This window comes from Corythoichthys intestinalis, chromosome 3, assembly GCF_030265065.1.
Source record: "Corythoichthys intestinalis isolate RoL2023-P3 chromosome 3, ASM3026506v1, whole genome shotgun sequence".
NCBI classification, from domain to species: Eukaryota; Metazoa; Chordata; class Actinopteri; order Syngnathiformes; family Syngnathidae; genus Corythoichthys; species Corythoichthys intestinalis.
In genome coordinates this window covers 62,147,743-62,291,921 of record NC_080397.1, presented here as the reverse complement: position 1 = coordinate 62,291,921, position 144,179 = coordinate 62,147,743, and the positions used below count along the sequence as shown (strand labels likewise).

At 39.9% G+C, this 144,179-nt stretch overlaps 1 protein-coding gene across 8 annotated transcripts; it reads left to right on the top strand.

The window, feature by feature from the left end:
- The first annotated feature begins 48,090 nt into the window (after positions 1–48,090).
- Positions 48,091–141,145, top strand: LOC130913123 (transducin-like enhancer protein 4). Of its 8 annotated transcripts, none has more exons than XM_057831459.1 (20): positions 48,091–48,576; positions 50,142–50,239; positions 64,190–64,253; positions 64,345–64,389; positions 87,204–87,266; positions 89,429–89,506; positions 100,758–100,956; positions 101,198–101,214; positions 116,660–116,782; positions 116,877–116,930; positions 119,905–120,057; positions 120,190–120,322; positions 124,554–124,729; positions 128,132–128,208; positions 130,782–131,031; positions 131,118–131,365; positions 135,192–135,339; positions 135,427–135,577; positions 135,680–135,756; positions 139,968–141,145. In XM_057831459.1, exons 1-20 carry the CDS (start codon positions 48,532–48,534, stop codon positions 140,073–140,075), a joined length of 2,307 nt encoding a protein of 768 aa, XP_057687442.1. In that variant the 5' UTR covers positions 48,091–48,531; the 3' UTR covers positions 140,076–141,145. The 8 variants fall into 8 exon arrangements, with proteins under 8 accessions (XP_057687442.1, XP_057687439.1, XP_057687446.1 ...); XM_057831456.1 differs by having other exon boundaries at positions 48,092–48,576; positions 100,755–100,956; XM_057831463.1 differs by having other exon boundaries at positions 48,093–48,576; positions 50,154–50,239; positions 100,755–100,956.
- Positions 141,146–144,179: the final 3,034 nt, after the last annotated feature.

Sequence of the window (144,179 nt, the reverse complement as noted above, 5' to 3'; positions counted from 1 at the left end):
CTTCCACAAACCACAAGGCTTGGTCTTTTCTTGCTTTTATGGGAAGAAACCCGTCTTAATATTGTGAAAGTACAACAGAAAAATACACATATTCAATACTCAATACACAACAAACTGCACAATACACTTACATACACAACTATTATATGTATAGCATAGCACACTAGCTTGAGCTACGAAAGCATTGGCTGGCTTCTATAACACAACTTATAAAGTTCTGTACATATGACCCTTCACCACAGAAGTAAGCATATATTGCACATCCATATCTTATAGTAAACATAAAGTAACTACATATATTTCCGAGGCGGAAGCGTAACAGAGAACTCTAATGTGTAAGTGATTGAACCAAACTACTGTAACAAAAAATGGATGCTGTGAATTATTCTGACCAGCAGGTGGGAGCAATGCCCCACAAATGGTCAACTGATTTCCCATACTAGTGTGTAAAATGTAAAGCCAGAACAGTACATATTATCGGTCCTATTATAAATGTTATTGGAATTATCGGGATGATGTCATAATTCTTATTATCGGACCGACAATTATCGGACCAATAATTATCGTGCACCAGTAGCCGCAAGTGGTATATATAAAACAAATATACATACAGGTAGTCCCCGGTTTACGAACAAGTTCTGTTCCTACGCTGGCGACGTAACCCGAATTTCCGCTTAAGTTGGAATGAACCCTTTAAGTCCCCCTACAAAATAACTACCCAAAAAGTCCAAAAGTATTGTATTTTATTTTAACCCCTTATTGCCAAATGTATCACATGTGATACACCTAAAATTTCATGATTTTGAGACTAATTCAGAATGTTGCCATTTCTTAAAAAAAAAAAAAAAAATGATGGATACAAGTCAACACATGCATCTGCAGGTTCCATGAGGGGAAAAAAACAGGATTTAGCAAGGGTTATAGCAGGGCCGGCCCAGGCCATTTGGGGGCCCTAAGCAAAATAATGCCAAGGGGCCCATATTTTGGGCCCACTATTTCGTCACAGTGTATTGTGAAACCCATACATGCAATCCAACCTATATGTCCATATTTTGTATATTAATCAGATTTTGTTGCACTGCATTCTTCAAACTTCTCACCCCAAATGATTGTCAGTGCTTACAGTAGCTAACGCCAAACCTTTTTCGAAAAGAGGAAAGAATTTTTTAAGCTTGTAATCAAGTATCAAAACTCACAAAAGTCAAATAAAGCAAACTGTAGTAAACAAAATAGAATATAAATTAAACAATTGCCAGATTGCCCCCTATCTGGGCCCCCTAGTGGTCAGGGGCCCTAACTAGCTGCATAGTCTGCGTACAGGCTGGGCCGGCCCTGGGTTATAGATATTAGAGTGCTTATTACACATATTCATTTTGAAGTTTCTTTTTACAAATTTGAAAAAAAAGGTTTCATTAGGACCTTATTTTTCAAATTTTGGGATTATCTGATAATTTCTTCATGTTGCAGGTATTTAAGGGTTAATGGTGGAAGATACACTGCCCTCTAGTGGCAGTGTTGGGTCTGGCTGGACTGTCGCCTTGTATGATTGAGAAGCAGACTCAGACGTCTGACATGGATCAAGGATTGCTCCACTCTAGTTTGGCCCACATATATCTGTAAGTTGTTTCAGCTAATATACGTTTGTGTATGCATTTGTAATTAAGTTTAGAGCTACAGTTTGTGGAGTTACGTCTGGGCGATTTGCTATGAGAATTGGAAATACTTTAGCATTCGTAGCATTTAAGATAGCGGACTTTTGTGAACCAAATTAGGCTAATCTACTAAATTTTACTGCTGCTACTATTAATCGATGAATCGAGCAAAATTGGAATTAAATTTCGCTGCGTTGAGTATTCCTTTAATTTAGGGGCGTTGAAATGGTTAGTTTTGAAAGTGTTTGCGTTTTGTTTTATTGATTTGGGTGGATACACTGTCCTCAAGTGGCAACAGTGAATGTGACATAAATCATTTCACATAGCTGAATCAAAGACTTCATAATGGTATTGACGGGACACGGGACCGATTAATAGGGGGCCTGCATTGTTGGCTTGCCCATCAAAGCTGACTGAGTGGAATCGCAGACAAAGAGCTTTTTTCGTTGAAAATTCTTATGAATAAATGCTTAAATACTTAAATTCTTTACAGATATGGATGTAACACAGTCTCGATCCTTGGTTAAAAGCAAAAAAACAAAACAAAAAAAACAACGTGCATTTAGCATTTATTTTACGTAAATATGTCGAAGGACGATGCTAGTCTGTCAGTCAATGTGGCGGCCGCCATATGTAAACAGAGCTTTTCCGTTGGAAATTCTTGTGAATAAATGCTTAAATCCCTGAAGTACTGTTATTTGTTTATTATAACAATAAATCAAGAAGATGGCATTAACATTAACATTCTGTTAAAGCGATCCATGGATAAAAAGACTTGTAGTTATTAAAAGATAAATTTTAGTACAAGTTACAGAAATTTTATATTGAAACCTCTCTTAATGTTTTCGTTTTAATAAAATTTGTAAAATTTTCAATCAAAAAATAAACTAGTAGCTCGCCATTGTTGATGTCAATAATTACTAGTGCTGCAAAGATTAATCGATTAACTCGAGTATTCGATTGGAAAAAAAGATTCGAATTAAATTTTGATGCCTCGAGTATTCGTTTAATTAAAATGGCGTTGTAATGGTTTGTTTTGAAAGTGTTTGCATTTAGTTTTATAGATTAGGTGGATACACTGCCCTCTGGTCTGCCTCTTTTCACATGGCTGAATCCAACTGCTCCCTGTTAAGGTCAACATAAGTTAAGTTTTTGTTTGATCTAATGTTTTTTAATGCATTCATAATTTTGTGTATAGGTATATATCGCCGTTTTTTTGTGGGAATATGTGTCTGAACCATTTGTTTAGAGAATTGAAAAGAAAAAAAAACTTTAGCATTTTGTAGCATTTAAGCTAGCAGACTTTTTCTATGTAATTTAGCCAATTGTTCTTTTGTTTTAAATAGATCCTCATTTTTCAAAATAAAATTTATACTGTTTGAGGCTCGGCTCAGGTATTTTAATATTTCATGTTCCTTATCCGATTACTCGATTATTCGAAATAACTAGTCCATCGATTAATCGACTACTAAAATATTCGATAGCTGCAGCCCTAATAATTACACAATGCTCACGGTGCATAAAATCAGTCGCACCCAAGCGCCAGCAGAGGGAGACAAAAAACACAAGTAACAAGTGGACATGACACTCTGCTGTCATTTTAATCTGAGCGGGGCATGAGCGTCAATTGCGTCAAATATTTTAACGTGAGTAATGAAAAAAATTAATTAACGCCTGTTAACGCGATAATTTTGACAGCCCTAGTTTATTTACATTTCAAAAACCAGAAGCCATTCATTCACGAATGTGATTGCACTTTAGTTTACATATTTAAATGTTCGGATGTTAAGATTTGAATGAGGCAAAATAACATGCTTTTTCTCTAGATATATTGTTATCATTTGTTTAAGATGTACTTTAATTATTTTCTGTATAAAAATTAATTTGGTGTTCAAAAAGTCTTTTTTTCAAACTTGAGTCTTGAAAAATAGGGGGTCGTCTTATAATCAGGGCCGTCTTATATTCGGGCCAATACGGTAATCCCCCAAAGCTTTTTGGTGTATATTATTTAATATAAATCAAGGGGTTCAAGCAAACAATTTTCTATGCTATTTCTCTATTAAAATGTGAATAAAAATTACAATCTTGGAATAAATGAAATTCCAGAGTCAAGACACTTCAGCATTAAAAAGTCATTTTGCCATCGTCCCCTTTAAGTGCATACTTTTCATTCAATATCAATCAAAACTGAGCGTTATCTATCTAGCGGCCTCATTTTTGATGCCATTTTGATATCATCAATTGTCGTGCAGGTGCACCAAATATTATGTCCGGCGATGACATATTACGGCCCGCCATTCTTCTCATCTCCACTTTAATCCGGTCATTACAGTTTGCCACGAGATAAACAGATGAGTCGCGCGGAGGCAATTTTCTTCAAAGCGCCGACGTACGGTATCGTCGGTCTCTGTAATAAACCCATCGCTCCACGCGGCTAATCTTGTTAGCGCCCTGTTCCGCCACGGCTCCTTTTAATTGCTCGTGTGTTATTAATGAGCGGGGAGTAGGGAAATGGCTCCTAATTAGCTCGTCTCGAGTGAAGCGCTCACGCAAACACGCTCGGGATAATTAGAGCACTTCACTTGTCCAAGTATTTATCCAAATCACACGGCAACAATTAGCGCGGCGTCAATTAGCCGCAGAGAGCCGCTGATGTGGAGCGTTGTGATGTCATTGCGCTGCGGCCGACACTTGGGGAAAAATGTTTTTTAAAATTTTTTTTTCCCCAAGTGGTGATTTCATGAAGTCAATTGGTAGCACCGACCACAGTTTTAAAGGGAACCTCAGACGTGTAAGCTTTAATAAGCCACGTTATTAGAAACACATATATTATTGCCATTGATTTAAAAAAAAAAAAAAAAACAATATTTAGGCCATGTTTTGACCTACGGACATCGCCAGCTTTTACGCGCGCAATGCACGCTGGGGGTGATGACATGGTTGGACTGGACAAGGAGGTTAGCTGTGCTAGCTAGCAAGCGAAGCTAGTATGACGACTGGCATGATTGTCACATTCTGCTGCTGGTCAGATTATTTTGTTACAGAGCCGTGGGATGAGTTCCCGATGTCGTACCTGCATCTGATTCCAGCTCATTAGCAGCGTCTTTAAACCGATCCTAGGCAGGTTGCCAAGATATTGACTTGCTGCCATTTGAGAGTTTCTATATTCTTTCGTTGCTAGTTGCATCATTACCTTGTTTTTTTCATGCTCGGGATCAAATTGGAAGGGCAGAACTGACGCCATGTTTATTTAGCTAACGGGTGGCACTGTGGGAGTATGGCAGCGGCATCACCGCCCAGAGTGCATTGCATCGTCAACAACTAGTCCTGCAACAATTAATCGATTAACTCGAGTAATTCGATTACAGAAAAGATTCGAATTACATTTTGCTGCTTTGAGTATTTGTTTAATTAAAGTGGTGTTGTAATGGTTTGTTTTGAAAGTGTTTGCATTTAGTTTTATTGATTTGAGTGGGTGGATATACTGCCCTCTAGTGGCAACAGTGAATATGACCCTGTTAAAACCAACATAAGGTAAGTTTTTATTTGACCTAATGTTTTTTTAATGCATTCGTAATTTAGTTTATAGGTATATTTCGCTGTTTTCTGTGGGAATATGTGTTCGAACCATTTGTGAAGAGCATTGTAAAACAAAAAAAGTTAGCATTTTTTATAGCCTTTAAGCTAGCGGCCTCTTGCTATGTAAGTTAGCCAATTGTTCTTTTGTCGTACGTACTTCGATCCTTTTTTTTTTTTTTAACGTCTCGGGTCAGGTATTTTAATTGTTTATGTTCCTTATCCGATTACTCGATTATTCAAACTAACTACTTCATCGATAAATTAACTACTGAAATAATCAATAGCTGCAGCCCTATCAACAACAATGGCGACCTACTAGTTAATCTAATTTTTCAAATTTTATAAAAACGAAAACATTAAGAGGAGTTTAAGAACTACAAGTCTTTCTGTCCGGAGTTCCATTTAACTTACAATAAATTTGTATTGACTTATAATGACTTTCATACACTACTGTTCAAAAGTTTAAATTAACTCAATGAAAAGTTAAATTAACTCAATGGCTGCCATTGACGTCATTTTTGGCTGGAAGCAATCATCAGAGTAGTATATTGTAGTATCAGAGCCCAAATTTGAGAGAGTTGTACCCTGAAAGCTTTTGTAGGGGGTCATTTGCATCAATCCTACAGCGCCAACTAATGGCATCGGTAAGTCACTCATTTTACTTATTCAGCTCCTTTCAGCTTGGTCAGTGTACTTAGAAGACATTTTGTCATACTACACTTTAGGCCCATGTCCATATGCCTCTGTATGTCGCCATGACGACTGTTTGTTTCCCATTAAAAGAAAGGAGATTTCTTCAGAGACGAAATTTGGCCCACTTGATTGAATTGGCCCAATTAGAAGATTCCTTTTGGTTTTGAATAAGGACGTGGCTGCGCAGCTCAGCAGCACCTCCTTTATTGTAGGACCCTCTTCAATTGGGGTTTTATTCACCTAGGTGTGTGAATATATTTCTAATCTCAGGTTATACAAAGACATCTCTTTTAGCTATGCCTATAACATTAAAGTTCCACAGAAAAAAGAGGCGAAGTTTCGAGCACGTTAATTTCTCATGAGATGATGAGAGGGGGATAATCTGGCACGACCCTGAGCTGCGTGCCGTCCGAGTTGCGGAAAACTGCGAGGGCCTGTTCAGTCCTGCTAGTTTCCCGTTGATTTTCGGTCACTTTCTTTTCCTTTTGGGGCATGACATTGTAAATTTTGGGTCATTTCCTGTTGATTTAGGGCATTTCCAGGTCACTTCCTGTAACAGTTACAGTACAGTATCAGTGTTGTTTTTGTCAACGATGACTATAACGAAAATATTTCATCGACAAACAACTTTTTTATGACGAGACGATAGCGAGCTAATAACATGTCTTGGAAGACTAAAACAACGACACGAATGCTAGTTTTCGTCTGACGAGATGAGAACGAGACAAAAATGCGTCATAGTTTTAGTTTTGTTTTGTCACATGATCACAATGTGTGTCTGGTTGTGTCACTCATTTGACATTCTGCGCCTCCCCTCCCTTCGATTCACCCGCTAGTGTCCTCTCCAGTCATCCCATCGCCTGTTTTGAGATACACACGCTAAGATTTAGTATTTTCTTGGCGACAAAATATGCAATGTTGCTTTAGCCTTAAAAGGTCTGTGCTGAGTGATCATCACACACTAAATGTAACTCGTAGCGTTAGCAAAGCATTCACGTTCATGTTAGCATCATATTATTGCTAACAGCAAGCGTCCTCTTAAACTCTCTGTGCTGTGTGATAATCAAACACCAAATGTAACTCGTGGCATTAGCATATCTTTCACGTTCACGTTAGCATCAGGCTATTGCAAACAGCGAGCGTCCTCTCAAACTCTGTGCTGTATGATCATCACACACCAAATGTAGCTTGTAGCGTTAGCATAGTACTCACGTTCATGTTAGCATCACGCTATTGCTAACAGTGAGCATCCTCTTAAACCAGGGGTCCCCAAACTACAGCCCGCGGGCCGGATACAGCCTGCCCCCACATTTGGTCCGGCCCCCTGAACAATTTTTTTTTTTTTTTTTTTCTATTTTTTACTTGTGTTATTTATTTCCTGGATTTTTCTGTGAAGAACCCAGAGATGGTTATTTGGTCATTATCTATTTAATTAATAGTGTTATTATCATGTTATATTATTATTATTATTTCGGCACATTATTACATTTAGGCACTCCCCTCACACTTTTTTCGTTACAAACTGACGGCTGGCCCCTCATCAGAGAAGTTATGTGGCCCTCACAGGTTTGGGGACCCCTGTCTTAAGCTCTGTGCTCAGTGATAATCACACACCAAATGTAACTCGTAGCGTTAGCATAGCATTCACGTTGTCATCATGCTATTGCTATCAGCGAGCGTCCTCTTAAACTCTCTGTGCTGAGTGAGCATCACAAACCAAATGTACCTCATCGCGTTAGCATAGCATTAACGTTCACGTTAGCATCATGGTATTGCTAACAGCGAGGGTCCTCTTAAACTCTGTGCTGAGTGATCATCACACACCAAATGTAACTCGTAGCGTTAGAATAGCATTCATGTTCGCTTTAGCATCAGGTTATTGCTAACAGCGAGCGTCTCTTAAACTCTCTGTGCTGAGTGATCATCACACACCAAATGTAATTCATAGTGTTAGCATAGCATTCATAGCATTTTTATCTGTACTTGAGTACATTTTTGGGATAACTACTTTTACTCGAGTGATATTATTTTGAAGTAACACTACCCTTACTTGAGTCAAATTCTTGGCTGCTCTCCCCACCTACCGTGATCATTCACTGCCAAAAGAATTGGATATCAATGACCGTCAACAATAGCATGCAGCGAGTCTTATCCAGTCATTAGCCTGTGTGCAACTTGTTCATTCCTCTCCTGTTGGCATGGAAAAAAGCAAAGCAGCTCATTAACTTCGCCGTCTTTGCTGACATTCTGTTATCACACACCGACAGACACACACGCAGATAAACACGCACATTAAATATTCACTCGAGTATTGACGTTGGCAAACCGACAGCGAGCGCACGAGCAGACACGCCAATCGCCTGGCGGCAATTAGTCTCTGCCTGTAAAGAGTCCCTTCACTCATTCATCACTTACCTGTAGGTGCAAATTCAATTTGTCATAGCGCTGTCACTCATCTCTATTCATAAAATAATATTTCGGGCTTACGCAAAATATTTTAGCCTACGGCAAAATGGCTTTTGGCACATGGCAGTTTTTTGGGCATACAAAAAATGGCTATCAGTATATGGCAGTTTTTTTGAATATTTTAAAACTGGCTTTTGGCAGTTTTATTTTGGCATATGGAAAAATGGCTTTTGGCACGTGGCAGTTTTTTTTTCATATGGCAAAATGGCTTTTGGCATATGGCAGTTTTTTTTGGCATATGACTTGGCTACTCTCCCCACCTACAGTGGCTTTTGACATCTGGCAGTTTTTTTAAAACAGTTTTTTGGCATATGGAAAGATGGCTTCTGGCACATGCCTGCTTTTTTTTCATATGGAAAAATGGCTTTTGGCATATGGCCGTTTTTTTGGGCATATGACTTGGCTACTCTCCCCACCTCCAGTGGCTTTTGGCATCTGGTAGTTTTTTTGGCACATGGCAGTTTTTTGGCATATGGAAAAATGGCTTCTGGCATGTGGCAGTTTTTTTGGAATACGGCAAAATGGCTTTTGGCATGTGGCAGTTTTTTGGGTATACAAAAAATGGCTATCAGTATATGGCAGTTTTTTTGAATATTTTAAAACTGGCTTTTGGCAGTTTTATTTTGGCATATGGAAAAATGGCTTTTGGCACGTGGCAGTTTTTTTTTCATATGGCAAAATGGCTTTTGGCATATGGCAGTTTTTTTTGGCATATGACTTGGCTACTCTCCCCACCTACAGTGGCTTTTGACATCTGGCAGTTTTTTTAAAACAGTTTTTTGGCATATGGAAAGATGGCTTCTGGCACGTGGCAGTTTTTTTTCATATGGAAAAATGGCTTTTGGCATATGGCCGTTATTTTGGGCATATGACTTGGCTACTCTCCCCACCTCCAGTGGCTTTTGGCATCTGGTAGTTTTTTTGGCACATGGCAGTTTTTTGGCATATGGAAAAATGGCTTCTGGCATGTGGCAGTTTTTTTGGAATATGGCAAAATGGCTTTTGGCACGTGGCAGTTTTTTTGGCATATGGCATTTGGCACATGAGTTTTTTTTGGCATATGGCAAAATGGCTTTTGGCATATGGCAGTTTTTTGGCATATGACTTGGCTACTCTCCCCACCTACAGTGGCTTTTGGCATCTGGCAGTTTTTTTGGCACATGGCAAAATGGCTTTTGGCACGTGGCAGTTTTTGGGGCATATGGCAAAATGGCATTTGGCACATGACAGTTTTTTTGGCATATGGCAAAATGGCATTTGGCACATGACAGTTTTGTTTTGCATATGGCAAAATGGCTTTTGGCATATGGCAGTTTTTTGGCATGTGACAAAAATTGGCTTTTGACATCTGGCAGTTTTTTTGGCACATGGCAGTTTTTTGGCATATGGAAAAATGGCTTCTGGCATGTGGCAGTTTTTTTGGAATATGGCAAAATGGCTTTTGGCACGTGGCAGTTTTTTTGGCATATGGCATTTGGCACATGAGTTTTTTTTTTGGCATATGGCAAAATGGCTTTTGGCATATGGCAGTTTTTTGGCATATGACTTGGCTACTCTCCCCACCTACAGTGGCTTTTGGCATCTGGCAGTTTTTTTGGCAAATGGCAAAATGGCTTTTGGCATGTGGCAGTTTTTTTGGCATAAAGCAAAATGGCATTTGGCACATGACAGTTTTTTTGGCATATGGCAAAATGGCTTTTGACACATGGCAGTTTTTTGGCATATGGCAAAATGGCTTTCGGCATATGGCAGTTTTTTTGGCAGATGGCATTTGAGCATTTGTGTTCACCCTCCCAATTCTAATGGATTGGACATCTACTAGTCATAAACCTATTCCAGTTGAAAGCAGAAGGATTTTGACAAAACACAGTTGCGCTTTGGGTATCTAGGAGCATTTTTATAGGGGTTTGAGCTACGTAGGCCTCCATTTAGTATGAAAAATTAGTGCCAAACTCCAAAATTTAGCATAGAAAATACCATTTTTCACTTTTCCACTTGAACAACACCGGGATTTATTGCTGTATAAAACCATCCAGCATACATAGGAAAAAAAAAAAAATCATGTTTTTACATTTTTTTTGATGTGTCGATTAAACAAACCTTGGCCTCAACAAACCAGCATAAGTAGTACTAGACGAGGGTACGACAGGGCAGGACGAGTGCAACATTTAACTCATCGGCTCCTATTGACGAAATTCTCCTCCGTACGAATCAACACGTTGTTCCATTTTTTTTCTCTCTCTCGCAATATGTTCTACCAGGTGTCAGAATTCAAACGACGTATCCCGAGACGTTTTATTTTTCTAATATTTTATCTGCCCGAACAGCCACTCTCCGCGCCGACACTTTTATTCACCTGGAATAATTTGGAAATGACAACGACGGCGGTGACGGCGAAGCAATAAGAAAAGTCGGGAGTACAAAAAAGAAAAAAAACTTGTCAGGAAACAATAAATCAATAAGCCTCGCCAACACGCGGCGGCCGACTCCTTGCCACCTGAAGCTCATTAAACGCAGCCTAACGTCAACTTAGAAGAAAAAGAGTACACACAAGCTCGCCGTTTCACAATAAGAGCTGCGGAGCGAGCTTGATATATTGTATATACTGGAAATAAATATGATTGTCCTTTAATCTGATTTTATTATACTGGGGACTCCCGCTGGCGGGCCTTCTGAGGGCTGATGGCGTGTAATGTTATTGCAAGGGGGGGTGCGGTGTGTTTCATATCCCCTTCTTGACGCGGTTTTATCGTGTCAGGGCCATTATTGTTTCTCTTGCTTTCTGCATTTAGATGCAACAGTGGATATAACTTCATAAATCAAGTTATTGCGCTGTCTCTGTTTGCATATACGTTCGCCGCTCTCCGGTGGGTTCGCCGCTTCGGCGACGCTTGCTAATTTTTGTTCCTCCGTGTAGCAGAACTCTCGTGGGTTGAGGTGTGAGCCAATTGGTATGAGCCATTAGGGCAGCCCATCAGGGGAAAGGCAAAAAGTGCATTCATTGGATGTCAGCTTTAATTGGAGTGCAATTAGGAAGTAAAATATTTAAATGTTTCAATTAGAGGTGTGACAATACAGGTAGTCCCCGGGTTACGATGTACTCAACTAGAGCTGAAACGAGTACTCGAGCAACTCGAGTAACTCGAGTTTAAAAACTGATCCGAGTAATTTTATTCACCTCGAGTAATCGTTTATTTTGACAGTTCTAAGCATCACGTTTTGCTCGGACTAATTTCAATGCGGGACAAAGCGCTGTCACGTGCGGAGAGAAAGAAGGAAAAAAAAAAAACTTACTGCAGCCGACAGCCGCCACAAACGACGCCGACATTGCTAAATACTAGCCCGCACGATGCTACATTGGTAACAGGTACCATCTGATGCGTCTCATAGAGATCACATGTATGTTGGACTAGATGCCAAATGACAGACTCGGCCAGCCGCCATCTTAAAGCAGTAGAGCACTAAGCGCTAATAAAGAGCGCTAAGCGCTAATAAAGAGCGCTAAGCGTTAATAAAAAGCGCTAAAAAACGCTAATAAATAAGATTAACGTTAGCCCTGCGGAGGTTTCAATTAATTATGATCACTGTCGATGCGTGGCTAACGTGTCTTACATACAGGTTTTAACATAACATAGCATTGTGGAGTGATGAGGGTGTAAAATAAAAACTTAATCATGCTAACTATCAATTTTAGCTCAGTAGTCATTGCTGGATAAAACACCAAGTAGCACTGGTCCCTAATGTTCTCCAATACAGCATGTATCATACATTTATTTTGAACACTGCAAAACTTAAAATCCTATCAGGACTTAACAGTTTAGACTAACTTAAAACTTAACTAGAACTTAAAAATGGCTTGACACAAAGAGAAATTCAATTGAAACACGTGGGAAAAAATCCTAACATTTAAGTGATGTGTGTTATCAAGCGTAACGGCATTTTTAGGTAATATATATATATATATATATATATATATATATATATATATATATTTTTTTTTTTTTTTTAATAAAATCTAAAGGTTTTTTGAGTGAAAGCAGTGAATTAGTCTTTTTTTTAAAATTCTAGTTACATCTGAGATGCAATTGTTGGCTGTTTTCAACAATATACATAAAAAATAAAGACATTGATTGACTGAAAATCGTTCAAGATTAGATGAAATGTCTTGTTTTTTCATGTATATTTATAATTGCTCTTCACCTTAAAATATATTTGTTTTATCCGATTACTCGATTAATCGATAGAATTTTCAGTCGATTACTCGATTACTAAAATATTCGATAGCTGCAGCCCTATACTCAACTAACGCGATTTCAACTTTAAGACACAGGAGTCTCCTCCGCCATTTTGTCCTTGGTTGTTTTTCTTTTTCTTTTTTTTTCTTTTTTTTTATGTGGAATAAACAGTACATTTTTTTGTACAACTTTGTGTAAATGACTACAAGATGAGAGACGGCGAGAACGAAAAGTGGTATTTGACATATGGCAAAATGGCTTTTGGCATATGGCATTTTTCAGCATATGTATGTCAATGGCGTCGACCTACATGTGTGTCAGTTGAATGTCATTGCGCTGTAATGGTAAGTGTATGGTAAAAAAAAAAAAAAAAACAACCACAGGTTTTTCTGCCATTGAAAATGAATGGGAAATTTGGAGGTCAATGGCATGGACGTGTATGGCCTGCAAAAAATGCCATATGACAAAAAAACTGTCATATGCCAAAAGCTATTTTGCCATATGCCCAAAAACTGCCATATGGCAAAAAACATTTTGTCATAAGCCAAAAAAACTGCCATGTGCCAAAAGCCATTTTGTCATATGCCAAAAAAACTGCCATATGCCAAAAGCCATTTTGCCATATGCCAATAAAATTGCCATACGCCAAAAGCCATTTTGCCATATGCCAAAAAATTGCCAGATGCCCAAAAAACTGCCATATGCCAAAAGTAATTTTGCCATATGCTTCATAAGCTGCCATATGACAAAACCCATTTTGCCATATGCCAAAAAGCTGCCATGTGCCAAACGCCATTTTGTCATATGCCTCATAAGCTGCCATGTGCCAAAAGCTATTTTGTCATATGCCAAATATCCATTTTGCCATATGCCAAAAAATGCCATATGCCAAAAGTCATTTTGCCATATGCCCAAAAAATGCCATATGCCAAAAGTCATTTTCCCATGTGCCCAAAAAATGTCATATGCCAAAAGTCATTTTGCCATATGCCCAAAAAAATGCTATATGCCAAATACCACTTTGGGTTCTCGGCTCTGCTGAGATTCTGGTTGCAAATGGTGTAGTATATCCACCTTTTCGATATCCAGGTAGTCCCCGCGTTCTGACGTACTCGACTGACGTGATTTCGACTTTATGACGCTGGAGTCTCGTCCGCCATTTTGTCTCCAGTCATTTTTTTTTCTAATCACGTAAACAGTACCTTATTGTACCTCACAGTATCTTATTTTTTTACCTTACTTTATTAATATGACATGTTGTGTCTTCACTAAACGAGAAGTTGCTTAGCTTTACAGACAGCAAAAATGTATAATATGTATATATAATGTATATATAATATGTATATTTAGTAGATTACCCTAATTTGCCTAACAAAAGTCCACTAGCTTAAATGCTGCGAATGCTAGTGTATTTACAATTCTCATAGCAAATCGCTCACACGTAACTCCACAAACTGTAGCTGTAAACTTCATGACAAATGCATTCACAAACATATATTAGCTGAAACAACTTACAGCCTTATGTGGGCCAAACCAGAGCGCAGTGCCACCAGAGGGCAGTGTATCCTCCATCATTAAACAAAATACAATACAGGTTGTCCCCAGTTTATGACGGACCTGACTTACGCGATTTTGACTGTACGACACTGGTGTTTCGGCCACTATTTTGTCTCAAGTAGTTCCCCACGCCTTTTTTTACTCAAGTAACAGTGCCGCGTCCGCCATTTTATCGCCAGTTGCGCACTTTTCACTTATTTATTTTGTTTTACTTTATTTTATTAATATGTCGTAAAATACATATTTTTGGATAGTTTTTTTTTAATTAAGAAGGTTTTTTGAGTTACTTAAAGCGGAAGATCAGAATTTTTTACATGAGGCTTAATCTTTGAGTTAGCAGGAGTTTAATTAGTGGGTGGAGTTGATTTCAACAAACTTCGTTATTTGTTAGTTTCAGGGCTAAGCTAACGCAAGTCAATGGCACCTTCATAGCATGCCAATAAAAAAGCGATACAGATCTACGAACAGATCTAACATAGTCAAATAAAAACACAGCTTATTGTTCCAAAACACCCATGTGGCCAAAACAATGTCACACCAAACTGCCCTAATTCATTTCATACAGCAGGACTACTTTTTTTTTTTCTATGCGTAATACGACCACAATAAAGAGGAGTGCTTCAGCCATTCGTGCTCACGCTGCATTCGAGGAAAGTGGGAAGTCGAACTTATCCCACTAGGAGGGTACCACTTGCGTTCGTAGCGAATGTAAACAACAAAAATGGCTGATCGTGACAAGTTGTTTTTTAATTTTGGCCATCAAAAGACATTTTGACCTCTGGCTAACCTGCTTTCTTGTAAGTTATCAAATAGTGCAGTGGAGGTGTTTTTCCAAAGCGGAGCTTGGAAACTCTGACTTCCCACCTTCCTCAAATGCAGCATTAGTCTGCGGAGTAAGATGGCTGGCAACATGGCGAAATGCGCATTTATAGGCTGTGGAAACAGACAGAAGAAATGGGAAAAAGGAAAGTTTCCACAAATTCCCTATGAAGAACGAGAAACAATAGAAACTGGTTACTTGCTGCTGCCTACGACATTAAAAAAAATCGGCGGTAAAAAAAAAAAACGATGTGATATCACTCCGCCCTGCTTGCCTAGACAGCCTGTTCCCTGCAGAGCTGCTGGATTAAGAATGTTGCTGTTCATACTACAATTACTGACATGCAATGGTGAGTTTTAATAACTTTATCCTGAAAACATAGCCAACACTATTGATTGCACGGGTCATTGATAATTTTCATGTGTGCATATGTTGTTTTTTTTATTGGCACGCTAAGATGATCCAATTGACTCGTGCTAGCTCAGCCGCTCCGGAGCCCTGAAACTAACAAATAACTGACAAACTACACAGAACTTGTTGAAATCAACTCCACCAACTAATTAAACCCTCGTGATGGGTAAGATATTATGTGACCCGAAGTGAATTAGCACATTATGCCTTTGTGATGTATGATTGCGTCTGTGACCTAGATTTTAACAACTTCTATTGTTTTTCACCTTGGGTCCCATAGTTAGGAGGGAATCTCATGAGATAACTTGTTTTGCACCATAGTGCGCGCTTGAGTTCCATAGTTAGGAGGGAATCTCACAAGATAACTTAAATAAACATTCTACTTTAACCGCTGGGAGCCTCAACCGGGGGGGAATCTCATACCCTTGCGGGGGGAGGGGGGGGGATTCTCACGACTTCGGGTGGTGCTTTTTCGTGGGGGCAGGGAGTGGCCACCCGTGTCCCCGCGTCAGACGTGCCTATAAGAGTCGGGAGATTCCCCCAACTCCCCGGAAGTCTGCCAGAGGATTACGTACGGGTCGCTTGACTTTGTTCCTTCGCCGCTTTGCCGGAGCGTTTGGCTCCCCGCTCATTTGTCAACGGTAAGCGCTTTTCATTGTTAAGGAACAATTTTGTTGTGCTGTACCGGTAACGCGGGGATTCTGGGATTGACAAACTAGATCTAACGTCATCGTTGCCACTTGTTATGCCTGTTTGGATACCTGTTGCTTGCTCTTTTGGGATTGTAATCAATAAATCTCATTTATTCTGCATTTTCTAATCAATAAACATCGTCTATTGAGCAAAAATGTGCTGGTTGCTGACTCACCGCGAACCCGGAAATTTCGGAAAACACCTCGCTAACTCAAAGGTTAAGCCTGATGTCAAAAATCCTGAACTTCCCCTTTAAAGGCTAATTCCGATTAACACAGAAATCCAGGTTACATCACCAGCGCAGGAACGGAACTCGCTCGTAAACTGGAGACTGCCTGTACTTTTGGACTTTTTGGACAGTTATTTTGTAAGTCTACTTAAAGGTTTAATTCCGACATTCGCCGAACATTCGGGTTATGTCGCCGGCGTGGGAACGGAACTCATTCGTTACCCGGGGACTACTTAAGGTGCATTAAAGACGCCATTTGATTATTGTTGCGACGTCTCATTGGTGAAACTGGTAAAACCCTGTTGGCATTTCTGGCAAAAAAAGTAAAGTCTAATATGTAGAATAAAGAGGAAAAATGTAACAACCAGTGTAGCCCAAAGTAGCGGAGTAAAAGTAGCCTTTCTTCTTCACAAATCTCAAGTCAATGTAACGGAGTAAACGTAATGCGTTACTACCCGCCTCTAGTCAATGGCAGCTAATGAGTGAATGAAGCAGCCATTTTACCCCACCCTTGCTGGGCCGCTTGTGCACTCATACTGAACTAAACGCTCTCCACACCATTGAGCAGCATTACCCAGCTCTCACTGGGCGCGGCAGGTGTATGTGCTTGTGTGTTTACAGGACTAGGCTAAGTAGAATGTCAAATAAATCGAGCTGTCTGTCCCCTACTGCATGACTCTCCCATCACTGTCCCCGCTCATATTTTTTTTGTCACTCTCTCTGCTTTATGTCCTGCAATTCTCTCTCTAAAGCCCACGGGGGGCGTCGGACGTCCTCTGATACATCGCTGTCATCTGCAGATCACACTTGCGCATAGATATTCTTGCGGTTATGATGCTATTTTTAGGTATACAAGTGTGTATCATCCACACCTGCCTCAGGTTGGATTGTTTTTCTGTATTCAAGCCGTATTCAGAGCTAACACGCTTCTTGATCTGCTTGTCCAGCTGAATGGCGGCTGATTGAGACACATTGCCCGCCTTTGCGCGCTGATCTTGTTGCCATTGATTACCTATCAGGGTTTTTGATTGCATCCAGGAAGTCATTTTTTTTAAATAGGCCCTAATGGCCTCAAATCTAGGTTGATGACGCCCTCCGAGAGTCCGATTGCGGGTCCATTTAGGCCCTTTCAGACCGGTCGGTAGACATTGCCAGAGCCTCGGTCATTGCTCACTCTGCACTTTTGCGACCTGAGTCGTGTGGTCGTCTTATGAAGGAGCATTAGCATTTTACCTGGCAGCTTGCGTATACAATGTTGCATTGAGTTTACTTGAAAAATCTACCGTCGGCCACAGATTTTCATCGTTGATTAATCACATTATTTTTTGCAAATGATGGACTCGTCGGTTCATAAATATAAATTGTGTTATTTGGTGTTACATTGATCTGGGATCAACATTTTAGCTGTAAATGTGCATTGGAATCAACAGCTATGTGCTGTAGGGGTGTGAAAATACAGGTAGTAGTTAAGACCTACTCGTTTTACTCGTTTTTCTGCCTTTGGAAAAGAATGGGGAAATATGGACGTCATTGGCATGGACGTGCATGGCTGCAAAAAAGCCATGTGCCAAAAAAACTGCCATATGCCAAAAAGCCATTTTGCCATATGCCAAAAAAACTGCCATGTGCCAAAAGCCATTTTGGCATATGCCAGAAAAACTGCCATGTGCAAAAAGCCATATGCCCCAAAACAACCATATGCCAAAAGACATTTTGCCAAATGAAAAAAAAAGCCATGTGTCAAAAGCCATTTTACCATATGACCCAAAAACTGCCATGTGCCAAAAGCCATTTTGCCATATGCCAAAAAACTGCCATGTGCCTGAAGCCATTTTTGCATATGCCAGAAAAACTGCCATGTGCCAAAAGCCATATGCCCAAAAACGACCATATGCCAAAAGCCATTTTGCCAAATGAAAAAAAAAATGCCATGTGTCAAAGCCATTTTACCATATGACCAAAAAACTGCCATGTGCCAAAAGCCATTTTGCCATATGCCAAAAAACTGCCATGTGCCTGAAGCCATTTTTGCAAATGCCAGAAAAACTGCCATGTGCCAAAAGCCATATGCCCAAAAACGACCATGTGCCAAAAGCCCTATGCCCAAAAACGATCATATGCCAAAAGCCATTTTGCCAAATGAAAAAAAAATGCCATGTGTCAAAAGCCATTTTACCATATGACCAAAAAACTGCCATGTGCCAAAAGCCATTTTTGCATATGCCAGAAAAACTGCCATGTGCCAAAAGCCATATGCCCAAAAACGACCATATGCCAAAAGCCATTTACCCAAATGAAAAAAAAATGCCATGTGTCAAAAGGCATTTTGCCATATGCCAAAAGCCATTTTATCATATGCCCAAAATCTGCCATTTGCCAAAAGCCATTTTGCCATATATGAGAAAAAAAAAAAAAAAAACTAACATGTGTCAAAAAACTGCCATATGCCCAAAAAAAATACCATATGCCAAAAGACATTTTGCCATATACTGAAAAATGCTATATGCCAAAAAACTGCCATGTGCCAAAGCCATTTTGCCATATGTCAAAAAAATGCCATATGCCAAAAAACTGACATGTGTCAGAAGCCATTTTATTATATGCCAAAAAACTACAATTTGCCAAAAGCGATTTTGCCATAAACCAAAAAATACTGACGTGTGTGAAAAAAACTGCCATATGCCGAAAGCCATTTTGCTATATGCCAAAAACTGCCATATTCCAAAAGCCATTTTAATAGATGCCAAAGAAAACTGCCCTATGCCAAATACCACTTTTCGTTCTCGGCCCTGCTGAGATTCTGGCTGCAAATGGTCTAGAATATCACCTTTTCAATGTACAGGTAGTCCCCGGGTTATGACGTACTCAACTTGCGCAATTTCGACTTTACGACGCCGGAGTTTTATCCGCCATTTTGTCTCCAGTCATTATTTAAAAATTCACATAAACAGTACCTTATTGTACCTCACCGTATCTTATTTTTTACTTGACTTTATTCATATGAGGGGTTCTGTCCTCACTAAACGTGAAGTTGTTCAGCTTTACAGACAGCGAACAAAGCAATTGTGCTGTTGAAGCTTTTGACTTCCTTTTTGACAATTTGTAAAACTGTAACACAAATACTGTATGTGCATTTATGTTCAAAACAACTTGCACTTTAACAGAAAAACACTTGACACAAAACAATTGGTGTTCAAACGTCCATCTAGTCTGATCAGTATGTAAATTTGGCCTAATTTGCATAACAAAAGTCCACTAGCTTAAATGCTTATGTATTTACAATTCTCAGAGTAAATCACTCACATGTAGCTCCATAGACTGTAGCTGTAAACTTAGTCACAAATGCATACACAAACCTATATTAGCTGAAACAACTTACAGCCTTATTTATGTTGGCCAAACCAAAGCGCAGCTATCCTTTATCCATGTCAGACGTCTGAGTCTGCTCCTTAGTCATACAAGGCAACAGTCCAGCCAGACCAAAAGCTGCCACCAGAGGGCAGTGTATCCTCCATCATTAAAAAAAAAAAAAAAATACAATACTTTTAGACTTTTTAATTCGGGTTAAATCGCCAGCTTAGCAACAGAATTCGTTTGTAACCCAGGGACTACCTGTATATGCCAAAGTGTGATCTATAGGGATACTTTGTATCCCAAAAACGTTAACAGTATACTCTTGCGAAGAATTGATAAATATTAATAAAAATGATAAATAATAATAAATATGAAAAGATTTTTTTTTGTTATTGTCATTAAAGGCATAACAAATTATCGAGATAACCTTTTGGGATTCAACGTTTCGATATGCTCCTGCCAAGAACTGAAAAAGAATAATAAATAAATATAATACAGTACTGCAACGATTAATCGATTAACTCGAGTAATTCGAACCTTCGTATTAAATTTGCCGCTTCGAAGATTCGTTTAATTAGAGTGGTGTTGTAATGGTTTGTTTTGAAAGTGTGAATTCAATTTATTCATTTGGGTGGGTACACTGCCCTCTAGTGGCAATGAATAACTCATCTAACATGGCTGAATCCAGCTGCTCCCTGTTAAGAACAACATAAGGTATGTTTTTGTTTGAGGTAATGTTTGTTTATGCATTTGTCATTTACTTTAGAAGTAAATATAGCAGTGTGGCAATATGTGTTTAAATGATTTGTTAAGAGCTTTGTTTATAAAAAAATAAAAGTTAGCATTTTATAGCATTTAAGCTAGCGAACTTTTGCTATGCAAGCCAATAGTTTTTTAGCCAATTGTTCTTTTGTTGTCCTTGGATCCTCATTTATTTATATTTTATACCGTTTGAAGCTAAGCTAAGGTATTTTAATTTATTTTTAAATGCATTTATCGCTCTTGTGAAATGAAAGTGCAATCTTGCATTGTTTTAAGAAACACTCACGAATTTTTTTATTATGTATTACTGTATTGTATTTGTTATTGCGGGCATAATCACTTGTTTCTTTCCTTTTACAGTGCCCTCCATAATTACTGGCACCCCTGAAAAAGATGTGTTTTTTAGCTTCTAATAATTTTTTAAAAATTCAAATAATAAGGGACCTTAATGGAAAAAAAGAGAAAAATCCAACCTTCAATAAAAGTGCATTCATTCAGTGGGGGAAAAAATCCCACATAAAGAAAAAATTATTTGACATCAAATAATGTGTGTCACAATTTTTAGCACCCCTGGTGTTATTTTGTACAACCCCCTAATAATTGTAAAAGGTTGGATTTTTCTCTTTTTTTTCCATTAAGGTCCCATATTATTTGAATACAAAAAAAAAATATTAGAAGCTAAAAAACACATCTTTTTCAGGGGTGCCAATAATTATGGAAGGCACTGTACATCTTCTAAAAATTATTCTGCAACGCAGCGAATGAATGGATGTATAGCGCAGGTTTCCATCATGAAATAAAAAAACGACGACATGAGAGGAGGGATATGACAAATCTGCTGAGGATAAGAGCGAGCATGCTAGGGAAGTGGGGGGTCGCTCTATCATCACAGTGTCGGCCCGTGTTATTATAGTTTGAGTTGGGCAGCGGCGAGCAGGGAGTGGAGCAGACAGGAAGAGGGCTCGACGTCTAATCCGCCAATTTTCTTACATTACTAACCCCCTCCTTCACCTTATCTTACTGCTCTCCTTCACTAACGAATAAAAGTAGAGATTGCGACCGCTCCTTTTAGAGGAAATCGCGCGCCACATCTGATGCACCCCTAAACTTTTAAGTGTCCTCCTTCCTATAAAAGGTGTTTGTTAACCCATTTTGGTCATTTAAAAACAATTAACACAAAAGACTCACCCAAAAAAATGAAATAAAATTGTAATTTTTATTGTTTATTCTATCACATAAAGTACATGTCTATATCTGCTGTCAACGCTCGAGAGCTTGTGATGTCAGTTTGCGAATGCGCAGTAGCAATCTATCGCGATCCAGTAGCCCGTCACGATCGGGTAGTGACAGTCCAACTATAGACCCTACCCACGTGACGTCACAACTCCGCTCTCCTGAATGGTACCGCCCAATTGTCCGTCAAAACATAGTGTTAACCTGTTACGGCTACGTACATTCCTCCTATTTACGGCGTGTTTTTCTGCTCCTTAACATTAATAATCAAAATGGTCAAGGCGTGTGTGGCTGTTGGTTGCACTAACAGAGAAGATGGAAGGAGAGACTTGAAGTTTTACCGTATTCCGAGGGATCCAAAGAGGAGAGCGAAATGGACGGCTGCAATTCGACGTGAAAACTGGGCACCAAAAAATCACCACAGACTATGTAGTAGTCATTTTATATCCGGTAAGATGCATTTAAGATATACTTAGAGGGTTTTGGGCTGACAAATAACCACAATTAAGATCATTGCGAGGCTAATCGCCGACAACATACAACATAGTACGACATCGTTTCAAATTCAAGATGTTTGTGACTTCCCTTTCTTCCACCATCGTTATTTTTTGAATAATATTTAGCTGGTACCAAGTGAAAGAAACTGGCCTCGTCTACGGAGCTGACAAAACCACAATTAAGATCATTGCGAGGCTAATCGCCGACAACATACGACGTAGTACGACATAGTTTCAAATTCAAGATGTTTGTGACTTCCCTTTCTTCCACCATCGTTATTTTTTGAATAATATTTAGCAGGTACCAAGTGAAAGAAACTGGCCTCGTCTACGGGGCTGACAAATAACCACAATTAAGATCATTGCTAGGCTAATCGCCGACAACATACACGTATGTATGTAGTGAGAGTGCTATCGCTAAACCATATAAACATTAAAAGCCTTAACTCCATTGACAAACGACATGAAATACATTAGACTTGACAGTGGATGTTAGCAATAACAAAAGATTTTGAATTGAAAATTTCGTAACTCACCTTTCCAAGCACAAGATAGATTCCTGCTGAATTTTCGTGGACGAGGACCTGTTTCACCCAACCAGCAACGAAGTATTTATAAGCCTCCAAGCTCTTGAAGTTTTTCAAATTTTCGTGGGAATAGGCTGATTTTGTGTGGACAAGATAATTGTAAATATCAGCGTAGCAGATGTCAGGCAGACAGGGCGAAGACAGTGGGTCGAAAAACATCGATTTGGGCATCAAATATGGACCTGGCGACTGTATAGAACGAAGCTTTTCCACATAACGCCTTTTATGCAACACATCCAGTGAGTTTACGGCATCAGAAAGCACCGGGTCTTCCATGAAATGCATTTTAAATTCCTCGATCAATTGAAAACAATGCTAATACAGAGACAAAATGACGGACAAGTGGGCGGAACGACACAGCGAGCACGTGGTTTTGTGACGTCGGTGGGTAGGGTCTATAGTCTGATGAATATATCAACTTGGTAGATTAAATTAGCCTAATTTGCCTAACAAAAGTCTACTATCTGAAATGCTAACGTATTTACAATTCTCATAGCAAATCGCTCACTCCTAACCCCAAAGAGCCACTAGGGAGCAACCAAAGCATTAAAAATTCATGCAGGCAATCATAGGACATGCCAATGCAATGACAATTCCAAAGATGCATTTTTCTGGGCTTTTGCACAGATTTTGAGAGGGGTCCAGCTTCGGCCCGCAGTACTCGCAAACCGCGTGCACTGCTTTCAACAACCAATCAGATCAAGTTTTTGTCATCCACCAACTGTGCAACCCCCTCCAGCTTTCAACGACCCTAACCCTCACCAAAAAGGGGCGTTGAAAAATAAGCGTGGAATGTGAGTACTGTGGGCTGCAGCTCGACCTACTTGCAGATTTATGTATTTTATTACTTTACTAGTTTTCTTAGTGACTATTTCTTTCTGGTAACACAGTAGTTATATGTATTGTGTTTATAATTCATTATTTTTCAATCATTTATTGTTCATTTAATTTTTGCACCATGAATGCAAATGGTCTGCTCACATAACAAATCCCAAGTGTTTTAGTTTGGAGACATCTAATGGTCAATGAGCAAAACTGCTGTGCTCAGCTGTGACCAGCCCTTGTACAAAGGCTTTTATATTCACTTTGAATGCAATGAGCTTATTGGCCCAAAACTGATCATGAAAAACTAATGTCAATATCATTTTAAAAATGCTTTTATCAGCTGATATTATCAGCTACCCAATTATATTGGACAACTGTAGTATATATTTATACATCTATTTTGACTGGGATGGGCGTATGAACGTTCCCAATCCAAATGGATTGGCTATTGAGCGCCGTCAATGCCATAAATCACTTCCCTTTAAAGGGTTAAACACACTTTTGTCTATAGACGCTACACTCACAAAGCGAGGAGCTCTTGGACGATCAATAACTTCCTGCCGATAAGGAGACAAATCAGATGACGGTATATTCAATTAGTACGATATCATTTTACGTCCTTGTTCATGGATGGCAACATTTCACAGGCGCTTTTCTGGTTTACTTGCAATGCTAGCCTTTTTTGAGAACCATTTCAGAATTTTACATTTCATCATTTACTGAATGTTGTGAAGTTCTGAATTTTACAGACAAAACCAGTTTTGAGTAGAGTTGTCTGATAATGACTCTTTAACCAATATCCCGATATTGTCCAACTCCAAAAATCCGACACAGATATCAAACTGATATTGATGTGTGTGGTCGTGGACTTAACATATTAAGGCTAATTGTATTGTGGTGCCCTGGATGCTTTAATAATGATCAATGTAACAACTTCAAGGTTTTCCAAATATACATTCTGTGACAAATAAGAGGAAAAATTTCAACTGAAGTAATGGAAAAAGTCAATCTGGATGCTTATATCGGCCAATATTATCGGCTACCTGATAATCTTGGATAACTCTAGTTTTTAGTATTCGGCAACGAAAACTAGATGAAGGAGGAACACAATTTGAAAAACACTAAAATATGACAATATGACACGTTCCTTGTACGCTCAACCTTCGTTAACATTTTTCTAATAATTTTATAAATTGTTATATATTGACCTTCATTGTACATGCACCAATCGTTTGAAATAAAACAAATGGAAACATGTTGTCCAAATGTTTTAGTGCGATCTATATCGGCAATAAAAAAGAATGACATACTATTTCGTTAATATGTACGTACCTTGTGGTTTTTCCCTGTAAAAACAAAATCCGTGTCAGCCCTTCTACATTCAGCAAATGTAATATAATGTGTAATTTCACCTCATTTTGGTCACTCAAGTGGCCGGCATATCAATCTATACCTCATGTCAACACAGGCTAACAGGTTGTTATAATTATGTCCACGAATGATCAACAAAGTGATAAGAACAATCATACAATCTCATCTACGTCTCATCTACGTCGCGCTGAATCCATTTTGGGAGATTCAGTGAGTTCCTATGCCTTAATTTTTGCCGTTTTAACTTTGTCAACACACAATTCATGTTGTTTTTTTCTAAAACGGAAGTTCGAAGCAGACAATTTTCCATGATGGCGCCGACCGTATTTCGCTCAGGAAACATTTCTATAAGGCACAAATAACGTGGTGAGATGGCAAAAACTGCTATGGTGCACAGGTTGAAGACGTTAGCTTGTTCATTTAGCTCACTCGTGTCGACATATGATTCGTCAGCAGAACGGGCTGAAGCTTCTGAACAGTAATTACACCTAAGTGCCAGCAGGGGGCAAAACAAAACACCAGAAACAGAGGCATTACGTGGACATGACAGCGCTGCCAATTGCATATTGGCCCAAAACACATGTCACTACTATCTGATATCATTTTAAAATGCTTATATTGGCCGATATTATCGGCTACACGAGAATTAAGAGACAGTGAGAACCAAAAGTCGTATTTGCTATGTGGCAAAAAAATTTTTACCATGGGGCAACATTTTTTTGCCAAGTGGCATTTTTTTGCCGTGTGGTTGATTTTTTTTTTTTGCCATGTCATTTTTTGCCATGTGGCATTTTTTTTGCTGTGTGGCAACATTTTTTTTTGCCATGTGGCATTTTTTGTTTTGCCATGTGGCAAATTTTTTTGCCATGTGGCAAAACGTTTTTGCCATGTGGCAACATTTTTTGGTGATGTGTCATTTTTTTGCCATGTGGCAAATTTTTTTTGCCATGTGGCAATTTTTTTTTCATGTGGCATTTTTTTTTTTTTTTTGCCATGTGGCATTTTTTTGTCACGTGGCAATTTTTTTTGCCATGTGGCATTTTTTTTGCCATTTGGCAAAAAATTTTTGCCATGTGGCATTTTTTTTTTTTTTTGCTATGTGGCAAAATCAACCGATTGCGAGTAACCGGATGGCCTTCCGAAACACGCCGGTTTCGTCACAATTTGGAACCGTTGATTGCCTTCTCAAAAGGGTCATTTTTTAAAACTTTTGGCATGTGGCATTTTTTTTTGTCACATGGGGAAAAAAATGCTACATGGCAAAAAAAAGCCGTATGGCATAAAAATTTTGCCACATGGCAAAAACACTTTTGGTTTTCGGCCCTGCTGCGAGAATCTCGGGTAACTCTAGTTTTGAGTATTCGACAACAAAAACTAGATGAAGACGAACACGATTTGAAATGATTAAAATATGACACGAAATTAAAAGGGCTGGGAGCGAATAATCCTAATGGATGGAACGTCTATTCCCGTCAGTGACCGGGAACGAGTAAACTGATTTTGTAGCTGATTTTCAGCATTGTCCTTTCCACGGTTGTGTGTACTCTTGACAGGTTTGCATTCCAGTCAGCTCTCATTGGGCGAGGCAGAACCCTGACTGAGCGGGACTAATTTGCCATGGTAATGAGATGGCACCGGCAAACACAGCCAGCTGGAGACCGGAGTAAATGATCCCGTCATCGGTCGAGAACACAAACACGGCTAACCGCTAATTAGCTCGCCTCCGCTCGTCCGGGTGACATTCTTGCGGGAATCCGAGAACAGAGGGATGGCGGGTGAAATGAGAGACAAAGGCGGCTTCTATTTTCCCTCTTTTTTTTCCCCGGCGACGGGTAAGTGCGGCGACGGATAAGGCGGCAAAATATGCTAAGCAGACGATCAAGGTGTACCCCCTGGTGTTAAACAGCCAATCATGGCGGCCCCAGCGTGTGTCACCAGCCGGCAGGAGGCAGAATTAGTCCTGGTTAGCGGCCAGGGCCCTGCCGAGTGCCTGATTAGGCTTTTAGATGGAAGAGGAGACGAGACGGGAAAAGTCTGCCTGCCTCCGTGAGGTCACCCACACAAAGGACACCAGAAAATGTAAAGGCAAGAAGTTATTTAACCCTTGCTTTCTCACGAATGGATGTAGTTGGACATAATTTGCACAGCTAAATTGTCGCTTTGGCACCTCTTGCCCAGAGATGAACTACTGTAACCAAGGTTGTCTAATATTATCGGGTAGTCAGTCCAGAAAAAAAAACAACTACCGTATATTCGGACTATAAGTCGCACCCAAGTATAAGTCGCACCAGCCATAAAATGCCTACCCGTATTTTTCGGACTACAAGTCGCTCCTGAGTATAAGTCGATCCAGCCATAAAATGCCCAACGAAGAGAAAAAAAACATATACAAGTCGCACCGGAGTATAAGTCGAATTTTGGGGGAAATTTACTTGATAAAATCCGACACATAGAACAGACATGTCATCTTGAAAGGCAATTTAATATAAAAATACAATAGAGAACAACATGCTAAATAAATATACAGTGTACAGTGCATGAACAACGAAATGGGAATATACTGTCCTACGCTACAGCTCGGTCCTGGCTGTATCGCGAATTCCCAAAAGACAATGCTGGACGTCCATATAATTTGCTGAATCAATTTGGTCCTCGATAGAAAACAGGTTCGCATCAACGTAAATAAATGATAATTAGGTACTATTAGTAATAAGTAACAGGTTAGCATGCGTTCGTTATCATTAGCACATCGTTCAAACAACCACACAACTGGCTCTAAGTGTCCGATCGCGGGTGGAAAACACACAACAACAACAGAAATGATGATACACGCAGGCGTTGCCTCTGTAGAGATGATTTAAAAGCATAAACAATGAAAGTAGGTTCGCATCCGTCTATTCTCTCTAGCTAACTCACTCACTCAGAGCTACGTAGCTGTCAGTCTTCTTCTGGCGTGTCACGTAAACAAGTGCGAGTGCGCCCTCACGTGGGCGTGAAAGCGCCACAAACTAAATGCATCCATTTCAAGATAAAAAAGTAAATAATACAATTGAACATACACTGCCATAGGCAGATCGCGAACGTGGCCATAGCTATAAAGAGTTATTCAGATAACTATAGCATAAGAACATGCTAACAACTTTACAAAACCATCAGTGTCACTGCAAAACACCAAAATAAGATGTGAAATTATATCATAATGTGTTAATAATTCCACACATAAGTCGCTCCTGAGTATAAGTCGCACCCCCAGCCAAAATATGAAAAAAACCGCGACTTATAGTCCGAAAAATACGGTATATACAGTTGTGGTCAAAAGTTTACATACACTTGTGAAGAACATAATGTCATGGCTCTCTTGAGTTTCCAGTTATTTCTACAACTCTGATTTTTCTCCGATAGAGTGATTGGAATGGATACTTCTTTGTCACAAAAAACATTCATGAAGTTTGGTTCTTTTATGACTTTATTATGGGTTAACAGAAAAAGTGATCAAATCTGCTGGGTCAAAAATATACATACAGCAACACAAATTATCAATTTCTTGTGAATGATTATTGACCTGAACAATCATTGACTTGAACATGTCAGGAAAGTCACTTGGAGCCATTTCAAAGCAGCTGCAAGTCCCAAGAGCAACAGTGCAAACAATTGTTTGTAAGTATAAAGTGCATTGCACTGTTTTGTCACTGCCAGGATCAGGAAGAAAATGCAAGCTATCACCTGCTGCTGAAAGAAAATTGGTCAGGAGGGTGAAGATTCACTGAGAATCACCAAAAAGCAGATCTGCCAAGAATTAGAAGCTGCTGGAACACAGGTGTCACACACAGTCAAGCGTGTTTTGCATCTCCATGGACTGAGAGGCTGCCGTGCAAGAAGGAAGCCTTGCTCCAAAAGCGGCACCTTAAGGCTCGACTGAAGTTTGCTGCTGATCACATGGACAAAGATAAGACCTTTTGGAGGAAAGTTCTGTGGTCAGATGAAACAAAAATCGAGCTGTTTGGCCACAATGCCCAGCAATATGTATGGAGGAGAAAAGGTGAGGCCTTTAACCCCAAGTACACCATGCCTACCGTCAAGCATAGTGGTGGTAGTGTTATGCTGTGGGGCTGTTTTGCTGCCAATGGAACTGGTGCTTTACAGAGAGTAAATGGGATAATGAAGAAGGAGGATTACCTTCAAATTCTTCAAGATAACCTAACGACATCAGCCCGAAGATTGGGTCTTGGGCGCAGCTGGGTGTTCCAACAGGACAATGACCCCAAACACACATCAAAAGTGGTAATGGAATGGCTAAATCAGGCTAGAATTAAGGTTTTCGAATGGCCTTCCCAAAGTCCTGACTTAAACCTCTAAATATCTAGTTGTCTAGTCTCTTCATCACTAGTCACCCGGTGTCCCCTTTTCCCCCTCCCCTCTGGGGAGGGGCTATTTTTCAGCTGCAGCCTCCTGACTGTCCGGACCCCTGGCTGGATAGACGTCCTCGCTGCTACCCCCGTCTCATCTGACTAGAGGGACTTCTTCTTGCACCTTCACTCCACTGTATTTTTACAGACTATAATTTCGCTTGCTAATTCCCATTAGCCGTTCTGGGGTTCCTGTCTATCCGTCCTGGCAGTGGATCTCTCCTGACTGTGGTACTCCCCAAGGTTTCTCATTTTTCTCCCAATTGACTCTGGAGTTTTTGGAGTTTTTCCTTGCCGGCATGGAGGGTCTTAAGGATAGGGGATACCCAGGACTTGAACTGCATCTATTCATCTTTGTTGCTTCATTTCTAATTGTGTATCATATTGCCTCTGTAAAGCCCTTTGAGACTTCTGTTGTGATTGAGGGCTATACAAATAAAATTGAATTGAATTGAATTAAACCTCATTGAGAACTTGTGGACAATGCTGAAGAAACAAGTCCATGTCAGAAAGCCATCAAATTTAACTGAATTGCACCAATTCTGTCAAGAGGAGTGGTCAAAGATTCAACCAGAAGCTCGCCAGAAGCTTGTGGATGGCTACCAAAAGCGCCTAATTGAAGTGAAAATGGCCAAGGGACATGTTACCAAATATTAGCGCTGTTTTTGACCCAGCAGATTTGATCACTTTTTTCTGTTCATCCATAATAAAGTCATAAAAGAAGCAAACTTCATGAATGTTTTTTGTGACAAAGAAGTATCTGTTCCAATCACTCTATCAGAGAAAAATAGAGTTGTAGAAATAACTGGAAACTCAAGAGAGCCATGACATTATGTTCTTCACAAGTGTATGTAAACTTTTGACCACAACTGTATATGTCACACCTAAGTATAAGTCGCATTTTGGGTGGAAATTTACTTGATAAAATCCAACACATATGAACAGATATGTCATCTTAAAAAGCAATTTAAACTAAAAATACAAGAGAGAACAACATGCTGAATAAGTGTACAGTAAGATGATGTTATGTGATGCACACTCGCAAGTTTACCAAACCATCAGTGTCACTCCAAAACACCTAAATAAAATGTGAAATTATATAACAATGTGTTAATAATTTCACACATAAGTCTCTCCGGAGTATAAATCGCACCCCCAGCCAAACTATGAAAAAACTGAGACTAGTCCGAAAAATACGGTAAATCAACAAAATGTGAGCCAAAATCAATGGAAAGTTAGCCGAAATCAAGAGGGAGTTACCTGGATAGGCCCTAAAATAGACAGGAAGTGACCGATGAACAGGAAGTGACCCAGGAATACCCCCAAATCAACAGAAACTGACCTTAAATCTATTGGAAATGCCTCAAAATCAACAGGAAATGGCCAAAAATGTACCGGAAAAATCGGCCAAAATCAATAGGAAGTGACTCGTGAAGACCCCAAAATCAACAGGAAGCAACCGATGAACAGGAAGTGACCTAAATGCCCCAACATCAACAGAACGTGACCCTAAATCAGTACTTCTCAAATAGAGGGGCGGGCCCCCCCAGGGGGGCAAAGAGCGATGCTGGGGGTGGCGCATGTGACCTTGAGAAACATACTTTTTTGCCATACTAGAATAAAGTGTAATTGCTAGGGCTGTCAAAATTATCACATTCACGGGCGGTAATTATTTTTTTTAAATTAATTACGTTAAAATATTTGACGCAATTAACGCACATGCCCCGCTCAAACAGATTAAAATGACAGCAGAGTGAAATGTCCACTTGTTAATTGTGTTTTCTGGAGTTTTGTCACCCTCTGCTGGCGCTTGGGTGTGACTGATTTTATTGGCTTCAGCACCCATTAGCCATGAACCATTGTGTGATTATTGAAATTTTACAAATTTTATTAAAATGAAAACATTAAGAGGGGTTTTAATATAAAATTTCTATAACTTGTACAAACATTTATCTTTTAAGAACTACAAGTCTTTCTATCCATGGATCGCTTTCACAGAATGTTAATAATGTTAATGCCATCTTGTTGATTTATTGTTATAATAAAGAAATACAGTACTTATGTACCGTATGTTGAATGTATATATCCATCTTGTGTCTTATCTTTCCATTCCAATAATAATTTACAGAAAAATATGGCATATTTTATAGATGGTTTGAATTACGATTAATTGCGATTAATTACGATTAATTAATTTTTAAGCTGTAATTAACTCGATTAAAAATTTTAATCGTTTGACAGCCCTAGTAATTGCACATCCACTCAGTGGGTGGCAGTGCCGCTCTCATTTTCAGCATGTGTGCAGTATTTTTGAACCAAACAAGAGCACACAGCAAAGAGCACCAGAAATATGAAAAGCTAAGACAAGTAAATATTACGAAGCGTATGTAGCATTTGGCTTTGACTTTTAATACACAGGGAGATGAGGAAAGACCAGTCTGTTTGTCTAAAAATGTTCACAGTGGACAGCAGGAATTTTTTTTTTTTCAGCAAAAACGTGCCGAATATTGCCAACAATCCTCCCGCTTAGTCAGTGTTACATAAGTAAACCAGCGAGCGCTGTCAGCATCACATAAGGTGGCATACCTAGTTGCTCAGTGCAAAATAACCCCATACCATAGCAGAGGAGCTGATACTGCCTGCAGCAAAAATAAAAACGGTTCCTCTGTCCAATGACACGGTCGTTTTTGTTCTATTAATTTTTGTTTTTTCGGTCTAATTGTTTGTCATATTATCCTGATGAGTTAATGTTGCTAATCAATTTGAATTTATTATTATTTATTGATTTTAATACATTTTAATTTTCAATATCAAACGGTCAAAAAGTGTATCTTGGGTGTATTTTTACAGTATGAACGTGGTTTTTTTTACACGTATTGTAAGTTGATCTATATTTTTTCTTTTAATATAAAAAAGAAAATGTTATGCAGAGGTGTGCTTATAATAATAAGAATTTTATATACAATTGATACTACAGTAAATTTATAGTGGCGGCAGAGAGTTGGGGGGGCACGGAACGTTAACGTCTTCCTGTGGGGGGCATAACAGAAAATAATTGAGAAGCACTGCCCTAAATCAATAGAAAGTTACCCAGATATGCTGTAAAATCAACATGGAGTGACCAACGAACAGGAAGTGACCTGAAAATGCACAAAAATCAACAGGAAATGACCCAAAATGTACAAAAAAAGTGAGCCAAAATCAATAGGAAGTTATTTGTAAATACCCCAGAATCAACAGGAAGCGACCGATGAATCGGAAGTGACCCAGAAAACCACCTAAAATCAACAAAAAAGTGACCTGAAATCAATAGGAAATTACCCGCAAAAGCCATTAAATCAACAGGAATTGACCGATGAACAGGAAGTGACCTGGAAATGACCCATATTGCACACAAAGTGAGCCTAGATCAATAGGAAGTTACCCGGATTGCCCTAAAACCAACAGGAATTGACCTGGATATGTCCTCAAATCAACAGAAATTAACCGATGAACGTGACATGACCTAGAAATGCCCCAAAAGTGTTACCGTAATTTCCTGAATATAACACACACTTTTTTACCCCCAATATCAACTTTGAAAATCATTGTGCGCATTATACACGAGTACAGGGATGGAGACAGAACTATATATATATATAAAGACCTATTTTTTTTATTGACACGGCCATGTTGTGTTGAAGAAAACGTATGCGGCGATCCGTTGCCGACCATTACGGTATGTGACGTCACCATTTTGTTTCGGTAATACTTCACTGTGATCAGTCGAATGATTTCGTCTGTGTTAAATTCTGCTTTTTTTCACTCTTCAAAAAGCACAGAATTTAGTTTCTTGAACTTATTTGAGTCACCGTTTATTGCAAATCGGAAACTCGGACCATAACAAACGTAACACAACACAGATTCCGTTTCCGTCCACTATATCTGTCCCTCGGGAAACTCAAACCTAAATAACAATAGTTCCTCTTATTAGTCAACAGCGATGCGGTCTTTCCGATTTGCGACTTCTGTCCTCACTTTTATTTTACCGTATCAATCCATGGAAAAACCATTTATTCATCATGATGAAAGGAGCAAGTTATACAGCAGCCTTTAAAAGAAAAGTCACATCTGTTTTGTTTTCTCCTGGATTCTGGTAAGTTGGAGAAATTGTTAGATCATTATATCACTGTGCATATTGTCAGTTTACGGTAATGTTTTGAACTACCAATGTGTTATGCTTTTGCTGTGTTTCACATTGTAAAATGACATTTCTGTATCTGTACACGAGCTCTGTTTTCTTGTATTCTTCTACCGTATTTATTGGTGCTAAAATTAGGGTGCGTGTCATACACGGGTACAATAATTTCCCTCAGATTTTACAAGTAAATTTGGGGTGCGCGTTATACACGGGTGCGCCTTGTATTCGGGAAATTACGTTTCTTAAAAGGAAGGCACTCAAAAATGTACCCAAATGAATAGGAAGTGGACTCCAAATCCAAGGGCGTAGGTTTGCATAGTAGGGACAAAACACTAGCAACTTTTCAGGATGCTCAAATTGTCCCCACCAACTTTTAAGCACCCTTATTTGCATCATATATTGACTTCCGTTATAGACCCTACTCACGTGACGTCACAGCCACGCCCCCGCGCTATGTTGTCCGTATACTCGTCATGTTAATGCATTAGCGCTTCGTAAATTCCTCCTATTATGGCGTGTTTTTCTGCTCGTTAACATTAATAATCAAAATGGTGAAGTCGTGTGTGGCGGTCGGTTGCAAAAACAGAGAAGATAGACGGAGAGACTTGAAGTTTTACCTTATTCCGAGAGACCCGAAGAGGAGACCGAGATTGACTGCTGCAATTCGACGAGAAAACTGGGCTCCAAACGACTACCACAGATTATGTAGTAGTCATTTTATATCTGGTAAGATGCATTTAATATATATTTAGAGGGTTTTGGGCTGACAACCACAATTAAGATCATTGCTAGGCTAATCGCCGACAACATACACTCAGACGTTGTGAATGAACGACCTGAAAATATATAATTATAAGGGGATAATCAGACAGTTGTCATACAATTAATTTACAATTTCACTATTGAGGTCAAAAGCCAAAAAATAAATTCAACTAGGGACAATCTGGAGTAGTGCTATCGCACTTCATATTTATTACATATTATATATGTATGTAGTGAGAGTGCTATCGCTAAACCATATAAACATTAAAAGCCCTAGCTCCATTGACAATTGATATGAAATACATTAGACTTGACAGTGGATGTTAGCAAGAACAAAAGATTTTGAATTGAAAATTTCGTAACTCACCTTCCGAGCACAAGATTCCTGCCGAATTTTCGTGTACGAGGACCTGTTTCACCCAACCAGCAACGTAGCATTTATAAGCCTCCAAGCTCTTAAAGTTTTTCAAACTTTTGTGAGAATAGGCTGATTTTGTGTGGACAAGATAGTTGTAAATATCAGGATAGCAGATGTCAGGCGAAGCCAGCGGGTCGAAAAACATCGATTTAGGCATCAAATACGGATCTGGCGAATGGATAAACTGGAGCTTTTCCACGTAACGCCTTTTATGCAACGCATCCAATGAGCTTACAGCGTCAGATAACACCGGGGCTTCCATGAATTGCTCTATAACTTGCTCGACTAATTGAAAACAATGAGAATAGGTCTAAAAAATAGGTACAATATGGCGGCCGGAAACAGCGACACGCCCATTTTGTGACGTAGGTGAGTAGGGTCTATATAGGTCATTTAGATTGTCTTCCCATATGTTGTTCCCCTCGTTTTTTCCTGTAAATTCGATGTTGATGCCTTTTCCCAAAATGCTCTACTTTTGTCTCATCTGACCAGAGAACAAAATTGCTTTCTCAAGTAAGTTTTGGCAAACTCAAGCCTGGCTTTTTTATTTAGGCCTTTTTTGATTTTGGGTCCCTTTTCATTCAGATGCCGAGGGATAATACTTGTTGACAATGCTGTATCCTCGGACTGCGGGACAGCTTGAACTTGTTTGGATGTTAATCGATGTTCTTTATCCACCATCTGCACAACCTTTCGTTGAAATCTCTCGTCGATAATTCTTTTCCGTCCAAATCTAGGGAGTTTAGCCACGGTGCTGTGGGCTTTACACTTATTGATGACACTGTGCACGATAGACACAGGAATATTTAGGTCTTTGGAGATGGAGTTGTAGCCTTGAGATTGCCCATGCTTCCTCACAATTTTGTTTCTCGAGTCCTCAGACAGTTCTTTGCTCTTCTTTCTTTTCTCCATGCTCAATGTGCTTCTTCCTGCCTTCGACGGGGGTGGATTTGTTTCCTCCCTGATCCTACTTGCTGCTATCTTCGTCAGTCTAGTCTGTCTTCTTTTTTTGTATTTCCTCTTTGGATCAACTGTGCGAGTCTCCCATACGAAAATGAATCTGATTAGTTGGTCTCTGAGTGCAATTGACAATTTTTTTTCCAACAAGACACGGTGCACCAGGAGAGCCGTCTTGCCCAGATGGTACCTTCGCCACTGGATATGTGAGAGAGTCATGGGATCACTGGAAGCCAGCGTGTCTGATTGTCCTATCTGTGGAAGATATCGAGGATATTTGGCTGTTTGGCGTGACGGTCGTGGGGTTCCTTCTGCTTGGCTTGGGAGGTGCCCTTCTCTACCGAAAAGTTTCCAAGATGGTAGCTTTGAAGGAAATCAAGAAATTGACCACGGATCAAACGGTGCGATTCAAGGCATTGGAAGACCGCGTCGAGGCTGGGAACGAGAACTGGCTCCGTGGACTCATGGTCCAAGGAAGGATGGAGAAAAGTGGATGCAACCTTACGCCAGGTGACTGAACTGTCGAGGCAGACCGCGACAATAGGTCTCGCCTACGCCATGAGGAGCGCGAATTTGACTGAAGACCAACTGTTGAGGTAATTATCGAGGGTTGATTGAATATTTGCTTAATTGATTGAATATTTGCTTGATTGATTGAATATTTGCTTGTGCTCATATATACCATACATCAGGGGTTTTCAACCCAGTCCTCAAGGCACACTGTGGGTCCTGGTTTTTGTTCCAGCCGATCCAGCAGAGACAGTTGAACCAATGAGGCTTCTGCTAAAACAAGCCACACCTGACTGCAATCAACTGATTGCACTTGTAAAACACCAGATTGGGGAAAAAGTGTTGTCATCTTGTTTGGTAAGAATGAAATCCTGCACCCACAGTGTGCCTTAGTGGAATAGGTTGGGGACCCCTGCCATACATAATACATATTGCCATGTTTTTCCTTATTTGATATAACCAGTTAATGATTATTGCTTGCTATACTAGGTATAATGTTTAAGTGTTACAAAGTGTTAAAAAGGGTCGGGATGACAACTGCCTTGCTTCATGGCCGCATAATTGCGTAACTAGACCTTCCGGGACGTCTTCAGCACCTGACGTCTAGACTTTCGTCTAGACTTTCGAGGACAATTTTCCATTCGAGGACATCTTCCATGGCCGCAGCGTTGCATAAGTAAAGTGTCTGGGTCATTTTGACCTCTTTACCTGTGCCCTTGCTTACACACGTGTATTTAGTTAGTTCCACCTATATGCTCACACATAGCCAACCAAAATCACATGGGTGTCTCCAGCTTACTTCCCCCTCCCTTCAGGGCAGCACCCTTTCTGTGTTAGGACAAACCCCTAAATAAGAAGAGCAAGGAGGGTTTTTCCTGAGATCAATTTTGGTGACTAGACAGCGTAATCTAGCATTCCTATGTCTTAGTCCCTCTTTGCTCTCCTTGGCCAAGAAAACTGAGTGTCTTCTCTCCTTATTTTTGGGTAATTTTACAAATGTCTACCTAAGGGTCTATTTTTTAACTTGACATTGGAGATATTCAATTGCTCATTCGGCTTAATTCGATTATAATTTTCCTTTCCCGAACACCCTTACCCCACCCCTACCTTCTCCTGGAGAGAGCCGCGCAGATGGCCCTATCTCTTGCCCTTGATCTCTTCCCAAGGACGGTCGCAGGGCCCTGCAATTTTTATTTTATCTACAGACACGTACAAATACTGATACACTTATACCTACACACACTCACACACAACCTCCCCCCCTCTGGTCCGCCACAGCTTTTTTTCTTACTATCACTGACACCCACCCCCCTTCCTCTAGCCATGACTGGTAGTTCTCATTTTTTTCGTACAAAAAATCCCTGCACGTGACCTGTGCGTCGTGTCATATCCCTGCTATGTTGTATGATATATGTGTGTCTACTTGTAACTTGCTCTGTAATTTCTGAAGAAGAGAGAGAAGTTGGCGGCGCGGAACGTCTGCAGCGGCCCAATGCTCACTCATCGCTTGGAATTTCGTTGTCATCTGTTGTCATCTTGTGAGAGCTGGTGTCAATGACAAATCTCTGAATCTGGTACACACAAGGACAAACGTTGAGTCAGCTTTAATCCATTTTAACTGGCTGCAAGTGTGATTTAGTTATTGCGACCACCTGTTATGTGTCACAGGTACGTAACAGGTGATGTTAATTACACAAATTAGAGAAGCATCACAAGATTATTTTTAAAGGGTGCCAATACTTTTGTCTGGCCCATTTTTTGAGTTTTGTGTAAAATGTAGGGCTGTCAAAATTATCGCGTTAACGGGCAGTAATTAATTTTTTAAATTAATCACATTAAAATAATTGACGCAATTAACGCACATGCCCCGCTCAAACAGATTAAAATGACAGCAGTGTAATGTCCGCTTGTCACTTGTTTTTTGGTGTTTGGCGCCCTCTGCTGGCGCTTGGGTCCAAATGATTTTATGGGTTTGGGGAGTGAGCGTGGTGTAATTATTGACATCAACAATGGTGAGCTACTAGTTTATTTTTTGATTGAAAATTTTACAAATTTTAAACGAAAACATTAAGAGGGGTTTTAATATAAAATTTCTATAACTTGTACTAACATTTATCTTTTAAGAACTACAAGTCTTTCTATCCATGGATCGCTTTAAGAGAATGTTAATAATGTTAATGCCATCTTGGGGATTCATTGTTATAATAAACAAATACAGTATGTCAGGAACGAGCGGGCAGGCAGGTGGTGTGGACCCAAATGCAGGGAAACAAAAAAGGCAGCAAGGCAGTGAACTCAAAAAACGTTTTAATAAAAACTAACAAAAATCACAAAGTACAAACAAAAGGACTATGGATCAACAAAACTTACTTAAACGGATGGACAGGTACGTGAGGGCTTGGACGGGTCTTGACTTTGGTAAAGACAGACATAAACAATGACGCAACAAGGGGTGACAAGAAACTGGGTCATTATATACGCAGACAAGGGGTAACGAGACGAGGAACAGCTGGGTAACACAGGTGGATGCAGATTGCAGGATACACTGGGAAAACACACACAGGTGAGAGCAATGGGTAATCACAGGGACAAGTCACACAAGGAGAAACCAAACACAAAACCTAACACAGTACTTATGTACCGTATTTTGAATGTATATATATCCGTCTTGTCTTATCTTTCCATTCCAACAATAATTTACAGAAAAATATTGCATATTTTCTAGATGGTTTGAATTGCGATTATTTAATTTTTAAGCTGTAATTAACTCGATTAAAAATTTTGATCATTTGACAGCTCTAGTAAAATGATAATGAGTTTTTTCCCCCAATTCTCTTTTGTGTTTTTTAATTGCAAGCAAAATAAATGAAGATATTACTACCAAAGCATTTGTAATTGCAATCATTTTCTGGGAGAAATGGAGCATTATCTGACAGAATTGCTGGGGTGCCAATACTTTTGGCCAGCACTGTATGTGTGAAATACCCCAAAATGAACTCCTTGGCTGCCACTGGCAGCAATATATGTCCAATCTGCTTGAAGTGGGAGGCCTGGCATGGCATGGCATGTTCATTTGCGGCCACCCTCCCGCTTCAAATGGATTGGACATCTACAGTGTACCACAAAAGTGAGTACACCCCTCGCAGATATTTCTGCAGATATTTAAGTATATCTTTTCATGGGACAACACTGAGAAAATAACACTTTGACACAATGAAAAGTAGTCTGTGTGCAGATTATATAATCGAGTTCTTTTATTTTCCCCTCAAAATAACTCAAAATATAGCCATTAATATCTAAACCCCTGGAAACAAAAGTGAGTACACCCCTTTGAAAAAAACGTACATCCCTAAATGTCCAAATTGAGTACTGCTTGTCATTTTCCCTCCAAAATGTCATGTGACTTGTTGCAGGAGTGCTGTCAGCATTGCTACAGAAATTGAAGAGTTGGGGGGTGCATGGCTGTCACCCCATCATCAGACCATAGGACATGGCTCCAGTAATCCATGTGCTTCGTTGACATGTCTTCCGCAAACTGTTTGCGGGCTTTCTTGTGTACTGTCTTTAGAAGAGGCTTCCTACTGGGGTGACAGCCATGCACGGCAATTTGATGTAGAGTGCGGCGTATGGTCTGAGCACTGACAGGCTGACCCCACACCTCATCAATCTCTGCAGCGATGCTGACAGCACTTCTGTACCGAGTCACATGACATTTTGGAGGGAAAATGACAAGCAGTACTCAATTTGAACATTTAGGGATGTACGTTTTTTCAAAGGAGTGTACTGTATTTTTCGGACTATAAGTCGCACCTGAGTATAAGTCGCACCAGCCATAAAATGCCCAACGAAGAGGAAAAAAAATCATATATAAGTCGCACTGGAGTATAAGTCGCATTTTTGGGGGAAATTTACTTGATAAAATCCAACACATAGAACAGATATGTCATCTTGAAAGGTATTTCAAAATGAAAATACAATAGACAATAGCTTGCTGATTAAGTTATTCAGCTAACTATAGCATAAAGAACATGCTAACAAGTTTACCAAATCATCAGTGTCACTCCCAAACACCAAAACAACATGTGAAATTATAAAAATAATTAGGGCTGTCAAAATTATCGTGTTAACGGGCGGTAATTAATTTTTTAAATTAATCACGTTAAAATATTTGACGCAATTAACGCACATGTCCCGCTCAACTAGATTAAAATGACAGCAGTGTAATGTCCACTTGTTACTTGTTACCTGTTTTTTGTTGTTTGGCGCCCTCTGCTGGCGCTTGGGTCCAAATGATTTTATGGGTTTGGGGAGTGAGGATGGTGTAATGACATCAACAATGGCGAGCTACTAGTTTATTTTTTTGATTGGAAATTTTACAAATTTTAATAAAACGAAAACATTAAGAGGGGTTTTAACTTTTAATATAAAATTTCTATAACTTGTACTAACATTTATCTTTTAAGAACTACAAGTCTTTCTATCCATGGATCGCTTTAAGAGAATGTTAATAATGTTAATGCCATCTTGTTGATTTATTATTTTAATAAACAAATACAGTACTTATGTACCGCATGTTGAATGTATATATCCGTCTTGTGTCCTATCTTTTCATTCCAACAATAATTTACAGAAAAATATGGCATATTTTATAGATGGTTTGAATTGCGATTAATTAATTTTTAAGCTGTAATTAACTCGATTAAAAATTGTAATCGTTTGACAGCCCTAAAAATAATGTGTCAATAATTTCACACATAAGTCGCTCCAGAGTATAAGTCGCACCCCCAGCCAAACTATGAAAAAAACTGCGACTTATAGTCCAAAAAATACGGTACTCACTTTTGTTGCCAGGGGCTTAGATATTAATGGCTATATTTTGAGTTATTTTGAGGGGAAAATAATTAACTCTATTATATAAGCTGCACACAGACTACTTTTCATTGTGTCAAAGTGTCATTTTGTCAGTGTTGTCCCATGAAAAGATATAGTTAATTATCTGCAGAAATGCGAGGGGTGTACTTACTTTTGTGATACACTGTACTAGTGATGAACTAACAGCAGAAGGATGAAAAGAGCTTGTTTTTCTGTTTATAAGTTGTTTTGTAGAAGATTTCCTAATAATTGTAGTATCGCCGTATCATGAGATCATCATAATCGTATCGTGAGCTACCCAGAGGTTCCTACCCCTAGTTAGGATGGGTGATCTGAGAAGACAAGCCGGCGGTTAGCACTCACTGGAGTATGATGAGATACCGGCGACCCCCCTACAAACACACACACGCAAGGCGTGATGGACAGCTGATGTGTTATCATTGCATGTGTCTGGAGGTTAGTGTGGTGGCAAAATGGTGCTATAGTAAATATACCTTCAGAACCCCGCTGACCTTAAACTCAACAGCAGCAATGTCCAGAATCAACTGGAGGAGTCCACATATTGTTTTCAAATGTTGACACACATTTCTTTGTTTTGATGGTGACAGTGTAAGCTTCCTTTAGCATCTTAACTGATGGTTAAAAATTGAACCCACTGGAACTGTTGCTATGAATCGATGATCAAATGAATAGTATTAATATTATTCTTTTTGTCTTTCTTTCTTCAGGGTTAATGAGACTGGCCAATTTGGAGGTCCTGACATGCTCGAAAACCAAAATTTGCACATACAGCACATGCAGCTTTGCGTAAATTCCGATAATTTTGCACATTGCATAAAAACATAACAAAATGGCTCAGTGAGGCCTCCTAGAATTTTTCAAAAAGGACACCACTTAAGTTTTCTCAACGTAGAGCGATGAAATTTGGGGAGTCGATACCTTGTGCAAAAGTATCTTGCACCCACGTTCCAAACCCAACAGGAAATCAGGTATTTTGGATTGAATGTGAAGTTTTTATCGAGTTACAGCGTGCATGTTTGGATCTTGCCACCTAGAGTTTTTTTTTTGATCCTCCTCAAAATTGGTAAGACTGTTAATGAGATGTATGAGATCTTATGTTTTCAAAATGGTGAGTTTTCATTCACGGGCCTGACCTGGGTGGGGTACTAAAGTTGGACATTTTTTGGGCAACACGCCAAATTCAGTAAATGACTAATAACTCCCTGATCCAAGGTTCAATCTTTTTTTATATCTGGTATGTGTGAGAGGTATCCCAGCCTAAACACGACTGCATTGAAATATTATCCATTCAGCCTGGCGGCCCCTAGTGAGAGCACGAAGTGGCCATTTTTTACAAAACAGGCTCCTCCTCCAAGGGAAAAAGATCTATTGACCTCAAACTGCCATCTTTTTTCTAATCAAATTGAGTTTATCGAGTAATTGTTGCAGCAGTAAAACTAAATTATGTACTCATTAACAAAAATGAGGTCAAACAAAAAGTTGGCATACGTTGATCTTAGCAGGGCTGCTGGATTCAGCCATGTAAAAAGACTAAGAATGTGATATCCTTTGTTGCCACTAGAGGGCAGTGTATCCATCCAAATCAATCAAACCAAATGCAAACACTTTCAAAACAAACCATTACAACACCACTTTAGTTAAACAAATACTCGAAGCAGCAAAATTTAATTTGAATCTTTTTTCTAATCGAATTAATCGAGTTAATCGATTAATCGTTGCAGCACTAAAACTAAATTACGATTGCATTACAAAAAATTAGCTCAAACAAAAACTTAACATATGTTGGTCTAACAGACAGCAGCTGGATTCAGCCATGTAAAAAGACTTAGTATGTCATATTCTTTGTTGCCACTAGAGAGCATTGAATCCAACCAAATCAATCAAACTAAATGCAAACACTTGCAAAACAAACCATTGCAACGCCACTTTAATGAAACGAATACTCGAAGCAGCAAAATATAATTTGAATCTTTTTTCTAATCGAATTACTCGAGTTAATCGGTTAATCGTTGCAGCACTAAAACTAAATTACGAGTGCATTACAAAAAATTAGCTCAAACAAAAACTTAGAGTACGTTGGTCTTAACAGGGAGCAGCTGGATTCAGCCATGTAAAAAGACTTATGTCATATTCTTTGTTGCCACTAGAGGGCAGTGTATCCACCCAAATCAATAAAACTTAATATAAAAACCATTACAATACCACTTTAATTAAAGGAATACTCGAAGCAGCAAAATTTCATTCGAATCTTGTTTTCCAATCGAATCACTCAATCGATTAATCGTTGCAGCACTAAAACTAAATTACGAATGCATTAGAAAAAAATAGCTCAAACAAAAACTTGGTCTTAACAGGGAGCATCTGGATTCAGCCGTGTTAAATGAGTTATGTCATATTCACGGTTACCACTAGAAAGCAGTGTATCCACTTAAATCAATAAAATTAAATGCAAACACTTGCAAAACAAACCATGACAACGCCACTTTAATTAAACGAATCCTCAAAGCAGCATACTTTAATTTGAATCTTTTTTCCAATCGAATTACTCGAGTTAATCGATTAACCGTTGCAGCACTACACTGAACAAAGATGGCAACGACACTTGGCCCCTGGGGGTTACATATGGCCCCTGTTTCAGAAAAATTCGAGATTGGCCACCGCACATTACTGTACACTGCATGCACCCAGCAATGGAGCATCCTATTTAAAACCATAGAACTGAAAGCAAAGCTTCTCATGTGACACACCGGACAAGAGCAATATGTTCCATCTTTTTTCGGATTTGTCGTATGATGAAAAGCAGTCGTGGCCTTACAAAAGCCTAGTGTTAACCACCGCTCACGTCCACACACACATCTCCAAAACCCACTCCCTTGCAATCTCCTGTGCATCAGCTGCCAAATGAAGTTCCTCTTTAGAAGAACAAAAAAAAAAAAAGCCCAGGCTGTCAAATCGTCAGAGGCTCGCCGGCCGGCGGCCCTCGTGTTGAAGCCAATAATCCGGCGTCGGGGCTTCAGGCGCGGCGAGAGCCGTGATTGACAGGGCTCGATATGAGGCCCTCGCCTCACTTGACATTTGGGTTTCATAAGGTCTGGAACAAAAGGCTGGGGCAAAATAATCAGAGACGGGCGCAGGCAAATAAATCTGTTTATTCCTCCTCACCTCCCTCACTCGCGCGACTCCCCCGCTCGCCCGCATCACGGCGGCCGCCGGAGAGGGCGCGATATTACCTTTTCTCAGCCTTAGCGGATTCACGAGCCGCCGCAGCAGGTCACTTTAGGCCCCGTGCTTACCGGAGATATTAGTTTGTATGTGCGCCGGATAGAGATGTGTATTTGGACAGCGCGTGTTGGCCGTCTGTACGAATCAACAACAAAAAAAAGGGGGCGGAGATACGTGCCCTCAAAGCGAGTCGGTTATTTTGCGCGGTAACTCGTTCGACGCCGTCGACGATGATAGACAGGCAATCCAATGGCGTACCGCAAGCAACACGTCACTTTCGCTCATTAATATTCATGACATTAGCTACTGTTGCTAAGTAAGGACAAGCCAGCGTTTGTCCCTAATAGGAAATGAATGGAAATCGTGTACGAAGGAGACGTTTACAGCGCTAAACCTACCGATTCTCTCCGAAAATGATGTGCCTGGTGCCAAATTGACTGGCAAAGATGTGGAAGAACATAAAAATGTTCAGTTAAAGAGATGGCTTAAGTGTCGAAGGCTGAAAAAGACGAAAAAAATGAGCCGACCTAAGCTTAGCTTTAGCTTTTTTATCGACGCGACTGACAATGACATTCTCCTGTTTCAACAAGTTATCCTTTACCATCAGCCCTGTCTTTCTTATATATCCTCTGGTTGTCCTACGTCTCTTACCGTTCTTGGGGGTAATTTAGTTTGCTTTGTGTAGCGATCGCAAATGCTACTCAGTGACAGCCAACGAACACTTTAAATTTTTTCATTGGTAACACATCTTAATCCTATAATTTATTTACACTTCCCCCTTACTAAAGTTGTTTTTTTTAATATATATAATAGAAATGGTAACAGTGGCAGTCAGATACCAATGTAATTCTTTTCAGGTCATTCATTGTCAGACAGAAGCAGTACGGCACAACGTTACGCTAAAAAAATAAGTTCAAAATATAAAAATAGCTTACCTCTTTGTCCTCTGAAAGACCATGCCAACCCAACATAATGTTTACTGCATATGAAACGTGAATGGATTCGCCGAGCTGGTGTTGAAGTCCGCGCAAGTTGATTCGGTCTTCACATTTTTTCCTCCCGAGTTTTTGGTTTCCGGAAACGTCTGAAGAAACATCCTTCATGTGTCGTAATGTCTAGAGTCTTTTCTACAAGTTCTAAAAAAGCAATGCGTGATCGGCATGTTCGTTTTTGAAAGATTACCGGGGAAAAGTAGCACTTTTTACGTTGGGTCTATGCGAGGGCGGGTCTATAATGTCCCACTTCGGCTTTACGATGCGACGTCACGGTCTAAAAATAGCCTGCGTGCGGTACGCCATTGGACTCGGAGAGACTTCCCAGTCCAGTTGGATTGCGCGTCTATTGCCGTCAATAGGCTGTATGAAGGAAAAACAAGACTTCCTGTTGATTTCAGGTCACTTCCTGTTATTTGTGGGTCACTTCTTGTTGATTTTGGGTCACTTCCTTTTGAATATGGAATATTTTTGTCGATTTTGGTTCATATCTTATTGATTTTTTCATTTTTAAAAAAAATTCACTTCCTGTTATTTTGGGGGATTTTTTTGGGGTCACTTCATGTTGGTTTTGGGTCACTTCCTGTTGAATACGGAGTATTTTTGCGTCCCTTTTTGTCAATTTTGGTTCACCTCTTGCTGATGTTTTATTTTTTTAGGTCACTTCATGTTAATTTGGGTCACTTTTTGTTGATTTTGGGTCACTTCCTGTTTTTGCATTTTTGTGTCCCTTTTTGTCAATTTTGGGTCACCTCATGTTGATGTTTTATTTTTTTAGGTCACTTCATTTTAATTTGGGTCACTTCTTGTTGATTTTGGGTCACTTCCTTTTGAATATGGAATATTTTTGTGTCCCTTTTTTGTCGATTTTGGTTCACATCCTGTTAATTCTTTTGTTTTTTTTAGTTCACTTCCTGTTATTTTAGGTCAGTACATGATGTTTTCGGGCCATTTCTTGTCGATTTTTGGGTCACTTCATGTTAATTTGGGTCACTTTTTATTGATTTTGGGTGACTTCCTGTTGAATACGAAGCATTTTTGTGTCCCTTTTTGTTGATTTTGGTTCATATCTTGTTGATTATTTCTTTTTTTAGTTCACCTTCTGTTTATTTTGGTGTTTTTTTTTGGGTCAATTCAGGTTGATTTTGGGTCAGTTCCTGTTGAATATGAAGCATTTTTGTGTCCCTTTTTGTCGATTTTGGTTCAAATCTTGTTGACGGTTTATTTTTTTAGGTCACTTCCTGTTAATTCGGGTGACTTTTGGGTCATATCATGTTGATTTAAGGCCATTTCTTGTTGTTTGTGGGTCAATTCTTGTTGATTTTGGGTCACTGCCTGTAATTTTTTAGGCATTTCCAGGTTGTTTTTGGGTCACTTCCTATTAGGTTTGTTATTTCCAGGTTGCTTCCTGTTGATTTTTGGTCAATTCTTGTTTATTTTTTATTATTTCTATGTCACTTCCTGTTAATTAGGGTTATTTCTGGGTCACTTCCAGTTGATACGGTTTATCTACAGGTTTTTGGGGCATTTCCTGCTGATTTCGAGCCATTTCATGGTCACTTTTTTTTTTTATCTTGAGGCGTTTCTGGATCACTTCTTTTTTGATTATTTGCGGGTCACTTCCTGTTGATTTTGCGTCAATTCCAAGGCACTTCCTATTTGTGTTGAAAGGAGGGGTCACATCGTATTGAATCTGGGGTGTTTCGGTCACGTCCTGTTAATTTTAGTTCACTTCTTGTCGATTTAGGCTATTTCATGGTCACTTCCTGTTAATTTCTTTGTCACTCCACATTGATATGGGGTCACTTTCTGTTGAATTTGGGAGATTTACGGGTCACTTCCTGCTGATTTTAGGGCAGGTCTGTTTATTTTGGGTGATTTCCGGATCATCCAATTGATTTTGGATCACCACCTGTTGACTTTGGGGTCACTTCCTATTGATGTTTGGGCAATTCTGCATCACTTCTGGATTTTAGGGCAAATTTTCGTTCTTTTCTTTTCTTTTTCATCAATTGGTGGTCACGTCCTGCTGATTCAACCGTATTTCCGGGTCACTTGCTATTGATTTTGGGTCACTTCCTGTCGATTCGGACCTGTTGTTTTTATTTTCGCTGAAGGCTGAGCGGCACGCAGAAAGATGTCTGATGCTCATCCATAGAAACGGTTCCTCGGGATCCCACCAAGATGACTAGTGAGGTGATAAATAACAAAATAAAATGAGGTTATACAGTCATCTAGACACGATTTATATCTCGAAGAATGAAATAGCCCACACAACCACTTACTGTACAGTATACAGCTGTGATTTGCAACTGTGATAATTCAGAATGTGTTCACTGGCACCGTTAATTATTCATGCGCAATACAAGCAGAAGTGTATACCTGTAAAGCTTGGTGACAATTTAATTGCGCGCTTGTAAAATGCAAAAACGCGAAAAATCACGGCGGACTGTTTTAATGTCTTCATAAATAAGTGGCAGAAACAAACAGTAGCGCTTGTTCGCCTGGGAGTCAGTGATAAAACGCACATAAATCTACAGATAGTTACAAACCCGTGTCATTTAGCACCAGACGTGGTAGCCCACGTGGGGTACCCATGCTTCGTTCGCGCTAAGAAGGTGCTGATTGGACAAGACGAGAAAGAGCGACAGCTCGCCCTCGCGCGGGTTTGACATTTGCCGCACGCTATTGGTCGCCATTAATGGACGCCTCCACGAGGCGGGCGAACCCGGAAGTTGTAGTTTCTCACAATAATTCACACGCGCAGACTGGCTTTGAATACACTACAAGTCCCAACGTAACGTCGGAGCGCGTATGCGTAATTGCGCTCGTTTTTGACTGGCCGCTTCCAAACTGTGCTTCGGCGGGGAGGGCGACCGAGCGAGCAGTCAGTGTCACTGAAGTGGTCGCCGCCGCCGCCGGGATATGAACGCGGACCGGAGGGGGGGGGGCAAACTAGGAAATTAACCGGTTGCCACCACAGCGGGAGGACAAGTGGGGTCACGACATGGAGGAAGACGACGTCTAAAGAGGAAATTCAACTACATTGAGTGACTACTCGGGGATATGTTCATGAAGGCACCTGACTATCTCACACTGTGACTTTTTCCCCGATGTTGTCTGCGAAGGTTCGAGGGGGTTCGTCCCACTGTCTGACCCACTAACTGACCTGTTACGCATCCTTTATTTTTCTTCTTGTCGAGAAGGAACTTTTCAATGCCTTTTTAATGATTCGAGACTTGAGCAAGATGTACCCTCCGGCGCGGCATCCGGTAAGTACAAAAACAACAAAAACAGGTTTTAATTCACTGGCTGCATTGGACGACGATAGACGTCCAATCGATTTGAACTGGGAGAGGCTAGCGACCCTTCTCAGTTCTCATGGACTGGACGTCTGTCGCCGTCAATGTATGGAAGTAAACTGTGCTACGGCACGTTGAATTTGAATTTGTAACATTAATTTTTCTTTAACATTGAAATTCCAACGCAGATTTTTTTTTTGGTCACAAAAAAAACAAAACAAAAAAAAAAAAAAAACAACGGTACCAAAAATATCAATTGCAAAGAAATCATCTTGGAAAAAAATCAGTTGCAATAAAAATCTGTAGCAAAAAAAAAAAAAAAAAAAAATGTCAGCATAAAAAAAATTAGTCACAATGAATTTAGTTGGATTTAGTTTAGTAGTTTTGTAACATCAACAACATTTAGTAAAAATTTTTTTTGCTACAAAATATTTTTTGCAGTTTAATTATTTGTAACTGATTTTTTTTTTTTTTTTTTAATTAGAAGTTTTTATGGCGACAGATTTTTTTGTGTGACTATTTATGTGTCCGAATTTTTTGCAACTGCTAATTTTAGCTAACGCAGAATTTTTGCGACCGCATTTTTTTTCCTGGCTCACTTTTGATTTTGATAAAATTCCAGTGCTGGAATTTCAATGTGAAAAATATTCACTATTAGTTATATAGGGCTGCAAGTAACGATTATTTTAATACTTGATTAATCGGACGATTAATTAAACGGTTAATTGGATAAATGTCACTTCTTTCAATTACCTCCACAATATACCGTGAAGTTTTTTTCTTTTTGGCATGTTGTAAGTAGCAACGAAGACCAAGTAGATGACTGTTTCCTTCAACTGTATTGATTATCAAATTCGTTGTGAACTAATTTATGAATCGATTAGTTGTCGCAGCCTTCTTAAGAAGCTAGCTTACACAGTACGATGTCCGAAAATTGGTAAAAATGTGAATTGTTGTTTTAAAAAGTAAAAGCAGATTTTTGTTCTTGTCCTACTTTGACTTAACAAAAAATAAAATGAAGAAATCTGATCATATTTACAACTGGGGAGTTCTATATATGTTATAATTTCAATAAATTAGACAAGTTTAAGGTGAAGAAGGTCCTAAACGATTAATCTGCTAATCGATTAATTGTTGCACCTCTAGTGTTTGCATATTTATATGTTAAAACTAACCAGAATGTTAATGCATGATTGCTTTGACTGGGAGTAAAAGTCTACATAATGTGTACACATGAACATTTAAATATGAGTACATAACAATAGTAGAATTCAAACTCCTGCGGTACTGATTGACTACCATATCAAAGGCACGTGCCTGATGCGTAACGACTTTGGATTGAATTTCCGTGCCATTGCGCGCTCGCACGGACAATTGCGCTCATTGACAGACGTGCGTGGTTAAAGAGACGCGTTGGGTGAAGCCTCAAGGCAGAGTGAGTGACAGAGGCTCATTGTGGACATGACACTAGAACCTCAGTTGTCTCAGTTTTGCCTCTCTCTTCTTCTCCTTCCATCTTCTTTTTTGGTTCGGAGGTCCCACCGCAGCCCGGACAGCCGTTTAAATTCACCGTGTCCGAATCCTGTGATCGGATCAAGGAGGAGTTCCAGTTTCTCCAAGCCCAGTATCACAGGTGAGAGACCAACGAGAGTCTACAGTGGTATGGAAAAGAATTGAACCTCTTGAAAATTCTCACATTTCAGCATAAAAATCACCATCAAATGTGATCTGATCTTTGTCAAAATCACACAGATAAAAATACAGTGTCTGCTTGAACTAAAACCACCCAAACATGTATAGGTTTTCATATTTTAATGAGGGTAGCATGCAAACAATGACAGAAGGGGGAAAAATAAGTAAGTGAACCCTCTGCCAAGGAGCAATTGAAACTAATTTTTACCAAACATTTTAAGTCAGGTGTGTGCCCAATCACGAATACCGTATTTTTCGGACTATAAGTCACAGTTTTTTCATAGTTTGGCTGGGGGTGCGACTTATACTCAGGAGCGACTTATGTGTGGAATTATTAACACCTTATTATATAATTTCACATGTTGTTTTGGAGTGACACTGATGGTTTGGTAAACCTGTTAGCATGTTCTTTATGCTATAGTCATCTGAATAACTCTTAATAGCTATATTACGTGAACATACCGGCCACGTTCACATTTCGTTGTTCATGCATCATGTAAGATTATCATACTGTACACTTATTTAGCATGTTGTTCACTATTATATTGGTATGTTAAATTGCCTTTCAAGATGACATACTGTATCTGTCCTATGTGTTGGATTTTATCGAGTAAATTTCCCCCAAATATGCGACTTATACTCCGTGCGACTTATATATGTTTTTTTTCCTCTTCGTTTGGGCATTTTATGGCTGGTACGACTTATACTCGGGTGCGATTTCTGGTCCGAAAAATACGGTAAGTGATTTCAAGTTGCCCTGCCCACTATAAAACACACACCTGGTAAGAAATGTCTTGATGAGAATTATTGTCTGATTGTGCATCATGGCTCGGTCAAAAGAGCTGTCTGAAGACCTGCGATCAAGGATTGTTGATTTGTATAAAGCTGGGAAAGGATACAAAACCATCTATAGAAGTCTGGATGTTCATCAATCGACAGTCAGTTAAGTTGTCTACAAATGGAGAGAGTTGCTTCTGTCCCAAGGAGTGGCTGTCCACCCAAAGATGATGCCAAGAGTTCAGAGCAGATTACTCAGAGAGGTAAAAAAGTGTCTGCTAAAGACTTACAGATATCACTGGCACAGTCCAAGATCTCTGTGCACACATCAAAAATATGTAAAACTAGGGTTGCAGCTATCGAATATTTCCATCGAATATTTTATCAATCGAGTAATCGACTGAAAATTCTATCGATTAATAGAGTAATCGGATAAAATATTTTTTTTAAGGTAAAGAAAAATGATAAATATACATGAGAAAAAAGACATTTAATCTAATATTGAACCATTTTCAGTCAATCAATGTCTTTATTTTCGATGTACATTGTTGAAAACAGCCAACAATTACATCTCAGACGTGACTAGAAAAAAATTCACTGCTTTCACTCAAAAAACTTCTAAATCTTATTAAAAAAAAACATTTCTTACCTAAAAATGTAATTACGCTTGATAACACACATCACTTGAAAGTTACGTGTTTTTCCCACGTGTTTCAATTGAATTTCCATTTGTGTCAAGCTATTTTTAAGTTCTAGTTAAGTTTTAAGTTAGTCTAAACTACAAGTACTGATAGGATTTTGAGTTTTCGCAGTGTTCAAAATAAATGTATGATACCTGCTGTATTGGAACACATTAGGGACCAGTGCTACTTCGTGTTTTATTCAGCACTGAGCTAAAACTGACAGTTAGATTTATTATGTTTTAATTTTACACCCTCATCACTCTTCAACGCTGTGTTTTTACAGATTAAATAAAGCCTGTATGTAAGACGCGTTAGCCACTAGAGGTGTGCAAAATTTCCGATTCTTAGATTATTCGCGATTCGGCCGTGGAAGATTCGAGAACGATTCACAAACATCCGAATTCCGATTATTGAATTATACCAGGTAAAACAGAAGTAAAACACAGTCAGCGTGGTCTTTGGGACGCAATGAGGAACGGACCGAGAGTAAATATCATGTTCAACTCATGCCGCTAGATAAAAAAAACAATCATACCTGACTGCGGCCGACAGCCGCTACAAACAATGCGCAGTTGCTAGTTGCTACGAACATATGGCTACAGTAGATATCATATATACGTAGAACTCAGAGGTTGCGCTTGACATTTTCGTTGTCTGTCATTTTGGCCGACAGGGTCATAAAAATCCGGTCATAGTCTATTTTTACCCGTCACTTAAATTTTTAAAATGATAATGATGACATATTCAATAGTATTTAGTTTTCATTTATTTTTAATTAATATTGTAACGCTTGCTTGGCGGCGAAAAATTAGACCCGGAAGTCGTGGTATTTTTCTCCCTTTTTACTCTGCTTACCGCCAACAACTCCGCCCCTAAAGAAAAAGAGGCAACGATATAGACCCCAATCACCAACGTCACACAATGATCTTAATTGTGGTTGTCAGCCCAAAATCTTCTAAATATATATTAAATACATCTTACCAGATATAAAATGACTACTACATAGTCTGTGGTGATCGTTTGGTGCCCAGATTTCTTGTCGAATTACAGCGGTCCATCTCGCTCTCATCTTCGGGTCTCTCAGAATACGGTAGAACTTCAAGTCTTTCCGTCTATCTTCTCTGTTACAGCAACCAACCACCACACACGCCTTCACCATTTTGATTATTAATATTAACGAGCAGAAAAACACGCCGTAATAGGAGGCATGTACGTAGCGGTAATGTGTAAACATGACGAGTTGACACACAATATGGCGGCTCCAGTCAGGGGGGCGGAGTTGTGACGTCATGTGATTGGGGTCTATACACAGTCGGCAATCTTGTCCATCAATTGGATGACGCGCTGGCACACCGGGTGCACCAATAAGAACCTTGCGTTGATGTGTCAATCACGGTGCCGCCGCCAGACCCCGGTGACGCTACAATATTCTGACTGAAGAGCCAACGACGTCATGCATTAAGAGAGACAATAGCTAATTAATATGCTAACTCGCCCCCCTGTGGTCTGGGGTGTGAATTGCAACCTGTCAAAATGACGGACGGGCTTCAGTTTTTTCCGTCACCGTTTTAAAAAACCGGTCAACCACGGAAAATATCCGGTTAACGCGACCCCTGGTAGAACTAGATGCAAAATGACAGACGACGGCGGTGTTAAAACATGTATTACTGAACCGAGATGCAAAATGACAGACTTTTCCGGCGTTCCAGCCTCCATCTTAAAGCAGTACTAAAGCAGTGACTTCTCTAGAAGGCTCTGTTGTAGCGAACCTAATTAACTTTTTATCTTAAATACTCCTAAATCTTGTCTTGAATCTATCTTTAAATTATGAAATAGTTTTAAAACTTTGACAAAAGTAGACAGAAGGGAAATTATGGAGTAACGGGAGCAATTTTAAAAACTGTAACAGTTGATTCACAACATTAAATTAATTCAATGTAGTTTAAAGCTGCTGATACAGAATGGGGACTGGAGTATTTTATATTTGTTTACTGTTATATGCTAACTTGATACTGAAATAGTAGTTTGGTTTAGCCTGGGAGGATTTTTGAACAATTTTGGAACTAATGTACAAAACATTTATTTAAAAAAAAAAAAAAAAAAAAAAAAAAGGAGGGGCATGCATCAATAATCGTTTTATAATCGAATCGGAGCCTCTGAATCGTAATCGTAATCGAATCGTTAGGTGCCCAAAGATTCCCAGCTCTATTAGCCACGCATCGACAGTGGTCATAATCAATCGAAACCTAGCCTTCCAAAGGGCTAACATTACGGGAGTGAGAGACAGTAACGCTATATTTATTAGCGGCGAGAAGTCGACTAGTTAAAGATGGCGGCTGTGTACTAGCGCTGCCCAGACGCGGCCGAGTCTGTCATTTCGCATCTGGTCCTAAATGCATGTGATATCTGTGAGACGCATTGGACACTACCTGCTACCACACTAGCACCATGCGGGTATAGTTTTTAGCAACGTCGGCGTAGTTTGTAGTGGCTGTCAGCTGCATTAAGGTTTAAAAAAATTTTTTTTTTTTTTAATTACTTCTACCTTTACGCACGTGACGTCAGTGCGTTGTCCCGCATTAAAAGTATTCCGGGCAAAATGTGATGGCAAAATTGAACGATTTCTCGAGGTGAATAAAGTTACTCGGATCATTTTTTAAATTCGAGTTGCTCGAGTATTCGTTTCAGCTCTCGTATATGTAAAACTATGGCCAAGAATGGTGTTCATGGGAGGACTCCACGGAGGAAGCCACTGCTAAGAAAAACATTGTTGCTCGTTTAATGTTCGCAAAAAGGCATTTGGACACTACGCAGAAGTTTTGGCAAAATACTTTGTGGACTGATGAAAACAAAGTTGAATTGTTTGGGGGTAACACACAACGTCATGTGTGGAGGAAAAATGGAACAGCTTACCAACATCGACCACCTCCTCCCCACCGTGAAGCATGGTGGAGGGAGCATGATGATTTGGGGCTGTTTTGCTGCCTCAGAGCCAGGACAACTTGCAGTCATTAATGGAAGAATGAATTCAAAAGTTTATCAAGATGTTTTGCAGGAAAACCTGATGCTGTCTGTCAGACAGTTGAAGCTAAAAAGATGATGGATGCTGCAACAGGACAGTGATCCAAACCACAGAAGTAAATCAATTTCAGAATGGTTTCAGAAGAACAAAATACACGTTCTGGAGTGGCCAAGTCAAAGTCCAGACTTGAACCCCATTGAGATGCTGTGGATTCATGCCAGACATCCCAGGAATCTGACTGAACTGCAGCAGTTTTATAGAGGGGAATGGGCCAAGATTAGTCCGGATCGATGTGCCAGATTGATCTGCAGCAACAGGAGGCGTCTGGTTGAAGTTATTGCTGCCAAAGGGGGGCCACAAAGTATTAAATATGATGGTTCATTTACTAATTTTTCCCCCTTCTGTCATTGTTTGCATACTATTCTCATGAAAATATGAAAAGCTCTAAATGTTTGGGTGGTTTTAGTTAGAGCAGACACTGTTTTTTCATCTGTGTGATTTTAACAAAGCCCCGATCACATTTGATGGTGACTTTATGCAGAAATGTAAACAATTCCAAACGATTCAGATACTTTTCATACCACTGTAGAAGCCACAAACTGTATGTCAAAAAAAAGTTTTCTGAGCCTTTAAAAGGTTGCTTGCTATGCTAAAGTTGATGCTAATGCTAACGCAAACACTATGCTAATGCGACGTGTTACAGTTAGTGTGTGATGATCACTCAGCATATACTTTTAAAGGCTACGGCAAAATTGGATATTCTCTAGAAAACAAATCTTACTGTGTGTTTCAAAACAAGCAAGCCTGGAGCACAGCCTAGCTTGTAACGCATCCTAAACTCCGGTGAGGAGAGCGAGGGAGAGGCGCAGCAAATCTCACATGACTGACACAACCCAAAGCTACGATTTAAGCTAACATACGCCACGTACGAGATGCTAACGTCACGCATTGTGAAACTTGGACAGAAACAATGTCGCATTTTCATCTCGTCAGACAAAAACCGACATTCGCCTCGTTCTCGTCTTCTGAGGCATGTTTTTAAGCAAGTCGTCATGAAAAAAAATTGTTGGTCGAGGAAATATTTTCATTATCCTATTGTTGACGAAAACAACGTTACCATGGAAGAAACGGTTTCTGGGCTACCCTCGCGCTAGTTTCAGCCATGATACACTCTGGACTAACCACAGGTAAACCCCATCAAGCTCCGCACGCACGTCTGCCTCTGCGAGTGCAAGAGGTGTGAAATACTTTTTAGCCGACATGATGAAGTGTGAAATGTATTGCTCGGGGCAGAACCACAAGCGCCATACCTATGCATAATAATCACCCACCTTTGGCCGCCCCTGCCTGTAATTATTGTCCAGTCACCTGGTGTATGTCGGGCAGTGGATTTTTTTTATTTATTTTTTTTAAAAGAACTGACGCGAGCCAACGGTATCGGTTGCATTTTTGGGGAAAAGAAAAACATGAATAAGCGGAATATGTTTTATGTCGTACCTCACGATATGGTGATCTCAACAGGGCCGTCACTAGCTTTTAAGAATTAGAGGGGCTTAGACCCCAGGAGATGACCAGGATGTAAGTGAACGTAGTGTTATATCGGGTGGAAAACACTCAGGTGACTTGAAGTTCCGCTCTGAGACCCTCAATTTGGCCAACTTTCAAAATTGTCCGAAATGCATGTGTGATACCTCATTGGAAAGCTTAAAGGGATCCTCTATTTTTAAGACAAGTAATTCTTAAAAGATAAATGTTAGTATGAGTTAGGCCTGTCACAATAACAAATTGTAGTGGGCGATAAATTATCTCATAAATTATTGCGATATTATTCCCCCCCCCCCACCCCCCCCCAAAAATTATTTTTGAGCGTTTATTTATTTATTGTCCTCATCATCGGTATCACTGACAGTTGCAAGATGTGATATGAGCAACCCGAAAAAAACGAAGAAAAGACAAGGGCTGACGAGAGAAGCATATGCTTATCAAGTCCCGTCCCCTTTAACCGATTTACAATAACACAGTGAGAATACAGTACATATTAATTGATCAAGTACACCCATTTAAGCGCAATAAATGTTTACTTTTAAATTAAAAAATACCTTTTAAGAAATCACAACTAAAAACAATAGACCATGCCTCTTTCAAGTAAAAGACAACAATATTAATACCGCACAGAAACACATAATAAATGTCTTTTTTCAATAAAAAATAAAATTGCACTTAATAACAAGCATTTAGGCACATAGGTATAAAGTTGCAGTAACAGTAATGACTATTTACATTGTGAATTCTCACTGAAGGTAATTAAACTATGAATGAACATGTGTGGAATTATGTACTTAGCAAAAAAGGGGAGCTAACTAAAAACATGCGTAATATTCTATAGGGGTGTGACAAAATATCGAAATGGTGATATATCGTGATACTTTGTATCCCAAAAGGAATTTATTTCCAAATTAGAGTGGAAAATAAGTATTTGGTCACCTACAAACAAGCAAGATTTCTGGCTGTCAAAGAGGTCTAACGAGGCTCTACTCGTTACCTGTATTAATGGCACCTGTTTTAACTCATTATCAGTATAAAAGACACCTGTCCACAAACTCAGTCAGTCACACTCCAAACTCCACTATGGCCAAGACCAAAGAGCTGTCGAAGGACACCAGAGACAAAATTGTAGACCTGCACCAGGCTGGGAAGACTGAATCTGCAATAGGTAAAACGCTTGGTGTAAAGAAATCAACTGTGGGACCAATTATTAGAAAATGGAAAACAAACAAGACCACTGATAATCTCTCTCGATCTGGGGCTCCATGCAAGATCGCACCCCGTGTCGTCAAAATGATAACAAGAACGGTGAGCAAAAATCCCAGAACCACACGGGGGGGACCTAGTGAATGACCTATAGAGAGCTGGGACCACAGTAACAAAGGCTACTATCACTAACACAATGCGCCGCCAGGGGCTCAAATCCTGCACTGCCAGACGTGGCCCCCTGCTGAAGAAAGTACACGTCCAGGCCCTTCTGCGGTTCGCTAGAGAGCATTTGGATGATCCAGAAGAGGACTGGGAAAATGTGTTATGGTCAGATGAAATCAAAATAAAACTTTCTGGTAGAAACAAAGGTTCTCGTGTTTGGAGGAGAAAGAATACTGAATTGCATCCGAAGAACACCATACCCACTGTGACTCATGCGGGTGGAAACATCATGCTTTGGGGCTGTTTTTCTGCCAAGGGACCAGGACGACTGATCCGTGTAAAGATAAGAACGAGTGGGGCCATGTATCGAGAGATTTTGAGTGAAAATATCCTTCCGTCTGCAAGGGCATTGAAGATGAGACGTGGCTGGGTCTTTCAGCATGACAATGATCCCAAACACACAGCCAGGGCAACAAAGGAGTGACTTCGTAAGAAGCATTTCAAGGTCCTGGAGTGGCCTAGCCAGTCTCCAGATCTCAACCCCATAGAAAATCTGTGGAGGGAGTTGCAAGTCTGCGTTGCCCAACGACAGCCCCAAAACATCACTGCTCTAGAGGAGATCTGCATGGAGAAATGGGCCAAAATACCAGCAACAGTGTGTGAAAAGCTTGTGAAGAGTTACAGAAAAAGTTTGGCCTCCGTTATTGCCAACATAACAAAGTATTGAGATTAGGGCTGCAGCTATCAAATATTTTAGTAATCGAGTAATCGACTGAAAATTCTATCGATTAATCGAGTAATCGGATAAAACATTTTTTTATTTTTTTTTTTAGGTAAAGACCAATTATAAATATAGATGAGAAAACAAGACATTTCATCTAATATTGAACCATTTTCAGTCAATCAATGACTTTATTTTCGATGTACATTGTTGAAAACAGCCAACAATTGCGTCTCAAATGTGACTTAAAAAAAACCCCAAAGACTAATTCACTCTGCTCACTCAAAAAACTTTTAGATCTTATAAAAAATATATATATTTCTTACCTAAAAATGTAATTATGCTTGATAACACACATCACTTAAAAATTAGGTGTTTTTCCCATGTGTTTCATTTTAATTTCCATTTGTGTCAAGCTATAAGTTCTAGTTAAGTTTTAAGTTATTCTAAACTGTAAGTCATGATAGGATTTTGAGTTTTTGCAGTGGTCAAAATAAATGTGCTGTATTGGAGCTAGGCATGTGCCGGTATGAGATTTTGACGGTACGATAACCGTGAGCAAAAATACCTCAGTTTCACGGTATCATGGTATTGCAATTATAGCTCCCCAAAATTTTGAGATGTATGGGTTAAAAAAACAACTTTTATCTATTGAACAGGATTGTTTTTTTTCGGACCATAGTTGCAAATTGGAACATGAATATATTGTTAAACTAAATAAATTATCAATAAAAAAAAAATTGAAATAAAATTAAAATAAATATAACTTATAGACTATACTCACAGCCACAGCTCAAGTTGCACAAGATTACAGCAAGAAAAAAATAATTTCTATAAAGTAAAAACACTTCTGAATAAAATTTTTAAAAATTTATACTGCATGACTTTTTTTTTTGAGGGTGGAAAAGCTTAAGTGAAGTTTCGCCATTTTCAGCCACTGTGTCAACTCTAGTCTACATGATGTCATGCCTTTGTGTTAAAAAGAACATAAGGAATTCATAAGTTAGGTAAAAATGTATAAGTTAGTTAAAATGTCAATATTGTTGTGGAAAGGTTTCTTCTAAAAAAAAAAAAAAAAAACATTGGGAGTGAGACCTCACCTTAATCCAGCGAACGTGGATTTGTGCTTAGGGCAAGATCATCGTTCGCAATTAGCGATCTTTGATGCTATCACTTTTTCCCCTTCATTCAAGCGAATCAAGCTTGTTTTCTCACTCTGCGGCTGTAACACTCAACGAAGTTGCTCTCCCAGCTGAGCCTAGGCTAACATTCATCTTTGTAAGGTTTTACTTAGTTTGTATATTGAATTTGAAAGGAAAATGTGCGTTTTGTTTTTGGCGAACTTTTTCCATGGTGCTAATCTGTGGAAGCTACTCACATGGAAAAATCTAATTGTACAACATTTTAAATGTATTCATTTTGTATATTAAACTTACCACAATTTGAGAGCTCAATAAATTGAAGAACAGTACGCCTCATGTTTGGAGTAATTGTTTTTGGGTTAGCTGGCTGTGTAGCCGATAGCGTCACTCTCACACACAGCAACAAACGGGAGGGGGTGAGCGCTGCTGCGCCAAGCCGCTTCTGGCTGCATTTTTGACACAAGAAAAATAGTGAATACCGTCCTACGGTCTGACGGAAAATTTGTAGTGGTTTTGAAACCGCAACGTTTTCACACCACGGTAAACCGTGAAACCGGTAACCGGCACATGCCTAATTGGAGCACATTAGGAACCAGTGCTACTTGGTATTTTATCCAGCAATGACTACTGAGTTCAAATTGACAATTAGCATGACTAAGTTTTTATTTTACGCCCTAATCACTCTACAGCACTGTTTTCACAGATTAAATAAAGCCTGTATGTAAGCGTTAGCCACGCATCGACAGTATTTATAATGAATAGAAACCGAGCACTCCACAGGGATAACGTTACGTTAGCAAGTGACAGTAACGTTAATCTTATTTATGCGCGCTGAGAAGTGTACTGCTTTAAGATGGCAGCTGTTTTATTAACGCCGCCGAGTCGGTCATTTCGCATCTAGTTCTACGTACATGTGATCAGGGTACCCGCAGGTTAGTAAAAGTATTAATAAAGCATTGAATCTAGTTTTCTATTATCAAAGGTATTAAAAGCATTAAGTTAGCTGTCGTAAATCTGGATTTTTTTCACAGTGGTTTTAATTTTCAAGAACATCTCAGTGCAACCTAAATTATATCCATGACGAAGTTTTTTTTTTTTTTTTTTTAATCCAAGATGACGCGTAGAATTTTTACGATGCGCTGCACCTCGTGCGTGCGCGCCGTTAGCATCATTAGCATTAACAGCAGGCAATCGCACAGTACTGTGTGCTAACGCAAGGAACTGCTCAGATGCCTTAGTTGTTATGTTCGACGAAAGCCTCAACAAGACAACCAAGTCCAAACAGTTGGACCAGCATGTGAGGTATTGGATCGGCGACCAAGTCGCATCCAGATACTTTGGGTCGCAGTGTATGGGTCATGCGAAGGCAGTGGACCTGCTTAACATTTCAAAGTTTCCAATTTCTCCAATTAAAATGTGTTAGATGCAATAATGTATTTCTGCACGGTTTGCCTTTCGAATGAATGTGAATTTCGCAGTTTTAACTCAAGAGTTAGCCATGTTCAATGGGATATTGGCAGGTGCACTAGCCTTAGCATGGATAAACCGGAGTCGTAGATTCAACATCACTCTCAGATACACAACACTGTTGACACTGTCTATTATTGGAACGAGTGCGGGGTAACGTACTAACGTTGATCTGAATAACATGGCATGGTGATAGGCAAATTATAACGTAGGTGATAGTAAAACACCTCCTGGTATATTTAAATGTTTTTCTTGATTAAATAAGAGTATGGATTTTCTCCATCTGATTAAAAGAAATGTCTTCAATAGCTAACAAAGGATTAACATGTGTTTTTTATACTTCTTGTAATGTGATTAGAAAAAAACAATTACCCAGGGAAATGGTCATGTGTAGCTTTTTTATTTTGTGGTAATTAATGGTAAACTATTGCCATTTAGTGGCTGTTTTTTAAACTTTCACTGCCAATTGCAAGCACTTTACAGTTAAGGTGGCCAACTTGACAATCACCTACCCACCACCTTGACTAGGTCATCTTAAAAGGGAAACCTGTTGTATTGCAAATGTAATTTCTGAAGTTGCTTTACAATAATAGTGTAAAATCCATTTTATCCTAGGAAAAAAAATTCTGAAAGACCTTATATTTAAACGTGTTCTAATTGTATCTTCAATAAATGTGCATTCTTTTGTCAAACACACTTAGTAATTGAGGTTAAATTTGATGTTCAGTGCTTTATTTTTTTAATATACCGTATTGGCCCGAATATAAGACGACCCCGATTATAAGACGACCCCCTCTTTTTCAAGACTTAAGTTTGAAAAAAGACTTTTTGAACACCAAATTAATTTTTATACAGAAACGACCACGGAAAGCTTTTCTCTGACTGAGCATTTTTTAGGCGATCTTTTTGAGCTCTCCATCTCCGTACATTACACTCTGTGACACCATATTTCACAGCCGCTTTGCAGTTGTTTGAAGACACCGCCTCATTTATCACCATCAACTTGAAGTTTGCGTCATAACTTCTCCTCAGCTGCCGGTGTTCTGCCAAAATGTCCTACATCGGCGAAACGTCCTACATTAGTCGAATTTGACACCTAAATTACTACCGTGCGCTCTAAACTTGTTTTGTTTAGATGCATACAGGAATAACGTACTAAAGAAATGCCTGCAGAAAATACTTAAATGTAGTTATGTCAAATAAGGACGATTTAAATACGCTACGTGACTAATGTGGTCAACTGCTTCAAAGCTAACACAAAAAAACACAATGGTTAAAAGTATGAGAGGGTAATACATGCAAAAAGTATCTTTGAGGCTGTGAAAAGGTTCTAAATAACTAAATAAAAACAAAAATAGTGAGTACTCGCCGCTTCCAACCGATGTGCGCATGCGTGTGAATCCATATGCAAGCGCCCTGAGCATTGTGTAGGACGTTTCGCCACGTAGTAAGGAATGGCCAAACACCGGTTAACCTGGCCAATCTTCGACCCACTTTTCTCCAAATTGTCGCGAAGTTTCTCCATTTTCGGTTATCTCTTCTATTACCGGTATTTTCTTCTCTTTTCCTTCTTACCACTTTCTTCTTCGTGTCAGGGGTTCGCTTTGGCCGCCCGAGTCGCGTTCAGCATTCGATTCATTGATGACTGGCGCCATCAAGCGTCGTGAATGGGTATATGTCTAGGCCGCAGTTTTTTTTTTTTTTTTTTTTTTTTTTTAGACCGCAGTTATAAGACGACCTCCTCTTTTTCAATCTTATTTCAGTGCAAAAAACATCGTCTTATATTCGGGCCAATACGGTAATTCAATATTATCTAAATAATGGGTGTGAGAAAAGTATTAATTTTCAGTTGAAATGTCATTAAAAAAGGTCTTAAAGTCTTGAATTTAGATTGATCAATCCTGGGGGGACCCTGGTGATATCTATGACACGCATACAGACGCTACCTGCTGCCACGTAGCAACATGCGGGCGTAGTTTTTAGCAACGTCGGCGCAGTTTGTAACGGCTGTCGGCTGCAGTAAGAGTTTTTTTTTTTTTTTATTGCTTCTTCCTCTATGCATGTGACGTCAGCGCGTTGTCCCGCATTAAAAGTAGTCCGGGCAAAACGTGATGCTTAGAGCTGGCAAAATTAAACGATTCCTCGAGGTGAACAAAATTACTCGGATCAGTTTTTAAATTCGAGTTACTCGAGTAGCTCGAGTATTCGTTTCAGCTCTAATTGAGATGAATTTTTTGGTATTGACCAAATACTTATTTTCCACCACGATTTGCAAATAAAATTCTTTAAAAATCAAACAATGTGATTTTCTGTTTTTTTTTCCCACATTCTGTCTGTCATGGTTGAGGTTTACCCATGTTGACAATTACAGTCCTCTCTAATATTTTCAAGTGGGAGAACTTGCACAATTAGTGGTTGACTAAATACTTATTTGCCCCACTGTAAGTACTGCCTTTGAAACAGCTAATGTTTTTGCACCTTCTTGTGAAAAAGAGCATCTCAAGGACAGCTGTGTGTTGTTTTTGTTTTATTGTCACACTCCTTGTGTACAACGTGCCTGTCGGGCAGAGCGGACCCAGGGGCGGACCGCACATTTGACACCCATGTGCTCTATGATTCCAGAATAATAATTGCGGAAACAAAGGCCTCATGGCTTTCCCACTTAAGCGTATTCCAAAAAAGCCACAAATGTACTTGTAGTGTATTCGCTCACCCTGTTATTGTTGTGTCAGCAGCCTCACTTTACCTGCGCCGATAAGGTTCATCCCTCTTTTATCTCATAAAACACTCACGCTTAAGAGTCATAGTGGTAAGTGGATAGTTTCCTGTAATAGACGAGGAAAGGTTTAAGCTTTAGCGTAACCACACAGGCGATATGGATCCTCGCATTGTATGTTTTTTTTGTCGACGCTGCAGTCCGGGCCTTACGCGGAGGTTTGCGCGGTCGTCTATTGATCCATTAATTACCGAGATGTACGTGCTGAGTAAGTGTCTGCAGGGGAAGCCGGCGAGATGCGAAACGCCACATTAAAGTAGCAGGATGCGGTCGCGGGGCGCTTCTCGCTTTTACATCCTTGCATTGTTTTTGTGACAAAACTGAAGAGTGAGCAGAATGTGTTTTATGTGACACTGATTTTTTTGTGTGTTTTTTCTTCACGCACAGTCTGAAAATGGAGTGTGAGAAACTGGCAAGTGAGAAAACGGAGATGCAGAGACACTATGTTATGGTGAGTTTCGCACTTGAGGAGAGCGTGTGTTTCTTGATGCTCAAAAATGAAAAGAGGTTTGCTTTATCTCATTGTCATCTTTGCTTTTCAGTACTACGAAATGTCATACGGACTCAACATAGAGATGCACAAACAGGTAAAACGGATTGATTGCGTTGGAGTGCCGTTGACGGCGATAGATGTTTAATCCACTTCAAATGGATTGGACGTCTACCGGCGTCAATGGCAGGCAATGAGTTCATTTTTTTCTCCCTGTGCTGTTGTACTTGATTTAAAAAGGTTTCTTGGTCCAGTAATCCTTGTTATTCTGGTCATTAGAGTAAAATGTTCCCTCTTTCAAAAACTTCATTCATTCATTTTAATGAATGAAACAAATGTACTATTATGAATGACACTGTTGCCATAAACGAGCACTTTGCTAGCACGCCGATCCCACCCAAAGGGCAATGTCTCTGTGTCTCATTAGCATATATGTCTGTGCTAGCCGCAAGGTGAAATGGACACATTCACCTGCACACTCGCAATTATAGTATTAGGGGTGTGACAATATATCAAGAAGGTGATACAACCCCTAGCAAAAAGTATGGAACCACCATTTTCGGACGAGCACTCACTCAGACGTTTTATCGTGTACAACAAACTCGATAAAAAGCTTGAAAAAAATAATGAATTGGTTCAAAAGTGCAACTCTTCAGCATTTAGAAACACTAAAAGAAATAAATAAAAAACATTGTGGTGGTCAATAAATGTTACTTTTATGGAGCAAGTGCAGAGAAATGTACAATGGGGCAAATAAGTATTTAGTCAACCACCAATTGTGCAAGTTCTCCTACTTGAAAAGATTAGAGAGGCCTGTAATTGTCAACATGGGTCAACCTCAACCATGAGAGACAGAATGTGGGGAAAAAAACAGAAAATGACATTGTTTGATTTTTAAAGAATTTATTTCCAAATTAGAGTGGAAAATAAGTATTTGGTCACCTACAAACATGCAAGATTTCTGACTGTCAAAGAGGTCTAACTTCTTCTAACGAGGCTCCACTCGTTACCTGTTGAGGTAATTATCGAGGTTTGATTGATTAAGTATTTGCTTGATTGATTGATTGAATATTTGCTTGTGCTCATCTGTACCATAAATAATTAGAGCTGGGAAACTTAGGGCACCTAACGATTCGATTACGATTAAGATTCAGAGGCTCTGATTCGATTATAAAACGATTATTGATGCACCCCCCTCCTTTTTTTTTTCTCTTTTTTTAAAAAAATGTTTTGTACATTAGTTCCAAAATTGTTCAAAAATACTCTCAGGCTAAACCACACTACTATTTCAGTATCAAGTTAACATATAGCAGTAAACAAATATACAAAAATAACATTAAATAAAAAAACTCCAGTCCCCATTCTGTATCAGCAGCTTTAAACTGCATTCAATTAATTTAATGTTTTGAATCAACCGTTAAATTTGTTAAAATTGCTGCCGTTATTCCATAATTTCCCTTTTGTCTACTTTCGACATGTGAAAGTTTTAAAACTATTTTAAAGATAGATTCAAGTCAATATTTTACCGATTTAGGAGTATTTTAAATAAAAAGTTAATTAGGTTTGCTTGGAAGGTTCGCTACAACAGCCTTGCAGGGAAGTGTACTGCTTTAAGATGGCGGCCGTTTATAACGCCCGCATCTAGCTTTTTGTAGATGTGCTGCTAACACTACCAAATCTATATTGCATCTAGTCCTATATAAATGATATCCACCGTAACATTATATGGATGTACTACAAAGCTTTTCGGCAGCAGTCGGGTATGTTGTTGTGTTTTTTTATCTCGTTGCATGAGTTGAGCTAGAGCCGTGAGTTGAGCATTGGCATTACCCGAGGGGCCGGGTAATGGGAAGCATGATGTTTAGCTACTCTCGCTCCGTTCCGTCCCGAAGACCGCGTGGCACGCTGAGTGTTGTGTACTTCCGCTTTACTTCGCATATTTCAATAATCGGAATTTGGATGTTTGTGAATCGTTCTCGAATCTTCCACGGCCGAATCGCGAATAATCTAAGAATCGGAAATTTTGCACACCTCTATAAATAATACATATTGCCATATTTTTCTTATGAATATAACCAGTAAATGATTACTGCTTGCTATACCGGGTTGAAGTATAATGCTTAAGTGTTACAAAGAGTAAAAGAGGGTCAGGGTGACAACTGCCTTGCTTCATGGCCGCATCATTGCGTAACTAGACCTTCCGAGACATCTTCAGCACCTGGTGTCTGGACTTCCGTCTAGACCTTCGAGGATAATTTTCCATCCGAGGACATCTTCCATGGCCGTAGCGTTGCATAACTGAAGTGTCTGGGTCATTTTGACTGTTTACATGATTGTTTACATGAGCCTTTGCTTACACACGTGTACTCACTTAGTTCCACCTACATGCATACACATCTCCAATAAAAATCACATGGGTGTCTCCAGCTTGCTTTCCCCCTCCCTCAGGGCGGCACCCATTTTGTATTAGGACAAACCTCTAAATAAATGTACCAAGGAGGATTTTTTCTTTAGATCAATTTTGGTGACTGTCACTAGTCACTCTTTTGCTCTCCTTGGCCAAGAAAATTGAGTGTCTTCTCTCCTTATTTTTGGGTAATTTTATAATGTCTACCTAAGGATCTATTTTTGAACTTGACGTTACCTGTATTAATGGCACCTGTTTTAACTCATTATCGGTATTAAAGACGCCTGTCCAATTGCCTGGTATACCAGACTCACTGCTGTTCCAGCGATTGAGTCTGGCGACCGTCCGGCGGATCAAATTCCGAGGGCGGAGCAGGCCACAGCAAACAGACAGCGGAGTGGACCAATAAGCGACGGGCAGACGTGACGTTGTTAAAGCGACAAGTAATTAGCGTGAGCGGAGAATGGAGAAGTTTATTCAACATGGCTAGCGCGAGCCATGTTAACTGTTGTCAATGACTTGTTTCGATGTATTTAGGTAATTTAAACTGTTTTTTCCGCAGATTGGAACATATTCTCGGCTCTCCCGTTCACCGTCTGTGTTGTTGTAGAGACGACTTGTTAAGAACATGTCACGCAAATAAACGAATCTGATTGGATGGTTGATTTTGTATCTTGCTCGAGAGGCCGTTAATGGGCTGGGTCCTAGACTATTTCTCACAGTGTTTGAAAAATACAGGGAGAATAGTCTGGCTGTGCCAGGCAACCTGTCCACAATCTCAGTCAGTCACACTTCAAACTCCAATATGGCCAAAACCAAAGAGCTGTCGAAGGACACCAGAGACAAAAGTGTAAACTTGCACCAGGCTGGGAAGACTGAATCTGCAATAGGTAAAACGCTTGGTGTAAAGAAATCAACTGTGGGAGCAATTATTAGGAAATGGAAGACATACAAGACCACTGATAATCTCCCTCGATCTGGGGCTCCATGCAAGATCTCACCCCGTGGCGTCAAAATGATAACAAGAACGGTGAGCAAAAATCCCAGAACCACACGGGGGGACCTAGTGAATGACCTACAGAGAGCTGGGACCACAGTAACAAAGGCTACTATAAGTAACACAATGCACCGCCAGGGACTCAAATCCTGCACCGCCAGACGTGTCCCCCTACTGAAGCCAGTACACGTCCAGACCCGTCTGCTGTTCGCTAGAAAGCATTTTGATGATCCAGAAGAGGACTGGGAGAATGTGTTATAGTCAGATGAAACCAAAATAGAACTTTTTGGTAGAAACACAGGTTCTCATGTTTGGAGGAGAAAGAATACTGAATTGCAGCCGAAGAACACCATACTCACTGTGAAGCATGGGGGTGGAAACATCATGCTTCGTGGCTGTTTTCTGCAAAGGGACCAGGACGATTGATCTATGTAAAGGAAAGAATGAATGGGGCCATGTATCGAGAGATTTTGAGTGAAAATTTCCTTCCATCAGCAAGGGCATTGAAGATGAGACGTGGCTGGGTCTTTCAGCATGACAATGATCCCAAACACACAGCCAGAGCAACAAAGGAGTGGCTTCGTAAGGAGCATTTCAAGGTCCTGGAGTGGCCTAGCCAGTCTCCAGATCTCAACCGCATAGAAAATCTGTGGAGGGAATTGAACGTCCGCGTTGCCCAACGACAGCCCCAAAACATCACTTCTCTAGAGGAGATCTGCATGGAGAAATGGGCCAAAATACCAGCAACAGTGTGTGAAAAGCTTGTGAAGAGTTACAGAAAAAGTTTGGCCTCCGTTATTGCCAACAAAGGGTACATAACAAAGTATTGAGATGAACTTTTGGTATTGACCAAATACTTATTTTCCACCATGAATTGCAAATAAATTCTTTAAAAATCAAACAATGTGATTTTCTGTTTTTTTTCCCCACATTCTGTCTCTCATGGTTGAGGTTCAACCATATTGATAATTACAGGCCTCTCTAATATTTTCAAGTGGGAAAACTTGCACAATCAGTGGTTGACTAAATACTTATTTGCCCCACTGTTTATGGAATCACTCCATTCTGAGAAAAAAAAAAATGGAATCATGAGAAACAGAAATAACAATCAAAACACATCTCTAGTATTAGCACCACCTCCGGCTTTTATGACAGCTTGCAGTCTCTGAGGCATGGACTTGATGAGTATTCTTCATCAATTTGGTGCCAACTCTCTTTGATTGCAGTTGCCAGATCGTCCTTGCAGGTCGACCATTTTTTTTTTTTCAATTTCCACCATATGATTTCAATGGGGTTGAGATCTGGGCTATTTGCAGGCCATGACATTGACTGGATGACTTTCTCCAAGGAATGCTTTCACACATTTAGCTCTGTGGCATGGTACATTGTCATCTTGGAAAATGACCAACATATTTTCAATTGAAGGGATAAGAAAGCTGTCTAAAATTTCAATGTGAACTTGTGCATTTATTGAAGATTTAACCACAGTGCCTTTGCCTGACATGCAGCCCCATATCATCAAGGACTGAAAACTGATGTTTTCTTCAGGCAGTCATCTGCGTAAATCTCACTGGAACAGCACCAAACCAAAGTTCCAGCATCATCAAAAATAAATAGGAATTGACTTGTAAATACCCCAAAATAAACAAAACGTGACCGATGAACACAACGTGACCTGGAAATGCCCCAAAATAATCTTGTCGCCTGGCATTGGCTGCCACGGATGGCCATAGATGTCCAATCCATTTGAAGTGGGATGGTGACAGTGAATGAACGAAACCCCTTCAAACGGATTGGACGTCTACTCGTGATAATGTTTTTCTGTTTATTAGTTGTTTTGTAGAATATTCTAGAATGATTTGCTGATAATTGTTGTATCGTCACATCATCGTAATCGTGAGCCTTGTATCGCATATCATATCGTCTGCTACCCATGGTCGTGTGTACAAGCAGCAGCCTGTTTGTAGAACGCTACATGTTGACTTAGTGTGTGTACTGTATGCGCGGCTGTACGCACATAGAAGTTATTGATTTAATTTAGCGTGCCTATCAGTCTTTGTTTTTTACAGTGTGCGTGTGTGTTTCTATATGACAAGCGTTTCCGCGAGGGAATGTTGCACACGTACGCAGCTTTTCACAGCGCGCTAATCAGAGGCACGTGATGAAATACGGGGCGTCCGCATAAATCCTGCCGTCGGCCGCCTATCCAGGCCCTTTGTGTCTATAAAGCCAAGATGGAAACAAATACAAATGTGGCCGTTGTTTGTTTTCGCTGGGTGGGCAGGCCAATGATTTCCATTGTGGAAGGCAAATCTGCATGGGCGTCGCTTGTAGAAGCAAATGATTTTAGATGGACGTTTGTGCGCACACTCCTACGCAGGCGAATGTATGTGTAAATGTGTGCTTTTTTTTTTTTTTTTTTTTTTTTTTGTCCTTGCGATGTGGCGGTATGACCTGGTAAAGATGTGGGGAAATTACTTGAACTTTGCAAATTCAAATATACAGTACAAGATCTATTTGAACTAGAAACTGCAATTTCTGGAGAAATTACTATGGGTCTTTGCTGTGTGGAGATACAGAACTTAGCCCCGCCCAGGTTGATTTGGGGACATTTGGGGGACATGTCCTGGTCATATCAGGTCATTTGGGGACATTTTGGGGGCATGTCCTTGTCATATGAGGTCATTTGGTGGACATGTCCTGGTCATATCAGGTTATTTGGGGACATTTCAAGGACATGTCCTGGTCATATCAGGTAATTTGGGGGACATGTTCTGGTCATATCAGGTTATTCGGGGGCATTTCAAGGACATGTCCTGGTCATATCAGGTTATTTGGGGACATTTCAAGGACATGTCCTGGTCATATCAGGTCATTTGGGGACCTTTGGAGGACGTGTCCTGGTCACATCAGGTCATTTGGGGACATTTGGGCACAGTTGGCGGGCATGTCCTTGTCATATCAGATAATTTGGGGGACATGTCCTGTCATATCAGGTTATTTGAGGACATTTCAAGGACATGTCCTGATCATATCATGTCACTTAGGGACATTTGGAGGACATGTCCTGGTCATATCAGGGCATTTGGGGGACATGTCCTGGTCATGTCAGGTCATTTGGGGGACATGTTCTGGTGATATCAGGCCATTTGGGGACATTTGGGCACATTTGGGGTACTAGTCCTGGTCATATCAGGTCATTTGGGGACATTTTGGGGGCATGTCCTTGTCATATCAGGTCATTTGGGGGACATGTCCTGGTCATATCAGGTTATTTTGGGACATTTCAAGGACATGTCCTGGTCATATCAGGTCATTTGGGGGACATGTCCTGGTCATATCAGGTTATTTGGGGACATTTCGAGGACATGTCCTGGTCATATCAAGTCATTTGGGGGACATGTCCTGGTCATATCAGGTCATTTGGGGACATTTGGGCACATTTGGGGGGCATGTCCTGGTCATATCAGGTAATTTGAGGGACATGTCCTGTCATATCAGGTTATTTGGGGACATTTCAAGGACATGTCCTGATCATATCATGTCACTTAGGGACATTTGGAGGACATGTCCTGGTCATATCAGGTCATTTGGGGGACATGTCCTGGTCATATCAGGTCATTTGGGGACATTTAGAGGAAGTGTCCTGGTCATATAAGGGCATTTGGGGGACATGCTCTGGTCATGTCAGGTCATTTGGGGACATTTGGGGAACGTGTCCTTGTCATATCAGGTCATTTGGGGGACATGTCCTGATCATGTCAGGCCATTTGGGGACATTTGGGGGACATGTCCTGATTATATCGGATCATTTCCTGTTGAGTTGGGGACATTGTTTTTTTTTTTTTCCGCCATTGACAATGAATGGGAAATTTGGACATCCATGGCCCTCATTGGCATCGACCTACATATGCTTCAATGGAATCCAAGTTCATTGGCATTAATAGAATCGACATATATGGCCGTCAATGGCATCAGTGCAATGTAAATTCTAATGGAAGTGAATAGGAAATTTGGACGTCCATGGCTGTCAATGGCATCGACTTACATGTAACATACATAATAGATTTTAAATTCATATTGATAATAATAAAAAAATTAAATTCGTATAATTTTTAAAAATCGAAAAGACGTTGATATAAACTAATACATTTTTAAACTATAGAACTATTGCCTTTTTTTTTTTTTTTTTTTTTTTTTTTTTTTTTTTTTTGGACCCTGCCTCTTAAAAGAATCAGAATCGAGAATCTTTCGGAACCGGAATCGAAACAGAACCGGAATTGGAACCGGAATCGTTCTATTTCAAACGATGCCCAACCTTATTGATAACAATAACAATTGTGGCTTATTATAGCCTACAAGTCTTTAAGTCTGAGGTTCCCTTTAAAGGGTTAACCTAATTTGTAAGCAGTGTACTGGTTGATGTCAAAACTGACAGAGAATAAAGTATAGATTAATAAGTTTGTAGTTTTTTTTTTTCTTTGTAATGCATTGATTTTAAAATATTAATCGGGTAAACCGTGAAAATGAGAGGAAAACTTTGCAGGTCGATTTACAGTTTGGGCCACTAAAACTTGAAGTTAGGGGCCACTGTGCTCCTAGTAAAAAAATATTAGTCTGGAGCCCTGTTCTACTGAACTTCACACCCATGTCCACCGAGTGGATGTACGAAACTCCCCCTCCACGCCAAGTGAATCTCTGATATTGCTTGTTTAGCATTTTCCGAGGGTAATAGGCCCATTGATTTTCAGCTCGGCTCTGTTTTATTTACACAGAAGGACCGCGTCGCCCAGGGAGCCGAATGTACCAACGCTCGTTAAAGAGAAATTGACTTGTGGACCGAGGGCGGGCCGGCGAGCTCGGAAAGCGGAGAGAGACGGGGGGACCGGCGGGGCTTAGGCGTTAGCGACCGAGCTACGAGAGGACAGCTAATCAATTGCAAATTAGTGAGACCGAAAGAAAAATAAGGAAAGCGACGGAAGAGCCGAACGAAGAGGAGAAGGCGGCGAGACGCGGAAGTAATAAGATGGTGGCGATAGTGAGGAATGGCAGCCTTCTCAACCAGGGCTGACAACTCATTTACCGCGGCGGACAGGGAGGGGACGCGTTCGATTCGCTGGCGAGATTTAACCTGGTTTTAGCATTCAGTGTCACTTTCGGAGATGGATCTGGATAGAAAATTAAAAAGACTCGGAATGACCTGGAGTGGCATTGATGCTCGACGTGCGCAGAAAGGTGACCTATATTTAGCAGTCGGTTCCACCGGATGAGCTAACCACAACTACAATACTCAGAAAAAGTCAACACATACAGTACACTTGACTTTCTCTCGCCTGAATCTTTTGATTGCTTTGCAAATTTCACCCTGAGAAAGCAGCGAACAGGAAAGTGTTAGTGTTTGTAAATCATTTTAATTCAATTCAATTTTATTTGTATAGCCCTATAGGTTGTCTCAAAGGGCATTGCAGAGGCAATATGATACACAGTAAGAAACAGTAGATAAATTAAATAAAGTTCAAGTCCAAGTCCTGGGCATCCCTCATCCTTAGACCCTCCATGTCGGCTTGGAAAAAACTCCAAAAACCCTTTGGGAAAAAATGAGAAACCTTAGGGAGAACCACAGTCAGGAGAGATCCACTCCCAGGATGGATAGACAAGATGCACCAGGACTGCTAACGGAAATTAGCAGATGGAGTTAGAGTTTGTAGATATGCAATAGAGTGAGGGAACAAGAGGAGGTCCATCTAGCCAGATGAGAGGGGGAGGGGGGGTTCAACGAGGACGTCCATCCAGCCAGGGGTCCGGTTAGTCAGGAGGCTGCGGCTGAAAAATAGCTCCTCCCCTCGGGAAAGGGGACACCAGGTGACTAGTGATGAAGAGACTAGTCAACTAGATTTTAAAAATTATAAAAGAGAAATAAAGTAAGACAAGTGGTAGGTCGAGTGAGAAAAAGGAGATAGGACTAATACGTCGCCATTGTTGTTGACGTCGCAGGGCGGTGATGTCACATGGGTACACTGCCGGACTTCCACAGTCTCACTCTTTGACTACATAAACATGTCATTAATTCTGCCCTTCCTATTTGAAACCAATTGGAACATTAATGAGAAGGACAGCAAAAGCAAAATGAACAGGAAAGACGGGATGATACTAGTTGTGTTCATGTGTCAAGTTCGCTAGTGATAGCATGAGAGCAAGGCAAGGCAAAGCAAATTTATTTTTATAGCACAATTCAACACAAGGCAATTCAAAGGGCTTCACATCACATGAAGATCATAAAAATCACATTAAAATCAATAGAACGTAAAAACAAAGACAATCGAAATAGGAAATAACATTATACATAAGAATCGAATTTAATCACAAATAGAATAAAAATAAATAATAAATAAATAAAACAAATACTACTACTACTGCTAATAATTGAAATCAGCAATGGAGATAAGCACAAGAGGAATAGAAAGCAAATAGATTTACATACAGTATACTTTTCATGTTTTTTTTTCCATTCACAAAAAAAAAAAAAAAAAAAAAAAAAAAAAAAAACAGGTCACGCTATGTGAAGTTCAAAGGATTTTTGGGACAGTCGCTCTAGCCCAATTCTTTACCGGAAATTTAACTAGACAAATGGTTATTGTGGATATTGCGATAAATCGATAGTAACCTTTGCTATGTTTGGAAGTCATTTAATGTTGTCATTTAATGGTTTGTCGCATATTTTTTTGGGTGGGGGGGTATATGCCAGTTTTGAAGGCCATGCACGTCCAACTTTTCCGTTCATATTAAATGGCAGAAAAACGTGTGGCTGTGATTTTTGACCATACACCTAGTGTTACAGTGCGTTGACATTCAACTGGCAACCAAGTCAGGCTATGCCATTGACGGCAATGCACGTTCAAATTTTCCAAAATCCAAATCCATTTTTCCACATGCCAAAAAAAATGCCACATGTCAAAATTCATTTTGCCGCATGCCCCCCCCAAAAATGTCACATGGCGAAGAAAAAATGCAACATGTCAAAATTCATTTTGCCGCATGGCGAAAAAATGCCACATGGCAAAGAAAAAATGCCACATGGCAAAATCAATCTTGCCAGATGGCAAAAAAATGCCAAATGGCAAAATCAATTTTGCTAGATGGCAAAAAAAGCAACATAGCAAAGAAAAAATGCCACATGGCAAAATCCATTTTGCCACATGGCAACAATGTGGCAAAATCAATTTTGCCAGATGGCAAAAAAAAAATGCCACATAGCAAAGAAATAATGCCACATGTCAAAATTCATTTTGCCACATGCCAAAAAAAATGACACATGGCGAAGAAAAAATGCAACATGTCAAAATTTATTTTGCCGCATAGCAAAATGCCAAATGGCAAAATAAATTTTATCACATGCCAAAAGCATGTCACATGGCGAAGAAAAAATGCCACATGTCAAAATTCAATTTTGCAGCATGGCAAAGAAAATGCCACATGGCAAAAAAAATGCCACATAGCAAAGAAAAAATGCCACATGCCAAAATCCATTTTGCCACATGGTAACAAAATGCCACATGGCAAAAATCAATTTTGCCACATGGCAAAAAAATGCCACATAGCAAAGAAAAAATGCCACATGTCAAAATTCATTTCGCCGCATGAAAAAAAACAAATTCCACATGTCAAAATTCATTTTGCCGGATGGCAAAAAAATGCCTCATGGCAAAATCCATTTTGCCACATGGCAAAAAAAAAAAAAAAAATGCCACAAGGCGCAGAAAAAATGCCACATGGCAAAATCAATTTTGCCAGACGGCAAAAAAATGCCACATAGCAAAGAAAAAATGCCACATGTCAAAATTCATTTCGCCACATGGGGAAAAAAAAGTCACATGGCAAAATCAATTTTGTCACATGGCAAAAAAAATTTATCACAAGGCGAAGAAAAAATGCCATGTGGCAAAAAAAAATTGCCAGATGGCAAAAAAAAAATGCCAGATGGCAAAAAAAAAAAAAAAAAAGCCACATGGCTAAATCCATTTTGCCACATGGCAAAAATATGCCAAACGGCAAAAAATGCCTCAGGGCAATATCAATTTTGCCACATGGAAAAAAATGCCACATAGCAAAGAAAAATGCCACATGGCAAAATCCATTTTGCCACATGGCAAATACCACTTTTGGTTCTCGCTGTCTCTCGAAAGGAAGGAAGCAGACAAAAGAGGAGAAGAACAAGCAACAACAACAAATACCGTACATTATTTACACGCTTATACTACCTATGAACATAGCGGTGCTATTGTTGGCAAATTATATTTACCCATGGACACCATGTGGTGGGCCTGGGATATTTTTTCCAAATGCCATAAAACCACAGAAGAAGAAGACTTTGTAGGCGTGGTAACGGCATAGGACAGTACCATTTAGCCATTTATTATAATCGGGTGCCAACAACACACCACTAGTCACTAATGGATTAGTGAGTGGAAAGAAAAACTAAAAATTCAAATCATGACGCAACCTTTTCTGCTAACTTCAATTATTCTATTTCAGTCTTCTGAGCCAGTGGGCTAATACATACAAATCTTGGTTGGAAAACCTTCATACCATAACACAATTTGTTTCGAGCCATACCAGACCACCTAGGAGCCACGGTCTCGGGATAGTTTATTTGGTCGGCGCCTGAGTTACTGTTTACGCTTGAGCAAAATAACCACACAACAATTTAGAGGATTAGATCAGATTAAAACAGCTCAAAGGGCGCTAGTGTGAAAGCAGCCTAAAAGAACTAAGGAGGATTTTACACCAGAGAACTAACAACCCTTCCAAATAACACTGTATTTGTTGACGTCTATCGATGTCAATGTTAGGGTTGACAACCTCTGGCTAGATTACGATACGATTTGCGATAAAAGGGTTAAGATAACAAGGATCTCACCATATGGCGATACAGCAATTATCAGGAAATCATTCTAGGACATTCTACAGGCAACTAATTAACAGAAAAACAAGCTTTTTTTAACACTTCTGCTGTGAGTCTATCACTCGTAGACGTCCAATCCGTTTGAAGTGGGAGGGTGGCAGCGAATGAACATCTTCGCTGCCATCCCTCCCACTTCAAACGGATTGGACGTCTATGGCTGTCAGTGGCAGCCAATGCCAGGCAATCAGTTCATTGATTTTCAGTCAGTTCCTTTTGTTTTTGTGGCATTTACAGGTCACGTCCTGCTGATTTTGGTTGACTGAAAAGAATGTCCCTAAATGACTCACAATTTCTCACATTTCTTCATAAAATCACCATCAAAACTGAGATAATCTTTGTCAAAATCACACAGATGGAAAAAAAAACAAGTGTCTGCTTTAACTTAAACCACCCAAACATTTATAGGTTTTCATATTTTAATGACGATAGCATGCAAACAATGACAGAAGGGGGAAAAATAAGTAAGTGAACCATCACATTTAATGTTTTGTGCCCCCCCCCCCCCCCCCCCCCCCCCCTTTGGCAGCAACAACTTCAACCAGACGCTTCCTGTCGCTGCAGATCAGTCTGGCACATCGATCAGGACTAATCTTGGCCTATTCTTCTGTATAAAACTGCTGTAATTCAGTCAGATTCCTGGGATGTCTGGCATGTATCGCTGACTTTAGGTCATGCTACAGCATCTCAATGGGGTTCAAGTCTGGACTTGGCCACTCCAGAACGTGTATTTTGTTCTTCTGAAACCATTCTGAAGTTGATTTTACTTCTGTGTTTTAAATCATTGTCTTGTTGCAGCTTTTCAGCTTCAATTGTCTGACAGACGGCCTCAGGTTTTCCTGCAAAAAATCCTGATAAAGTTTTTAATTCATTTTTCCATGAATGACTGAAGTTGTCCACGCCCTGAGGAAGCAAAACATCCTCAAATCATGATGCTCCCTCCACCATGTTTTACGGTGGGGATGAGGTGTTGAGTGTTACTCCCGAACAATTCCACTTTGGTTTCATCAGTCCACAAAATATTTTGCCAAAACTTCTGAGGAGTGTACAAGTGCCGTTTTGCAAACTTTAAACAAGCAACCATGTTTTTGTGGCTTCCTCCTTGGACTCCTCCTATGATCCTTTCTTGGCCATAGTTCTACATATAGTTAATGTGTGCACATAGATATTGGAGTGCCAGTGATTTCTTTTAGTCATTAGCAGACACTCTAGTGTTGTGTAGTACTTTTAGAGATGGTTTTGTATCCTTTGCCAGCTTTATACAGATCAACAATCCTTGATCGCAGGTCTTCAGACAGCTCTTTTGACCGAGCCATGATGCACATCAGACAATGCTTCTCATCAAGACAATTCTTACCAGGTGTCTGTTTTATAGTGGGCAGGGGAGCTTCAAACAACTCATCAGTGATTGGGCACACACCTGACTTAAATTGTTTGATAAAACATTGGTTTCAATTAGAGATTGGGATGCCGATCGATCGGGTCCGATAACGTCATTTTCAAAGTATCGGAATCGGCAAAAAAATATCGGCCAGGCCTTTAAAAAAAAAAAAAAAAAAAAAAAAAATATATATATATATATATATATTTTTTTTAAATTAAATCGTTTTCTAATTGTATTTAACGTTACAGACATAATATGTTACACTCATCCAGAGTCTTTAGTTTAGGCTTAAGGTAGGGTTATCAAATCTATCCCGATAACGGCGGTAATGAATTTTTAAAAAACTGTATCACGCTAAAATATTTAACGCAATTAATGCATGCACTGCACGACCCACTCACGCATTGTCGCGCTCAATCTGTAATGGCGCCGTTTTACCTATATAGAGAGATAAAAGGCAGCGTGAAATGAGTAGAGGGAATTTTGGCAGCCTTTGGAGCCTTTTTTTAATTGGGTAAAGCCTTACAATCCCTCTTCCTACGATTAGAAATATCATGGGAAGGAATGTGGGGAAGCAAGGTAGCAATTGATCTTTAACTTAACACTTTGTTATTTCCCAACGCAGAGAAGATATATCAATTGGTAGCACTACGCACAGTCATGGTTCCACTTCCCATCATGCATTTGGGCATGGCTACAGTATCATTTACTGAAAGCTCAACAAATACACTAGATGGCAATATTTAGTCACAATATACAAAGTCACAAGTCTTTCTATCCGTGGATCCCTCTCACAGAAAGAATGTTAATAATGTAAATGCCATCTTGAGGATTTATTGTCATAATAAACAAATACAGTACTTATGTACTGTATGTTGAATGTATATATTCGTCCGAGTTTTATTCATTTTTTTCTTAATGCATTGCCAAAATGTATATGATCGGGAAAAAATATCGGGAATGATTGGAATTGAATCGGGAGCAAAAAAAGCAATTGGATCGGGAAATATCGGGATCGGCAGATACTCAAACTAAAACGATCGGGATCGGATCGGGAGCAAAAAAAACATGATTGGAACAACCCTAGTTTCAATTGCTCTTTAAGTCTCCTTAAGCAGAGGGTTCACTGACTTAAGTATTTCCCCCCTTTCTGTCATTGTTTGCATGCTATCTTCATTAAATATGAAAACCTATAAATGTTTGGGTGTTTCTAGTTAAAGCAGACAGTTTTTTTCATCGGTGTGATTTTAACAAAAATCGGATCACATTTGATGATTTTATGGAGAAATGTGAGGAATTCCAAAAGGTTCAGATACTTTTTCATACCACTGTAGCATAGTTTGAGCTAACACAGACACTATTCTAATGGAAGATTCTTAGTAGCAACCTGTAGGTTACTTTTTTAATTTTTTTATAAACATTGGCACCTTTAAAAAAAAAAAAAAAAATCGCTTATTTGTGGGATCATACTAGTAAAATTTTGGGCGATATATCACATTTTCGATACATTGTCGCACCCCTAGTCAATCAGTGCATATGGTTCTCCAAGCATTTCTCTGCTTGCCACACACTGTCTTTCCACAAACTCGCACACTAATTTGCAGTCAGTCAGTCCGTCCCAGGGGAATGCAGCCTTTATAAAGAAGGCTCCATTAGGTGTATTAGCTGGTGGTGAAAAGCGGTGCTGATGTGATGCTTACAAAGCTCCACGGGGGAGGTGGACATTTGATCTTCGCTCTGACCCTATCCGACTCCCGGCAGCTGCCTGGTTTCATTTATGGGATGTGAGCCGTTCGGGTGGGAAGTCGTTACCGTTTTTTTAACGCTTTCAAAGCGACATCCAGTGCGATAAGTGGTTGACAGTGAGACACTGCCTTGTTGTTATTCCCAAAAGGCCGATGTAGTTTAACTGACAGTCACCCTGAGGTCACAAAATCCTACTGGACTACAGCTGGGTTCAAAGAGATCCACGGATAGAAAGATGTGATATTGATATTGAAACCCCTTTTGATGTTTTCGTTTTTATACAATTTGTAAAATTAGCGTAACTCGTAGGTTGCCATTGTTGTTGACGCTGCAGGGCGGTGACATCACATGGTTACGCTGCCGGGTTTCCAGAGTATGACTCGCGACATTAACGTGTCATCTGTTCAAGCCTTTTAATTTGAACCCGAGAAGATCATTAATGAGCAGGACAGCACTGTCGATATTTCACAAAACGAGAAGCAAAAGCAAAATCAACTGGAAAGATGGGATGAGATGAGACAAGAGTAGGGAAAAAAAAAATCTGTGTTCTGCCAAAACGTGCTACACCAGCGAAATGTCCGACAAGAGGGGAATTTGACACCCAAAAGTACTACCGTGCGCTTCCTGCTTGTTTTGTTTAAATACAGACAGAACATACATACATACATACAGTCTTAAAATAATACTCAAACATAGTAATATCAAATAAGAGTGGTTTAAATATGCTACGTGTCTAATGTGGTCAACAGATCAACAATCTGCTTAAGCAACTACAAGAAAACACAATGTTTCAAAATATGAGAGGGAAACACTTGCAAAAAGTATTTTGAGGCAATGGAAAATAGAGTTGGGCATCGTTTGAAATTGAAAGATTCCGGTTCCAATTCCGATTCCATGTTTCGATTCCGATTCTTTTTGGAGGCAGGGTTAAAAAAAATAAGGGGTTGGAGGGGGGGCAGGGTAAAAAAATTGCAAAGTTTACATTAATGTCTTAACTTCCCGATGTTTTTTTAAAATTAGCCTGCATGCGGCATCCAGTCATATATGCTTGAGTGACAAAACTGCTGTCTTCTTAAACCTCCCGAACGGTATTTTATGACACCGGAGTTAGTGCGGCTCTTGTAATTTCTCTGCCGGCGACTTGGAGAGTGAGGAACGAGCGTAAACAAAAAAGGAAGCGTTTCCAAGCATTTCCAAAACGAAAAATCACACAAAACTACCCCGACTCATGTCACGCATGGCGGCGGGGGTGACAGCCTTCACCGATCGGCCAGCCCCCGGCGGCAAGCACGTTACGGCTCGTCGTTCCCCTGTTGCGTCCCCGGCAGGAGTGCTCGTCGCCGGGGACCCGGCTGGGGAATAAACGCCGAAAATGGCGCATTCTTGGTGGACAAACCGACCGATGTCGGAATTCGTGGCTGCCCGAGCCCAAGCTGAGGATAGCGCTCTCACGGTGGGCACACGAAGAGGGCCGAGAGGGGTGGAAGTCTCTACATAATCGAGAACCGCAGACAAGAGGGTGTGGCTGCACGGGCGCGGATTTTGCAATGTGGCATTTTTGCTTTGCCATGTGGCAAAATTGATTTTGCCATGTGGTATTTTTTTTTTGCCATGTGGCAAAGTTGATTTTGCCATGTAGCAAAATGTATTTTGACTTGTGGCAGTTTTGGGGGGTGTATGGCATTTTTGCAGGCCATGCACGTCCATCCCATTGACGGCTATGCACGTCAAAAATTTCCATTTATTTTAAATGGCAGAAAAACGTGTGGCTATGATTTTTGACTATACACATATCATTAGAGCGCATTGACAGCTGGTGTAGCAGCCCAGATCACTGTTTTTTTTCTAATGAGAGTTGCCATGAAATCTTCTTGAAGTTCCGCAAAATTGCTTTAATTTCGTTCTCGCTATGCGACGTGGCAAAAAAAACAAAAAACTTTTTGATGCGCCGCGCTACGTCGTCATTTGTAGAAATCCGTACAGGAGTCATTCCGGTGGTGTTTTATTGGCGTCTTCTGCCTCTTGTTTGCATGCTCGCTGGGTTTAAATTGCACTTCTAGCACTTCCTTTGGGATGGTGGATCAGGCAATTTCCTGTAAAAAAAAAAAACACCTGCCGGGGGTGGGGGTGCTTTATAATCTTTAAAAGCCAACCCTTGGGTTCAGTAAAAAAAACATCTGATGAATACAGAGTAGCTCGGGGAGGTAGGCGCACGTATGTGTGCGTCCACTTTCGTGGCCTGTGGCGGCTTGTGTTAGCGCCGATACCGGCTTCAACTGCAACTTCACCTCCGTCAAGGTCGCAGACATAAATCGAGTAGGTTAAGGTTAGATTTAAGCCCCCTCGCGTTTAGATTGCATTGAACTTTTACTTTCATCGTCAGGTTTCGGCATTTTTCGTACTCGGATGATTCTCGCTTGCTGTGATGTGCTAGCAGAAGGAGCAACACAAATTCTTTTTTTTTTTTTTCTTAAACCTGTCCTGTTCAGCTGTTTGACACGGAGAGTGGAAGTCTAAGGTCTGAACAGTTTTAATGTTTCACATTGAGAGTATGACATACTCCCATTGTGATCATTCAATATACAGTGGGGAAAACAAGTATTTGGTGTATCAAATACTTGTTCTCCCCACTGTACCTCGTTTATTATGACAAAGCAGCGTGGGGAACAGAAGAAAAGAAACACAAGAAAAGAAAGAAAAGAAACTCAAACAACAACAAGAAATACATTGAACGCCAACACTAAATATTAATATGTTGGTGCTATCGTCAGCTAGATGTACTTCCGGTTGACACCATGTGGGGGGGCTGTTGACAAGGGAAAGAAGGGGAGAAGGGTGGGGAAGTCTGTAAGCTAAGTGATTGGGAGGGGTAGAGTGTACACAAATCAGCTCTGTGATCTAGAACCCAGTAATCGTGTTAATCCCTTGTGAGTGTAAGCCTGTTGGCAACCGACCCTACCCTGCCCCACCACGCAGGAACTAACCCAACATGAATTCATTGGCTGCCTTTGACGGAAATAGATGTTCAGTCCCTTTTTACGAAGAGGGCTCGCAGCGATAACAAACTGAAATTGTTATTTGATTGAGGATCAAATTATGTAATTTTTGGACGCATGCGTGACTATAAGATGCACCTACAAAATTTGACAAGAAAACCGTATTGGTTTATACAGTACACTACAAATGTATTATGTCTTAATAAAATTATTTTTCTTAAATCTAGTGAAGGAATCTGACCTTTCAGCTCGATTGCCGGAATCTGGCGAAGCTCCAACGACCACCCGACAACCCGGCCAAAAGGCCAAACTCCGTGCGTTCACTTTAGTCTTATCCCCTTGTACTGACTCCATTTTGAAACCTGGAAAAAGGCTTCCAAGCACAAATTGACAATTTATTCAGGTCGACAGCAATCAAACGGCAAGGCGAAACAGACTCAGGCGAGGAGGCAGACTCATTCCAAGGTCACCATATCACTTGTCAGCAAAAGGTTCCTGAGAAAAATGACAACGATTAGTTAAACATTCCGTCTTTTTGAAGGCTCTTGCCACTGATTGTGGGAGTTGGTGGTGCAGACGTGGGCTTGCTCAGTCAGTTGCATGATGTACACGTTGGGCTTCCGTGATAAGTAGGCGTCATGAATCTCTTATGTCCTATGTCAAATATATTATAGTTTAAGGTAAAAAAACAGAATATAAGTGCTATTTATTTGATATTGGGTGAACTCTATTCAGGGGTGCTGGAGAGAAGGGTCCGTTGGGAAGTCAAATCTTGGATTAAGGAGGAGCAATGTGGTTTTCGTCCGAGCCGTGGAACAGTGGACCAGCTCTATACCCTCGGCAGAGTCCTCGAGGGTGCATGGAAGTTCGCCCAACCAGTCTCCATGCGTTTTATTAGATTTGGAGAAGGCTTTCGACCATGTTCCTCCGGGAGTCCTGTGGGTGGTGTTTCAGGAGTACATTGTACCGAGCCACTTAGTTCAGCTGTTCAGTCCCTCTACAACCGGTGTGAGTTTGGTCCGCATTGCTGGCAGTAAATCAGATTTATTCCCAGTGAGGGTTGGACAGGATTAGCGAAGAGACAGCATAGAATAGGATGCCAACATACTCACACTTGCAAGGGATTCACACAAATAATGGGTTCGAGACCACATAGATGATTTAGGTACACTTCACCCCTTCAAATCACTTATCTCTTGGACCCCCCCACCTTCCTTGGTTATTAGGCCCCGCACATGGTGTCAACCAGAAGTACAACTTACTAACGATAGCTCCAACATATTCATAGTTAATTCGAGTAGGCGATTAATGTATTTACTGTTGTTGTTTTTGCTTTTTCTGTCTCCCTCTCACTCTTTTCTTTTGTTTCCCCCATAACCCGTTCCTGTTCTCTGCTTTCTCCTAATAAACGAGGTACTTTGAATGATCACAATGGATTGGCACTGCAGCTATGGATTATTTTGGTAGTCGATTAATCGATGAATTATTTAGTTCGAATAATCGAGTAATCTGATAAGGAACATGAAAAATCGAAATACCTCAGCTGAGCCTCAACGGTATATAAAAATAAATAAATAAGGATCTATGTACAACAAAGGAACAAGCTAGCTTAAATGCTATAAAATGCAAATTTTTTTTTTTTTTTTACAATGCTCTTAACAAATGGTTCAGACATATTTTCCCATAAAAATGGCAAAATATAAACTAAATATCGAATGCATTAAAAAACTGCTCAAACAAGAACTTGGCTTATGTTGGTCTTAACAGAGAGCAGCTGGATTCAACCATGTGAAATGAGGCGGAGTAGAGGGCAGTGTATCCCCTCAAATCAATAAAACTAAGTGCAAACACTTTCAAAATAAACCATTACAACGCCACTTTAATTAAACGAATACTCGAAGCAGAAAAATTTAATTCAAATATTTTTTTTCCAGTCAAATACTCGAGTTAATCGACTAATCGTTGCAGCACTACAATGGATGTATGTCATACTCCTATGTGATGCATTAAAACTAAGGTTGTTCCGATCATGTTTTTTTGCTCCCGATCCGATCCCGATCGTTTTTGAGTATCTGCCGATCCTGATATTTCCCAATCCGATTGCTTTTTTTTTTTTTTTTTTTGCTCCCGATTCAATTCCAATCATTCCCGATAATTTTTCCCGATCATATACATTTTGGCAATGCATTAAGAAAAAAATGAATAAAACTCGGACGAATATATACATTCAACATACAGTACATAAGTACTGTATTTGTTTATTATGACAATAAATCCTCAAGATGGCATTTACATTATTAACATTCTTTCTGTGAGAGGGATCCACGGATAGAAAGACTTGTAATTCTTAAAGGATAAATGTGACTTTGTATATTGTGACTAAATATTGCCATCTAGTGTATTTGTTGAGCTTTCAGCAAATGATACTGTAGCCATTTGACTGTTCTGCTCAAATGCATGATGGGAAGTGCAACCATGACTTTGCGTAGTGGCACCAATTGATATATGTTCTCTGCGTTGGGAAATAACATTGGGTGTTAAGAAAAAGATCAACTACTACCTTTCTTCCCCACATTGCTTCCCACGATATTTCTAATTGTTGAGAGAGGGATTTTAAGGGTTTAGCCAATTAAATAAAGGCTCCAGAGACAAAAATTTACTCTACTTATTTTACGCTGCCTTTTAGCTCTATATATTGGTAAAACGGCGCTATTATGGATTGAACGCGACAATGCGTGAGTGGGTCGTGCAGCGCATGCGTTAATTGCGTTAAATATTTTAATGTGATTAATTTAAAAAAGATTAATTACCGCCTTTAACGCGATAAATTTGACAGCCCTACTTTAAGCCAAAACTAAAGACTCTGGATGAGTGTAAGACATTTTGTCTGTAACGTTAAATACAATTAGAAAACGATTTAATAAAAAAAAAAAAAATATATATATATATATATATATATATATATATATATATATATATATATATATATATATATATATATATATATATATATATATATTAGGGCTGTCAAACGATTAAAATTTTTAATCGAGTTAATTACAGCTTAAAAATTAATTAATCGTAATTAATCGCAATTAATCGCAATTTAAACCATCTATAAAATATGCCATATTTTTCTGTAAAGTATATATATATATATTCTGTATAAATTGTTGGAATGGAAAGATAAGACACAAGATGGATATATATATACTCAACATACGGTACATAAGGACTGTAGTGGGCATTTCACTCTACTGTCATTTAAATCTGTCTATGCTGTCCTCACTCCGAAGCGTCTACTTTTTCCAAAGCTAGACAGCTAGTGAACGATGCCTTAATAATTAGACTTCTTCCTTTTTCATCTGATTTATTAATAAAATGGCCTCAAACCATTGTCCCCTTTAGACCGTCGTAAAACTACAAAATAAAAGTACACAAGCATTGCATTAGCAACAACGTTAGCTTAGCACGCTATACAGGTTCACTAAACATCAACAAAAAGTGTCTCATACAAAAAATATAACATTTCTCTTGCTAACATAATATGTACATTCTTTACAACAACCATACTTACGGACAAATCTTGTCCAAGGATCATATAAGCACAACATTATCAGCCCGAGACGTTGTGCAGCCATAATGAACTGGCAAGAAAACAATAAACCATGTCGCGAAGCGACCACAAGAGTTCGCTGTTGGACAGCACAAAAAGCCTTGCTGTAAAACTTACCAAAAGGCAGAATACTTTCTGAGCGGGACATGTGCGTTAATTGCGTCAAATATTTTAACGTGATTAATTAAAAAAATTAATTACCTTGCGTTAACGCGATAATTTTGACAGCCCTAATATATATATATATATATATTAAAAAAAGGCATGTCTGATATTTTTTTGCCGATTCCGATACTTTGAAAATGACGTGATCGGACCCGATCGATCGGGACATCGTTAATTAAAACTGTTCAGATCAATCAGACACTCAGATCTCCATTCTCCGTGTCAAGCAGCTGAACAGGACAGGTTACAAAAAATGGAGGAAGTTTTGAGGTAATTAAAGGGTCATTCCGATTTACGCAGAAATCCGGGATACATCGCCAGCGCAAGTACGGAACTCGTTCATAAACTGGGGACTACCGGTAATAATTAATCAACCATAATCATTCGTGGCAGCCAAGTGTAAAGCATACATGTTTATTTCCTGAAAAAGGCCGTCTATCATGAGTTCCTACCACTAATATAAAAGCTTTCATCCACATTGTATAAATCACATTTTAATACAGCTTCAGCTCGCCATTCGGGCTTTGATGCGACTTAATGTGGCTATTTACTCCCCTGAATTGGCTGCTATTTGTGGGCTGTGCTTAGCGCTTGTCCCTATCAGTCCTTTGTGATGATGTGCCCACTTCTCTGTTTTCTAGGCGGAGATTGTCAAGCGGCTGAATGCAATCTGCGCCCAAGTCATCCCCTTCCTTTCTCAAGAGGTAAGAAAAAAAACAACGGCCTGTCGCTGTAAGTTAAAGAAGAGGCATCAGGAAAGCTGGATGCGCCACGCATGGATGGACGCTCACATGTTCGCCACAAACTCACACACACAAACAGATTATCCCCGGTTTATCCCCCCCCTGCTCAGGATAGGCAGATATACTTCAACCTATTAAATGTCTCCCACTAACATGCAAGAAAGACTATGCTCCGCAAATGTTTTAATAGTAATATGTTTACTATGGAATGCTTCTGTGTATGTGTGTTTAGCAGATAAATCCTTCCTCTGGAGGAGGTAAAAGTGGTTGCCTGCGCGCATGTTAGCGGAGGGGTGGGAAGGAGCGAGTGTGTACTCCAGAACTCTCCTTCAGATTAGCCCTGGATTAGGAGGGTTTAAAGTGGATTAGAAATAATGGCATTAGACAGCGGTGCCGCCGCTTGCCGCGCAGCCCGCGGAGGATGGAAGCGGCCGAAAGCAAAGAGGCTTTTACTGTTTTGTTTGGATTTGGATGGCGCTCGTGAATGCGGAATGTAACGCAATCGTATTAACTCAAAGGCTTCCATTGACGGGGATAGGCGTCCGATTTGTTCAAACCGTTCAAGTACGTTGGACGTTTATCCCCATCAATTAGGCTAGTGTCAGACCGGAGGTCTTCATTGCTAGAGATGGACCGATATATCGGGCCATCTCGTATTTGGAAATTTGACATACATCGGTATCAGCCTTTTTTTTTTTTTTAATCCGTCCCAGACTATTCTCTCAGTGTTTGAAAAATACAGGGAGAACAGTCTGGCCGTGCCAGGCAAACCAAAGTCTGAGTAAGTTTTACATGTATTTTGCATAGCTATTTCGATATGGAATGCCCGTTCATTTTGCATTGTTGTTTACCTGTGTGAGAATAGGGCCTCATTACTACAGACTGAAGTGCTTTTCTTTTTGTGAACATTTTTTTTTTTTTTTTGAGAGATAGTAATATTATTTTTGTTGTGCTTTCAAAATTAAATGAATGTAGTTTAAAGCTGCTGATACAGAATGGGGACTTGAGTATTTTATTTACTGTTTTAAAATGTTAACTTGATACTGAAATAGTCGTTTATTTAAACCTGAGAGGCTTTTTATACAATTAATGTAACTAATGCACGAAACATTAAAAGCATCTAATAGCTTGGGTGGGTTTGTAGGATTTTCCACTGAGGTTGTTTATGTGTTTTGCTTTTTTAAGACAGTTTACAATATTATTTGCATGTTTTACTGACTGAGTATGCCATTTGTTTGTTATTTATCATGTTTTTTGTTTGTCACTGAATAAACCGGTCAGTTTCTTGTTACCAACCGTTGTGTGTTATTCAAACTCACCTAATTCAGCTGGCTAGTTGTTATCAAGAGTACTAAAACCTTTTTCAACATGAGTCTGACAACTAAGTAAGGAGGCTAAATAACTTTTAAACTTTAATACATGCTCAGAAAGGCCGGTATCGGTATCGGCCAGTATCGGTATCGGATCGGAAGTGCAAAAACCTGAATCGGGACATCCCTAGTGCAAACGTATCATACGGACAAATATTTAAATATTTTGCCCCACTCATTTATCTGAATAACTAAAGTATTATGCATTCCACTTTAAAGTACACCCACAATATTAATCACATGAATAACCTCTATGACAGAGTGCCATTCACGATGGCTTTTGGAGGTGCCCCGCCGTTCCTGTTCCCTTGCTAACAAGGCCGTAAATTGTTGTTCATCAAGTATGATGTTTCCAAAGTGGGCGTAATGTGTTTTGGGTGAACAAACAAGTCAATTATCCGGCCGTAGTCTACAATAAACTATCATTAAAAGCGACTCTAGATGTTATTTGTGGAAATTGGAGCTCGCGTGGCAGGATCAATGCTTCAGCTCTACTTCAACCCTGCAAACTTGTTCATTTCCAGCCCTGATGGGCTCTTTCATCTCTGGCCTACTTTCCTCTTATGGTCTTGGATGAATGTCTCCTATTCTACCTCGTTACACTTTGGATGACTTTGCTAGAGTTTGCTTCATGTTTCTTCACCTCTCTACTTGGGTTCCTTCTTGGTCGAGAATGCTGGAAGTTATTCCACCAATAGGTTTCTAGTTTTGCTGATAGAATTCACATTTGTCTAACTGTTGTTTTTGTCTCAGCAGCATCAGCAGCAGGTGGTGCAAGCAGTGGAAAGAGCCAAGCAGGTCACCATGGCTGAACTCAATGCCATCATTGGGGTGGGTACTCATCTCTTTTACATGCATGCACCGGGGGCGGGAACCCCTGGGTACCTTACGATACAACAATTATTTCAGGCATGAAAATCTCTCACCTTTCGGCGATATTCGCCGTTTTGAAGTCAAAAAGGGCGACCTACGTGAATTGCGTAGATCCGAGGAGAAATTCTTTTTGGGAGGAGGGGGGGGGGGGTCGGGAGGTTTTATTTAATTATTATTATTATCATCATCATGTGATTAACTTAGTACGTAAACTGAGCACTTAAGAACACAGTCAGCAATAGGCCTGTCGCGATAACAAATTTTAGTGTGCGATAATTATTCTCATAAATTATTGCGATATGCGATATTATTGCCCCCCCCCCCCAATTTTTTAAACCAATTTACAATAACACAGTGCGAATACAGTATATATTAATAGATGAAGTACACCCATTTAAACGCGATATTTACTCTTAAATTCAAATCTACTTTTTAAGAAATCACAACTAAAAACAATAGACCATACCTCTTAAGTAAAAAACAACAATATTTATACCGCACAGAAACACAGAATAAATAAAATGTGTTTAAAAAAAAAAAAAAATGCACTTAACAACTTCAGCATTTAGAAAAATTTTTCCCGTCATAGCTTCTGCAATGGTGTTCCATAGGGATGCAATGATACAGTTAAGTCATGGTTCGGTACGAATTTTGATACGAGGGACATGATTTTCGATCCGATTCAGTACATTTAATGCTCTGTAAAAAAACAAAAAACAATTGTATTTTTTTTTTTTTTTTTTTTTTTTTTTGCTAACGAGCAAAAATTAAATTGCCATCATATAAACGTGCATTTTAGTGCATAATATTTATGTGCTTACTTCTTACTGATATGAAAAAAAATTGCATAAAAGTGCTGAGAACAATCTTTACTGTTTGTAAAGTGAGGCAGGGCACACCGTTGATTGCTACAGCTCTCTTAGTAGCTAGGTTTACTACATGAGCAAGACATCCTATTTATGGTCCGAATCCATTTGCGTCACGTACTGAATTAACAATACTTGCAACATTATCTATAGGCACTGGTATGGATTGATTTGGCCTTCTTAATCTCATGTGACAAATGACAGTTTAGAATTCATCGATGTAGTATATGGACTACATGTCCCATAATCACTCTGGGCTCACGTAGCCAATGGCATGGGAAGTAGCACATCTAGTTTGCCATTTCATGATATCTAGTGTGTGCGCGCATTAAAAAAGTTAGCAAGCGTCGCTGAAGTCACGTCTGCTCATTACTACACAACACCAGCATATGAGGGCTTTCATATACAGGACGAGTTTGAAGCACAGCGCTCTTACCGGTAAATATCCAGCGTTGTGCCGAAAAATAGCCGCCCCGCGTGAAATGTCACTCCTGACGGGAGCGCCCGCACGTCAACAACACCGGTGTTCTGCCAAAATATCCTACATCGGCGAAACGTCCTACATTAGTCGAATTTGAGACCTAAAGTACTACCGTGCGCTCTAAACTTGTTTTGTTTAGATGCATACAGGAATAAGGTACTAAAAAAATGCCTGCAGAAAATACTTAAATGTAGTTATATCAAATAAGGACGGTTTAAACACGCTACGTGACTAATGTGGTCAACTGCTTCAAAGCTAACACAAAAAAACACAATGGTTAAAAGTATGAGAGGGTAATACATGCAAAAAGTATCTTTGAGGCTGTGAAAAGGTTCTAAATAACTAAATAAAAACAAAAATAGTGAGTAATCGCCGCCTCTAACAGATGTGCGCATGCGTGTGAATGCATGCGCAAGCGCCCTGAGCATTGTGTAGACGTTTCGCCGCGTAGTAAGGAATGGCCGAACACCGGCGCGCCATAGATGGTCCACAGTGACTCTGGAGCACTGACGCGGCCGGTATACGTTGAACAATAGGATATAATGGGAACAATTGGCTCTGGCGCTAGTTTTTGGCGGACCTGGAACGAAGATGCATTTTGCGCAGTTGGTAACGAACTTTTAACAGCACGTCTGCCGCACGCGCACACACACGTGCACGCGAGGCGATAAATCGCAACGGAAAAGTTATCGCCTCCATTTTTATATATCGCGCGATAAATGGAATTATTGCATATTGCGACAGGCTTAGTCAGCAAATCCTTCTAGATGCTTCGCTGACGAGAACCAATCATCGGCCCAAGCTGCGTTCCATTATTCAAAACGCGTGTACATGGAGTGCTCGGAGAGCCTTCGGTTGCATTGCAAAGCAGCGAAAACAGAAAGCAGGCCTTATCCACATCGGGGCAGACCAGAGCGCAGCATACACACTTGCCTGTATTTGCCAGCAGATTGAATTTGGTGAGTAATGGTTTCAATCGTTTTCACGTTTTGCGATATAAAAAAAGTTACTGCCATTCGTTGCAGCTTGCGTTGAACACTGCCAGAGCTAGCCAAATCTCCCATGAAAAAAAATAGCTCCCGTTAAATTGGCGTCAAGCTTGTGTATTTAGCGGTAATATAAACGAAGAAACACACTGTTGAGTCAAATTAAGCGGCATTCTCTCGGATGGAGGGGGCGCCTCACATCGCTCCCGTCGTCCGCCGGAGACGCGTTATTTTCGGCTTGGATTTGAGCTGACGGCCGGTGTCGGCACAACAGCGGCCCGACGAGTGGTGGGAATGAGTCCTGCTTCTTAAAGCTTTTCAGAAATACAGGGATCCCTCGTTTTTCGCGGTTAATGGGGACCAGAACCCGCCGCAATAAGTGAAAACCGCGAAGTAGCACCCCAACTTATTTGATTGAATAATAAAGACACAAATGTCCTAGCCAAAATGTGGCCCAAACGCATAACATTACTTAAATGGAAAAATTTGTTTCAGTCAAGAAAAATACTTTTCAAATGCTTTTTTTGTCTCAAATTTATTATTGCAATCAAAAACATTTTTTTTTTATTGAAGCTACTTTTGGGGATTAAAAGTATATACTGTATTTTGATTGAAGCAACTTTGTTTTTGATAGAAGTAACTTTGTTTTTTGATTGAATAATAAAAACACAAATCTAACTCCATCGTTATTGAGTGAGAAAGAAATTAAGAAAGCTTTAAAACTAAAAACCACCGGGGAGTCTGTTTGTTTTTTTAAATATTTATATTTCATTACATAGACATGCGTCGTAGGGAAGGGAGATTGAGGGATAAAAAAAGGAGTTAGATGAGGCTGCTAAAGGCAGTGGATACCTCATCAGCTGGGTGAATAGCAGACCTGGTAAGAACAAGTTTGCATGGATAGTCGGGTATTAAATCCAATTAGAAACACAATTACAATGTTATTTTTCTATAAGATTTTTATGTCATTGCTTTATTAATCATTAGGTGCTAGAGTTGTTAAGTATGGATAATAATGAAATAATAGTTTTAAGAAAACTGTGCTGTTGGTGGCTCAGTGACCATCTGATGTGGTTTGTTCTCAGATGAACAAGTTGAGGAAGGAAGTTTCGATGCAGAGGTTGAAGGAAGAAAAGAGGCAGACTGACTGAGTCACAGCCAGAAAGTGTTGATGACAGTTTTGATTTCTATTCACTGTTGCCCCCTTCCAATTAAAGTATGTCACAGTCGCAGCCAATTATTATCTAAAGCTGGTTAAAATTGAAGTTATGTTGTTTTAAGGTGTATTAAATACTTGTTCATGTGCCCCTTTTGATCTACGAGCACCCACCCCTCCACCGGTCTCTGCATGGCCCTGCTGAAACACAGTGTGGGTCGACAGAGCTCAATATTTTGTTGGGGTGTACAATACAGTGTACTGGAACATATTTCCTCCACACCCTTCTCACCTTTTTAACCCTGACCCATTTTCATGCCTGTTATCAGGAAATCATTCTATGAAACAGTGTTTTTCAACCTTTTCTGAGTCATGGCACACTTTTACATTGGACAAAATCTCAAAGCAGACCACAAACCAAACATGTTCCTAAATGACTTTCTGTACAGTGTATTTAACTCATTCACTCCCAGCCATTTTCACCGGTGCAACCCCGTTCGCGCCGGCCGTTTTACTGGATTTTGACTGATTTTGCAAGGCCCACAGAAAATTCTGTTTTATTGCTATATAAACATGGAACCCACCAAAAGAAAGAATAGTCTATTCTAGGGCTGTCCCAAACGACTAATTTTCTCCCGATTAGTCAGCCGACTATTTTTACGATTAGTCGACTAATCTTATAAATTAAAAAAATTTTTTTTTTACTAATGTAGCAATGAAATTTTTTGTTGACGCTTATCAATTCAAAAAACATATTGGAACACGTAAATTATTTACTTAAGTACAAATAAACACGTAAATAACAATAATAAATCAAAAAATAAACGAGTTCAAATGCTGATAGAATTAACTAGTGCAAAAGAATGACATGTAAACAGATTCAGAACACTGACTTCCTTTCCAACTTGATTCAAAACAATTCTTAAAAAAACACCTCGCATTAATATTATAGTACTATATATAATAGTATTATGATAATTATAATTATTCATTGCCAATCAGATTTTTCATAAAGAGTGTCATTTTAAAGGTATTTTTAGTGTAGAATCTGAATTTTGAAGTATGTGGGATTAACTCCAGAAATCGCTATTTATATGAAGAACATGACATGCTTTTATTTTGAAATGTTTACCGGAAGTACGTGCGCTAAACCGCTAACTTCAGCTTTATACTCAGCAAAAAAGCACTTTTTGTAATTGCAAGTAGTGTCAGTAATAGATTTTTTTTTGGGTCATTTTTTCGTTTGCAAATGTTGTTAACCAGTCATTTTTCTTGTTTGAAGTGTCACCTTTTAACCGCAAGTTTGCTTTCACGAGACAACTGCCAATGTTTTATAGCAGGCTAAAGTAAGTTGCCTTTTTCCCCCATTCACCTCAGTGTAGCAGTGCTAACGTGTTTAATATGGATGTGTTTTCTTATTTTGTATGTCTGAACTTTAATTATACAGCTTGTTGATAAGAGAAAGGAACTGGAGCCATCAGCACGCACGCACCAATGTATGCACGCACGCACGGACGTGCGCAGCGATAAAAGGCAGCCGTGAAAATTACCGGCCTCATTTTTATTTGCCGTGCGATAATTGGACTCATTGCATATCGTGACAGGCTTAGCAACTTCAATAAAACATGTCGTTAGTTCGTTAGATGGACTTACAAAGTGGTTGACGGCGCTTTAGGTGTTCATTCTCGGCCGACGTGCAGCCAAGCTTGGCATTGAAGAGACAGGACAAAACAGTGTACCCTCCTTTGTTTCTGTGAAATAAGTCAATGTTTTGGACACTCTGGTGCGCTTTTTTGTCTTTGTGCCGCTTTCCCCGCTTGCATGCAGAGCGTCCCACATTCTGAACTTTCCACGCATATATTTTTTTAACCCTTCATTAACCGTCGACGTTCTTGTTTTGCTCGTCGACGGATTTACGTCATCGATGACGTCGACTATGTCGACTAGTCGGGACAGCTCTAGTCTATTCTTTCAACAGGAAAAAAAGTTAGTTCATATCTTTTTCCATTCTTTAGAAATAAGCAGTAGAAAATAGCTTAGTTTGACCAATTTTCCAATTTCTGATAAAAAACTGAGATATTGAGCTTTTTGTAAAAGCATACATTTCAAACATAACTTTGACTTTAACAGTTATTTTTTGCTTTTATGACACCCCAAACATCTGAATAATGTCTTCCTTCTACAAAATAACATAAACAACAAGACAAATAGAGCTTTTGACAGCAAAGTAACAATTTATTTGCACCAGGGCTGTCAAAATTATCGCGTTAACTGTGGTAATTAATTTTTTTAATTAATCATGTTAAAATATTTGACGCATGTAATGCACATGCCCCGCTCAAACAGATTAAAATGACAGCACCGTGTCATGTCCATTTGTTACTTGTATTTTTTTTGGTGTTTTGTCGCCCTCTGCTGGTGCTTGGGTGCGACTGATTTATGGGTTTCAGCACCATGAGCATTGTGTAATTATTGACATCAACCATGGCGAGCTACTAGTTTATTTTTTGTTTGAAAATTTTACAAATTTCATTAAAACGAAAACATTAAGAGGGGTTTTAATGTAAAATTTCTATAACTTGTACTAACATTTATCTTTTAAGAACTACAAGTCTTTCTATCCATGGATCGCTTTAAGAGAATGTTAATAATGTTAATGCCATCTTGATTTATTGTTATAATAAACAAATACAGTACTTATGTACAGTATGTTGAATGTACATATCCGTCTTGTGTTATCTTTCCATTCCAACAATAATTTACAGAAAAATATGGCATATTTTATAGATGGTTTAAATTGCGATTAATTACGATTAATTAATTTTTAAGCTGTGATTAACTCCATTAAAAAATTTAATCATTTGATAGCCCTAATTTGCACATGGCTGGACTTTTGGGCTGGGAGATGGCGCTGTTGTGGCCGCCGCGGCTGTCTCAGCGGACTGGGTGGGCTTTTTCCTTGTCACCGCCTGTAGTGTCTCATCAAGATGGATATTTTTTAGTGTTTCTTTTGTGGTGACCACTGCCTCGTGGCGGAGTTCGCCCCTGGGAAACTTGTGTGGAGCATGTTGTGTTCCTGGGGGGGGGACTGGGACTGGTTTGGCCGTGTGCGTTTCCGGCTGAGTCGCAGCTGCACTGGTGGTCCGGGTCGTTCGCCTCGGTCGTCCAGCGCCTGACATCCCGCACGTCCTCCCGGTTGTTCTGCTTGGTGAAACGCAGCACAAGCATAGCACATTGGTAGTTCAAAACATTACCATAAACTGACAATATTTACGGTAATAATATGATTTGACAACTTCTCCAACTTACCAGAATCTAGGAGAAAACAAAACAGATGTGACTTTTCTTTTAAAGGCTGCTGTATAACTTGCTCGTTTCATCATGATGAATAAATGTTTCTTCCATGGATTGATACGGTAAAATGAAAGTGAGAACGTAAGTCGGAAATCCGTGAGAGCTCATCGCTGTCGACACGACAGTAACAATAGGAACTATTGTTATTTGGGTTTGAGTTTCCTGAGGGACAGATATAGTTGACGGACACAGGAAGTCTGTGTGCTTACGTTTGTTATGGTCCGAGTTGCAGAGCTGCAATAAACGTTGACTCAAATGAGTTCAAGAAACTAAATTGTGTGCTTTATGAAGAGTGAAAAAAGCTGAATTTAACACTGACGAAATCATTCGGCCGATCAGAGTGAAGTATTAACGAAACAAAATGGTGACGTCACGTACCGTAATGGTCGGCAACGGATCGCCGCTTCAACACAACATGGCCGTGTCAATATAAACAAAAAAAAAATCGTTTTTTATATATATATAATATATATATATATATATATCTGTCTTCATCCGTGTACCCGTTTATAATGCGCAGCATGATTTTACAAGTTGATTTTGGGGGGGGGGAAAGTGTGCATTATATTCGGGAAATTACTGTAATCTGTGGTTATGAAGAGATATTTGTAAAGAATCAAAAGCAGTCTGTAAATGAGTCAGAGCTAGAGCTGGGGAAGAACGGGGAGCATATAGAATGCAATCATTTGCAAAAAGTGGACATTACAATATTGATTCGGAAGAATAATATCATTAATGTATAAGGTAAAAAGGAGTGGTCCGAGGACAGACCCCTGCAGCACATGTGGATTCACCAAATTCTTCTGAATTAGACAATAAAGCATTTTTTTTTCAAATTCAAAACTGATATAAGCTAAGCTGATATCTGAGCTAGCTAGCTAATAATTTAGCGAATTCCCATTCAGTTTTTCTCATTTTGGCAGTATGTTTTACAAACAGGTCAAAGTTTGAGACCGCACTTCCCATTGGTCTGTCTTTCAATTGAGAGTCAACCTTCCACTCAGCAAACCAGTTCCTCCTCCCATCAGTTCAAAGAATAAAAAAAAAAAAAAAAAAAAAATCCAAAACCTGGTCTAAAAAGCCACTCTGCCTAGATTTAATCAGCGTACGAAAATAGGGTTGTGTTTTTCTTTACCTTTGTCGAACCTCTTCGACCAGGGGTGTCCAAACTTTTTGCAAAGGGGGCAAGATTTGGTGTGGTAAAAATGTGGGGGGCCGACCTTGGCTGACGTCCTTTACGTAGAACGACATATTTAAGCAAATTTTAGCAAGCCATTCTGTGAGTCACATTTACTTTATAATTTTTTTAGATTAATAATTTCAACAATCTCGCAACTAGCCTTTGTGGCGTTCTCTTTCGACTGTCGGCCTCCTGCGAAATACTGCTGCTGTGAAATTAAACTAGCTTCAAGTTGCTTCAATTTCTCGCTGCGTATCTTCCCTGTAATCTTGTCGTACATGTCAGCGTGTCTTGTTTGGTAATATCGCCTCACACTGAACTCTCTAAAAACAGTGACTATCTCTTTGCAAATGAGGCAGACACAAATGTTGCGTATTTTAGTGAAAAAATAGTCCAATTTCCACCTATCCTTGAAGCGTTGGCCGTCGCAGTCAACTTTTTGTTGTTGTTGTTGTTGTCGCCATTTTAGAAAATTGGAAGTCAAGGGTTACACGGGGTAATGTTGCTTAGAGTACTGCTGCCTTTTAGTGGGTAAATGAGGAGCAGCATTTAGTGTGTAAGCTACTTCACTTTCTGGTAGCAGTACTGCTGACCAATTTATTAAGTCTGTGCGGGCCAGATGTTATTGATCTTATGACAGAGGCTGGGGGCCGGATGAAATTTGACCACGGGCCGCATTTGGCCCCCGGGCCGCACTTTGGACATGTCTGTCTTAGATTAAAACTATCAATTCTTGGCGGCAGCATATTGATAACCTTTTGGGCTACGAAGTATCGCAATATATTACCGCTTCGATATACATGTAGTCCCCGGGGTGCTTACGTAGCTTACGTGATTTCGACTTTTCAATGCCAAAGTTGAATAGCCGAATAGCTGCAAGCCTGCGCGAACATTTGTTGCTTGTGAAGCATCCACAGAAGCAACACCTGCATCTTTTCTACAGTTTATTGTGCATGTTTAATTTTGATCGAATACTTGGGTCAAGTTGATGTGATGGTGTCCTCACAGCATCAGAAACAAATTGATACATGCTAATTGTTTGTGTGGATCCTAGTTTAAAGTGCTTGTGACACGAAAAAGCATGTTTATTTCATAATACACGCGGTATTTTATGCTCCTGAATGATATGGACCGCTTGGATGTGTGTGGAAGCGATCGCTATATTTATTTAGTTTTTTGAATCCCGCGCCAGGAAAATGAGTGACTTCCGGCTTCGGTCTCGCATTGAGGAGGAGGGCGCTGTGACGTGTACGGTAGAAGACGTCCTCTTCACGCTACAGTGTACTGTTGTGTATGAGGACGAAGGATTCAGCTGATTTTGCGGATTAATACTTTTATTTTTTGCATCACGCCAGCCAAACGGCTGCAGAAAAATCATTCTGTATGCGGGAGAGGCGTATGCGCCTTTTGGGAGTTTCAAAAGGTTCCCATTCACCGTGGATATTTACTGTGGGACCATTGGACTTACAAGGAAGTGAGTAAACATCTTGTTTTGTATTATGTCAAATACGAATACAGTGATTACAAAGTAAACACTATAAAATTCCTTTAAATAAAGGACTACTTACGTTTGATCATTGATAGGCATGTAAAAAGCTATTCTCACGCTCATTAGCAGTTAGCTGTTAGCACGTTAGCTACACAACAATTCCAGCCACCCTCCTCCAGGGAACGAACTGTAAATTGCTCTCCGCCGGGCGGTTTGACGATCCGCAAAGAAACTCGACAACCGGGTCGTCATGTCAAATAATCCAGGCTAGTTATGTGTGATTTTCCACTTCGAAGACTTTGAAACATCCCTCGGTTCGGGTTAGCATGTCGGCTAGCTGTCACTCCTTCTGGTCTGTTTACATTCTCCGAAGCCGGGGAAGGGAAATGACATATGTCCGATTTAGGTGTCATAAAATATCGTTCGGCAGGTGTGACAGTAAAGGTAAAGTCGACTGTTTTGACCATTATGAAGTAATTTTGCCATGTCGTCTTGAATAAATGGATTTTTATTATTTTATATTCCATTTAGCACAAGTTATTTGTCATGACCATGCCATTTATTTAGCAATTGGGGAAAGTACTTGGGCAAAAAGAATATCCTGTAAAAATATTGAAGTAAAGAGACAGAAACAATGACATTTTGCCGCTCTCTTCGTCGCGTTTTCCTCATTGTGAATAGTTCCCCCTCGACGGGCTGACTGGTCCTTCTCAAGCCATTTATATAGCTATTGGGGAAAAATACTTGGATAAAAAGAATATCCTGTAAAAATATTGAAGTAAAGAGACAGAAACAATGACATTTTGCCGCTCTCTTCGTCGCGTTTTCCTAATTGTGAATAGTTCCCCCTCGACGGGCTGACTGGTCCTTCTCAAGCCATTTATATAGCTATTGGGGAAAATACTTGGATAAAAAGAATATCCTGTAAAAATATTGGGAGTAGAGAGACTGAAACAATGACATTTTGCAGCTCTCTTCGTCTCGTTTTCCTCGTTCTGAACAATCCCCCCTCAATGGGCTGAATAGTAAAACCGATGAGCCTAGTCTACCGCTGACGTCATCCACCTGTTGGGGACGCTAAAGCCCTATAATTGTAGGCGTGGCTAACCGGCAGATTAAAAGACTAATTTCTCGTCATCTGCGCTTTGCTAAATTGTTGTATATGGTCGAATCGTCTCAAAATATGATTCTAATTCACATAATAATGCCATTTAAGACTTTTTTTCTGCTGTCGTATGCTCTTTAAAACGCAGATTTGAAATGCTGTTATTGAAGATGAAATGGATTTAATTTCATTTCAATTTTATTTTAGCTTCATTTTGCAATGTTGATGTCATAAGCAGCTGAATAAAATCAGCAAACCACATGTACGTCTTACATCGTCATTTTGGAGCTTAGCTCGCTATCTAGCTAGGACTTAGCTCCAACGTCTTGGCGATGACAGTGCAATGATGTATAATACATGTTTTTGGATAGTTATTTTGAGATTTAGGGGTATTTTGGGGTACTTAAAGGGTTAATTCTGACTTACTCGTTCGTAACCCGGGGACTACCTGTACTGTCACACCCCTATCTACTAGTTCTCGTTATTTCACACAATTGCCTCGTGGGCAAAGAGCACTATTAATACCTGACCCTGGAAATCACAGATATGGACTAAATGTTTTTTTTTTTTTTTTTTTTTTATGCTTCAGCAGCAGCAGCTCCAAGCTCAACACCTGTCCCACGGCCACGCCATCCCCGTGCCGCTCACACCGCACCCGGCGGGCCTTCACCCTCCTCTTCCCCCCGGCGCCAGTACCGCCAGCCTGCTGGCGCTGTCCTCGGCCCTGGGCCATCAGTTGCCCCTCAAAGACGAGAGGAAACACCAGGAAAGCGCCGAAGAACACCCGCGAGGTAAATCCCGTGTGTGACCATTTTACTGTTATAATGAGCCGCTTTTCCCTCAAAGGCAAGCAATGACGCTGTAGGGTTACCTTACGTTGCATCAGATAATCTTCTTGAAACAGTCAATCTCACACATCCAGGCAATTAGCTGTGTTTATCTGTGTTTGCCACATTAGCTTGATGTGATGATTTTCCATGGTGCTCATTTTGAATGTTTTCTTTCTCTTTTTATGGCTGTCTACCTTCTCAGAGAGAGATTCTGTGAAGGTAAGCCTTTCGCTTTACTCATTAATGCGACTCTCATACATTGCTTTCGGTCAAGTCAATTAAAGCAGCGGTGTCAAATAGGGATGTCCCCGATCACGTGATCGGAAAAGGGGCCGATCATCACACTTGCATCAAATACAGAGGATGTGGAACGACTGGGACCTGTTTGGGGAGGGTTGACATCACAGGGGCAGTTTACATGGGCTACGTTCATACTACAGGTCTTAATGCACGAATCCGATTTCTTCGTGTTTTTCCGACTCGAGTGAGGCATTAACTTGACGGTCTGAACGTGACAAGTCGCATAGAACGGGACCATTTCAAATCCGATCTGGGTCACTTTCGTATGTGGTCTAAATCCGATCTGGGCCACATTTTTCCAGACTGTCGCGGCGGTCTGTACTGTCCAGTCCCGCAAATCGGATTTAATGCAGCAATTACGTCATCAAATAGCGAGAGAGTCGTTACCGTAGCGATGCACCTGTGCGTTATTAGCGCCTAGCTTGCAGTGAACACGGCTTTTGAGGAAGGGCTGAGCTTGACAACAGTCATAAAAAATACAAATGGGTTGAGGATAAGCCTGAGAATGCTCAGTTTTCTCTCTGTTCCAAGTAAGCAATATTTCAACATTGCCTCCACGGCCGAGAGTCGGGACAAACTGCCCGTATGTGTGTGTGACGTGCACGGACAGTGCGTGCATGCTATCGATCCATATAAACTTTGAATATTTGCCTAAACGCGGATTATTTATGTCTGTTATTTGTGTCCACCTTTTGAAAAGCAGAATATGATATCCCTGGAATGACGGATGACGTCTGTCATTTATTTTGATGCTTCTGCGCATGCGGGTCTTCTTGCTTAGCGGGTGTCGGACTGCGAATTAGTGCGCATGCGTAATACTTGAACGGTCTCAATGGATAAAGGCAGTCTGAACGGGCACGCCAAAAAAACGGATATGACAAAAAATCGGATTCGTGCATTAAGACCTATAGTATGAACGTAGCCATGGAGACTCCGCGACACAAAGACGCAATGACTGAGTTGCGGACTCGCCTCGCGTGCATACAGTGCCTTGCAAAAGTATTCGGCCCCCTTGAACCTTGCAACCTTTCGCCACATTACAGGCTTCAAACATAAAGATATAAAATTTTAATTTTTTGTCAAGAATCAACAACAAGTGGGACACTATCGTGAAGTGGAACAAAATTTATTGGATAATTTAAACTTTTTTAACAAATAAAAAACTGAAAAGTGGGGCGTGCAATATTGTTGTTGTTTTTGCGACTAAAAAGAGGGGGAAAAAACCCCCCACAAAATTGCGGACGAGACTCCAGCGCCGTAAAGTCAGTCGCGTAAGTCAAGTATGTCGTACCCCGGGGACTACAGTGGGACAAATAAGTATTTAGTCAACCACTAATTGTGCATGTTCTCCCACTTCAAAATATTAGTGACCTGTAATTGTCAAAATGGGAAACCTCAACCATGAGAGACAGAATGTGGAGAAAAAAAAAAAAAAAAAATCACATTGTTTGATTTTTAAAGAATTTATTTGCAAATCATGGTGGAAAATAAGTATTTGGTCAATACCAAAAGTTCATCTCAATACTTTGTTATGTACCCTTTGTTGGCAATAACGGAGTCCAAACGTTTTCTGTAACTCTTCACAAGCTTTTCACACACTGTTGCTGGTATTTTGGCCCATTCCTCCATGCAGATCTCCTCTAGAGCAGTGATGGTTTGGGGCTGTCGTTGGGCAACGCAGACTTGCAACTCCCTCCACAGATTTTCTATGGGGTTGAGATCTGGAGACTGGCTAGGCCACTCCAGGAGCTTGAAATGCGTCTTACGAAGCCACTCCTTTGTTGCCCTGGCTGTGTGTTTGGGATCATTGTCATGCTGAAAGAGCCAGCCACGTCTCATCTTCAATGCCCTTGCTGATGGAAGGAGATTTTCACTCAATCTCTCGATACATGGCCCCATTCATTCTTTCCTTCACACAGATCAGTTGTCCTGGTCGTTTTGCAGAAAAACAGCCCCAAAGCATGATGTTTCCACCCCCATGCTTCACAGTCGGTATGGTGGTCTTCGGCTGCAATTCAGTATTCTTTCTCCTCCAAACACGAGAACCTGTGTTTCTACCAAAAAGCTCTATTTTGGTTTCATCTGACCATAACACATTCTCCTAGTCTTCTTCTGGATCATCCAAATGCTCTCTAGCGAACCGCAGACGGGCCTGGATGTGTACTTTCTTCAGCAGGGGGACACGCCTGGCAGTGCAAGATTCGAGTCCCTGGCGGCGCATTGTGTTACTGATAGTAGCCTTTGTTACTGTGGTCCCAGCTCTCTGTAGGTCATTCACTAGGTCCCCCCGTGTGGTTCTGGGATTTTTGCTCACCGTTCTTGTTATCATTTTGACGCCACGGGGTAACATCTTGCATGGAGCCCCAGATGAGGGAGATTATCAATGGTCTTGTATGTCTTCCATTTCCTAATAATTGCTCCCACAGTTGATTTCTTTACACCAAGCGTTTAACCTATTGCAGATTCAGTCTTCCCAGCCTGGTGCCGGTCTACAATTTTGTCTCTGGTGTCCTGCGACAGCTCTTTGGTCTTGGCCATAGTGGAGTTTGGAGTGTGACTGACTGAGGTTGTGGACAGGTGTCTTTTATACCGGTAATGAGTTAAAACAGGTGTCATTAATATAGGTAACGAGTAAAGATGTCCCGATCGATCGGGTCCGATCACGTCACTTTCTAAGTATCGGAATCGGCAAAAAAATATCGGACATGCCTTTTTTTAATATATACTGTATATATTTTTTAATTAAATTGTTTTCTAATTGTTTTTAACGTTACAGACGTTACAGTCTTTAGTTTTGGCTTAAAGTAGGGCTGTCAAATTCTTCACGTAAACGGCGGTAATTAATTTTTAAAAAATTAATCACGTTAAAATATTTAATGCAATTAACGCATGCGCTGCACGACCCACTCACGTTTTACCTGTATATAGAGCTAACAGGCAGCGTAAAATGAGGTAATTTTGGCAGTCTTTGGGGCCTCTTTTTAAATGGCTAAAGCCTTAAAATCCCTCTCTCAACAATTAGAAATATCGTGGGAAGCAATGTGGGGAAGAATGGTAGTGGTTGATCTTTTCCTTAACACCCTATGTTACTTCCCAACGCAGAGAAGATATATCAATTGGTGCCACTACGCACAGTCATGGTTGCACTTCCCGTCATGCATTTGGGCAGAACAGTTAAATGGCTACAGTATCATTTACTGAAAGCTCAACAAATACACTAGATGGCAATATTTAGTCACAATATACAGTGGTACCTCTACATACGATCGCTTCGACACACAAACTTTTCGACATCCGACGTAAAATTGACTCGCCATTTGTTTCTACATCCGACGCCATGCTCGAAATACGACGACAATGGCAGCACCGCAGACGAATGCACGGCGGATTTTCTTGTGTGACAAATCAACACTGGTTTCAGAAAAGGTTGGTACAGGTGGTGAAACAAGGAAAAAGTTGACGCTTACCTTCTAAATGAAGATGCAAATGACAGAAAAATATGAGCGTAGGGTGGGCATCCGTGAAATGGCTCAACAATACATCTCCACGGTCCTCCTCCGACCATCGTTCGCCAGTCTTTATAAGTTAAGCTGACAATTCTTATTGTGGTAACATCTCCAGAGAAATCGCCAACTTCGCCACGTTTTTATCATTTATTTCACAACTTATTCAAAACAAAAACACCTTCTGTCTGCCGCAATTGACGGTGTTCTCAAGAAAACATTCAAAGTGAAAGTGAAACTCAAGCTCACCGGTCTGTCTCTGGCACGTCAGCTCCGCGGTGCGTTCAGGGTCAGCAAAAAACGTCCGCCACATTAGAACCCGATTCGTTACATTAATACAGGAATTATTATTATTATTATTATTATTATTATTATTCCGATTTTGATTTATAATTTATTTGTTTTGCTATGTGTAATTGCCATTTGTAATAGTACCAGCAGTATTTTTTAAGGATTTAGTGAAGGTTTTTGGGCTGTGGAACGAATTAATGGAATTATAATGTATTCCTATGGGAAAATCCTGCTCGACATACGACCATTTCAACTTACAAACAAGGTCCTGGAACGGATTAACTTCGTATGTAGAGGTACCACTGTACAAAGTCACATTTATCATTTAAGAATTACAAGTCTTTCTATCCGTGGATCCCTCTCACAGAAAGAATGTTAATAATGTAAATGCCATCTTGAGGATTTATTGTCATAATAAACAAATACAGTACTTATGTACTGTATGTTGAATGTATATATTCGTCCGAGTCATTTTTTTCTTAATGCATTGCCAAAATGTATATGATCGGGAAAAATTATTGGGAATGATGGAATTGAATCGGGAGCACAAAAAAAAGCAATCGGATCGGGAAATAACGGGTTCGGCAGATACTCAAACTAAAACGATCGGGATCGGATCGGGAGCAAAAAAACATGATCGGAACAACCCTAGTAACGAGTGGAGCCTCGTTAGACCTCGTAAGAAGAAGTTAGACCTCTTTGACAGCCAGAAATCTTGCTTGTTTGTAGGTGGCCAAATACTTATTTTGTACTCTAATTTAGAAATAAATTCTTTAAAAATCAAACAATGTGATTTTGTTTTTTTTCCACATTGTCTTTCATGGTTGAGGTTTACCTGTGTTGACAATTACAGGCCTCTCTAACCTTTTCAAGTTGGAAAATTTGCACAATTAGTGGTTGACTAAATACTTATTTGCCCCACTGTACCTGTACTAAATGTTAAAGATTTTTAAATCAATGGCAATATTTTATGTGTTCCTAATGACATATTGTAGTCCAAGAAACAACTGTGGCTAATTAGGGCCTACAAGTCTTATACCCGCGCATCCCTTTAAAGCAAGTCTAATGTTTGGCCTTCTCCGAGACTCTCAAACGGAGACAAAAAAAGAGCAGCACGGCTCGCGAAGGAAAAAAGACTAACATTACAACTTGTACTAATTAGTCCCTTAAGCTCAGTCTTTTCCCAAGGCAAACGTTTGGTTTGTTGAATACTCAATGAGCAGATTAGCATTTCTTTATTCCCGCCGCCCGAGCTCGACACGGCCGCGCACGCTTCGCAAGGCTGCGCGTTGACTGGCGCGGTGGAGACAAGAATGCTTAATACGTTACTCCCGGCTGTGGGCGCCGCAATGGCAGCGATTAGCGAATGCGCGTGAGGTCTTCTGGAAACTGTGGCAAAAATAGGAAGAGCAAGATGATGAATGCCTTTCATTAGCGCCCTGTGGGGGAGTGAACACACACATACATACTTAGAGATGCTCTTTGACACGCCAGCCAACAGTCACTTCATGAAACCAATAAGCCCCTTGTCAGCGGTCTCCAGTTGCCTTGGCAACAATCCACCGGGTACACTGTGTGTGAAACGCAGGAGTCTCCGTGGCTTAATGTCCTTGGTGTTCACGCCTTGTACACCGATAACGCTAACGTGGGCGGAAACGGCGCGTTACGCCGCGGGTCGGCCGGAGAGGAACCGCGGGGCTTCAACCGGGTGTTTTGTGCTCGGTTAAATAATGTTAATTCTGTTTTAGAGACGCCGCGATTAATTCTTGTCATTTTTGGACTAAAAAGCTCAACCGCCAATAAATCACAGTTTACAAGGAAACAATCTGTTTGGTAGAGTTGATGAAAGCTTTTAAAATTGTACCTGAAAATATCGGTTTTGTGCTAATATGTTTGCTGACTTGAAAGTTCATGGACAAGTCTGCAGCCTTTTTACATGGGCTGGTCACAATTTAGAGTTGCAGCTACAGTATGCTTAGAATGACCTCTAGATGTCTCCAAAACTAAGATGCATGGAATTTGTGAAGTGTCCTAGGGCAGGGGTTCCCAACCTATTCCACTAAGGCACACTGTGGGTGCAGGATTTCATTCTTACCAAACAAGATGACAACACTTTTTCCCCAATCTGGTGTTTTACAAGTGCAATCAGTTGATTGCAGTCAGGTGTGGCTTGTTTTAGCAGAAGCCTCATTGGTTCAACTGTCTCTGCTGGATCGGCTGGAACAAAAACCAGGACCCACAGTGTGCCTTGAGGACTGGGTTGAAAACCCCTGTCCTAGGGCTGCAGCTATCGAATATTTTAGTAATCGAGTAATCGACTGAAAATTCTATCGATTAATCGAGTAATCGGATAAAACAAATATATTTTTAGGTGAAGAGCAATTATAAATATACATGAGAAAACAAGGCATTTCATCTAATCTTGAACCATTATATATATATATATATATATATATATATATATATATATATATATATATATACCTAAAAATGCCGTTACGCTTGATAACACACATCACTTAAAAGTTAGGATTTTTTTCCCCACGTGTTTCAATTGAATTTCTATTTGTGTCAAGCCATTTTTAAGTTCTAGTTAAGTTTTAAGTTGGTCTAAACAGTAAGTCCTGATTTTGAGTTTTTGCAGTGTTCAAAATAAATGTATGATACAGGCTGTATTGGAGCACATTAGGGACCTGTGCTACTTGGTGTTTTTTCCAGCAATGACTACTGAGCTAAAATTGATAGTTAGCATTATTGAGTTTTTATTTTACACCCTCATCACTCCACAACGCTATGTTATGTTAAAACCTGTATGTAAGACACGTTAGCCACGCATCGACAGTGGTCATAATTAATAGAAACTTAGCCCTCCGCAGGGCTAACGTTACGTGAGCTAGAGACAGTAACGTTAATCTTATTAATTAGCGCTTAGTGCTCTTTATTAGCGCTTGGCGCTGTACTGCCTTAAGATGGCGGCTGTTTACTAACGCTGCCCAGACGCGGCCGAGGCTGTCATTTCGCATCTAGTTCAACATACAGGTGATCTCTATGAGACTCATCAGACGCTACCTGCTATCAACGTAGGATCGTGCGGGCTAGTATTTAGCAACACCGGCGTTGTTTGTAGCGGCTGTCGGCTGATGTAAGGTTTTTTTTTTTCTTTTCTTTTACTTCTTCCTCTACGCACATGAGATCAGCGCGTTGTCCCGCATTAAAGGTAGTCCAAGCAAAACGTGATGCTTAGAGCTGTCAAAATAAACGATTACTCGAGGTGAATAAAATTGCTCGGATCAGTTTTTAAACTCAAGTTACTCGAGTTGCTCGAGTATTTGTTTCAGCTCTAGTCCAAAGACTCTTCAGTGTTTTCCCCTAGGATTTTTTTAAGCTGCGGTGGTGGGCAGCATCGGAGTCGGACCGCCTCACCATGTCGTGCCACGGAAAAATTGCGTCATATCATGACAAATTAATTTTTTTTCACATTTTGTTTACCAAAAAGAACAATAAAAAAGATGAATTTGAAATATTTCATTAGCCAGGCTAATGTCGTAGCTCTCAGCTACGATACATGTACGTAAAATACGTAGCTGATTACAGCTACATTACCCTACGTAATAATACAACTTTTTTTTTCTTGTAGCAATACAGTAATGCCCCGGATTGGGGGGGGGGGGGGTCTGTATTGGCCTAGCCACTTTATTGTGGCAACAATAATAAAGAAAAAGAATAACAAAATAACAGTGGGCTTCCGCGACATGCAACAGCTGTCGCCTTCTCGCTTCCTTCTACGTCCCAGCTCCCCGTCCGATCGTCTCTTAAGGGGGCCTCGTTTAGTTACGGACGTTACAATACGCAATGAATAGGTTGCCGCTGAACCCTTCACACTAGGCTGCGGCTAGTTTGAAACGTCCTTAAAAAAATGTAAAAAATAAAACATCGTTTTGCACGGCGTGGCGGCTTTTATTTTAGTGTGGCGGTGCGCCACAATATTTAATTTATAGGGGAAAGCCTGCTCTTTGTATTCACGGTGCACAAATAAAAAGAACAGTCATAATGAACTATAAACTCAACATATACACATCTGGCCAAAAGCATTGGCACCCCTGCAATTCTGTCAGATAATGTTCAATTTCTCCCAGAAAATGATTGCAATTAAAAATGCTTTGGTAGTAATACCTTTATTTATTTTGCTTGCAATGAAAAAACACAAAACAAAATGAAACAAAAATTAAATCATTATCATTTTACACGAAACTCCAAAAATGAGCCGGACAAAAGTATTGGCACCTTCAGCCTAATACTTGGTAGCACAACCTTTTGACAAAATAACTGCCAACAAGCACTTTCGGTATCCATCAATGAGTTTCTTACAATGCTCTGCTGGAATTTTAGACTATTCTTCTTTGGCCAACTGCCCCAGGTCTCTGAGATTTGAAGGGTGCCATTTTCAGATGTCTCCACAGGTGTTCTATGGGATTTATGTCTGGACTCATTGCTGACCTGTCCCCAGTGCTTTCTCTCAAACATTTTTCTAGTGCTTTTTGAAGTGTGTTTTGGGCCATTGTCCTGCTGAAAGCCCTATGACCTTTGTGGGAGACCCATTTTTCTCGCACTACATTATGCTGCAAAATTTGTTGGTAGTGTTCAGACTTCAGAATGACATGCACACGGTCAAGCAGTCCAGTGCCAGAGGGAGCAAAGCAACCCAAAAACAACCACCACTAAGTTTGACTGTGGGGAATGTGTTCTTTTCTTTGAAGGCCTCATTTTTTCCCCTCTATCAGTGGCGCCACCAGGGGGCGGCCAGGGGTGGCCACGGCCACCCCTATAAATTGGTTGGCCACCCCACTGGCCACCCCGCTTGCCAGTATATCGTTAGATTGTTGTAGCATCAGTTATGCATTTCATCCCAAATGAATGCATTTATTTTGTTTTGTTAAATGTAGGCTGTGAAATTTATCGTGTTAACGGGCATTAATTAACTAATTTAAATGAATCACATGAAAATATTTATCGCAATTAACTAGGTCTGTCCCAAACGACTAATTTTCTCCCGATTAGTCAGCCGACTATTTTTACGATTAGTCGACTAATCTAATAATTAAATTATTTTTTTATTTTTATTTTTTTACTAATTTAGCAATGAAATTTTTGTTGACACTTATCAATTCACAAAAAACATATTGGAACACTCAAATTATTTATTAAAGTACAAATAAACACGTAAATAACAATAATAAATCACAAATAAACAATGAGTTCAAATGCTGATAGAATTAACTAGTGTAGCATCCCGATTGAAAAGATGGTCTCTTAAACTGATGGTTTACAACTTTTATTCCATCCTTGATGTAAACACACCGTAAGAGCTACGGTGCACACAAATAAAGCAACACAATTAGAAATTAACAAAAACTTTTCACCTTTTTCCTTTTAAACCTTATTGATATATCAATGAATTGCCTACATGAATTGCCTTTACCTTATTACCTTATCATTGACAATCTCTCCCTTGAGTGCAATGACTGTATATACTGTATATATTTATGACCTTTTAACCTTATATAATTTTCTATACATTAAAATAAACCATAACATGAAATAAACCTTTCAATTAGCATTAAGAACAATACTAATAGCACTTATAGGCCCATTGTCAATGAAACATTATTATTTAGTAAGGTGACAGCACCCTCTGGTGTACAAAAAATGAAGGGAAAAAAAAAATTACAAACTGCGTGAGGGCGCTTGAGTTGTTTATTCACGGCCGACGCGCAGCCAAGCTTGGAACTGAACAGACAGGACAGAAGAGTGTACTCTCCTTTGTTTCTTTGAAATAAGTCAATGTTTTGGACACTCTGGTGCGCTTTTTTTTGGCTTTTTGCCGCTTTCCCCGCTTGCAAACAGAGCATCCGACATTCTAACTTTCCACGCATATATTTTTTTAACCCTTCATTAACCGTCGACGGGATGTTGTGCTCGTCGACGGATTTACGTCATCGATGACGTCGACTATGTCGACTAGTCGGGACAGCTCTACAATTAACGCATTCGCAGTACGACTCATTCCCGCATTGCCGCAAACAGCCTACAATGGCGCCGTTTTACTTCTATACAGAGAAAAGAGGCAGTGTCAAGTGAGTGGAGTAGATAAAAGCATTCATTGGGGCCGCGCTCTTAATTGGCAAAAGCTTTTTCATCTCTCCCACAGCAATTATAAATATTGTGGGAAGCGACGTGGGGAAGAATGACAGGAGTTGATCTTTTTCTTAACACCCTGTACTCTACCCAACACAGAGAAGATATAGCATCTGCAGCCACCACACACAGTCATGGTTGCACAACTTCCCATCATGCATTTGGGCAGAACAGTTAAGTCGCAACAGTATCATTTACAGAAAGCTCAACAAATACACTAGATGGCAATATTTAGTCACAGTATACAAACTCACATTTATCCTTGAAGAATTACAAGTCTTTCTATCCGTGGATCCCTTTCACAGAAAGAATGTTAATAATGTTAATGTCATCTTGTGGACTTATTGTTATAATAAACAAATACAGTACTTATGTACAGTATGTTGAATGTATATATCCGTCTTGTCTTATCTTTCCATTCCAACAAAATTTTACAGAAAAATATGGCATATTTTAGAGATGGTTTGAATTGCGATTAATTACGATTAATTATTTTTTAAGCTGTGATTAACTCGATTAAAAATGTTAATCGTTTGACAGCCCTAGTTAAATGTACACCTTATGCCTAATATACAGTATACATAACACAATAAAACAGAATTGTTGTGGAACTCAAAATGTTGACTGAACAGTTACGGACTATGCACATTAAATCATTAGTAACATCAAATATTACACAATACACCAAAATATATCAGTAGCCTTGTCCTTAAGTCTTTCTGATAGTTTTCCCCTGACCTTTTTACTGCAATAATATAATGAAAACCTGAAATTATGGCTTTTAGTTTTGGCCACCCCAAGATTTTAAGTGGCCCCATCTGGCCACACCTATGAAAAATTTCTGGAGGCGCCACTGCCCTCTATACTCTTATGTTAATGCCGTTTCCCAAAAAGCTCTGCTTTTGTCTTATCTGACCAGAGAACATTCTTCTGGGATAGTATGGGTTGACACTGTTGTACCCTCGGACTGCGGGACAGCTTGTTTGGATGTTAGTCGAGGTTCTTTACCCACCATCCGCACAATCTTTCGTTGAAATCTGTCGTCAATTTTTTTTCCCCGTCCACATTTAGGGAGGTGAGCCACAGTGCCGCTGGCTTTACACTCATTGATGACACTGCACACGGTAGACACAAGAACATTCAGGTCTTTGGAGATGGACTTGTAGCCTTGAGATTGCCCATGCTTCCTCACAATTTTGCTTCTCAAGTCCTCAGACAGTTTTTGGTCTTCTTTCTTTTCTCCGTGCTCAATGTGGTACACACAAGGACACAGACAAGACAGAGGTTGAGTGAAATTTAATCCATTTTAACTGGCTTCAAGAGTAATTTAGTTATTGCCACCACCTGTTGTGTTCCACAGATAAGTAACAGGTTGCTGTAAATTACACAAATTAGAGAAGCATCACATGATTTTTCAAAGGGTGCCAATGCTTTTGTCGGGCCCATTTTTGGAGTTTTGTGTAAAATGTAGGTCTGTCAAACAATTAAAATTTTTAATCGAGTTAATTACAGCATAAAAATTAATTACAATTAATCGCAATTAATCGCAATTCAAACCATTTATAAAATATGCCATATTTTTCTGTAAATTATTGTTGGAATGGAAAGATAAGACACAAGATGGATATATACATTCAACATCCAGAACATAAGTACTGTATTTGTTTATTATAACAATAAATCAACAAGATGGCATTAACATTATTAACATTCTGTTAAAGCGATCCATGGATAGAAAGACTTGTAGTTCTTAAAAGATAAATGTTAGTACAAGTTATAGAAATTTTATAGTAAAACCCCTCATAATGTTTCCGTTTTAATAAAATTTGTAAAATTTTCAATCAAAAAATAAACCAGTAGCTCGCCATTGTTGATGTCAATAATTACACAATGCTCATGTGGTGCTGAAACCCATAAACTCAGTCGCACCCAAGCGCCAGAAGAGGGCGACAAAACACCGAAAAACACAAGTAACAAGTGGACATTACACTGTGCTGTCATTTTATTCTGTTTGAGCGGGTCATGTGCGTTAAATGTAGAGCTGAAACGAGTACTCGAGTAACTCGAGTTTAAAAACTGATCCGAGTAATTTTATTCACCTCGAGTAATCGTTTATTTTGACAGCTCTAAGCATCACGTTTTGCTAGGACTACTTTTAATGCGGGACAACGCGCTGTCACGTGCGAAGAGGAAGAAGGGGGAAAAAAAAAAACTTAGCGCAGCCGACAGCCGCCACAAACGACGCCGACGTTGCTAAATACTAGCCCGCACAATGCTACATTGGTAACAGGTAGCGTCTGGTGCGTCTCATAGAGATCACATGTATGTTGAACTAGATGCGAAATGACAGACTTGGCTGCGTCTGGGCAGCGTTTGTAAACAGCCGCCATCTTAAAGCAGTACAGCGCTAAGCGCTAATAAAGAGCGCTAAGCGCTAATAAATAAGATTAGCGTTATTGTCGCTACTAGCTCACGTAACGTTAGCCCTGCGGAGGGCTAGGTTTCAATTAATTATGACCACTGTCGATGCGTGGCTAACGTGTCTTACATACAGGCTTTAACATAACATAGCAATGTGGAGTGATGAGGGTGTAAAATAAAAACTTAATCATGCTAACTATCAATTTTAGCTCAGTAGTCATTGCTGGATAAAACATCAAGTAGCAGTAGTACTGGTCCCTAATGTGCTCCAATACAGCCTGTATCATACATTTATTATGAACACTGCAAAAACTCAAAATCCTATCAGGACTTACAGTTTAGACTAACTTAAAACTTAACTAGAACTTAAAAATGGCTTGACACAAAGAGAAATTCAATTGAAACACGTGGGAAAAAAAATCCTAACTTTTAAGTGATGTGTGTTATCAAGCGTAACGGCATTTTTAGGTAAGATATATATATATATTTTAATAAGATCTAACATTACATCTGAGATGCAATTGTTGGCTGTTTTCAACAATATACATCGAAAATAAAGACATGGATTGACTGAAAATGGTTCAAGATTAGATGAAATGTCTTGTTTTCTCATGTATATGTATAATTGCTCTTCACCTAAAAATATATTTGTTTTATCCGATTACTTGATTAATCGATAGAATTTTCAGTCGATTACTCGATTACTAAAATATTCGATAGCTGCAGCCCTAGTTAAATGCGTCAAATATTTTAACGTGATTCATTTAAAAAAATTAATTATCGCCCGTTAACGCGATACTTTTGACAGCCCTAATTATACTATATTACATTATATTAGTATTTTTATTTTATTTACTTTTGTTCTGTTAGGAATCCAGAAAGGGTTATTTGATTGTGGCATTCTGAAAAACAATACATTTTTACATTTAGGCACTCCTGCAATCGTCACACTTTTTCTGTTACAAACTGACCCCGGCCCCTCATCAGAGAAGTGAAAAGGTATGTGGCCCTCACAGGAAAAAGTTTGGGGACCCCTGCTATTATGGTGTAAGATTTTGGAACTTTTTAGTTCCTTTTTATTTATTTATTTTTTTAGACATTGACACCTTTTTAAAACGATATCTCGATTCTTGGCAGAAGCATATCGATAACCTTTGGGGATACAACGTATCACGATATATCACCATTTCAATATTTTGTCACACCCCTATTGTACAGTGTACCGGAACATATTTCCTCCACACCCTTCTCACCTTTTTAACCCCTTACCCATTTTCATACCCGGTATATAGTCGAATTGTCTCAAAATATGACTTTATTCACATAATAATTAGAGCTGGGAATCTTTGGGCACCTAACGATTCGATTACGATTACGATTCAGAGGCTCCGATTCGATTATAAAACGATTATTGATGCACCCCCCCCCCCTCCTTTTTTTTTTAATTATATATTTTTTATATAAATTAAATGTTTTGTACATTTGTTCCAAAATTGTTCAAAAATCCTCTCAGGCTAAACCAAACTACTATTTCAGTATCAAGTTAGCATATAACAGTAAACAAATATACAAAAATAACAGTAAATAAAATACTCCAGTCCCCATTCTGTATCAGCAGCTTTAAACTACATTCAATTAATTTAATGTTGTGAATCAACTGTTACAGTTGTTAAAATTGCTCCCGTTATTCCATAATTTCCCTTCTGTCTACTTTTGTCAAAGTTTTAAAACTATTTCATAATTTAAAGATAGATTCAAGACAAGATTTAGGAGTATTTAAGATAAAAAGTTAATTAGGTTTGCTTGGAAGGTTCGCTACAACAGCCTTGCAGGGAAGTGTACTGCTTTAAGATGGCGGCCGTTTACTAATGGCCGCATCTAGCTTTTTGTAGATGTGCTGCGCACGCTCCCGAATCAGTGGTGCATCTAGTCCTATATAAATGATATCTACCATAACATTATGTGGATGACGTACTTTGTAGCAGCTTTTCGGCAGCAGTCAGGTATGTTGTTGTGTTTTTTTATCTCGTGGCGTGAGTTGAGCATTGGCATTACCCGAGGGGCCGGGTAATTAGAAGCATGATGTTTAGCTACTCTCGCTGCGTTCTTCCTCGTTGCGCCCCGAAGACCGCGCGGCGCGCTGAGTGTGTTGTACTTCCGCTTTACTTGGCATATTTCAATAATCGGAATTTGGGTGTTTGTGAATCGTTCTCGAATCTTCCACGGCCGAATCGCAAATAATCTAAGAATCGGAAATTTTGCACACCTCTAATAATAATACTATTTAAGATTTTTTTATGGTGTCACAGGCACTTTAGAAGTACATTTTTCACAAAAAGTTAGTCAAATAAATGTAACGGAGTACATGTAACGTGTTACTACCCGCTACTGGTAATCACAGACGTTTTCCTTTTTTATGGGTATTTTTTTTTCTTTTTCACTGCACAACCTGCTTCAACATGGTCAAGACTAAAATGTAAACATGTACTCTTGCTACACAGGCATACGCAGACTTTGACATCAAGCCCCAAACTTTGCTCCACCCTCACAGGATTCTTGTCATCAACACTTGCATCACGGCAAAGGGCAGCGGAAAGGTTACAAGCGTGAATTAGCGGAAAGGTCGAGTTAAAGGTCCTGCTTTATTTTTCTTCTCTGTTGGTCAGCCGCGGGTGAGAAGCGCTTCACGACCGGATGCCAATTGAGAAGGCCCGAGCGATGCCGAGAAGAAGAGTGTAATTAGTGTTGTTTACGTTTTCCAGTGCGGCTATTCAAAGCTATTAAGGAAAGATGTTAGAGAAACTAGCATCTTGCTCCTTTCATTTTATTTAGCCGATTCCGCTGCAATCTTAATTGACGTCCATCAATGTCAGTGGTAGTCAATGAGATGATAAAACTTCTACATAAGCTGTATCTCCATGCAAACTTCATTTTTGAACATTTCTATCTTCCAGAGCTCATCCGTGTCGCCGTCCGCCAGTTTTCGGACCGGAGAGAAGCACCGAAGTTCCGCCGATTATGCCGCCGACAGCAAGAAGCAAAAGACAGACGAAAAGGAGTCTAGCTCGAAACTCTATGCAAGTTTTTTTTTTTTTTTGATTATTTGACACCAAATTCCATGTCATTTTACCCCAAATTACAGTTTGCTCATTTATTATTAAAATATTTTAGGAGAGTGACGGTGAAAAGAGTGACGACAACTTGGTCGTGGATGTCTCCAATGAGGTACGTAGCTGTAGATAACAATCATCGTATAGTAGGCCTGGGCGATCAAGCAAAAAAAAAAAAAAAAAAAAGTGAGACATAATGAAATACTGTTAGTCACTGGGTTAGGAACGAGTTCCGTTCCTACGCTGGCAGCGTAAACCGAATTTCTGCATTAGTCTGCATGAACCCTTTAATTACTCCTACAAAATAACTATCCAAAAAGTCCAAAGGTATTGCGTAGGGTTCCCGCTATTGATTCTTTTAGTAGGCGATTAATCGATAAACTAGTTAGATCGAATGACCGAGTAATTGGACAAGGAACATAATAAATTACAATATCTGAGCTTAGCCTCAACTGGTATAATAAAATAAATAATCTAATAGGATCTAAGTACAACAAAAGAACAATTGGCTAACTTACGTTGCAAAAGTGTACTAGCTTAAATGCTATAAAATGCTAATGTTTTTTATTTTTTTTGTCCAATGCTCTTAACAAATGTTTCAAACGCAAATTTCCACAAAAACGGCTAAATATACCTTTAAAATGAATTATGAATGCATTAAAAACATTAGCTCAAACAAAAATGTAGCATATGTTGGTCTTAACAGGGAGCAGTTGGATTCAGCCATGTAAAATGAGTTATGTCATATTCACTGTTGCCACAAGAGGGCAGTGTATCCACCCAAATGATTAAAATGAAATGCAAACACTTTCAAAACAAACCATTACAACGCTACTTTAATTAAACGAATACTCGAAGCAGCTAAATTTAATTTGAATCTTTTTTTTTCCCAATTGAATAACTTGAGTTAAGCGATTAATCGTTGCAGCACTAGAATTGTATTTTGTTTAATGATGGCGGACACACTGCCCTCTGGTGGCAGCGTTGGATCTGGCCAGACTGTCGCCATGTATGACTGAGAAGCAGACTGATGTGTGACGTAGATAAAGGAAAGCTGCACTCTGGTTTGGCCCACATAAGTCTGTAAGTTGTTTCAGCTAATATACGTTTTTGTATGCAATTGTAATTAAGTTTACAGCTACAGTTTGTGGAGTTACTTGTGAGCGATTTGCTGTGAGAATTGTAAATATGTTAGCATTTGTAGTATAGCATATTTTTGTTTGGCAAATTAGAAGAGACAGCAAGAGCCAAAATTGGTATTTGGTATGTGGCAAAATGGATTTTGCTATGTGGCATTTTTTTTGCAATGTGGCTTTTTGGCAAAATGGATTTTGCCATGTGGCATTTTTTTTGCAATGTGGCAAAATGGATTTTGCTATGTGGCTTTTTGGCAAAATGGATTTTGCCATGTGGCAAAGTGGATTTTGCCATGTGGCATTTTTTTTTTGCCCTGTGGCAAATAGATTTTATACCCCAAAAATGCCACATGGCAGAATCGATTTTGCCACATGGCAAAAAAATGCCACATGGCAAAATCGATTTTGCCACATGGCAAAAAAATGCCACATGGCTAAAAAATGCCACATGGCAAAATCCATTTCGCAACATGGCTAAAAACAATGCCACATGGTAAAATCAATTTTGCCACATGGCAAAAAAAATGCAACATGGCAAAAAAAAAAAAAAATGGCACATGGCGACAAAAGATGCCACATGGCAAAATCCATTTTCCACATGGCAAACTAAAATCCCACATGACAAAATCAATTTTGCGACATACCCCAAAAAATGCCACATGGCAAAAAAATGCCACATGGCAAAATCCATTTTGCCACATGGAAAATAAAATGCCACATGGCTAAAAAATGCCACATGGCAAAATCCATTTTGCCACATGGCTAAAAAAATGCCAGGTGGCTAAACAAATCGCACATGGCGACAAAAATGCCACAGGGCAAAATCCATTTTGCCACATGGCGACAAAAAATGCCACATGGCAAAATCCATTTTACCACATGGCAAAATCCATTTTGCCACATGGCAAAAAAATGCCACATGGCTTGAAAAATGCCACATGGCAAAACCATTCTACCACATAGCTAATACCACTTTTCGTTCTTGGCCCTGCCGAGACAGCGAGAACGAAAAGTGGTGTTTGGTATGTGGCAAAATGGATTTTGCCATATGGCATTTTTTTGCCATGTGGCAAAATTGATTGTGCCATGTGGCATTTTTTTTTGCCATGTGGCATTTTTTTGCCATGTGGCAAAATGGATTTTGCCATGTGGCATTTTTTTTTGCCCTGTGGCAAATAGATTTTATACCCCAAAAATGCCACATGGTAAAATCGATTTTGCCACATGGCAAAAAAAATGCCACATGGCTAAAAAATGCCACATGGCAAAATCCATTTCGCCACACGGCTAAAAACAATGCCACATGGTAAAATCAATTTTGCCACATGGCAAAAAAAATGCAACATGGCAAAAAAAAAAATGGCACATGGCGACAAAAATGCCACATGGCAAAATCCATTCTCCCACATGGCGACAAAAGATGCCACATGGCAAAATCCATTTTGCCACATAACCCAAAAAATGCCACATGGCAAAAAAATGCCACATGGCAAAATCCATTTTGCCACATGGAAAATAAAATGCCACCTGGCTAAAAAAATGCCACACGGCAAAATCCATTTTGCCACATGGCGACAAAAAATGCCACATGGCAAAATCCATTTTACCACATGGCAAAATCCATTTGACCACATGGCAAAAAAATGCCACATGGCTTGAAAAATGCCACTTGGCAAAACCATTCTACCACATAGCAAATACCACTTTTCGTTCTTGGCCCTGCCGAGACAGCGAGAACGAAAAGTGGTGTTTGGTATGTGGCAAAATGGATTTTGCCATATGGCATTTTTTTGCCATGTGGCATTTTTTTTTGCCATGTGGCATTTTTTTGCCATGTGGCAAAATGGATTTTGTGGCATTTTTTTGGTATGTGGCAAAATCCATTCTACCACAAAATACTACTTTTCATTCTTGGCCCTGCTGTAAAACCGTGTGCTCAATCTGCCACCCCAGGATCCGAGCTCTCCCAGAGGAAGTCCCGCCCACTCCCCTCAGGAGAACGGACTGGACAAGAGTCGCCTGCTAAAGAAGGACGCTCCCCTGAGTCCCTCCTCTGTCGCTTCCTCCAGCAGCACACCTTCATCCAAATCCAAAGAGAATCATTTGGTGAGTTGTCTGATCATTTCTCATGGTAGTTTTCTATTTTTAAACGTTGATGTGTTTAGCGTCACAGATGGATCAATGGAAATTCAGTCCTATTATTAGTGTGGCGTATTTCTTTTTGTCTTTTTGTTGGAGAAGAACGAAAAATCCACGACACCGGTTTCCAAGTCCAGCACGCCCACGTCCCGCTGCGACGCGCCCACTCCTAGCAGCGCCTCTGCCAGCCTTAGGGCGGCTCCGACTAAGCCAACGGGAGTTGAGACACTAGGTAAATGCTCTTGATTTATAACAAGCCATTTGGGCAGAACTTGCAGTTTTTCAACCTTTTTTGAGCCTAGGCACACTTTTTTTTCATTTAAAAAAAATCCTATGGCATGTCACCAGCAAAAAATGTAAAAATGAATTTCTGCGGACTTAATATAAAGTCGTGTATTGAATAGGAATCAAACAAACACAAAAAAATGCATTTTATAATCATACAGGCAGTCCCCAGGTTACGATGTACTCGTACTTGACTTTAGACGCCATTTTTTGTTGTTGTTGTCTTTTTTATAAATAGTACTTTATTGTACCTCATACTATCTTTTTTTTTTACTCTACTTTGTCAATATGACGTGTTCTATCCTCACTAAACATGAATTTGTTAAGCTTGACGGACAGCAAACAAGGCAATTGTGCTTTTTGAAGCTTTTTACTTTCACTTTGGACAATTCCTAAAGCTGTAATACACACCACATATGTCCACTTATGTTTAAAACGACACACATTTTAACAATAAAAAACTTGATCATTATGTAAATTTTATAAATTAGCCTAATTTGCCTAACAAAAAGTCAGCTCAATTAAATGCTACTAATGCTAACATAAAGTGTGAAAAATAAGTATTTGAAGACCTGAGAAAATCAATGTTAAAATTTGGTACAGTGGTCTTTGATGACAATTACAGAGGTCAAATGATTCCTGTAACTTTTCACCAGGTTTGCACAGAATGCAGCAGGGATTTTGCACCACTGCCCCACACTGATTTTTCTCAATGACATTCCAGGTTTACTGAGAAACACTTAATTTGAGCTTTCTCCAATGATTTTCTATTGGGTTTGGGTCTGGAGACTGGCTAAGTCCCTCCAGAACCTTGATATGCCTTTTACGAAGCCACTATTTGGTAATTCTGGCTGTCTGCTTCGGGCCATTGTCATGTTGGAAGACCCAGTCATGACCCATTTTCAATGCTCTAACTGAGGGAAGAACGTTATTCCCCAAAATCTCACAAAACACGACCCTGCTCTTCCTCTACTTTAATACAGTGCAGTCGTCCAGTCCCATGTGCAGAAAAAAACCCCCCAAAGCATGATGCTACAAACTAAGCCTGAACGATATATCGTTTAAACATCGGCATCGCGATGTGCGCGTGCGCGATAGTCCCATCGCAAGCACGTGCGATAGTTTTTTTTTTCTTTTAAATCCATATACGCCTTGCTTTCTACTCTGCGCACAGCCTCACACCTCCCTCTCCCAGCCCTTTGTTCCTCTCAGTCACTGCGGCACTTGCTTATTAAAGTTAACGATGGCTGTGATCTGGCCAAAGAAGCCGGGCAGCAATCTCTCAATCATCGTTTAACTTGTTAAACAGTTTCTGCAAGGAAGCCGCGCTGGAATGAATGTGTGTGTGTGTGTGTGTGTGTGTGTGGAGATGTTGGAGACATATAAATGCCAGAAGTGATCATGAGGAGTTTGAAATTTCTACATGTCACTCCAACTGCTACAGCTAAGGTAGATAAACAGAAACATTTAATAAAGCCAAGCATTTATCTACTACAGTACTTTATTCTTGTTCAAAAATGATTTGGTTAGACAGTTATGTTTAAAACTGATTATAATTTTGACATTTGAAGTGCTTTAAAACCATTTTATATACATTTTTAAATCACTTTGGGGGGAAAAGTGAGAAAAAACATGTCTTATATGTATCTCTTTCCAATGCTAAATTTGAATAAATACATTGAGCACAAAAAACACAGGAAAAAAAAAAAATGAGGGGGGGGGGTTCTACTTCGCAGTTTTTCACTTATCGCGGCGGGTTCTGGTCCCCATTAACCGCGAAAAACGAGGGATTACTGTACACTGTGGTGATGGTGAGTCATCCAAAGTCTTTCCAAACAGCTATTCAAGTCATCAAGTGAAAATTATTTTAGAAAAATATATATACATATTTTTTTAATGTCGCAATATATCGCAAACCCCCAAAAAATCGCAACAATCGTTTTTTCCAATATCGTTCAGGCCTACTACCAACCCCATGCTTCACAGTAGAGATGGTGTTCTTGGGATGGCACTTCCTACAAACTCTGAGTGGAATTAAGACCAAAAAGTCCCATTTTGATCTCATATGAGCAAATGACTTTCCCCCATGACTTCTCTGGTTCATCCAAATGGTCATTGGCAAACCTTAAACGGGCCAGGACATGTGCTGGTTCAAGCAGGGGAATCTTCCGTGCAATGCATGATTTTAAACCTAGACGTCTTACCAACAGTAACCTTGGAAATGATGGTCCCAGCCCCTTTCAGGTCATTGACCAGCTCCTCCTGTGTAGTCCTTGGCTGATTCCTCACCATTCTTAGGATGATTGAGACCCTACGAGGTATATCTTGCATGGAGCCCCAGTCCGAGGGAAATTGACAGCAGAGGTTGCGCTAGACATTTTCGTTGTCTGTCATTTTGACTGACAGGGTCATAAAAATCCGGTCATAATCTATTTTTAGCCGTCACTTAAATTTTTAAAATGATAATGATGACATATTCAATAGTATTTAGTTTTCATTCATTTTTAATTAATATTGTAACGCTTGCTTGGCGGCAAAAAATTAGACACGGAAGTCGTGGTATTTTTCTCCCTCTTTTTACTCTGCTTACCGCCAACACCAACAAAACAACAACTCCGCCCCCAAAGAAAAAGAGGCAACTATATAGACCCCAATCACCAACGTCACACAATGATCTTAATTGTGGTTGTCAGCCCAAAATCTTCTAAATATATATTAAATGCATCTTACCAGATATAAAATGACTACTACATAGTCTGTGGTGATGGTTTGGTGCCCAGATTTCTTGTCGAATTACAGCAGTCCATCTCGCTCTCCTCTTCGGGTCTCTCAGAATACGGTAGAACTTCAAGTCTCTCCGTCTATCTTCTCTGTTACTGCAACCAACCGCCACACACGCCTTCACCATTTTGATTATTAATGTTAACGAGCAGAAAAACACGCCGTAATAGGAGGCATGTACGTAGCGGTTATTTGTAAACACAGCCGACACACAATATGGAAGCTCCAGTCAGGGGGGCAGAGTTGTGACGTCATGTGATTTGGGTCTATACACAGCCGGCAATCTAGTCCACCAATTGGATGACGCGCTGGCACACCGGGTGCACCAATAAGAACCTTGCGTTGATGTGTCAATCACGGTGCCGCCGCCAGACCCCGGTGACGCTACAATATTCTGACAGAATAGCCAACGACGTCATGCATTAAGAGAGACAATAGCTAATTAATATGCTCACTCGCCACCCTGTGGTCTGGGGTGTGAATTGCAACCTGTCAAAATGACGGATGGACTTTAGTTTTAAAAAACCGGTCAACGACGGAAAATATTCAGTTAACGCGACCCCTGATTGACAGTCATGTTTAGCTTTCTATTAATTGCTCCAACGGTGGATCTTATATCACCAAGCTGCTTGGCAATTGCCCCGTAACCCTATCCAGCCTCGTGGAGGTCTCTGGACAGCTCTTTGGTCTTGACCATGTTAGGAATTGGAGTTTTCCTGATTTAATGGGGTGGACAGGTGTTTATATGCAGCTAACCGCCTCAAACAGGTCAAAAAGTCCAGCTCCACTCCACTTATTTGTTGGACTTTTTAAAGGCGACTAACAGGTCTTTGAAGCTAACAATTCTAGCTAATAAACAGGTGTTCAAATACTTATTTTCAGCAGTATAATACAAATAAGTTGTTAAAAAATCATACAGTGATTTTTTTTTTTTGATCGTCTTTCACAGTGGACAAGCGCCTACCATGAAAATTCCAAACCCGCCCATCATTTCTGAGTGGGAGAACTTGCAAAATCGCAGTGTTCAAATACTTATTTTCCTCATTGTACATACTTACTGAAATCTGAATATTCAAAGAAAGAACCAGAAAATTCATTGACTGCTCAGTTTCTTTAAAACCGTGCAGAATTGAAAACCCATGGGCATTAAATTAGTTTAAGGTGCCTGTAAAAAGCATCAATTGAGATTTGTTGATACCTGTAGAAACCCTGCACATACACTGGATGATCGTCTTGAGGGGTGTGCGAAAGTGTGGAGGGGCCCCCGAATAATTGTCCAATCGGGGGGGTCCCGTTTATCATCGCACCCAGGCCCTGTTCACATTTGTTACGTCACTGGTAAGCCACCACATAAATATGTTTGACTTTATTTTTATTATTTTGTTTAAAAATTGCAGCACCTGGTCTGCGCACACCCCTGGCGGTACCGTGCTCGTACCCCGGCCCGTTCGGGATGGTACCTCACATCGGCATGAACGGCGAGCTAAGCGGAGCGGGCGCCCCCTACGCCGGCTTGCATAGCATGACCTCAGTGGCCGCAGCTGCTGTGGCAGCATACGGACGGACACAAGTGGTACGCAAAATGCACGACTTGTACAAGAATAATATTTATATTATTGTTTGGAAGCTTTGCATTTATTGCAAAAGCTACCATCTCTATTTTGACCTCGCCCGTAACGTTTACAGTTACGGCACAATGGCGGTTTTTGCACCAAAAAGAAAGCACAAGTATTTCAATTGGGCAATTTTTCCAATTCATTTCAATGGAACCAAAAACATTTTCAAAATGTATCTAATCCCACAGTTTTTATCCAGTTCCAATAACCTAAAAGAATTTCAGGAAATCAGGGCGCACAAAAGGTACGGTTTGGACAAAATTTGCCAAAAACGTCCATTCATTTCTAATGGCCAAATTTGTCATTCATTTTCAATGAGGCAAAAACATTTTCATTCAATCCCATTGATTTTCAATTTCCAAATGACTTGATATTGAAGGAATCTGACCTTTTAGCCAGATTGCTGGAATCATGTTAGCCGGACCCGCGCTAGTGCAGCTCCAACGATCCGAGCCGGCGGGAAATCGACAACCCGGCCAAAAGGCAAAACTCCGTGCGTTCACCTTAGTCTTAACCCCTTGTACTGACTCCCTTTTAAAAGCTGGAAAAAGGTTTCGAAGCACAAAGTTGACAATGTATTCAGGTCGACAGCCATTATACAGCACAGAGGGACCCAGGTGAGGATCCAAGGTCACCATAACACAAGTCAACAACAGGTTCCCGAGAAAAAAATTAAAATGCTTAGTTAAGTCTTTTGAAGGCTCTCGTGGGGCGGGCCGTGGGCAGGAAGAGGGGTGTGTTTAGGACTTCTTCTGTTGCAGATTTGGCCAGTCAAGTTTGTGTGCCACAGTTGCTAGGTCATGGTTAATGAGGCAACTGAGGTGGGGGGTTGGGCGCGCCACACTGTCTGAGAGGCACCGAGCTATCAAACTTGTTTTTGTTACCTGGTGTTGTGGTAATCCAGAACATCCCACCATTTGATCTGGACTGTCCTGAAGGGCTAATTGCAGGATTTGGTGTTTGCAGACGTGGGCTTGTAGATGTCTTGCCTATCACCTGGTAGTCAGCGTCATTCTTGCTCAGTGAGCTGCATGACGCACGCGTTGGGCTTCCGTGATGTGAAGGTATCATGTATCTCTTATGGCCTATGGCAAATATATTCTGCTTTTTTTCCTTAAACTCTGGTATAAGTGCTATTTATTTTATATTGGGTGTGTTAGAGTAATACAAACAGTTGATCGGTAATAAGAGGAAAGATACTATTCCCTGATTGATTATACTAAGTGTGTTAGAATAATGCAAACAGTTAGACGGTGCCTACGAGAAAAGGTACTATCTCCTTCAATATCAACTGGAAGTGACCCAAAAATGACCGTGAATTAACCGGAAATTACCGAAGATAAACAGGAAGTGATCTTGAAAGGCCCTCCAAATAAAAAAGAAGTAACTCTATTAGGGATGTCCCGATCCAGGTTTTTGCACTTCCGATACGATACCGATATTGTTTTGCTCTTCCGATCCGATACCGATACTGGCTGATACCGATACCGACCTATCTGAGCATGTGTTTAAGTTTGTTGAAAAAGGTTTTAGTACCCTTGATAACAACTAGCCAGCTGAATTAGGTGAGTTTGAATAACACACAACGGTTGGTAACAAGAAACTGACCTGTTTATACAGTGACAAACACAAAACATTATAAATAACAAACAGAAATGGCATAGTCAGTCAGTAAAACGTGCAAATAATATTGTAAGCTGTCTTAAAAAAGCAAAACACACCAACAACCGCAGTGGAAAATCCCCCAAGCTATTAGATGCTTTTAATGTTTCATGCATTAGTTACAAAAAGTGTATAAAAAGCCTCTCAGGTTTAAATAAACGACTATTTCAGTATCAAGTTAACATTTTAAAACAGTAAATAAAATACTCAAGCCCCCATTCTGTATCAGCAGCTTTAAACTACATTCAATTCATTTAATTTTGCGAATCAACTGAGTTGTTAAAATTGCTCCCGTTATTCCATAATTTCCCTTCTGTCTACTTTCGACATGTGAAAGTTTTAAAACTGTTTTGAAGATAGATTCAAGTCAAGATTTTGCCGATTTAGGAGTATTTTAGATAAAAAGTTAATTAGGTTCGCTTGGAAGGTTCACAACAGCCTTCTAGGGAAATCTCCTGCCTTAAGATGGCAGCCGTTTAGTTTTCCATACTTCAATGTTGCTAACGCAGTCGAGTCTGTCGTGTAGCATCTGGTTCTATTTACATATGATATCTATTATCTCCAGTAAAACGATGTTGACGTAGTTTGTTGCGGCTGTCAGCAGAAGTCAGGTATTCTTGTGTTTTTTTATCCAGCGGCATGAGTTGAGCTAAAGCCGTGAGTTGAGCATTGGCATTACCCAGGTCTAAGACAAGTTATGTTTACTTTGCGCATTGCGTCCCGAAGACCGCGCTGTGTATTAGTTCCGCTTTACTTGACATATTTCAATAATCGGAATTTGGATGTTTGTGAATCGTTCTCGAATCTTCAGCGGCCGAATCGCGTGTTGGATGGTGCGTCTTTACTCTCGAGAGATAATGGCTCGTCATCCAGAATGAATTCTTCGGCTCTTGTTATTCCCTGGGCTTTGGGACTGTCGAGTGCCAGTTTGTCACGCATAGCAAAAGTTTCTGCTGGTTTTAGTTGCGTAGGACCTTTCTTTTTGTCTTCGGTTTTCTTAACATACTCCTCATATTGTTTGTGGTGGTATTTCGCTAAATGCTTGATTAGGTTGGTTGCAATAAAACTTCTTACAGCTTTACTACTACGCTTGACTTTATTGTGGCATATGTTGCTCTCTGCCTCTTCGTCTTTGTCGTCCTTTAAGGTGAAATGATCCCACACAGCTGGCATTTTTACCGATAAAGTCTCTCGGTAAATTGGGAGACGGTAATGTAAATGTAGTGTGTTGAAGGTGTGCCGTAAAATGCGGAACGGATTTTAGGGAAACCGAAGCAAAAACTGGAATGGATTATGTAAATCGGTGCGCTGGAAAACCCGGACCGGATTGAAAAAAAAAAAAAAAACTGGATCGGAAGTCTGGATCTGAATTTTCCCCGTGTTCCGATCCGATACCGATACGCATTTTTTTGCCCATATCGGCGTCCGATCCGATCCAAATTTCGGATCGGGACATCTCTAACTCTAAAATGCCCTAAAATAAACCGGAAGTGTATTAGGTGTTTACATACCACAGTAAAGCTACCATCGTGATTTCTCCAGAAATGGCATTTTCTAGTTTATTGAGTCTTTGTCTGCCATTGACGTCTATCACAGTCAATGGCACCCAAACATTTTTGTTCTCTTAAATGGAAATGGATAGGACATGTGTGCATTTGGCTTGTGTTCTGTCTTAATTGAAATATTATCTTCCGTAGGTGGGATTTGACCCTCACCATCACATTCGTGTCCCTGGCCTTCCTCCTAACCTGTCAGGCATTCCTGGTGGAAAACCGTAGGTTTCCTAATAAATTTTTAAAACAATTTCAACACACAATAGAGTAGAGTAGACCTATGCATATTCAGTTTGGGTTACATGAATTCACCTCGTTGAAAATTACGGTACAATCTGAGACATTGGTACCTAGGGAGTTAGTTGGACCCTCTTTAAAATTGGTGATATTGTTCATGAGACATATGAGATCTTAAGTTATCAAAATCGTGAGTTAACATTCACAGGCCTGACCCGGGCAAGGTGCAACAGTCAGCCATTTTTTTTTTTTTTTTTGGTGACAAGCCAAATTCAGTAAATGACTACTAATAACTCCCTGATCCAAGGTTTAGTCTTTTTCATATCTGGCATGTATAAGAGGTAACCCAGTCTGAACACGACTGCATTGAAATATTACCCATTAGGCCTGGCGCCCCCAGGAACAGGAAACTCCCTTTTTTACGAGACAGGCTCCTCCTTCAAGGGAAAAAAAAGAAATTGACCTCAAACTTGCATCAGGGGAACATTAAGACATGTGTTCAGGTGCCTGGTGAATAATATTGAGGTTTCGTTGAAGCAGAGGAGTCCAACAGGAAAATGAAAATGACCGTCGCCATTTTATCTCGCCACAAATTTTGAACAGTCATAACTTGGCAGATATGCAACATATCTGCGCCAACCTTCACGTGTTTGATGAGACTCATACCCTGAAGGGTCCTGTAGGAGTCATTTGCATCAACCCTACAGCGCCAACTTGTGGCAACAGAAATTTACCCATTTTAGTTATACATGACCAGTTCATTTCATGTTGGTCATTGTAGTTACAAGACCTTTTGTAATACTATACATTTTGAGGCCGATGTTCACATCTCTGTCTGTTGCCATGACGACCTTTTGTTCTCCATTAAAAGAAAGCATGGACTTGGCAGTTTATAGCGCCACAAAATTTGACACACTTGGTCGAATTGGCCCAATTAGAAGATTCATTTTGGTTTTGAATGAGGGTGTGGCTGCACAGCTCAGTGGCAACTCCTTTTTTGTGGGATCCTCTTCAATAGGGTTTTTTCTCCTAGGTGTGTGAATGTATATCTAATCCCCCCCAAAAAGTTCTTACGAGATGATGGGGGGGGGCGATCTGCCACCATCCTGACCGCGTGACGTCTGAGTTGCGCCAAATTGTGAGGGTCCGTTTAGTTCTGCTTGCAAGCCTAGTTAGGGCCCAAGCACCAACTGGCGCGAGAGCCCTATTGGAATGCAAAGGATTGTTATAATTTTTTTTTAGGGCTGTCAAAAGTATCGCGTTAACGGGCGGTAATTATTATTTTTAATTAATCACGTATATAAATATTTGACGCAATTAACGCACATGCCCCGCTCAAACAGATTAAAATGACAGCACAGTGCAATGTCCACTTGTTACTTTTGTTTTTTGGAGTTTGTCGCCCTCTGCTGGCGCTTGGGTGCGTCTGATTTTATGGGCTTCAGCACCCATGAGCATTGTGTAATTATTGACATCAACAATGGCGGGCTACTAGTTTATTTTTTGATTGAAAATTTTACAAATTTTATTAAAATGAAAACATTAAGAGGGGTTTTAATATAAAATTTCTATAACTTGCACTAACATTTATCTTTTAAGAACTACAGGTCTTTCTATCCATGGATCGCTTTAACAGAATGTTAATAATGTTAATGCCATCTTGTTGATTTATTGTTATAATAAACAAATACAGTACTTATGCACCGTATGTTGAATGTACTGTATATATCCATGTTGTGTCTTATCTTTCCATTCCAACAATAATTTACAGAAAAATATGGCATATTTTATAGATGGTTTGAATTGCAATTAATTACGATAATTAATTTTTAAGCTGTAATTAACTCGATTAAAATTTTTAATCCTTTGACAGCCCTATTTTTTGGCATTTTGAAGGCCTGAACAAGCTTGAAAACGCACCAAAATTTGCACATACTTGCGGCTTTGTGTGAATTTTGACAAATTTGCCAAGTTGCCAAAAATATAACAAAATGGCTCAGTGGCGCCCCCTTGAATTTTTCAAAAACGCCTCTCCTATAAGGTTTTTTCAACGTAGAGCGTTGAAATGTGGGGAGTTGATACGTTGTGCAAAACTGCTCCAAAAAGTCTCTTGCATCCATATTCCATACCCAACAGGAAATCGGGTATTTTGGATCAAATGTGATTGTTTTATCGAGCTACAGGGTGCACACTTGAGACCTTGGCGTTTAGGGAGTTAGTTGGATCCTCCTCAAAATTGGTGAGAATGTTCATGAAACAGGTGAGATCTTAAGTTATCAAAATGGTGTGTTTTCATTCACGGGCCTTACCTGAGCAGGGTGCCAAAGTCGGCCATTTTTTTGGCAAAACGCCAGTAAATAATAACTCCCTGATAAAGGTTCAGTCTTTTTCATATCTGGCATGCATGAGAGGTATCCCAGCCTGAACATGACTGCACGCCCCTTACTGGGAACTTTTTTACTTAGACGGGCTCCTCCTCCAAGGGAAAAAAAAATCAATTGACCTCAAACCTGCATTTGTATTTGTATTGTACCAACTTTGTATTGATTTGTTCCAGTGCCTACTCCTTTCACGTGAGTGCCGACGGACAAATGCAGCCGGTGCCTTTCCCTCCCGACGCTCTGATCGGCCCGGCCATCCCGCGTCACGCGCGGCAGATCAACACGCTAAACCACGGAGAGGTCGTGTGTGCTGTCACCATCAGCAACCCGACCCGTCATGTTTACACCGGCGGCAAGGGCTGCGTCAAGGTGTGGGACATCAGTCACCCCGGCAACAAAACCTCCGTGTCTCAGCTGGACTGCCTCGTGAGTCGCTTCATCGACGCTCCCGTTTGTGATAGATACAGCATCTGTCAGTCTGCGAGATTAGAATGAAACGTCTGTACCATCAGAACAGGGACAACTACATCCGCTCCTGTCGACTGCTCCCTGATGGACGAACGCTCATCGTGGGAGGCGAGGCCAGCACTTTGTCAATTTGGGACTTGGCCACACCCACTCCGCGGATCAAGGCGGAATTAACCTCGTCGGCTCCCGCGTGCTACGCCTTGGCCATCAGCCCAGACTCCAAGGTCTGCTTTTCTTGCTGCTCCGACGGAAACATCGCGGTCTGGGATCTTCACAACCAGACTCTTGTTAGGTAGGATCTCAAACGTTGTTGCCATTTCCAAATTGTGACTTGAACTCTCGAAATCAGTTAAATAAGGCTGGAACAACTAATCGATTAAAATTGATTAATAATTTAGTGGCCAATGAATTTGACCATCGATTTTTGCCGGTAGCTATGAGCAGTCCCTTTTGGGTCCCTGTTTGTGTGTAATGTGAGGCCAATGATTAGACCGAGAGAGAGAGTTCTCCGCTACACTCAGGTTGAGTTGCTGAATCAATAATATTAAAAAATGTCGAGAGTTTGATTTTTTGTGTTGTTAGATCCAGTGTGCCTCCACCAGAGGTAAGTAAATGAAGCCAACTGTATTTTTCGTATTCTTTGTTGATGAGACGTTACTACTTAGCACGGAGCGCCAAGCTAGTCAGCGATGATGCTATGCCGTGTCTTAAGTGTCCATTTGTATTGTGTTTTGGAGGGTCATATTAGCACTTGAGTTATTTTTAGATAGTGAAGTTGTCTGATTTCTTTTTATAAACAGACCACACACATAAACTGCTGGCCAGAAGTATTGGCACCCCCGCAATTCTGTTAGATAATGCTCAATTTCTCCCAGAAAATGATTGCAAATACAAATGCTTTGGTAGTAATATATTCATTTATTTTGCTTGGAATTAAAAAACACAAAAGAGAAAAAAAATCTGAAAAATCATGTGATGCTTCTCTAATTTGTGTAATTAACAGCACCTGTTACTCACCTGTGGCACATAACAGGTCGTGGCAATAACTAAATCACACTTGCAGCCAGTTAAAATGGATTAAAGTTGACTCAAACTCTGTCCTGTGTCTTTGTGTGTACCACGTTGAACATGGAGAAAAGAAATAAGACCAAAGAACTGTCTCAGGACTTGAGAAGCAAAATTGTGAGCAAGCATGGGCAATCTCAGGGCTACAAGTTTATCTCCAAAGATGGATAAAGAACCTCGACTAACGTCCAAACAAGTTCAAGTTGTCCCGCAGTCTGAGGGTACAACAGTGTCAACTAGGGTTGTTCCGATCATGTTTTTTTGCTCCCGATCCGATCCGGATCGTTTTAGTTCGAGTATCTGCCGATCCCGATATTTCCCGATCCGATTGCTTTTTTTTTTTTTTTTTTTTGCTCCCGATTCAATTCCAATCATTCCCGATAATTTTTCCCGATCATATACATTTTGGCAATGCATTAAGAAAAAAATGAATAAAACTCGGACGAATATATACATTCAACATACAGTACATAAGTACTGTATTTGTTTATTATGACAATAAATCCTCAAGATGGCATTTACATTATCAACATTCTTTCTGTGAGAGGGATCCACGGATAGAAAGACTTGTAATTCTTAAAGGATAAATGTGACTTTATATATTGTGACTAAATATTGCCATGTAGTGTATTTGTTGAGCTTTCAGTACTTCTGCTTTTCAGCATGAGCATCTTTCGTGGCACACCAGACCCACTTAGAGTGTTTGTTGCCAAAAAGCTCAATCTTGGTCTCATCTGACCAAAGCACACAGTCCCAGTTGAAGCCCAATACTGCTTGGCGAACTCCAGATGTTTGCGTTTATGATTGTGAGTGAGGAAAGGTTTTCTGCATGCATGCCTCCCAAACAGCTTGTTGGCGTGTAGACAGCACCTCATACCCACTGTGAAGTATGGGGGTGGGTCAGTGATGCTGTGGGGCTGTTTCGCTTCCAAAGGCCCTGGGAACCTTGTTAGGGTGCATGGCATGATGAATGCTTGGAAATACCAGGACATTTTAAAGCAAAATCTGTTGTTCTCTGCTCGAAAGCTGAAGATGGGTCGTCACTGGGTCTTTCAGCAAGACAATGACCCTAAAAATATGGCCAAATCTACACAGAAATGGTTCACCAGACACAAAATCAAGCTCCTCCCATGGCCATCTCAGTCCCCAGACCTTGTTTTGTTGGCAAAAGGGGTTTGTACAAAGTATTAACACCAAGTATTAACATCTTTATGTGGGATTTCTCCCCCACTGAATGAATGCACTTGTATTGAAGGTTGGATTTTTCTTTTTTTCCATTATGGTCCCATATTATTTGAATGAAAAATATATATATATGTTAGAAGCTAAAAAACCCATCTTTTTCAGGGGTGCCAATAATTATGGAGGGCACTGTATCTGTTCTGCGTGTTGGATTTTATCAAGTAAATTCCCCCCCAAAATGCGACTTATACTCCGGTGCGACTTATATATGTTTTTTTTCCTCTTCGTTGGGCACGTTATGGCTGTTGCGACTTACAGTGCCTTGCAAAAGTATTCGGCCCCCTTGAATCTTGCAACCTTTCGCCACATTTCAGGCTTCAAACATTTTGATATGAAATTTAATTTTTTTTTGTCAAGAATCAACAACAAGTGGGACACAATCGTGAAGTGGAACAACATTTATTGGATAATTTAAACTTTTTTAACAAATAAAAAACTGAAAAGTGGGGCGTGCAATATTATTCGGCCCCTTTACTTTCAGTGCAGCAAACTCACTCCAGAAGTTCAGATTTCCCAAGCTTTAAACATCTCAAGGAGCACTGTGCAAGCCATCATATTGAAATGGAAGGAGCATCAGACCACTGCAAATCTACCAAGACCCGGCCGTCCTTCCAAACTTTCTTCTCAAACAAGGAGAAAACTGAACAGAGATGCAGCCAAGAGGCCCATGATAACTCTGGATGAACTGCAGAGATCTACAGCTGAGGTGGGAGAGTCTGTCCACAGGACAACAATCAGTCGTACACTGCACAAATCTGGCCTTTATGGAAGAGTGGCAAGAAGAAAGCCATTTCTCAAAGATATCCATAAAAAGTCTCGTTTAAAGTTTGCCACAAGCCACCTGGGAGACACACCAAACATGTGGAAGAAGGTGCTCTGGTCAGATGAAACCAAAATTGAACATTTTGGCCACAATGCAAAACGATATGTTTGGCGTAAAAGCAACACAGCTCATCACCCTGAACACACCATCCCCACTGTCAAACATGGTGGTGGCAGCATCATGGTTTGGGCCTGCTTTTCTTCAGCAGGGACAGGGAAGATGGTTAAAATTGACGGGAAGATGGATGCAGCCAAATACAGGAACATTCTGGAAGAAAACCTGTTGGTATCTGCACAAGACCTGAGACTGGGACGGAGATTTATCTTCCAACAGGACAATGATCCAAAACATAAAGCCAAATCTACAATGGAATGGTTCAAAAATAAACGTATCCAGGTGTAATGGCCAAGTCAAAGTTCAGACCTGAATCCAATGGAGAATCTGTGGAAAGAGCTGAAGACTGCTGTTCACAAACACTCTCCATCCAACCTCACTGAGCTCGAGCTGTTTTGCAAGGAAGAATGGGCAAGAATGTCAGTCTCTCGATGTGCAAAACTGATAGAAACATACCCCAAGCGACTTGCAGCTGTAATTGGAGCAAAAGGTGGCACTACAAAGTATTAACGCAACAGGGCCGAATAATATTGCACGCCCCACTTTTCAGTTTTTTATTTGTTAAAAAAGTTTGAATTATCCAATAAATTTTGTTGCACTTCACGATTGTGTCCCACTTGTTGTTGATTCTTGACAAAAAATTCAAATTTTATATCTTCATGTTTGAAGCCTGAAATGTGGCGAAAGGTTGCAAGGTTCAAGGGGGCCGAATACTTTTGCAAGGCACTGTATACTCGTGTGACTCAGGTAACACGGGGACTACCTCTTTCACGATACATCACCTTTTCGATATTCAGTATTGATATTGTACCACATCGTCCTCTGGTGGTCAAGTTATTTATAGAAAGTTTGACCACAACCGATCCTACTTCAGGCAGTTCCAGGGCCACACAGACGGCGCCAGCTGCATAGACATCTCCAATGACGGCACCAAGCTTTGGACGGGAGGTCTGGACAACACCGTTCGTTCTTGGGACCTGCGAGAAGGCCGCCAGCTGCAGCAGCATGACTTCACCTCGCAGGTACGCTAAGAAAAAAACGCTCATGGCGTTCATGAATCCACTAAAAAATCATGTCGGTTTTGCCAACGTGACGAACTGTGATTGCAGATTTTCTCATTGGGATATTGTCCAACTGGCGAGTGGCTGGCGGTGGGGATGGAGAACAGCAATGTGGAGGTATTGCATGTCTCCAAACCTGATAAGTATCAGCTCCACCTACATGAAAGCTGCGTGCTCTCGCTTCGATTCGCTCACTGTGGTGAGTCTTGTCTTGTGTTTGTACGAAAAAAGAAATTGTGGAGCTGAAGGCGATCAAATCTGGTCGGCTGATGTTATTTGTCACATGCTCCTTGGTTTACAGGAAAGTGGTTCGTGAGCACGGGAAAAGACAATTTGCTCAATGCCTGGAGAACTCCGTACGGAGCCAGCATATTCCAGGTAAGTCCAGGATTGTTATCCTTTTTGAATTACAGTGGGGCAAATAGGTATTTAGTCAACCACTAATTGTGGAAATTATTCCACTTGAAAATATTAGAGATGCCTGTAATTGTCAACATGGGTAAACCTCAACCATGAGAGACAGAATGTGGGAAAACCCCCCCGAAAATCACATTGTTTGATTTTTAAAGAATTTATTTGCAAATCATGGTGGAAAATAAGTATTTGGTCAATACCAAAAGTTCATCTCAATACTTTGTTATGTACCGTTTGTTGGCAATCACGGAGGCCAAACATTTTCTGTAACTCTTCACAAGCTTTTCACACTCTGTTGCTGGTATTTTGGCCCATTCCTCCATGCAGATCTCCTCTAGAGCAGTGATGTTTTGGGGCTGTCGTTGGGCAACACGGACTTTCAACTCCCTCCACAGATTTTCTATGGGGTTGAGATCTGGAGACTGGCTAGGCCGCTCCAGGACCTTAAAATGCTTCTTACGAAGCCACTCCTTTGTTGCCCTGGCTGTGTGTTTGGGATCATTGTCATAATGAAAGACCCAGCCACGTCTCATCTTCAATGCCCTAGCTGATGGAAGGAGATTTTCACTCAAAATCTCTCGATACGTGGCCCCGTTTATTCTTTCCCTTACACAGATCAGTCGCCCTGGTCCCTTTGCCGAAAAACAGCCCCAAAGCATGATGTTTCCACCCCCATGCTTCACAGTGGGTATGGTGCAATTCAGTATTCTTTTTCCTCCAAACACGAGAACCTGTGTTTCTACAAAAAAGTTCTATTTTGGTTTCATCTAACCATAACACATTCTCCCAGTCCTCTTCTCGATCATCCAAATGCTCAATAGCGAACCGCAGACAGACCTGGACGTGTACTTTCTTCAGCAGGGGGACACGTCTGGCAGTGCAGGATTTGAGTCCCTGGCGGCACATTGTGTTACTGATAGTAGCCTTTGTTTTGTTTGTTGGTCCCAGCTCTGTGTAGGTAATTCTCCTGGTCCCCCCTTGTGGTTCTGGGATTTTTGCTCCCTGTTCTTGTTATAAATTTTGTCGCCACGGGGTGAGGAGGGAGTTGAAAGTCCGTGTTGCCCAACGACAGCCCCAAAACATCTCTGCTCTAGAGGAGATCTACATGGAGGAATGGGCCAAAATACCAGCAACAGTGTGTGAAAAGCTTGTGAAGAGTTACAGAAAACGTTTGACCTCCGTTATTGCCAACAAAGGGTACATAACAAAGTATTGAGATGAACTATTTGTATTGACCAAATACTTAATATTCACCATGATTTGCAAATAAATTCTTTAAAAAAATCAAACAATGTGATTTTCTGGTGTTTTTTTTCTCCACATTTTGTCTCTTATGGTTGAGGTTTACCCATGTTGACAATTACAGGCCTCTAATATTTTCTACTGGGAGAACTTGCGCAATTAGTGGTTGACTAAATACTTATTTGTCCCACTGTATATATATCGTAAAATCCACACTCCAGCCCCTAGCAAAAAGTATGGAATCAGCAGTCTCGGACGAGCACTCACTCAGACATTTTATCGTGTAGAACAAACTCCGATAAAAAGTTTGAAAAAATAATGAATTAGTTCAAAAGTGCAACTCTTTAGCATTCAGAAACACTAAAAAAAATAATAAAAAAACATTGTGGTGGTCAGTAAATGTTAGTTTTATGGAGGAAGTGCAGGGAAATATATACGGAATCACTCCATTCTGAGGAAAAAAATATGGAATTGTGAGAAATAAACAAAGAAATAACAAGCAAAACACATCTCTAGTAATTAGTAGCACCACCTCTGGCTTTTATGACAGCTTGCAGTCTCTGAGGCATGGACCTGATGAGTATTCTTCATCAATTTGGTGGCAACTCTCTTTGATTGCGGTTGCCAGATCATCCTTTCAGGTCGACCATTTTTTTCAATTTCCACCACTAGTTTTCAATAGGGTTGAGATCTGGGCTATTTGCAGGCCGTGACATTGACTGGATGAGTGTTTCTCCAAGGAATGCTTTAAAAGCTCTGTGGCATGATGCATTGTCATCTTTGAAAATGACAAACATATTTTCAATTGAAGGGCCTAAAATTTCAATCTAAACTTGTGCATTTATCGAAGATTTAACCACAGCCATCTCCCCAGTGCCTTTGCCTGACATGCAGCCCCGTATCATCAAGGACTAAGGGGGAATTTTGATGTCTTCTTCAGGCAGTCATCTTTGTAAATCTCACTGGAACAGCACCAAACAAAAGTTCCAGCATCATCACCTTGTCCAATGCAGATTCTTGTCTCTTGACAAGGTGATGATGTATAAAGAATTCAGGGATTTAAGTATTTATTCACAAAAATTTCAACGTAAAAACCTCATTGTTTTGCTACGGCGGCCATGTTTCTGATGTTAAATTGAGTGATTTATTAGCTGTTGAAAACTTGCAGTAAATAAAAAAAAAAAAGAAGTTGCTGTTTCGGGCAAAAACTGATTAGCTATGTTGAATATTGCTATTGATCCTGAAAATATAAGTGATTATCTCTGCAATTGGTGGTTTTTGTGCATCTAGTGTAAAATATGAGAATTTTATAGCCATTTTAAGTTTTGTTATATGAAAAAGAATTATTCGGAATTTTATAAGAGAACGACTTTGAATTTTGTGATGCCGCTGCTCATGGAGACTCATATATGGTAAGGTATGTGCCTGTTTTGGTTTTAGGTCTGTAGCAACTTTGGTTTTGAAAATATTTGAAGTTTTTGAAAATTAATTCTGCGTCCAGCTCATTCAATGTCATTCAAACTGTGTCCCACTGTTGTGTTCACAACCACTTCAAAAACTAGGTCACTGAAATCACCAAGAAGAAAATAAAAATATCCACTTTACCTTTTGTTAAAATCCAAATAGCGCTCGATAAACACAGCTAATGACTGCCAATGTTAGCGCTAGCATAGCACCACACGGTGGATGTCTGTTTTAAAAAAAAAAATTTTTTTTTTTTTTTAAATCTGTCAAAACACTAAGAATTACTCTCATTTTTCTGTAATAGCAGCACACACCCGCAGCCTTTGTTAGCAATATACGTTTGATGAAAAGTGCCGTGTGTCAGAATAACTTTGAAATTTTATTTAATTATTTAAAAAATAAATAAATAAATAAGCACCATGAATACATCGCATCAGTCATGAAAGCTGCTTGGACTTCAATATTTTTTTATACAAAGTAAGAAACAGTTTCAGCTGATCACATTTTTTTTTATTTATTGATTGAATATCTACAGTGCTGGCCAAAAGTATTGGCACCCCTGCAATTCTGTCAGATAATGCTCAGTTTCTCCCAGAAAATGATTGCAATTACAAATACTTTGGTGGTAATATCTTCATTGATTTTGCTTGAATGAAAAAAACACAAGAGAATGGGGGGGGAAATTAAATCATAATAATTTTACACAAAACTCAAAAAATGGGCCGGACAAAAGTATTGGCACCCTTTGAAAAATCATGTGATGCATCGCTAGTAAGTGTAACTAACAGTACCTGTTACTTACCTGTGGCACATAACATGAGTTAACTTACGAATTTGAGAATCGATACAGTTGTAGACTACAGTTAAGCTGTCATAAAATATTATTTTTGAATAGTCATCCATTGTGTCTTCATTGTGAATTACAATATGCCTAAAACAAGGTGAGATAAATGTTAAGGAAATTGAAGGAAGTGACATTCATCCGATTGATTCATTAATTGTCTGATTATCGATTATGAAAATCATCGTTAGTTGCAGCCCTAGCTGGTACACTTAGAAACCCAGAATGTTGTTGTTACTGTATGTAAAATGCTACTGTTTGTACAAATATTTAGACTGGAAAATGGATGTTAGCTAGTTTGCTAGTTAGTTAGCTGTAAATATCCACAAATAAACTGCTTTGGTATGAAAGTTGCAGAAAAAAGTAGCAGTTTAGTCATGTGTTTCCAAACAAGCAAGTCTGGAACGCAGCCTAGCTTGAAGGACATTCTAAACACGAAGGTGGGCTGGGGGGCGTAGCACATGTCACATGAGCGACACGAGGCTGATGTACTACACGTACTATAAGAAAACTTGTGAACATAGAACGGAAACAATGCTGTGTTGTGCGTTAAATGGAAAAAAGTTATAGCTTGTAGCTATAATATTGTCTAGGACTTTGACATACTGCATTTCATTCCTTTTGACAGTCCAAGGAGTCATCATCGGTGCTGAGCTGCGACATCTCCGTCGATGACAAGTACATCGTGACGGGCTCCGGAGACAAGAAGGCCACTGTCTATGAGGTCATATACTAGAGTATGCGCTCACTGTTTTAACGTGGCCAACACACTGTAACATATGTAATATGTCAAATAGGAATTTTCCTTTGTTTGGATTGTTTTTTTGTTTTTTTTTAAAGAATGTCAATACACACTGAGCAGATGTTGTGAAATGAATGTCCGACATTTCGTTTTTTTCTTCTTCTTAATTTATGAAACACCGGCACAAAATTGTCAATTTGTGAAGGCGTGCGTGTGTGTGTAATTTGTATGTAAACCCGAGGTTGCCCTCAGTGTCTTTTTTTTTACACGATTGTGCAGCAGGGTCGAGAACGAAAAGTGGTATTTGGTATGTGGCAAAACTGATTTTGCCGTGTGGCATTTTTTTTTTGCCATGTAGCAAAATTGATTTAGCCGTGTGACGTTTTTTTGCCATGTGGTAATGGATGTAATGGTAAGTGTATCGTCAAAAATCACAGCCACACGTTTTTCTGCCATTTAAAATAAATAGAAAATTTGGACGCACATGGCCTGCTAAAATGCCATATATCCCAAAAAAAGGCCACTTGCCAATAAATAAATATATAAAGCCTCATACCAAAATCCATTTTGCCACATACCCAAAAACAATGCCACATGGCAAAAAAAGCCACAAGGCAAAATCAATTTTGCCACATGGCAAAAAAAATGCCACACAGCAAAATAAATTTTGCCACTTGGCAAAAAAAATGCCTCATGGCAAAATCCAATTTGCCGCATAACAAAAAAAAAAAAAAAAATGCCACACAGCAAAATCCACTTTGCCACATACCCAAAAAACTGCCACCTGGCAAAATGCATTTTGCCAAATGGCAAAAAAAAAAAAAAATGCAACATGGCAAAATAAAATGCCATATGGCAAAATCCACTTTGCCACTTACCCAAAAAACGCCACATGGCAAAAAAATGCCACATGTCAAAATCAATTTTGCCACGTGGCAAAAAAAATGCAACATGGCAAAATCCATTTTGCCACATACGGAAAAAAAAATGCCACCTGAAAAATCCATTTTGCCACATACCCAAAAAAATGCCACATGGCAAAAAAAAAAAGGCACATGTCAAAATCAATTTTGCCATGTGGCAAAAAAAAGGCACGTTTGAAAATCTTTTTTGCCATGTGGCAAAAAAGGCACATATCAAAATCAATTTTGCCAAGTGGCAAAAAAATACCACATGTGAAAATCAATTTTGCCATCTGGCAAAAAAAAGGCACATTTAAAAATCAATTTTGCCATGTGGCAAAAAAGGCACATTTAAAAATCAATTTTGCCATGTGGCAAAAAAGGCACATATCAAAATCAATTCTGCCAAGTGGCAAAAAAATGCCACATGTCAAAATCAATTTTGCCACATGGCAAAAACACTGCCACATAGCAAAATCAATTTTGCCACTTGGGAAAAAAAAAATGCCACATGTCAAAATCAATTTTGCCTCAAGTAAAAAAAAAAAAAAGGCCACATGGCAAAAACAAAAATCCACATGGCAAAATCCATTTTGCCACATACCCCAAAAAATGCCACATGGCAAAAAAAAAAAAAAAAAAAGCCAAATGGCAAAAAACAATGCCTCATGGCAAAATCAATTTTGTCACGTGGCAAAAAAAGACCACATGGCAAATACCACTTTTGGTTCTTGCTGACTCTCCGATTGTGTGACCCCCACTCCTTCAATTGAAACGGATGTTGCTTACAGTTAAAACTCCATAAATATTGGAACAATACATATCTTTTTCGTCCAAAAACCCCTCTGCGGTGGATCGAAAATGAAACAAGGTAAAAAGATTAGAATGGTGTGAATGTCCCGATATTTATGGACACAACCGTGCATTGGACTGACTTATCTTTGCTTGTAGGGAACAAAAAAAAAAAAAAAGAAAGAAATCAGTGCCTTTATGCTTCTTTCCAACTGGAATGTGATGGACTTTGACTGGATATAACAGTTTTTCTTTTGCAGGATTACAATATCAGCATATTGATGTCAATTTTTGTTCATATTTTACCCCTCTGAACATGAATGCGAAACAAACCACGAGACTGTGTTTTTCTTGATGATTTGACGCAAGATGAGAGTCCTAGCCTTGGAATTTCTGCCGTTTTTTTGGTAACTTTATTAGAATGGTTCTACTGACATTGTCGATCAAAATTATTGAAATTAAAATGAACGAAAACAGTAATACGCACTGGTTACGGTCCCAAGTAACAATGTTTAGTTTTTTTCCCCCGTCCCTATAGTATTTAATTCATTAGCTGCCATTGACGGCACTAAACGTCCAAGTGCCATCATTGGCAGCCAATGAGTTAACAGTCGGGGTGGGAACCTCTGCGTAGCTCACGATATGATACGATTTGGGTTACAAAGCTTATGATAACGATCTCACGAAATGGTCATACAACAACTAATAAGCAGAAAAACACGCCGTTTTAATCCTTCTGCTGTGAGTTTATCACTAGTCAATGGCAGCCAATGCCAGGTAATGGTGCATTTTGGGGCATTTCACCTCATTTCCTGTTGATTTTCAGTCAATTTATGGGTCACTTCCTGTTCTTCGGTCCCTTCCTGTTTATTTTAGAGCAATTCCAGGTAGCTTCCTATTAATTTCAGCTCAATTCCTATTGATTTTGTCTGATTTCCTGTATATTGTGGGTCATTTCCTGTTGATTTTGGGGCATTCCGGTTCACTTCCTGCTCATCTGTCACGTACTGTTGATTTTGGGGTATTTACGAGTCACTTTCTATCGATTTCAGGTCATGTTCTGTACATTCTGGGGCATTTCCAGGTTACTTCGTGTTCATCGGTCACTTCCTGTTCATTTTGGGGGTATTTACGAGTCACTTTCTGTTGATTTCGGCTCACGTCCTGTTGTTATTCAATTTCAATTTTATTTGTATAGCCCTGGATCACAACAACGTTGTCTCAAAGGGCTTTGCAGAGGCAATATGATACACAATCAGAAACGGCAAATGAAGCAACAAAGATGAATAAATAAAGTTCAAGTCCTGGGTATCCCCCATCCTTAGACCCTCCATGTTGGCAAGGAAAAACTTGAGAAACCTTGGGGAGTACCACAGTCAGGAGAGATCCACTCCCAGGACGGATAGACAGGAAGCCCCAGGACCGCTAGTCCGTAAAGATGCAGTGGAGTAAAGGAACAAGAAGAGGTCCATCTAGCCAGATGAGACGGGGGTAGCAACGAGGACGTCCATCCAGCCAGGGGTCCGGACAGTCAGGAGGCTGCAGCTGAAAAATAGCCCCTCCCCTCCGGGGAAAGAGGACACCGGGTGACTAGTGATGAAGAGACTATACAACTAGATATTGACATTGGAAAATAGAAATAAAGTAAGATAAGTGGCAGGTAGAGTGAGAAAAAGGAGATAGAACTCAGTGGCTGTACTTCCCCCAGCTTTATAGCTTCTAGTGCAGCTTAGACTAAACTTTGAGTCTACTCCGACTTCAACTAGCCTGACCGTAAGCTTTGTTGAATAGGAACGTTTTTAATCTAATCTTAAATGTGCAGACTGTCTCAGCTTCTTTAATATTAGCTGGAAGCTGATTCCATAAAACAGGGGCTTGGTGGCTAAAGGCTCTAGCTCTGACAGTACTTTTAGAAACCCTGGGAACTATCAGTAGACCTGCATTCTGAGAGCGGAGTGTTCTGTTGGGGCGGTATGGAACCAGAGCATCGGAGAGATAAGATGGTCACAACCCATTAATGGTCTTAAATGTAAGAAGGAGTATTTTAAATTTAATTCTAAACTCGACTGGAAGCCAGTGAAGTGCCTGGAGCACAGGGGTGATGTGCTCTCTTCTATTGGTTCCTGTTAAAAGTCTTGCTGCTGCGTTTTGGACTAGCTGAAGACCTTTTAGAGAGTTTTTAGGACAAGCTGCAAGTAGGGAGTTACAGTAATCCAATCTCGATGTAACGAACGCGTGAATTAATTTTTCTGCATCACTTATAGATAAAATATTTCTAATTTTGGCAATGTTGCGCAGGTGAAAGAAAGCCGTTCTACAGGTTTGTTTAATGTGTGCTTTAAACGATAAGTCAGGGTCGAATAAAACTCCTAGGTTTTTAAATGTGGTGCTGGAGGCTACACTT

Excerpts from the sequence above, each read along its gene's own strand:
- LOC130913123 (XM_057831456.1), top strand. The coding sequence starts at position 48,532 with ATGATTCGAGACTTGAGCAAGATGTACCCTCCGGCGCGGCATCCG. Across the intron at positions 64,254-64,344 it reads TGCAGAGACACTATGTTATG|TACTACGAAATGTCATACGG; the intron begins GTGAGTTTCGCA and ends TTTGCTTTTCAG. Across the intron at positions 87,267-89,428 it reads TCCCCTTCCTTTCTCAAGAG|CAGCATCAGCAGCAGGTGGT; the intron begins GTAAGAAAAAAA and ends TTTTTGTCTCAG.